This window comes from Berghia stephanieae, chromosome 10, assembly GCF_034508935.2.
Source record: "Berghia stephanieae isolate SIO BIC M18660-M18661 chromosome 10, UCSD_Bste_1.3, whole genome shotgun sequence".
NCBI lineage: Eukaryota > Metazoa > Mollusca > Gastropoda > Nudibranchia > Aeolidiidae > Berghia > Berghia stephanieae.
The window spans coordinates 28,618,688-28,762,866 of record NC_088369.1 but is presented as its reverse complement, the minus strand read 5'-3'; the positions used below and the strand labels follow the sequence as shown (position 1 = coordinate 28,762,866).

The following is a 144,179-nucleotide window of genomic DNA, read 5'->3' as shown; positions in this document are numbered from 1 at the left end:
TTTCGATTTGAAGATGTCTACATAACGGACTTGCGGCATTCGCAATTTACTTTATCATAGTTTTGAGACTCGAAGGGTAAATGTGGTCAATTTTGGCTTAGATGAAACAGTGAAATTTATCGCTCGGTGGCTCAGTTAAAATTGGCTACAGTTGGGATCACGACGGATTGGAAAGTGAAAAAATAATTTAACGAAGGATGTGTGAAAATACCCAGGGAAGTGTTCAGACACGCCTTTTATAAAAAGCGTCGCTTTGTCTTGGCAATATATACATCGTTAATATAAACGGTCCCCATGAGCTATGCGTAGCGCTGTGGAACACTCCTAATTATTTTACGGTCATTCGACTACGATTTGTGAATTCTTTCTTTTTTTATTTCTTTCTTTCTTTCTTTCCTTTTTTAAATATTTGAATTTGACAAATTGACTGATTCCAGTTAATTGACTGAGAATTTACAGGTCTAAAGAAATAACAAAAATTTGATTAGAAATAATCTTTTTGGTATGGTCTCATTATTTCAGTCATAAATTAAACATTTGTAATCTCTTCAATACATTTTTCTCATATCAACAAGAGAGGTTCAGATCCGTTAAATTGAAATCAGGGGCACCCAACCTTGACCCCAAACTCAATTATGACAGAACTATATTAGCATCACAACAAATTATCCATTACAACATTTTAAGCAAGCTGATTTTCAGTAAACTGTATAAAATATTATGCGCTCTTTAGATTATTAGTGGGTAAAGAGTAATGTTTCCTAAATCATCTATATACGAGGGCTCTTTCAGAAATAACCGAAAAATGCCCATTGCTCAGCAACCAGTGGAGATTTTTTAATTCTGTAAACGACATGATATTCCTTATTTCCTTACGGATATTCCCAGAAATTATGAAGTGCATCATTTTGCACAATGAATTTCTAGACGATTTTAAAGATGGCGGCCCACCTTGAAACTTGGTCAAAGGAGGAAATCAGAGCTGTCATACGTTTTTTGAACGCCAAAAGTCTGAATCCTACCGAAATTCATAAAGAACTTCAGAGTGTATATGGTGAGCATGTTTTTAGCCATACACAAGTCTATCACTGGTGTAATGTGTTTGAAGCCGGCCATTCCGACTTGACAGACAGGGAAGGGAGAGGGCGTTCGATAACTGCGACGTCAGAAGACAATGTGAAGCGAGTTGATGAGCTTATTCGTCAAGACAGGAGGTTGAAACTTCATGAAATCGCAAGCAGTCTTGAAATTTCGGAAACTTCTGCCCATAGAATTGTATTTGATGAACTTGGCTACAGAAAAGTCAGCGCAAGATGGGTTCCTAAGCAATTGACAGACAATCATAAAGAACAAAGATTGGACATCTGCAGGGAACTTTTGAGAAGAAGCAAGAGCTCACGCAGGGTTCACGGGCATACTGCCAACGCCGGCGGAGACTTTCTAGGGTACGATGTGACTTTTTTTGACAGCATAGTCACCGGTGATGAGACGTGGTTGCACCATTGCACCCCAGAAACAAAGCAAGATTCGATGACATGGAAACATCCATCCTCACCTGTCGCGAAGAAATTCAAAGTCATGCGGTCAGCAAAGAAAATAATCGGAACTGTTTTCTGGGACAGTCGTGGTGTTATTCTGTTCGAAACCTTACAACCTGGAGAAACAATCAATGCTGCAAGGTACTGCCAAACTCTTGACAAGCTTAGGGAGGCCATTCGCAGAAAGCGCCCAGGGCAGTTGACCAACAGGGTCATTTTGCAACACGACAACGCTACACCCCACACAGCACGAGTGACGCAAGGTTGGCTAGAGAAATATGGATGGGAGATTTTGCCACACCCACCACACAGTCCAGACCTCGCACCATCTGATTATCACCTCTTTGGGCCACTGAAACGTGAGCTGGCAGGAAAGCGCTTTGATGTCGATGAAGAGCTTGTTGACCATGTGCGGAAATGGCTACAAAACCTTGACGGAAATTTCTTCCGAGAGGGTATCTATTCCATGGTGCGGCGTTGGCAGAAGTGTGTCGACAGACTTGGCTGTTACGTAGAGAAATGAAGGACGAGTCAAGGTAAGAACATGTGCAAGAATTTTGTTGATAGCATAAAAAACGTGGATTTTACAGGCATTTTTCGGTTAATTATGAAAGAGCTCTCGTATATGCTAAAGGGAAGAAGAGGTAGGTATGTCACCTATGGCTTTTTCAGCATATCATTTTTTCAGTGCAACAAGAGCTCAGCTGGTAATTCTGAAGCTTACAATTCAAGTAAGAAATCCAAATAACACAATCTATTGACAATATCAATGGCTTTCATTAACTGATCTAAATAATATTTAAAACTAGACAGAACAGGAAGAACCAAAGTGCGTTCAATTAATTTTTTCCCCTTTTTCAGTTCAATAAAGCAAGATACAGGACAGCTCTTGTACAACGGTCTCTGTTGCAACGGGAGCTCGGCTACACTGGGAAATTTCTAAACCCCCGTTTCACTGCCTACATAATTCATTAAAATCATGCATGGCTATTATAACGGGAAAATATTTATCAGAACACGACTACAACGGGGGTCTGAGTCGCAAGTTTAGTACCCAGTTGAGAAAAACTACATACTCAAGAAGAAAAGAGGCACACATGATACACAAAACTTATAGGGAATGGAGATGAGAGGGGAGTGGGCGAATTGCAGTTATTGTGTGCACTACTGACATTTCTCTGCATGCTTGAGTATCCACGACGTGTAACAAAAGGCGGTGAAAGGCGTGTGACTGACCGATCAACACGTTCGATACACTTAGGCCTTATATGTTGCGCGAAGAGTGAGGGATGTGCGTCTCGTGACTGATTAGGTAACTATGCCCAATGAGAAGTGAGATGGTGAAGAGGTCTCTGTAAAGCCTGAGGCTAGGACTGTGCACTACCTGAATTTTGAAGTGTACTTAATGGCTGTCAGTGGCGCAGTTGGAATGGGTGCAAAGCAGAGGAAAGGAGGAAGGTAGAATTAACCATTACATTGTTCCAACCGGCCTTGTGTACTGAACTAAGTGGAACAGGGAGTGAGGGATGGTGAGTTTGAGGGTTACAGGAATGGAAGTCACAGTCACGTCGTGTGATTTATTTACTTAGGGATTAACTTGAAATGCATTCATTGTATTGTTTTTTTTATTTCCCTTAGTATTGCTTCCCTTCAAATTCCGTATGGATGGATATAACGGGACTCGGCTACAACTAGGATTTTTTGCTGGTCCCACTATCGCCGTTGTATCCAAGTTCCACTGTACAAAATTTAACAACCACTCGCACACATCAAATTGTCATAATAATTTCAACTTACCTGTAAGTTCTTTGACAAAGTCCCAGGCTGCCTTCTCAGCTAGAATGATAGATTTGGTCAATGGATCAGCTGTCTCAGAATCTGCCCAATCAGATTCTGAGAAGACTTTCTCGCTTACAGTTGTGGGGGGAGCTGCAATATAAAGTCAAAGTGGAATTATCATTTTATACTGACACACAAAAGTAATGCACTGTTGTAAATCTATCGCCATATTCTTGATTTTCTTGAGTCTTGGCTTGGAACGATTTCGTCATGGTTGGGAAACGATAAATAATCACGACATTAAAACTAGCTTTTTTCATAACTCAAATTAAGCATTTGAGATGCAAAAGATCAAAACAGGCAAGAGTGATCAGTTGCTATGAACTGAACGAAAAGTTGTCATAAGAATTGAATGGGTATAAAAAGGCCTCAAAAATCTAAGTTTATTCATTCACATTGAACGTAAGTCCTTACATTACGAATGGAATAGTCACCTGCTAGAAACGCTTCAAAGACTACCTTATCCATGTGCATACAGTGTCAGGCCCTAATTCAAGTCAGTGGGGATCACACACGGTATTGAAGGGTGCTGTATCCATACACTGTCTCTCCTTAAATCTTGTGCACTTTTAAAACTGACGTTGATCTTCATTTTTTTAAGTATTTTACTTTCATTTATAATGAATTTGGACTCATCTTGATCCAGAGTGGTTTGTTTTTCAACATTGAAATAGAGCTTGACACTAGAGTTTCAATAAATGTATTGGGTTTTCATAGAAAGAAGCGGTACATTACTTTTGTGTTTCAGTATATCATCATTTATTTTTGTTGCTAGATTACATCTAGCAGACTACATCTTTTGTAGACAAGACAGTGTTCCATTTATTTAGAACAAACTTGATTGTCTCTTTTTTCTACTCTCTCTCTCTCTCTCTCTCTCTCTCTCTCTCTCTCTCTCTCTCTCTCTCTCTCTCTCTCTCTCTCTCTCTCTCTCTCTCTCTCTCTTCTTGAAATAACAATTGGGAAATGCTACAAGATGTTGAAATCATCACTGTAGAATGATGTGCAATGAATCTTACAAAGTAGTTATGAGAGTGTACTTAACTTAAAGAATACAAACACTACATTACTAATGAAAAATAAAAAACAACAAAACAAACAAACAAAATTATAAATCATTAGTTAAACGATGATATTTTTCAATTTGAAAACATCCACTTGCAAGATAGGACATTATTTCATCAATTATTCTCTTACAATCTGATATTATTCTTTTTCAAAAAGAAAATTTCTTACGTTACGTGGCAGGTCTACATTGGTGTGAATTCTCTTATAAAAACAAGAAACATATTAACAAGTTTGCACTTACGAACAATGGCCTTGTAAGAACTTGTAAGGATAACACGGCTGACAGATTTAGCAGCAACACAAGCCTTGAAGACATTGACAACACCATCGACTGCTGGCTGGCCAACACATTCACCTTCTGGGACAACTGGGACTGGAGCAGCTGCCTTGATACCGTGAATCACAAACTGCACTTCTTTCATGGCTCTGGAATAAATGAAAAGATTTAATGTCCTTCTTTACCATTTACGCAATCGTAGTTTCAGAGGGAATGGATCCATCTGACTGAGGGCACAATGCACCAGGTTTTTCTAAGGGGATTCATGGATATTTCAATTAAAAATAAGGCATTTGAGGCATGTTTCTGGGTCTTTATAAACATGTCAATATCATTCCTCTATAGTATGTGACAATCATGCTTCACATTGAGTTCAAGGTGATCATCATTATAATATACAGTATAATAAAGGGGGAAAAAATGTTATTAAGAGGCGATCGTGGTGATAGTGAACATTGATTACGAGCTGGTGGTGATATTAATGTGGTATTATGATGATGATGATGTGATAATGGTGGTGTTGTTAATCGTGATCATGGTGTGGTGTTGCAATAATATCTGTTCAACCACACTGATTGCAAGTAGTAATAAGAATAATATACAAGACATGGGTAATCATTTATAAAATGCTCAATTGCAGTAACATCAGGGACCTACTGAACATCTACACTCCAAGTAGACCCTTCAAATCCAAGAGCGACACAAATCTTTTAATCAAGCCCAAAGTAAACCGTAAAATCGGTGAGCAATCTTTTGAATTCTCAATGCCTTATTTCTAGAATCCCTTTCCATTTCAACTAAGATGGACATAGTCCCTTGATACTTCCAAGGCTAGTGTGAAAAGTAACCTGTTCCCTTTGTAGGTTAGTTATTCATTGTTTATTGTACATATGTATTTTTATGTAAAATTATACTGTCTTTTTATTCTAAGCCATTTATATGAAGCACTTAGAGACGGGGTAAAGTGCTATACAAATTCAATATATTAATAATAATAATAATAATAATAATAATAATAATAATAATAATAATAATAATAATAATAATAATAGATCTTTATTGTCCATAAATATATTAATATTATTATTATTATTTATTCATTCATATCAAGTTTGAATCTTAAAAATTGAGAACACATCTAATTTTTGCCAATATTAGTGTTTGAGAATTGTTTGGAAAAAAAATATATCTAAGTAAGGGTGAAAATGAGATAATAGAAAAACACCATGAACTCACTCTTCCCATGTATCTGCTTTGGCAGGATTAGCCTCCACAACTTCTAGTTTGAATTTGGCCTCCTCTGTGTTAACCTCTTCCAAAAGTTTCTTAACTTTCTCATCATCATCTTGCAGATGACTAACAGTGCCACGTACTTTGTGACCCTCTGCTACGAGCTGCTTGATAATGTGAGATGACACAAAACTGATTGCATCCGTTACAAGGATTTCTGAAAAGGACAAAAATTAAATTATGATTATCAATATCATCTTCAATAAAAAATAGATTGAGTTTAATATCATGATGAACAACTTGCCACCAGCAACACTCATTGTCACTTCAACAAGCTTTGGTTTTAGGATCTCAATATTGTGTGGATGCGACCAAAATAAAAAAACACAATCAAAAATGCTCAACCATGGTGTTAACAGCTAAAAAAAAATTATCCATGAAAAAAAGCTGTTTTAAGGCACTACTCACTCTATGGTTAGAATACTAACAAAAAGGTGAAAATGGATAGGCTTCAGATAGGAATGGTAGAGACGTTTCGGGTTACAAATCCTTTGTCAGTAAAACAATAAACAAAGAAAAGTTGAAAACAAATAATTTATTGTGTTTGTTTTCAACATTCCTTTATTTATTGTTGTGCTGACGAAGGGTTTGTACCTGAAACATCAATATTCTGTACCATTCCCACTGGAAGCCTATCCATTTTCACCTTTTTGTTAGTATTTTTTTAGCATCCAAGGCTTCGGGCAGCCCCCATCGCTCTCTACTCCCTATATGCTTACAATGAGGCAGCAACAAAACTACTAAAAAAACACAAAGTTTCGAGTAAAAAAATGTCAAATCAAAGAACCTAACTTGAAATCACATATTATCACAACAAATGAAAGTGTCATCATTTAATAATATATAATAAAACAAAAATTTAAATAAAATAAGCATTCATTGCACATTTTGTACATTGCATAACAATCCCTACACTCAACTAATGTAATATTTATCTCCCTTCTCCTCACACACACACACACACACACACACACACACACATACACACATACACACACATGGATGCAAAACAGAAAGCACGGATTATGCACATGCACACACACACACACACACACACACCAATAGCACACGCACAAGCTGCATGCATATCCCAACAACAGCACCTAATGCATCCAGTCATCCATCATGGGTTATTGATTTTTTCAACACACCACATTGAATGGTGCATACAGCCTGTGGGCAGACACAAAGCACCCCATGTCTGGCATACAGCCTGACAGACATGCACACTGCAACCTCCTCCTGCAATCACTGTATAGCTATTACACCTTAAGCTATGTCAGCCTGTTTGATCAATTTCTCAATATCGCAAAATACACACAGACACACACACAAAAACACACACACACATCAAAAATGTAGTAAGACTGATCCTGCCAAGAATTTAGAGTATGATTAGTTGGAATTACTAAGCAAGACAGGATGTCATAAAACATTAAAGAAATGATTGAGATAAATTGCTGAAGGCCCATCAACATAAAATACAGAGAAAACCCCCCATTAAAAATTTAACTGTTGTTTTGACTTGGATGCTTCATTCTACTCTAGCTCTGGTTCATTACCAATTTGGCAGTGGGGCGTAATACTGAACAGCTCTTGACTCTTAAATGTTTCATAATGAAACATAAATGGAACGGGACTTCACATCCAATAATCTCCCAGACAGAACTTTGAAAATAAAAGGCATAAAGAAGACATACTAGGCTTCCTCTGACCATATTACCAATTGTATTTCCATCTGTGATACTTGGTAGGACTTTTAGCAAAAACATTTCTTGTTCACTTGTGATCAATATATCAAAACCTACAATGAATGTCAATTATGGTAACGGTTCCTGTAATGAAGATAGTGATGTGTTTGTGGAGATGATTATGCTGTGGTAGGATTAGCATTGGTCTCAATTCAAAATTTTGAAAAAGGAGGAACTTTAGGTGCACCGACTGAACAGTTGTTATAACAAATCTCACCCAAAAGCTTAAACAAATGGAAACCCTATATGTTTACACTGTTTACATAAACTTTGAAAAAAAGTGTAAAATAAAAAGGCACTTTACCAAATTATTACAAAACACCAGAGGTTGAGAAGGGAGGGTAAGGGTAAATGGATAGGGGATGGGAGTAGTAGGCTACAACAGATTTATTGTTGCTTAATTTTAGGCTTTTACTTTTATTGATATTTTATCAACTTTACTTATTTCTATGCATTCCTAAACTTTCCATATTCTGGAAATGTTTAAAAGTAAAAAGAGGTAGGGGGAGGTTTATTAGGAGGCACTCCCCCCATCAACTCTTTTAGCAGAGATAACGGGGATAGCGGTTTTCGCTATATCGCGGATAATTGAGACATGACTAGTAGTCGTAGAAGATTATGATTATGATGATCAAATAATTTCTTTTAACGAATTTGAATATCTCTATATTATAGTTTACTTTCTTGAATGGTCAATAGGCTTCAGAATGCTTGTTTTCCTCCCCAGCAGTCACAAAGAAATTAATTTCCATTTCATACATCCTTATTAGACTAGCACTCTTCCCATTATCTGTCACTGCCCATAGTATCGTAAGGTACTTCTCATTCACATTCGAGTCAAGTGGGGAATAACTAATAAGAGATAAAGTTGGAGAGGAGAGAAGAGCGAAACTTCACTGGTGAAGGAAATATTCTACCTAATTTTCATTACCAAAGATTCGTATTTGAAACATTGTATGTTCCATTAAGTTGTGTCTACATGAGTGGCTATTAATCTTAATCATGCCATGATGTTTTACTTCTATCCTTAGAGTTAAGAGTTAGAATAATGCTGATTATCACAGACCAGACTCTGACAGACACCCTTTCAAAAATTTGATTTACTCTCATACAATTCAGAGAATGGGAAAACTTTTGTAATGCACATAGAAACATGAAAGAAAAAAAATAAATTATATAAATATATATAAAAAATGAAGCCCCCCCCCCCCCCAAAAAAAAAAAAAAAAGAACTTGCTCCGAAATATAACAAATAATCAGAGGCAAAAAAAAAAATATAATAATAATAAATAATTAAACATTAAACCTGTACACGAGCCCTAAAAACTGACTGAATGTTTTGATAAACAGAAGACATGAGTTATAAATCAATTTAGGTCAGTATCAGAGAGCAAAGTGAATAAAAGACAGTGTGATTAGAATGGCAAGTATTAATACTTGCTGGAGGTGCAATGATGTAGAAGGAATGCCATATAAGCATTTAGTCCCTTGTGTATTTTAATGTGTGCATTGATTAACTATTGATTGTAATTGTATTGATTTTTTTTTCATAGCGCCCTGAGCACCTTTGAGTGGAAGTTTGTGCTTTATAAATGCTTCATTATTATTATTATTATTATTATTATTATTATTATTATTATTATTATTATTATTATTATTATTATTATTATTATTAAGCAAGTCATTTATATAAGTAAAGATGACTTCATCAAAAGCAAAGTTAAAAAAAAAAATTAAAAAAAAAAAAGAAATCATCTACTGATGAGCAATAGGCGTTCCAAAAAAGAAGATAATTATCACAAAGCACTCCATAAAGCCTTGTAGCTGTACTTTAACTGTTGACAATAATATAAACAGTAACTAATTCTGGCTTCTGGATATTTTTTTTTTGACATTGTCAGAAAAATAATCATCTCTAACTCCATAAACAATTGAATTTTTTTTCTTACATTTCCATCTTTATCGGTTTTCAAAAAGCCAGAATTATGAATTACCATCCACAAACATCTCAGGCATTGTGAGAACAAAAAAATATGTCAAAATCAAATCCCAATCATCATTTAAACCAAAAAAAAATAAATTATAATAATTATTGAAATATAAATGATTTTTAAGTTTCTTATCAAGATATGAATAATTATGATTGATAAAATTCAGTGCATGCAGTAAAATCCAAAGAGAAGAAATGACTGGATTGTAACGAACATTGAATTGAACAGCATGGATGCTGGTGTAAATCGACGGCAGAAAACTGATTTGCAGGGGAATTAAATTAATACCGTACCACTATTTTTCATTTAGGCAAGCAAAATAGTGAAAAACTGAAGTTAACTACACTACTAGTTTCTTTATGATGTGAATCAATCAAATAGTGGCAACAAGTATCAACAATCCTAAGTTTTGATTTAGAACTTCTCTAGAAAGTATTTCCAGCAGTTCACAATATGACTTTTTCATGAATTACTTTTCCACAATTACAAAGTAGCCAAAATTAACTTAGAGACTCAACTCATCAGCCAGCACTGGCTACCTCTATGAACATGCAACAGGTTTGGAAAGCGAAAAAATAATTTCACAAAAATTGTGTGAAAATATACACAGATGTGTTCAGACATTGAAAGGTTAAAAATACACCACTTAAATTTAGTCACTAAAAACTATCCATTAATATAAACGACCTATGTGCTATGCATAGCTGTGGAACATACCTTCTTGTTCTTAAAAACCTTGTAGTGTATAGATTCATCTGTGTTCATGGCATTTATTTTCTCTCTGCTTTAAAAAATCTTTTTTAAATTTTTACTTCGACAAATCGGCTATTTCAGTCAACTGGCAGTGATTTTACAGGTCTAAAATATAGCATCTCTCAGAAACCGAACAAATGATAAGATTTTTTTTAAAAAGCAAATAAATTCTTGTTTAGCAACCCCCACTATGAAAAAAAGAGAAGGAAAAAGAAAATCGTGTTTTAAAACAAACACATCATCAGACCTCCTCTCCCCCAAATAAAAGAAAAATTAAATTTTAAAAATAATAAAAATAATACAGACAACCTTTCATTTTATAATACCCCTCAGATGTAAAACAGAGAGAATCAGGGGAAAAGTCTAAATGAGAAACACAACAATTAATCAGAAATTTGCAAAAATTCTTACTCACACACAGAACAAATAATTTATTTTAAAAGTGGTGGATTCAAAATAGACAAGTGCATAAAGCTTACACAGTGTAGATAAAATTCAGCACTCACTCATAATTATCTGCTCCCACACATTACTTCCACAAAAACAAACACATACATACACAAACAAGTACACAAACAAATTGTTAACAGTTTGAGATGATTACATCAATCTACAATAAGGTATTTATCAAAAAGTAAAGACTAATGTGTCAAACACAGATAATCTTACACGTTTGGGAGGGAAATCCAGGTTAGAAGGGCCAAATTTAGAGAAGGCTCTGTCCCCATATGACTTCAAAAATGCTTCATTTTGGCAATTCTTAATTCAAAATTCATCAATTTGATTTTTTAAAAACAGTTTTATACCATCTGATATAAATGAAAACAGGTCAACAGATTTTTAACTTACTGTAGAGGAACATACAGATTTATCTTCATTTAGTTAGGACTCGGTTGAACCTCATCCATGTTTTGATTAGATGAACAGCAATTTTCTATTTTGTTTACTAATAATGAACGATCCAAAGAAAAAACAAAAAACAAATTGACCTTTATCAAGCAACTAAAATGAAATGCTTTAGTTTTCATTATATTATTTTATTTTTTTCAGTCCAGTAAAGTTATGTGGCCATCTTGGTTAGATGCCAGCTGTGCTGTGTTAAACCAAACAAAATAAAAGACCATAATTGTAGGTGCAAAATTTATCTTGTTTAAATTAAGCAATTATCTATGGAGACCAAAATCTTTGTCCATTTCTGGCCATTTTAGCTAGGGAGACCAAGATTTTGGCTTCCCGGGATAAAACCGCATTTTCGTTTATGAAATTGTTTCTTTCTGTTCAAGGGGAGAGTTTTGTTTTGTTGTTTTTTGTTTTTTTTTTCTATCTATTTTTTGTTTGTTTCCTCGCTAGTCTTGTTTTTTTGCTGTTTTTTTTTAAAAAAAGCTTTGTAATCATATTATTATTGTGCCCCCCCCCCCCCCCCCCCCCAGTTTCATCCCCCTGACATCCACCAAAGCCCTCAGAAAATTCTCATTTGATCCCAGAACTACCACAATTTGGAACAATTTACCATGGGAAGTTACATCTGCACCCATTTTAGATTTATTTACAGAGCTTCTAGATCACTGCTGAATTTTCACCTTAATCAGTGCTGATGGTGACAAAAAGTGAAAAAGTAGAAAAATGTTGAACGATTGCCTTTAAGCCCCATTTTTACTGCACTAAGCCCCACTTTTAGAGCAATTGAGATGATAGACTATCATTGATACTCTAGCTAAATTCTGGAGAGTGGGAAACTGCAGCTGTGTGTTCCGCCACACATCAACTCTCTCATTGCTAGCACATGTTTCGAGAAAATGTAACTTTTAAAAAGAGGAAATTCCTCCTCTGGACTCCAAAATCGCGGATTTCTGCGGATCCGAGGAAAACCATGATCAGCACTGCTTAATTAATGTTACTGTTTATGTTAAAATCTTCATGAGTGAAAGTGGACATTAAAGGAAGATTCAGAAGAGAGAAAAAACAGAAGAGAGATTGCAAGTAATCAGCCGTCAAACACAAAAGTCATCTTTTTTTTTTTGTCTTTTAGTTTTCATTTTTTTGTTCATCAATTTTCTCTTGGTTTCAATAAGTCGTTTACTTTTCTGGGGGAGGGGGAGAGGCAGGGTATTATTATTACAAAGCCTTTTTAAAAAACCAAGGAAAAAAAAAAAAGAACAAGAACACCACAAAACCAAACAAGTAATAAATAAATAGAAGAAAAAAAACTCGCCTCTTCAGCATAAAGAAACAGTTCCATAAACGAAAATACAGTTTTACATTGGGAAGCCAAAATCTTGGTCTCCCTAGCCTCTCTTAAATTAATCCTACCAAAGTGTATACTGCTTGTATTTGTAATACAGGGGAGTGACAGACACATATGGCATTTCACCCTTTTCCCGAAAGTACCCAGAAATTGCCAATATCAATAATCAATAGCATTTATCCAAATCTTTTGGCCTATTTGACTCGTTTACATCTAGCGTTTTCTGAGTGGCTGTCGTTATTGCCAGACATGTCTGCCAATAATGAAAAAATTTTATTGCCAGACACCGGTCTGGCAATAATGAAAAGGCCAGGCTTTTGCTTATTGCAACAATGAAAAGTCCAAGTTTTTTATTATTGCCAGACACGATTGATCACGTTGGCAGAAAGATTTTTATGAAAAATGCCAAACTAAGCGTGAAAAATTTCAAATAATCTGAAAAAATGCCAGTGGTAATTTGTGTCCCAAATCAGTTAATATCAAGTGGTAATTTGTGTCCCAAATCAGTTAATATCAAGTGATATTTAACACAAGATGAAAGAAAATAGTGATCAAATGCAAAATCTAGCTTTTAAAAAAAAGCAAATGGATAATTAAATAAGTTTTTGACACTTTGAACTGAAAACGTCAAACTGGCAATTCCACCTTTTTGTCAACCAGCAAGAAATTTGTTAATCAGCAAATCATTTCATAGTCCACCAACCATTAAAAATTGGGGGGGGGGGGGGGGGGGAGGGTTACATTACAGTCTACAGAGAAGAAGAATGTAGTTTTATTTATTTATTTAGGTGTAAACTGAGTTACCAGGGGATTCTTGTCAACGTAGTGCGAGTCTATTTGTTTTCTCCTTGTTTCTTTGGCCTTGTTCTGTTTCTGAGCATGAATTTCTTTTTTTTTTCTTTTTTCTATCCGATCATTTGATCACCCTCTGAATTTTTTTGTTAATTTTGTTAATGACAATTTGCAATATTCTATAGAAAGGAACCAAAAGAGAGAGAGAGAAAAAGATTTAAATGGCTAAAAAGGGGGTGGGGTGGATGAGACAATTAATTTGCAACGCTCTGTGAAAAGAAGACCAAAAAAAAAGTGGCGGAACCACGATTTCAACACACAGACTCAATTCTGACAAGCCTTCTATTTCTACTAAGGTAGACGGCTTAACCATTCGGCCATGACACCCACATGAATGTCAAAGCATATTGTGTAGCCTACTATATGGTAGCCTACTATATAGTAACCTACTATCCATCATCATCAACAGATTTATTGTTCAGGCCTGTAAATGGTTGGTGAAAAAATTATCGGAACTTTTTGAACACGCGAAAATAGACACAACAGGACAAAAATATGGACACAACACAGATATGACACATCAATTGACTAGTCAAATCATGTCACTTTCCCCTACTTATTTATAATGAGGTCCTTATTTTATGGTACCAAAAAAAAAATCCCAATTATTTGAGGGCCCAGGTCTGAGTTAGTTGTCAAATGAAAGGAAGAGAACAATTCCTACCCTTTTGAAGGATGTGTATCTCGTGCTTGACACGGGAAGCTACGTATCTTCGCTCCTGTTTGTGTCAAACGTTTACGCTGATTCTTTCGTTTATTTGGATTAATTCTTATAGAAGAAAAAGAAGAAGAAAAAGAAGAAGAAGAAGAAGAAGAAGAAGAAGAAGAAGATGACGAAGAAGAAGAAGAAGATGACGAAGAAGAAGAAGAAGAAGAAGAAGATGACGAAGAAGAAGAAGAAGAAGAAGAAGAAGAAGAAGAAGAAGAAGAAGAAGAAGAAGAAGAAGAAGAAGAAGAAGAAGAAGAGGAGGAGGAGGTGGTGCAGTCGTGTGAGAGTTTTCGAAGAAGAATATATATTTCAAAGAAAAATAATTATTTCGCATTATTTTTTTTCCGTCTCACATCCGGACGGAACCAATAAAATATAGAGAAAAAGGAGAACCGGAGATATGCATGTGTGTCGGTAGCAAAATAGAGAGAAACCTTCCGGTCCGGTTCGACACACTTCTGTGTGTGCATTATTTACTGACTAGGTGTGTGTGTGAAGACGATGCACGAACTTCGCGACCCTCTCTAACTGACTGTGGCACAGTAGCCAGGCAGTGAATACATCCATGTCTAGCTGAGTGTGTAGGTGGCATGATAATATTATAGCTAACTGATAGACGACAAATAAAAAGTTTTTTTGTTTTGTTTTTTTTAAAGTCGGAATTTGAAACGGAATAAAACCTAATTTTTTCGAGGAACGAAATAAAAGTCTTTTATTTTCTTTTTTATTGGTTCTGTTCTTTGAAGTTACGAATTTTATTTTAACTACTATTTTTTTTTTTTTTAATATTAGAACTAATAGAGCAATATCGTACTGTCGGAAATCTGACAATAGATGGAAGATTTACAGGCCTGATTGTTGCTTACTTTTAGGCTTTTACTTTTATTTATATTTTATCAACTATACTTATTTCTATGCATTCCTAAACTTTCCATATTCTGGAAATGTTTAAAAGTAAAAAGAGCAGAGTTTCAGAAAAGGTGTCTGTAGTAGTATAATTATAATCGTTCATCGTTATTGCCAGTGTCTGGCAATTAATCACAGCGTTTCTGAGTAAAACCAACCTGCAAAGGTCTGGGAATAAAAAAAATCTGTAATTCAGACCAGTAGGCCTATGTGAATAATAACGAAAGTCTAAGATTTAGGAGTCTTTGACATTGACATGATGGATGGAGTGTGAGTGTGAATAATTCTGAATATGCGTCTTGAGTCTGAGTGAGTCATCACACTACACGGAACTGAACTCGCGCTGATGACTCAAAATCAAAATATTTACTTAGACTATCAGATAGAACTAGAACTGAATGAAACGGACAGCCTTCTATAATCACGATATACAAATAGAAATTGAGTTAAATAGTCAATTCTCATTCAATCATTTGTTACTGTCAGTGTCAGTGTCAGCTGTCTCGTCCTTTTTATCACCATTCCAGACTAATGCCGGAAGCAAGGAATGGGAAGATGCGGAAAGATGAGAAAAATAAGATGCGAATGATCGCTATCTTTTCTTCTGTTTAAAAACAAACACAATCATGAGACACAAATATAATCGTTAACCAATAATAATAGAGAAACATGAAACTACTTTTACTTACGAGTTGCCATTATGAGAAGATGAAGTGAATTAATGAGGAAATAAGATGCTGCCGGTGCTTTGGCCTGATTTTGCTCCGCTGCTACGCGAACGTGAAATTAAGGAGTGGGTACTAAATCTTTTTACATGGATATTCGATACCAAATTTAAGTATTTGATTTGGTCAATTGAACTAAATGTTGAAAATTTATTAAATTACTGACACTTTGTGATAATGAACTCAAAGGGCTGGGTTCATGATTGATAATCATGTTTCTTAGGCAACGTTTCAAACAATGCGTTAAAACTTGTTAAATCAGTTTGTCCTCCATAAAAAAGAGAGTCGTCCCCCACTTTAATGATTCCAGTCATCGGAGATCACACGGTATCCAAATTGTCGTCCTTTAACAAAATAACGGTAGGACAGGAAATAAAAGATGGTGTTAATGATGATGATGATGATGATGATGGTGAAGATAATAATAGTAATGATAATAATCATTTTTAAAAATAAATACAAAATAAAATAATAATAATAATAATAATAATAATAATAATAATAATAATAATAATAATAATAATAATAATAATAATAATAATAATAATAATAATAATAATAATAATACATTCCAAGCCGATTTATTGGGACGGTCGGTTCCCTGCACATCGTCCCAATTAAACGGCGGTCATGAAATCGAGCAGATTATTAGACTGACCGTAGTCCCCTCTGCATTTATCCAGACTTGTGACTTGCAATACAGCTTCTCTAATGAAAGATAGTTGCACTCAACTTTTTTTTCCTGTTTTTGTTCAGTTTCTCTTTTGTTTTTGTTTTGTTTTTCTTCATGTTTTAAAGCCATAGTAATCAGGGAGACTTGTTTGACATCTATGTAGGTTTACTTCAGCGGCCACTTGACTGCTAATCTGAACCACAGACTTTGTCAGAGGGGTCAGAGTTCTTTCTTTGACAGACCATCCAACAGCTTCACAATTTCACGTTTTTCTGATGAAGTTATTGGTTGGGTGTCCTCTTCATCACCATTTTCGTGCTCTTCGATTTTTCTGGGTTTTTGGGGGGGGGGGGTTGTTGTTGTTGTTTGTTTTTTGTTTTTGTTTTTTGCCCTGTGCTTGTTCAATTAACTCTTTGTCGGTGAAGGCACCAGAGAACTGTAGATTGTTATCGTTATCCACTTGTGAAATCAGCTCATCTTCAGTCATCTGAGTTGAAAGCAGAACGTCGTGAAACATGTTTCTTTCGTGGTCACTCAGGGAAAATTTAGCTTCAGTGTAGCAGTTTACAGCTGTCCGTTGTTGAACTTTCTGCCATGCATCGTGACCCATGACCAGGAACGTGAAGATGGCAGTCGATAACACTGACAAGGAACTACAGGTATGTAAAATCTATTGTTCACATCCCTGTGTTGACGATGACGAACGGTTCGACCACACACCTGATTGGCTGTCGGATTGAACACGAACAGGCTATACAGGTAAATTCTATTGTTCACACCTCTAATTTGCACTTTATGAACCATCGTTTTAAATGATTGAAGACAACGAAAAAGCTCTTTTATGTGAGCAATCACTGTCAGATTTCGTCCCCATTAAGCAGTTGGGAATAGGAAAGGGTATGACTATCAATTGATCCGTTCTCTTTGCACCTGAAGTGAGTGCTCTACCAACTGAGCAATCGAGACCGCAACAGGATATTAAATGTCAGTACAATGGAATCCTGATAAAGCAATCACTGTCGGGTCAGAAAAAATGGTTGACTCAAAGCAAGGTTGACTTTATCCATAAAGATAAAGAACAGAAAATTTGGGACCAAGAAGAGAAGTTGGATTTAAACAGAAGTTGACTCTAAGAGTGTTGACTTAATACGGATTCCATTGTATAATTCTGCCTTTTTATATTTTATATGTTTTGTGGCATAGCACAATTAAGCGATTGTCCACTTATCCTGCAAACATTCTTCTTCTTCTTCTTCTTCTTCTTCTTCTTCTTCTTCGTTCCTCTGATGGACATCTATGGCTGCAGTCCGATATCTGCTATGAAGTCTGTGGTCCGCTTTAGGTCCTCAGCCTCACCATAGAGCTTTGTGTTGAGTGTTGTAGGGGTGACCCAGTGGTTCGAACGTTGCACGTTGTATAACATTCGATTCCATGACTTTGAACTAGATATCGATCAGCACTCTTCATTTCTGAACCATGCCATTAAAGTAATTCCATTTACTTGGTCGATTCTTTTTAAATATCGGTTAATGCCCATATCTAGTAAATTGATCGTACGCAACAGGGTTGCCAGATTATTTTTCAACAAAATGCCAGGGGAAGACTCAAAAAATGCCAAAACACTCAAAAAAATGCCAAAGTGTGTTGACTCCCACCCCCACTAAGAAAACTACTCACTTTTGATAGACAATTTACTATCATATCCTGGTGGCTTGCGTGTTTTCTTTTCTTTCTTTTTTCTTTTTTTTTTTTTGAATTATACTAAATTTCCTGTTGGGGTAATTTTTTTATTAAGAAAAGGTGTCATTTGAAGTATAATATAAAAGAAAGGAAAATGCCAAATGAAAATGCCAAATGCCAAATGATTTTTCTAATGCCAAACGGTTTTCAAAAATGCCAGATTTTTGAAATCTGGCATTTAAAATGCCAAACTGGCAACCCTGGTGCGCAACCGCACGGGGGACCAGGTGTGTCAATTTGGCGTTTTAAATACCAAATTATAAGAATTTGCCTTTGGCATGAAAGATATTGGGTTTGGTAATTAAGCATTTTATTAAATTCAACTTAATTACATATTTAATACACAGTAATAGTTCAATACTTATTAATTATCACATTTAAATTAGCAAGACAACGTGAAATCCTCATGGCCACGAGATGAGAAAATTGACAGCACATAAATCTATGCATAAACTTAAACATATTACGATTCATACATTTGTGATCTGCCGTCTCAAAGCGGTACATATTTTGTCGGGGTGAAATAGATTTTGGAAATTGGAGCTATAGCCACAAATATTAAACTTTGGGTAATTTCTAATCTTTATCTTCAACTCCTTGCATTAAAAACCCAGCAAATAACAACAACAACAACAACAACAACAACAACAACAACAACAACAACAACAACAAAAAAAACAAACAAACAAAAAACAAACAAACACAAAGCATAATTCAAAATTCGTATTTCTCATCATTTTATTCTAAATTCAGTTTTCAGGGTCTGAATTCATCATTATATAATAAGTAATAAGTAAGTAGGCATCCTTCCGTCTCAAGAGACAATGGTTTGCGCCCTGTATGGCTTTAGTCTCATCAGTCTTGTTGAGAGCAACGACGGGTGTGACTCAGCAGACCAATCCTTGCATGGCAGTCTCTACCGCAGTTGTTGCACACATAGTTTGACTGTGTGTTTGGTATTTGGATCTGCTGCCTCTCTTTCCTCCTTGCTCTCCTCTCCTCAAGCTTCATCTTTCTCCTCTCCTCACCCCTCTTCATTCCCTCCATCACCGCATATCTCCAGCCGCTGCGGTCGTCAGCAAGCGACTCCCAAGTGTTTGAGTCGATGCCTGTCAATTTCATGACATCATAGAAGCGCAGAGCTGGACGGCCAGTTGGTCGCCGTCCAGAAGCTAGTTCACCGTACATGATGTCTTTGGGTATGCGTCCATCGTCCATCCTGTGTACGTGACCAAGCCATCGCAAACGTCGCGGACAGAGCATGAGATGCATACAGAGGGAGTTTGCTCTTTCTAGCACTGCATTGTTAGTGAGTCTGTCCTGCCACCTGATGCCGAGAATTCGTCGTAGACAGCGAATGTGGAAGTTTTCCAGGCGGTTCTCCTGTCTGGCATATGTTGTCCAGGATTCACTGCCATACAGTAGGCTACTGAGTACACATGCCTGGTATACTCTGAGTTTGGTATTCAAAGTGAGTTGGTTGTTGGTCCACACTCTCTTGCTCAGTTGTGCCATGACAGCGGCAGCTTTGGCGATGCGCTTGTCTAATTCTGCATTAAGTGAGAGGTTGCTGGTGATGGTTGTGCCCAGGTATGTGAAGTGATCAGTGACTTCTAGCTCCTCGTTGTCAGTGTAAATTGCTGGTATAGAGGGGACATCCTGACACATTACATTTGTTTTCTTGATGCTGATCGTCAGCCCGAATTCCCTGCATGCGTGGGAAAACCTGTCCATCAGCCGCTGGAGGTCTTCCTCGGTATGCGCGCATAGAGCTGCATCATCTGCAAATAGCATTTCCCTTATGGAGACTGTGCGAACCTTGGTCTTTGCTTTCAGCCGTGCCAGATTGAACAGCTTCCCATCACTTCTGGTGTGTAAGTGGACTCCTTCTGGGGACTCTTTGAATGCAAACTTCAGCAGTAAGGAGAGAAAAATATACCAAACAAAGTCGGTGCGAGGACAGAGCCTTGTTTCACGCCGCTGCGCATGGGGAAGGGTTCAGAGGCTCCACCGTCGTAGCTAATGGTGCCCTTCATGTCGTCGTGGAAGGAGGCAATGATGCTAAGCTGCTGAGGAGGACAGCCAATCTTCTTTAGCAGCTGGAAAAGGCCCTTCCTGCTAACAAGGTCAAATGCCTTAGTCAGGTCAATAAATGCAATGTAGAGGGGCATCTGCTGTTCTCTGCATTTCTCCTGAAGTTGACGTACTGAGAAGATCATGTCCACTGTCGACCTCTTGGCTCTGAAGCCACACTGCGACTCTGGGTAGATACGTTCGGCGAGGACTTGCAGTCGAGTGAGGACAACGCGCGCAAAGACTTTACACACAATGCTCAATAGAAAGATTCCCCTATAGTTATTACAGTCACTACGGTCTCCCGTGTTTTTGTAGAGGGTGATAATCTTGGCACGCGCATATCCTGGGGTACCTTGCCTTCTCTCCAGCAAAGACACAGGAGTTTATGTAGTGGTTCCAAGGGGGCTGGCTTTCCACATTTGATGATTTCGGGTGGAATGCTGTCGTCACCGTGTGCTCTGCCACAGGCCAAAGCATCGATTGCTTTGCTGAGCTCCTCCATAATTGGTTCTGCGTCTAGTTCTTCCAGTACTGGCAGTTCTTCAATTGCGTCTAACGCTTTTTGGGTGACAGAGTTTTCTCTGGCGTAGAGTTCCAAGTAGTGCTCTACCCATCTTCCCATCTGCTTGTCCTTGTCTGTGATGGCTTCCCCTGTCTTGGATTTAATAGGCGCAGTTTTCTTTGTAGATTTGCCTGTCGCCTGTTTGATGCTCTCATACATGGCCCTTATGTTGCCACTGTCAGACGCTTGCTGGATGTTGTCCGACAACTGAAGCCAGTAGTCGTTGGCGCAACGTCGTGCTGTTTGCTGTGCTTTGCTGCGTGCAGCTCGCAACGCCTGCAGGTTCCTCTGACTTGGTTTATGTTTATAGCTGACAAGTGCGCTGTGCTTGGCATCAATGACTGGCTCCATCAGTAATATTGGCTTCAAACCAATCATTGTTTTTGTGCTCCTTTTTGCCGTATGTCAGAACTGCAGTGCTGTAAATGGCGTTTCTAAGAGAGTTCCAGCTGTCCTGTGCGTTTTGTTCTGCTTTTCTATGAGCTGTGTTGAGAATCTTCTTCGTTGAACTCTATATTCTTTTCCCGGTAAGCTTATATTATATATAATCATATAATTATTATATAATAGTATATAATACCGTTTTCATAAGATAAGAACACTATTACTACTACTACAACAACAACAACAACAACAACAACTACTACTACTACTACTACTACTACTACTACTACTACTACTACTACTACTACTACTACTACTACTACTACTACTACTTCTTCTTCTTCTTCTTCACACATCCTCCTCTTCCTCCTCCTCCTCCTCCTCCTCCTCCTCCTCCTCCTCCTTTTTCTTCTTCTTCTTCTTCTTGTTCTTGTTCTTGTTCTTCTTCCTCTTATCATTATTATTATTATTATTATTATTATTATTATTATTATTATTATTATTATTATCATTATTATTATTATTATTATTATTATTATTATTATTACTATTCTCCTTTCAGGCCAAAGCTTCATCAAATTGAAGACTGAAATGGACGTCAAGAGCCTGGTCGTTTCAGATTCCTTTGGTGTAGAGAAGAGACCTGCAATCCAGTGCTCTGAAATCTGCTGCCAACACATCCCTGAAAACATAACACATCATCATCATCATCATCATCATCATCATCATGATCATCATCAAAGGACATGCTTCGAACCCTCCACTGACTACCAGTCCGGGCTAGGATTTAATACAAAATAGCCATTGTCTGTTTTGGTATATTTGAGTCTTCTGTCCTTCTTTACATTCAACACTTACTCCAACCGTACGTACCTCTGAGAAATCGTAGATCCCACCATTAAAAATTGTTAACATCCCCTCAAACTAAACTTAAATGCTTTGGCGATAGGTTACTCATGAACCACCATTTGGAATGATCTCCCTCAATAAGTGAGATTTTCGAGCTCTATAGATACTTTTAAAAAACCCTGAAAAAATATCTTTTCAGAAAATATTTACTTAGTTGAATTTTAAATGTATTGCATGTGATATGTATTGATGTTTTTGATGCCCGTTTTATGCTCTAAATGTTTTTATTTTTTTATTTTTTTAACGCTTTGAGGTTTCGACGAAAGGCACTATAGAATTATTATTATTATTATTATTATTATTATTATTATTATTATTATTATTATTATTATTATTATTATTATTATTATTATTATTATTATTACTATTATCATCATCATCATCATCATCATCATCATCATCCTCAAGGTCAAATGCTTGACAGTTTAAGAAATGATAGTCTTTCTCTTAAATAAGCATACACACTTGACCCATGACTAAACCACCGCGATATGGTATCATTTAGAGGCGGCGGGTCATATTTTAGTCAAAATTCATCATCCAAAAGGTGTTCTAATACAACAAAAAGGACTTACGTGTTGTTTCATTTTTCAGATAGAGAACTGAGAGAAAATTTAACTCCGAGATTTTAAAAAAAAAAAAGAAAGAAAAAAAAAACGAAAACAACAAACGTTTGAGTTACGTTTGCATTCAGTTCAGCAAAATTAAAAGCGAGAGGGAAACGAGAGGGGTTGCACTCATTTTCCGGTGATAATAAAAGAGACACTCACGATGATTCGGAGCAGCACGAACCCGAAACGAAAATGAATGCAATCAATTGACAACAACACAATACCAGTCATTTTTTTCAGAACATTTATTTGGTACAGGTCTACGATTTATTTAGCATTGTGTTCCTAAAATAATCTGGCAAACCTTACTGGATACGTCTGATTTGCAAGATAAAACATTACAAAATTTCGCAGAGCTTAATAATTATATTTTGACCGTATACTTTGAGTGTTGAACGTATCATGATCTAATTTTAGTCACGTGGCTACCTACGTCGACTGCTACATATCGGCTTGCTATTTTAACTTGAGAAAAGTTTACACTACAGATGGCCGATGGAGTGGACTCGTCTACAAAAAACTAAATGACGAAAATTACATTTCATGACTACAACATATTTCATTACAATGTCAAGGTCGTCGGGATGGAAACGAATTTCTTCACTTCACTGTTGAAAAATGGCGACGACGGATCAAGTATGGGAAAAGAGATGCAAAATATGGGGAAATTCTGATGGTTCTATTTACAGTAATTCTGTAACAGCACCTGCTCCATCCAAAAATTTTCTTCAGGTTTATGTGTCACCTGTCAATGTAAGATGTTAAAAACACGCACACCATACTTTATATTATACATTAAAATTAAAAGGTAGAAATTCATGAGTAGAAAGTCCAGACTGGACTAGACTCTATCTCCACTCCGCACGCAAGCCCAGAAGTTTTGCCTCAGGCTTGGGTCCGGACCTCGTTCTAAAGATGACACAATTGATATGTTTATGTGAGCCATGTAACACTTTCAGAGTATGGGATTAAATTCAGAACAAATTACATTCATTAATCACTATTACTTAGTAGGCACTTTGATAACCCCAGTTCAGTAGCCGCCGATAGGCTCACACTCACTTTAAGGAAAAACTCATTTTTTGTTACATGATTTTTGATCTATTATTGGTTTGGCTACTATGGCGTTATTTGAGGGCCTATGTGATTAATTTTTGTATCATTTTAAAAGAGACAAAACGCGCTTTGTAATGGCAATGGTGTATTTCGTTCTTACTTCCGGATCCTTTTTCTGGGAGGGAAAGTGAAGTAAAAAATTATCATTTTTTTAAATTATGAGAACTTTTTTAAATCATAGATGTTTTCGATTATACCTAGTTGACAATTTAGGTAAAATATCTCTACAAACTTTCATTGAAATCGATGAACTTGCACACCATTTTCTTTTACTTTTACTCACGATCTTCTATCAATTTTCACATGCCCCTAATTTTTCTTCCATGCTTATCACACATGAACATGAATTGTAAGAAAATAAACTTCAACTTCCACTTCAATGGCACAAGCGGGAGATAATCGCAACTGTGAGTGTCGTGAGGACAGATGGATATGCCTAAACCTTCTTTTTGATCTCATCTATTTTTTAGGTCAAATTCCATTATGCCATTAATGCTTCTGATATTTTTGGGTAGAGAAGTCATCAATTGCAATGGAAGAGTTAAATTTTCTTTAAAAAGGACCTTGGCTTTTTGAATTGTGCTTCTTTCATGTAATGACCTATTTAGGCTCTTGTGCATGTCACTGATACTTTCAGTTCTCTTGTGGCACCTGGACACGTGTGACACCAACACGCATCTCATAACCGTGTTTGAAACAGGCTCCCACAATGCACCAGCTGAAATCTAGAAAGCCTTTCTATTCCTCCTATTTCTCCAAAATAAAAAAAAATTGACCTAAACGAAGCATGGCAAAAACATTGGAACGAACAAAAACCGTGGTGATCTAATTGACGACCTGACAATACAACCCTTGCCAAGCTTGAGAACACTGATAAGGAAGCAGTGGACAGCCTGCAACTGCATACGAGCAAGACATGGCAGAACAGCCAACAACCTCCATAGATGGGGATATATTAATATTACCTCTCCTGTATGCCCCAACTGCGATACCGTCCATCAGAATATGGGCCACATGATGTTGGATTACCCTGATACTGATACCTCCATCCCAGGGGTTATCTCACAGTATACCCGGCAGAGGAGACTTTTATGGACTGGTTGAAGGACAAGTACATGGATGTGTAGATGGTCATACGGCACTACTGGTCCTCTTGTGGTTGTTACAATTACAAACAAACCTGTACACTGTTTTGAACTTTCTCGAGCTGTTCCACTTGATTTTTGCTCTTGGGATCCCAAACCCATACACTTTATTCTAAAATTGGTCATGCAAAGACTTTATAGCAAGTTTATCTGATGCTCCTTGGACAACTTTGTACATTTATTCGAAAGAATCCAAGTTTTGTATTGTCACCTTAAATGATAAAAAAAGGTGGAGATCCAACTCCAACCTTGATTCTTAAAATCAGTTCATAAATCAGCACAGTGTGTAAAAATGGCCTTTAGTAGGTACTTAAAATTTCTTTATTTAAAACAAGTTTTAATATTAATTTAGCATTTTAAAATCCGGAAAAAAAAATCTTAGCAAAGACGTCGACAAGTGGATGAAACTATGTAAATTATATAAAACCACACCTTGGATGAAATTTCACCAAAAATGAATCAGACAGAGCAATCAAAACACGTCCTGTCCTCTCTGTCTCATCACTACACACTAATAATCAGTAATAAAGCTTGTTTTCAGGCCTTTAAAATGAAACACTACACTTTCCATGTATCTTTTAATTGATACAAATTCATACAACACAAAGGTGATACAATCTACCATAAAACCTAAACTGTCTCAATCGTCAAAAGATGCTGGTGAGATCAAAGAATCTCTCTGTAAAATTGAATAAAATACTCGTCAGTAAAATATTGTTAACTCTTGAAACATTTATAGTAGAGAGAAAAATAAGGTATCGAATTAAATGTTATTTCAAGTCTCATCCATTTCATAAGGGTCATTTTAATGTATTCTGAGTCTGAAAATTCTATCAAAGTACCTATACTATGATATTTTTAATCACCAAAAAGAGACCTGGAGATAACTTAATCTTTCCATGTATCTTTTAATTGATACAAATTCATACAACACAAAGGTGATACAATCTACCATAAAACCTAAACTTTCTCAATCGTCAAAAGATGCTGGTGAGATCAAAGAATCTCTCTGTAAAATTGAATAAAATACTCGTCAGTAAAATATTGTTAACTCTTGAAACGTTTATAGTAGAGAGAAAAATAAGGTATCGAATTAAATGTTATTTCAAGTCTCATCCATTTCATAAGGGTCATTTTAATGTATTCTGAGTCTGAAAATTCTATCAAAGTACCTATACTATGATATTTTTAATCACCAAAAAGAGACCTGGAGATAACTTAATCAATCATAAACTACGATTCCTCCTATTTCCAGGTTATTTTAAGGATTTGGAAAATACTTCCTCCCACCAGAGCAGATTCTAACCAAGTTCCCTCTCAGCAAGTGTGTACATATTCTGAATTTCATGATGATGAAAAAATGAGAGGTACGAGTTAGACTACTAATATCTAGCTAATTGGAACAACATTACGTAATCTGTATGACAACTAACCCAACGTTTTTGATCGTGCCAAATAATGTTTAAAGTCATTTGAGTGAACCTTTAAATGTAGCCTCTTAATGCTGCCATTACTGCTGGAAAAAGTTTCAAATTAAAATAAAATCTTTGTTTGTCACTATTGTTGTTGTTATTGTGGATGTTTCACTTTATTTTACCTTTTCCTTCTAACATTTTCTATGCCTACTCATGATGTATTTCACATTTGAGAAAAAAGTTGAAATGTGAGAGATACTGACACTGATACAGGATCTTGCATTCGATTTAAATCTTTAATTCAGTTGCAAAACAATCACCCACTATTCCAGTTCATTGACCAATAGTAGTCAATGAACAATAAAAGTTATTGAACCAAACTCCTTAAACCATTTGTTAACTTGGCATTTGGGTGTTATCAAGAATGTTCCCACAAACATAAACCTCACCCTCTTTTCTTTAACTCACATGGACTTATACTGAATTGCGAGCGGTGACATTTAAGGGGAATTTTCAATTCCCATAGGACAGGCTGATTGATGACCACCATGTCGTGACTAGGTGTGATGTCTGGTCAAGAATGTCTTCTATGTAAGAAGTCTTGTGTCTGGTATAGAAGACCACAAAGATGTATTTGATAGGAATATACTAATGCCACCATCACAGTGAGACTTATTTTCCATGACCAGTTGTCCAGTTACCATCGACAAATGTCATAATATGTAATGAGTAAGAGCTGCACTCATACAGTGTCTGAGCATCTAAGAAGCAGCGACACAACACTTACTGGACAGGGTCATAAAATGTATTTGCCTAAAGCTGGCTTATGCAGGATATGACTTAGAGGTGTGAAATTGTAGATTCATTGTTAGGAAGTAGAGACTTTTCCTGCTTAATTGAATAACTGCGTTATATCAAGAAAACTGCTTAAAGAACAAATGGGTAAGGTATTTAGTGTTTACCATAGCGATTAATGATGCAGATCTGAAGGGAAAATTTTTCATCTTATATAGGGAGATGTGTCAGATGGAAATGGAGTTATACTGTAAATTTTTGTGTTTGACAGGTTCCGGTATACGGAGTCATAATAGAGGAATTTACTGTGGGAGAAGGGGGGAGGGGGGGACCAGAGGCTTTCCTTCCTCAACGATATTTAATCTAAAAGAGGGTTCCATCATGGCAGATCCGACTGCATGTCCATAGAAATTTTGCTCCAATGATGACGTTTTGGAAAAAAAAGATATCCTTGTTCTTTTCCATTTCAATAAATGGCCCTAATAATTCATGTGTCACTTTATTTTGCATTTGAAGAAAAAAAATCCCTCTGAGTAAGTGATGATGAGTTTTAAAATAACGCGTTGACCAGATTTCCTCATCCAGATTGTGTGTATTGACAGTACAAAACCAATAAAAAAATGAAGAAAAGGGAAGAGGAACAAGATAAACAGAATAAGTTTAGAGATAGAGAGGGGGGGGGGGGGGGGGGGAGAACGATAATAGGAGAAAGAGAAGGAGAAATAAAGAGAGAGGGAGAGAGAGAGAGAGAGAGAGAGAGAGAGAGAGAGAGAGAGAGAGAGAGAGAGAGATAGAGAGAGAGAGAGAGAGACAGAGAGAGAGACAGAGAGAGGTACATTAAAACAATAAATATCTTCATTATTGAATCAATAACATGAATCAATAGCATCTTCTTTGCATACACAATACTTTTGCTTAGTTTATAAATAATGCCAACAATATAAAAACAAAAGATATAAAAGACTTTGAGAATGATAAAACTACCATATGATACTTTAAATTGTGGTGTGATAATTTATTACAATTAGATGTAAAGAACTCGAAAGAAATAATCTTTGACTAAAGACAAAAGAATAATCATGAACCTGTGTTTTTATCATTTTGTTTTCACATAATTTTACTGAAAGAGTTCATAAAGATGGTAAGTTCTTCCAAGCTTATTTATATTTTTTCAAATCCTCTGCCAGGAGAAATTGAGAGGAATATGGGAACGAAAGAATTGGACTATGTTGACAGGCTGGTATTAAAGCATATCGACTATTTGAACAGACTACCAAGGAAAGTTTTACTTAAGATAGCATTCCTTTTAGATTTAGTCTCCATTGCAAGGCTGGGTCAAGTAAATAAACTCTTTCGAGAGGTAAGTTGCTTTGAAGCTATTGACACAGATAATGATTCAGAATGATGGATTAATGGTTTTAATCCCAGGTATAATAACAAAATAATGTAATTTATATGAACCTTTGTCTTGATGTTGTTATGATTTTTAAAAAAATGAATTTATATATCAATGTCATATATATAGAAAGCTATTTCTAAAATTTCCTGTTATACAATATTTACTTTGTAAATTAAGTAACACAAACCAAAATTTACATAAACTCATTTGGCATATTGGGCTACCTAGGTTTATTTCCTATAAGTCTACAATATATTTCAACCATTTTGAATTGCGGTTTGTAAGAAAAAATGTATATTTGGATCAGTAATTCATTACTTTCTAAATCATGTCAATCAGACAATGTTATTTTACAAAGGAGGAATATATAGAGAAGGAACTTGGACTGTTTGGGTTTTGATTTTATTTGTACAAGAAAGAGTTGTTCACGATTACAGTTATGCAGAGATCAGAAAACAGTTTATGAAAAAGAGATTCAAAGCAACAGTTTTGATGCAAACAAAAAATCACTTTGATTGTCATTAAAATGTCAGCTAATTTCTTCACATTGCATGACTCTTGTTAGTTTCGTTATACTTATGTTAACTTGTCTATGTATGGTCATTGCTTTCCTCTATCTTTTAACAAAATTATATCAATACAGGTCTAACTTAGGAAATAAAACAATTGCATATGAAAATACTTTCTTTTCATTGTGAGCAAAAGGGACTATCATGAAGCCTAGAAATTATTCACACTATACCGTTTTACTTTACTTGACATCTATCTCAATGGACATTTGAAATGATAGTAATGTATATTACATTCTCCTTATTTTGCTTGTCGGACAAAGATATTACTTCAGTTACCTTTATCATAATTCACTAAAATTGTATTATTGCTGAATTCTTGTTTTCCTTTTCTCCCAATTTTTACATATTTAAAAAAAAAATTTCTTTATCTTGCTTTTTGAGAAAAGTTTCATTTTCTTGTCATCTTAATTTTCCGTTCTTTTTTTTTCAAAGCTGTGTAGTTGTGATGCCCTGTGGTCAAAGATTTACTTTGACCATACCAAAAAGCAAGCGTCACAAGAACTCCTCATGTTAGTGGACCAGAAAGGGTGGAAAGACGTCTTTTTTATGAATAAGCTACAATTACAGGTAAATTTTTCAATGTGATAATCTAAACTGTGAATGTAAATGAAATAGATGTAACATTTGAATATAAAACAGAAGGGGGAGGGGGAGGGGGCGATAGCTCAGTACTATGGCAATTTTCTTGGAGACAAAAGGACTGTTATCAATCCTGGGTGCAGTCGAGACCCCCTTGTTCACTCAGCATTGACTGGGTAGATGGTCTAGTTATATCTGTTGGAAAGTATTTTGTGATTGGCACTTGCTTTATCCAAAGGTTAGTGAGCGATTGTTAACATCTGTTTAACAAAATAGAAACCGGGGTAAACTCCGGCTCTGTGACCTTTATACCTCTGAAGTACTTCTTTGGAAAATAACAAAACAAACTATGTTACAAGGTCATTACACTCTGATATCCCTCTTCAGCCAACAACCAAAACATTTTAAACTGTCTTACAACATGTAAAGTCTGGAATGACAAGGCAGTGGTTTACATAGCAAAGTGGGAGGCAGATTTATTGTGAGAAGTACCTAGTTAAAGCACTGTTGTCAAAGAGACATGGGCTGTGAGTTACAGGCTGATTTCTAACTTACCGTGTATATCAAAGTTACTGGAAAAAGTTGTTCTCCAACAATCAAATGAACAACTAGCAAGTCACGGCTCCAAGAGCCTCTTCATTCAGCGTACAGAAAATTGCACAGCACCAAAACAGTCCTCTTGCGGGTTGCTTTTGATTTATCAAAAATCATCGACAACAGAGGTATGACTATGTTAAATTTGCTAGACCTGTCGGCCGCATTTGACACTATAGACTATGAAATCCTCCTAATGCAATTGCAAAATATTGTTGATATCCAAGGAACTGCACTCAACTGGTTCAAAACATATCAACAAATTATCATTGGAAACTCATGCACCAATAGAGGACCTCTTCCCTTCAGCATACCCCAAGGCTCCATTCTCCAGTACTCTTTGTGCTTTATACATCACCACTTGGGGATATCATTCATTTGTATGGTCTTGAACATCATTGTTATAACGACGACATGCAGATCTATGACACCAATCATCAATCAACATTTGACAGGAAAATTGAACGCTCTGAAAAATGCATTAGCGAAGTGAGCGAATAAATGGGGAAGAATATGTCACAGATGAATGCAGACAAAACTGAAATGTTGATAGTTGGGAATAAGAATAAAATTAATAAGATTGATCAAACTTTTTTGGTAGTAAACGACATCAAAGTGCCTTTTGTCAATAAACTTAGGAATCTTGGGGTCATGTTTGATTTGGACCTTTTGAGGAATGAACAAGTAATGTCAATGGAATAAGATGTTATTTGTGGATTTGAAAAAGATCAGTTTTATGCGGTATTTTATAACAAAAGATGCCTGTTAAAAATTAATATCTCCATTAGTTTTTTTCAAAATTAGATTATTATAACTCTTTACTTTCTGGAAAGTCAAGTACAAATATTTTTCTCTCCAAGCAATTCAAAACAATGCAGCATGTGGTAATGACAAAGAAACATCAAGATGAAGCCTCACCGTTCATGGTGGACCTTCAATGGCTGCCTGTGAGAGAATGTATAGAATATAAAGTAGCAACATTTATTTTTAAATGTCTATATAGCAGCGCCTCTTCTTATCTGACACAGCTCATTGAGATATAAGAACCATAGAGATGTCTTTATTCCTCTTACGATTCAAAAACTAAAGATTCCTAAAACTAGACTTAAAGCAAGGGAGAAAAGCTTTGCTTGATCCGGGCCTAGAATTTGAAATAAATTGCCTTTAGAACTAAGAGATTCAACATCCTTAGAAACGTTAAAAAAGAAACTAAAGACTCATCTTTTTTGGTCATGTTTCAGCGAGCAGCTACTCCAATGATTGATAAATTATTTTTTTAATGTGTTTGTGTGTATATGTTTGTCTGTGCATGTGTGTGTATGAGTGTTTAAGTGTTCACGAGTGGTGGTAAGATGATTATGAGGACGATAAAAATGATTAATTTGATGATGATGACAATAATGATAAGTGGCCCTTTTATGTGGTTTATGATGCCCATAAAATCAATAAGTAATTTTGAAAATTTGCTATTTTTTAAAATGTTCTGTTATTGTAAGAAGTTAAGACAGTTGGAAATGATGTAGTATTTGTTAATGCTTTATTTATATCTCTATGAGTCATTCTAAGAATTGTAAAAAAATATTTTAACATAAACACACTGGTCATTTAGCAGATGAGAGATTTCAACATAGTCAAATTATTGACTGCATTTCAAGATAAATACACTGGGTGATGTCTTTGTACTCAAATCATTAGCTACAGTTTCAGTCATTTAAGGCCAGTTCTATAACAGTTGATTATGTCAATCTCTTACTAATGGAAAGAAAGAAAAGGGATATCGGCTACCAGCATGAAACCAGTCTTATTGTAATTCACAGTTGGCTAACTGTGTTAAGTCAGAGCTATCAACACCAATCACCTAAAACTGTTAGTAAGATTTTGGCTCAGCTTAAAAAGTCAAACCAAATAAAAGAGTAAATTTTAGAGAAACTATTGAAGCAAAATTTAGGCTTAGGCTAACATCAAAATACTTGGTTGTAAAATTTGCTTAATAGTAGTAAGCTCAGAATACTCCTTGGTTATGAAACCAGACTTTTGAATTAAATGCATCAACAGGTGATTTTCTGTCATAATATTCTCTCAACTTACTTGTAGTTTTATTGTCTCTCAGTTTTCTTTTGTTTTTCATCTTATTTCAGATGCAGATGAGGAGAACGGCCAAAGAATCAAGGTTTCATTATGGGAAAAAATTTCTTGGGGGGCCATCTAGAGATAAATGATGATTTCTATTACAAAATTAACCCAGAATTTGCCAAACTATTCATAAGTGCTTAGTTAATTGTTTGAAAAGTATGAATGAAATATTTGTATGAACTTGCAGTGATGTAAAAAAAATATTTTAAAAGAAATACAAAAAATGTCTCAGGATGACTATTACAGTGCAACACGCATTCATCAAATTATGCGGGACAGCCAGAAAAGTACTTTGAATCCCTGTTTTGCCAAATACATGAACAGGCTGTTAGGCAAAGGACACAACTTGTGATGAAGCCAACGGATTTCAATGTTTGCGCATACAGCTTTTGTAGGTTGAATAAGTTATCCATGCCTTTTTGTTGAAAATAGTGAATATTATTAACTACAGAAACACACACCACCACATTACACAACACAGCACACAAAATGGCATGAGATGAGGTTTGGGTAGGGGAAAGAAAGGAGGGGGAAGGCGCTTGTCTGCACAATCATAATCTTTGTAAACTTATAACTTGAGGCCATAGCTATATTGAGTATTTGCCTGTCACTGAAACAATCAGCTCCACAGATCCTGAGCATAAATCAAAATTTTAACACATGCGATAGAAAAAAAAGCATGACAATGTCAAGTATCACAATGCAATTCCTTCATCAGTGTGTCATTTGTGATAAATACTCACAAACTGTGGGACTGATTGCTGTGGGTGAGAGGTAAGTATTGGAGATGACTATGGCTGAGACTGACCCTAAATTATGTCACAATTTGAGGCGGTGATCTCAAACCTAAAATGAAAGATGAATTGTTGTTAGTTGTTCTCAAGGAAATATTCCATTGATTGAACTATTGAATACAACTCACAGTAATTGACTTTCTCTTTATGATCATTGTCTTGTTTTATGATGTATCAGGCTATCAGGCTATGAGTTCACACAGCTTTCTCTGCTTTCCTATCTCTCTTCACTCAGTTTTGTTATTCAAAACTGTGAAACCATTTGTGAAAAATTTACTATGACAACGAAGGACATAATTTGGGATTCTGTCCTTGTTCATCGAACCGTGAATTTGTTGAACATGTGTTGCACGGTAGGATGAGATTATTCTTTTTAGATACTTTATCCCTTTTTTTGGTATTGCAATTCATACAGTCTTTTCTTTCATTATTTATATACTGATCTACTTACTTAATCTATGTTTACTATTTTCTCATTAGATTCTAGTCAAAAGTTTTTACATGTAAATTCGTGAATGACGTTATAAATGTTAGAAAAATGTATAAAAAGGAGAAAATTGTATGGATTGTCAAGTGTTGGTAATAGATCATGACAATGTTGACGGAAGAATGGTTCGTAGCTATTATATCTGGTAAACTTTGTTATTAATTGACTCTCCTTGTGATTTGTCATTTATTTTGTTTTCCTGAGCCACAGAAGGTTAGAAATTTAAATTCTCAATTTCTGAGAGAGAAAGTCGTCTTTGCTTTTATCCTCTTCACTAAGTCTTATTTCATGCACATTAAATAATATTTTTGCTTTACCAGTCCCCCTAACATATCCATTGTCAATTCTTTTGAAATGTTCAGATGCTTTTTTGGTTTGATCATTGTGAAGAAGATAATGAAGGTATGTCGCTCATTTGTGAGTAATGCAGCGGTTTATCATAACTGAGTTATGTCATTTTTCACAAGAAGTTAGCAATAGATTTATAGTCAATACTAAATATGAGTTTTCGGTAATGAAACAGATCAGTGTAAGCTGATAGCATGTCATTGAGGGTACGTTAATCTCTTTTTTTCTTATAATTGGTAACAAAGTAAAATTAAAGCAATTTTCATTAAGTTGCATGGAGAAATATTTTTCCTTTTAAGAGTTTAAGATTGACAGGAGTTTTGTATTTGACCAACAACAGCATGAAAAAGAAATGAAAGCATTTTGAATTGGTTTTGGTTCAGCCGTTCTGGTTTAAGAGTTGAATACTGATGAAACATTATTTAAATTAAGTTGCAATAAATCGTGAACATGTGATCAGCACAGTCCCAAGATATTTTCCAGTTGTGTTCACTCATAATTTCCATTTTTGCAAAAGTTCACGTGACCATTCTAGTGCTAAAATGTTCATTAGTTCTCTGTTCACAGGGTAGGATTTTTTGTTGTGATTATATTTTAAGTAATATTCTTTTTTAATATTTGAAATATAAAGCCAAGCTGATAAAAGTAAAATATGCAAACACCTAGATTTTAAAAGAAAATAATTGGATATTAAACTGAATTTGGAAACTGGTTACAAATAGAAAAATGTGAAGATGGCTTGATGTTGGAGGTATAAGATAAAAATTACCAAATGTTAGTTCCAGGCATAAACGTTAGCAATACGTGTCCATTGATAATTTTTTTATAGTCATGTAAATAGTTCATCTTGATGAGTGGAAGTTTGTGCTATGGTGGTCATTTTGTGTATTGAAGAAATGATTCGGGGTTTTTTCATATTAAAAGAGAAAGGAGTGAAGTCACTTACCTGGTCACTTAATAAAGTGATGGAATGAACGTGAATTGTCATTGATGTTTAAGTATTTTCTTCTTTTCATTAAAAAAATGTTATAATTTTTGTTTTTCGTTTTTCGTACTGTTGCATTTTTTCATTTATTATCTTTAATAGTCATTAGATTAATTCCTGCATATTTTAAAAGTTAAGTTTGTTGTTGTGAAGAAGTCACTCAAGTATTTCCAATTCCTGTTCAACTTTTGTTCTTTGAGGTGGTCGTCACAGTGTGGTTGTATTTTCTTTTTATTTTGCATCTCAATTCACATTTGTTTACCTGTTTAGTATGGCATTTTTTAATGTGCGAATTATTGTTGTTCACACACGTGCATGCCAAAGATAGAGATATTTTATCTTAAAGAAATATATATATATAAATATATATATATAAATAAATGCAGTCTGAATACGTTAATAAAATATATTTTTTCGTTTAGAATCCAAGTAAGATAAATGAAACCATGGTTTTCAATCTATTGATGGTAGCATTGTAATTGTTTTCACGTTTCTCTCATTCAATCAATAGCATTGGAATATGATAATGAACTTAAGTTATTTAATAACATCATAGTTTAGATGGATGACAATATATTTTTTGATAAATTCTTTCATAATAATGTAAAAATATTTAATTTTCCGTTAAGTTGAATTTTCTGTTTTTTACATGCTTAAATCATGAAGAAATGATTTCCCTAATTTTAAATGATTAAAATGGTATGATCTTATTGAAAATTATATTTTTTACTTTAAATGTCTAAAATATGATTTTTTCGAAATTATTTTCTACTTTCACAGAAGCTTTTTCCTCACATCACACCGTCAGCATTCATCAGAGGATGAAGAGACTAGCCATGCTCATCATCACAGAGATGGACAACAGAGCCCCTCAGACATACATGAAAGACTAAAGAGTGATGATGAGCAGTCTTACCAAGCTCAACATGGCGAGTATCATCAAGATAAATTCGAAGAGCAGGGTCGCTATCATTATGATTATGAGGACCAAAGACAATCTCAAGATGCACACCAATACCAAGATGATGTTCCAGAATATGCTGCTAATGAAAATGACGACCCAGATGACTACCAGTATCAAGATAGGGAGCTAGAAATGCAATACAGATATCAAGCTCAAGAGAATAGTCCAGATTTTATTTCTTACCAGGAATGAAATAACAATGAATTTGTAACATTGTTCATTTTAGCACGAGAGTTGAAGGTGGGTAAGATTATGCAGATTGAGTAGAACATCATAATATTGTAGTGTTACCATTAGAAGCTGCTGTCAAGAGAGCAGTAACCATTGATGAATGCAATTATTCTACCCTTAATGACTAAAATCACAAGCATGTTAATCCGGTCTGTAAAGGGTTGAAGAGCTATTGAAGATGATTACAATTAAAATAAACTTGTCAAACTGAAATTCAAGGACTTTGTCATCTATATCGTTTTTGACATAGTTTGTGTTAAACATAATGGCTAAAAGTCAGAAGAAAATCAAGATATGTTGTCCCTTTAAGAGCAAATTGTCTGTTTTTACTGAGTTGACTCCTTATGTCAAAGAGTGAAAAGACAGCACTTCCTGAGCTGAGTGAATAATATTATGGGTACATATGCAAATCACCTTTTAATAAAATTATCTGTGTAAACAGTAGATACGAAGCAGTTATATCTTTTGTTTGTTTTAACTGTTGTATGGAGATTACTGGTTTAGAATTTACAAGATATCATTAACAACGAGAGAGAGGGGGGAAAATGACTTTTCAATTTGCTTCTTTATAATCATTGTTATGTGTCACTATTCCAGCACAAAGTTTAATCTTTTCACTCTATGACATAAAGAGAGAAAGTCAGTGATGATAACAGTTTTCATGAATAAGGACCATCCCTTCATTTTCTTAACTTTAGTCATTATGCTTAAACAAGTGTATAAACCGAAAAAGATTATCAAGTCCTGTGAAATTCTGTTTAACCACATTTTAAATACAGTGCAACCCTTGGATAACGACATTGCCCAGGACTGGAAAATTATGTCGTTATCCAGAGATATTGTTATTCCAGGTTGTTCAAGATGGTGGAAAAGGGGGCGTGGTGAGACCGGTGAATATAACGATGTGATGCACAGACTAGTGCTTGGATAAGACAGGTCCCAGCTACGTTAGAATATGAATTTTTCCTATTGATAAAAGTTTTACTAGCTACACACTTTCACTGTCCGATTTGTATTGTCATTGTTTTCATCATAAATAGTGCTCAGCTGACTCGTCACAGACTACTTTAAAGACAACATGAAAGTGATAAATTAAGGAGCAGGCACTGATTATAAGATTAAGATCTGAAGAAAAATGTGTCTGGCATATCTTCATTTTAAAGACCAAGTCACTATCGAGCCAATCATCATTGCTCACTTAAAAGCCTGCCACTCCAAGCTTGTCAGCAATAATTTTTGCCTGCTGGCTGATGATAGGGGCCGGAAGTTGGTACATTAGGCTATGCCAAAAGGTTGTCTTCGTAGCATTTGCCACAAAAATACTTTAAAACTAAGTCATTAAAAAAACTCATGACAAATCTCGTTTTCATTGACAGGAAAAGAAGAGTTTTTATTGGCTAAAATGACGAGATGATGTTGGTCGGAAATGAGGTTGTCTATTAGGCTAGATTTTTTGTATCACAGCATCCGTGTCAACTGCCGATTATTGATGTCGCTAACAGGTGTTTTACTATAATGTATGTCGCTATTTTGGGGTTTTAGTACTAATGACATAAAGCAAAAAACTCAAGACCAGAGGTCAATGTCACTATCCAGGGGTTGTCGTTATTCAGGTGTGTCATTATCCAGAGGTTGCACTGTTTATTATTAGTAAGAATGATAATGATATAAGTATTAATAATGATGAGGACAATAATACAATTATTCCTCCACCTCCTCTTCCTCCTCCTCCTCCTCATACTACTACTACTACTACTACTACTACTACTACTACTACTACTACTACTACTACTACTACTACTACTACTACTACTACCACACATGATGATAATAATAATAGTAACGAAAATAATAATGACAATAATAATAATAAAAGTAAAAATAATGATAACAATAAAAATTATGATGATGATGATGATGATGATGATGATGATGATGAGGATGATGATTTTAATAATAATAATAATAATAATAATAATAATAATAATAATAATAATAATAATAATAATAATAATAATAATAATAATAACAATAATAATACAGTCTAGAATGGATATATCGACATCGTCGTGACTGTTAAAATGTCGATATAAGCGTGATGTCAATATATCAGTCATTCAACAACAAAAAGGGAAACAAATTAGAAAAGGCGAGATAATAACAAGGGAAGTCAATATTATATATATTAAAGGGGCCAATTTTGAAATTTATTACGGTTCACTTTATTTAACTAAGACTGTTATTGTGGTCTGTCTCTGAAGGCAAAGAACATTTTTATGGACCCTTTCCTTAGCACGAACAAGGACATCGAATAAGGAATTGGCCTCATGAAGTTGCTGTTCAAAAACAATGTAGGGTCTTGATAGCTACTATAGTGGTATGGGTGGAAACTGGTCCCAATGGTTGCACTCACTTTATCTGACTCCACATCAGAACAATGGTGTATTCTAAAATTTAACTATTGTCAAGTGCTATAGAGACTAAGTACCAGTAATAGTGGCATCGACTTGCATAATATCTCGAAACCAAGAAGCTGAGCATTGGCATTGCATATAAGAGAAATTGAGAAAGTGATTTTTTGGGAAGGGGGGAGGTGGGAGGGGAATAAGAAATCTGCCTCATTTACCAACTCTCAGACCGGGATTGTCCAAGGCAGCTTACAAAGACAGATAGACAGTCTCGCACGTAGTGGGTGGTGTGGGGAGCGTTTCTCCTCAGCCTATTTGTTGGAAGCCATGTAATATTGATATTGGGAATTCCATTACTGGCATCAGTACCAAGAAAAGCTGACATGGCCTGGAACTAGACTTGACTGCTGACATTACAGTTATGATCAATGACGATTCACGGGATGTCATTGAACAATTATATTGTATTTTCTTTGACTGTTATTGTACATCACAGCGTGATATCTCTGTAGTTTCATTGGCTGTTGTGTTTTACTTAACTGCAGTATATCTTGACCATACATAAATTGTATTAATTCTTTTTTTTTTAGACAAATTATTGTCGGTATCAATGGTTTGCAACGTCGATATAACAGTCTTGTGATAAAATTTATGGCGATTTTTGTTTACAAATGTTATATAGTGAAAAAAAAAGAGACTGTGATGTCATGTCGATATAAGTGTGATGTCGATATAACCGTGGTCAATATATCCAATCTGCACTGTAATAATAATAATAATAATTAATAATAATAATAATAATAATAATAGTAAATTTTAAAAAATAATTTTTAATTTTAAAAAAATATTTTAAAAATAATAATAATAATAATCATCATCATCATCATCATCATAATCAGGAGGAGACTACCTTTAACTTAATGTTATATGTATTAATACTATTGAAAGACAGCATTATATTTATTTGAGAGATAGGCTATGTGATATGCCTAAAAATAAAACCTGCTTGATAATGTCAAATACTGATTCACAAGATCCTAATGTAAGATGAAATTGACATACAGTGCATCATGGAAACCTCGAACAAGTTGGGACCAGTCCTATTTGTTTGAAATTTCTGTGTTTTCGAGTTTTCTGTGTTGAGTATTTTACAAAGTATATGAAGAATGTGAGGGGGGCAGGGCGTTTCGATAACATCTCTTTATAATGAGGTGCAGCTTTTAGCGTGCCTTGTTTCATTCAATGACAGGTAGAATAATGTTCCCCTTTCAGTGTCATATAATAAGAAGACAAAGCCAATTGTTCTTATTGTTGACACACTCAGCATTTGACAACTTTATCCTTACCAATCTACCACTCCTCACTTATTCACCCCTCCTCCCCACCCTAATCACTTTTAAAAAATATTTTAATAAATAACAGTAACAACCGATGTCATCACTGCCTGTCCAGTCTCCCACTGATTCTGGTAAATACAGTGGAATCCTGTTGTAACGAGATGTATGGGACTGGTGCGAAAAATCCGTTATAACAGGATTCTCGTTATAAGAGATCATGCAAGGGAAATAATTAAGCGGGCCTACTCTGGGTATTGGGTTATAATTATTCTTTGTATTATCTCCCCTGATAGTGATATCATTGAACATGACTGTTGGGCATTAAGTATAGTAGTTGATCAATTAAGAATCTGTTTTTGTTTTGTTTTTTTGTTGTTGTGTTTTTTTTTCGGGGGGGGGGGGGGGGGGGGGGTGTTTTTTTTGGTACGTTATGGGAGGGGATTGTTCCAGTTTTATTTACCCCATCTAACAAAATACAAATTCAAACACACACCCAACACTCCAGACAGACAATTAAAAAATTAACATGAATTTTAAAAATATTAACAATCAGAATCAAATTCTAACATACATTAAGTCACCACATTCGTCCACTCATTCAAATCTCGAGATCTTAGGCAAATTCATGATACATAGCATAGGTAATATAGGTTATCATATAAAAAAAACACTTGTTCTTATATCATGGATTTTGGTTTGAAAAAAGAGTCAATTGTTGACTGTTTCTTTGTACTGGTGGCAACGTCATTGATGAAATTGTCTAGGACGTTGATGCTCCCTATCACTGACATGCCGTTTTCTTGCTGCATGCAAAACTGGCGAACCACTTCAAATGCCTGCAGTGCTGCTTTTGATGGAATGATGGCGACTTCTTCTGTTGTGTCTTCCTCTTCTGTTATTTCTGAACTCTCTCCAGTTACACATTGTGCTATGTCAGAACTTGACAACTCCTCTATTGGAGTAAAACTCTCATCCACTGACAGATATTCATTGGCCGTCATATTCAGAGGCATTATGTCTCTCAGTCTGTCAAAAAGGTTGTCGATATCGGTGCGATCGTTGATGGGTACAATATCGTGCGCGGCGTCTGATACTGACAGATCATTGTCCAAATCAACGGTTGGAGACAGAGTAGTTGGGGTGATTTTGAATCCAGCGTGGCGAAAGCATTTTGCAATGGTCTCCATCTTGACATCGTTCCATGCAGAAGCAGAGGTGTACATTGCATCCAACACACTCATTTTTAAGTAGCTGTCGGCACTCCCATCCTTGTCCATGGTGGCAATAAGTCGTTTTAGTACCCTCTTTCTGTAGAGTACTTTAAACGATTGGATAATCCCCTGGTCACAGGGTTGTAGTACACTTGTGGTGTTTGGCGGCAGGAAAAACAGTTGGATGGCCTTCAAATCAGTCATATGTGGGTGCGCAGAGCAGTTATCCACAATGAGTGCGACGCTTCTTCCTTGCAGAACAAACTTTCTATCTAGCTTCCGCACCCATTGCTCGAAGATCGTACTTGTCATCCACGCCTTTCTGTTGAATTTGTACTCTGTTGGAAGAGCTTTAATGTTTTGAAACACCGCGGCTTCTCGAACCTCCCTATTGTGAGGAGTGGCAACTTCTCCGTCCCATTCATGTTGGCAGCGATTAACAGTGTGATTCTCTCCTTTGGAATCTTGTTGCCGCTGCACACCTCTCCCTGTCTCGCAAGCGTGCGGTTTGGCAGGCACTTGTAGAACAGCCCAGTTTCGTCCGCGTTGAAGATTTCACCGGGCTGGTATTTCCTCAGGATTTCTTGCAGCTGACCTTTCCTCCAACTGTCAATAGTTTCGGTCGACACTGAAGCTGATTCGCCGCAAACAACTTTCATTGAAATGGCGTGTCTGGCCTTGAAGCGATTCAACCAACCAATGCTCATGTCAAAGTTCTGGTGTCCTAGGGTTTTTGCAAGTTCATTGCCTTTTTCCATTAAGATGGGGCCTGAAATCGGGACACTGAGGCTCCTAGCCTGGTTGAACCATAACAACAAACTGCGGTCGACGTCTTCAAAATCGGGCTTTCTTATTTTCTTCCTTTCCTGCTGGAATCGTCCACTGGTATACGCCGCCATGATGGTTTCTCTATCTTTCAAGATGGTGTGTAAGGTACTTGAAGCGATGTCATGCGACTGACAAATTTCTGCTTTTGTTCGGATCTTTTTATCGACCTCTTCAATCAACATAGCTTTGGTCTCAAGAGTTAAACATTTACGTTTCTTGATAAATGATTTAAGAGTTAGAGGCCATTATAAAGGTGTATTGAACAAGGATATGTCTTGACTGGTACTGATGATAATTAAATTAAAACTGACTAGCGCTAGCGATGTTGACTGCTCGGCGTTGGCAATAAGAAAGAAAGGGACTCGCAAATTGCGTTCTCCCCTACCCAAGGCATCGTATAACACCACCATGTCGCCCCCATCCCATTACGTCGTGAGTTTGTTCCGCTCGCTTGCACATCTCATGCCCTCCACTCGCATTCATTCGGTCCATTGTAAGGTTACAGTCTCCCCCCTCCCGCCTACAACTCACCAACCATCGTAATCAAAGAAGTGAGAGCCATTGTACTGGTGTGTAAGTGATTACATCTAGTCATCTTGCCTAACATCAGGCTCTTGTAAACGATGCCTAACAGCAAACACTGCTAGCGTATTTCATGCGATGCGCCTACCTTATCTCTCTACCCCTCCAACTCCCCTCCCCTCCTAACTCATTCCACGCAGTCTTCATTGTTTGTTTGCACACTGAGGATATCCCATTCGCTATACACACCATCGACGCATTATGTCATTTCGTAACCGACCAGGTTTTATTCGCTTTTGCGTTTTACACAACAGCAGCAGTCAGCAGCACTATTCCGTTATAACCGACTCGCGTATTTGTCCGATTGCGTTATAGCGATACTTTTTTTACAAAGATAAAGAAGAAAAAAACCCCGGGGTTTTAGAAAGATGCCGTTACAACAGACTTCTCGTTATTCCAGGACTCGTTATAAATGGACTCCACTGTATTAGATAGGGTGAAGCTTTGCATGCATAAGACACTGGTCAAACACACTTTCTCTCTCCTCTCACACATACAAAGACATGCACACATATGCTCCACATATGCAAATAAAAAAGCATTTACTAACACAAGTAACGCCAATAGAGAGTGATGGCAGCTTTTGTTTTCATTCAAAACAAGATAGGCAAAAGGTTCTTTATCAAAGAATGCGAAAGTGGAAGTCAAATTTGTTAGAGAATTCAGTGTTCACCTTCCGATAGAGTTCAAGATTTTCGTGTTGCCAGACTGAAAATAGAGGATATAAAACGGGGAATTGAGATTTGTTCAATATTTCTGTGATTTCGAGATTTGCGTGTGCGAGATTTCCATGCTGCACTGTAGTTATTTATGCACAATGAATGTTATATATAGGATAAGCCAGGGTAAAAATTTACGATATTATATTTCCTTACTAGAGGAAAAGTATTCATGTTAACATAGGATTCATAACTGATCAAAACTGTTATGTATACAAATATACGATGGACTGACATTGTATAAAAGTTAATTCTTATACCTATGTTGTAGGAGACCGGTAAATTTTATATCTTTTTTTTTTTCAAATTGTTTTATCCTTCATTAATGTTGGGTGGATTTTATCAAGAAAAAAGAAAGAAAAAAATCAGTCTCAGATTATAAAAGCAACAAATTTGTCCTTTACATCACTGAATATCAAACTTCATTGACTATTTGACTAAAATGCTTTGATGATCTATTTTAATTTATAACAAATTGTAATTGATGTTTATAAAAATGTGATTCAATTTCAATTCATTCAACTAATCAAATCATTCAATTTTTTCGAAAGTTAAAGTTAGTTTATTCAAGTCAAATATTTTGCAGTATGAATGGCGTACATTCTACATACTTTAACATTATACCACATAATTTCCATTCTAGTCTAAATATCGTTGTCATTTTTTATGCTTCCCATAAGAACTAAGAGGCAGAGATAACAGCATAGACATCACTTAAATTTTTATTTATAATATTCTGTCATATTTATTAGGTCATTCGTTGACATTTCCGAACACTGGGTGGGGTTCCTGGTCGTCTATCCCCCTTCATCTGTTTTCCATGTTTTCTGTCTTTGTCTTGGAATTGGAATGACATTACTTGGCTTTGACCTGGCCACATACATGATATGATTTGTAAATAGTTGAATGTGTTCCTCTTAGTTGGGACCTGTGCCTGTGTCAGGATGAGACTTTTAGGTGATCTCAAGCTAAGTACAAATATAGTGTGCTCTTGGAATCTACACCTGTTCCCTATTTTAACTAATTCCCTTTTGTCTCACTTTTTCTTGGGTGCCTTAATTGTAATTCTAGAACTTTTACTATCCCATTTTCGCTATGACCTAAATGTGTTGAAAGCACCGTAAAACCCTTAAAAACAAAAATATAACAATTATTTTTTCTTGTGTGCTTTAATTGTAATTCTGGAATTTTTTACTGTATCTCATTTTTATCCTTTATACTGGCGCTGATATAACCTAAATGTGTTGCAAGCGCTGTAAAACTCTTAAAAACAAACAATTCCGAACAGAATAAACAGTCATCACAATTGTCTGTATAAATTTGTCCTTTTGATGAGCACTAACTGATAATATGATGAACTCATAGTCTGCTTTTATGTTTATTTTCTAAAATGGAAAGACATAAGACATCAATACAGGAGATTGAGCTCAACTGGCACCCAAGATGGACCAGTTTCAAATCCTGACTCGGGGGTTTCTTTCACTGGGTCTCTTAGACCTGGTAGAAAGTACTTTGCTATCGCATCATATTCAAATGGGAGCAAGCTATCGTTACTGTCTGCTTAATGCCACCTAAAATGGGTTAAACTCTTGGCCTTATTCTCAAAGAACTACATTTTTTTCTGCCACGTGATTGCAATGTTTTACTTGTTTGTTCTATCAGAGAAACAATAAAAATCAATAATCGTTCAACATTTGAGTCAAGATGTGATAGGCTTTATCACTAAATACTAAAACATCCTCAATTCAGATTGAGCTGAGCTGCAGTGCAGTATTGGTCTAACTCAATGGGTTGGGACCGACATGTACATATCTGCAGGTCTGATAACCCAAATTATTATGGGCTCATTGTTGTAATGGAACTTCTCACAAACTAACGCAAAATATTGTCCATTACAACAACACTAAATCAAGCCCATAAATGTGTTCAGTTATCAGACCTGCAAATATATGCTTATAGGTTGGGACAGTGAAGCAAATTCTATGATTACTCATTTAGTTCGTTTTTGTTTTGTTTTTTTTCTTTTGATAAAAAATACAAAAATATCACATCAGTAGTTTTGGGTATTTCTTGCTCTGGATTATTGAAGTGAAATGTCACAGGAGGTTCTAGGCGTTTTATTTTTCTGTGCAACCTATTTTGGAAATGATCATTTACAAATATATGATATTATAATCATTTGTGCCTTACTCTTTGTAAAGATGACCCTCTAGTAATTCTCTGTTAGTTGTTTTGTTGGGAGGCTTTGTTGTGCTGATTCTTAAACAGATCGTTAATTTCTTATCAATTCAGTCCATTATATATTTTGTTTTAAACTGTCTAGCTGACGGTAATTCATTATGGTTTTAGTTTAAAGATTTGCCTTATTTCTTTTTCTTTTGTCAGTTCGGTGCTATGTTCATTCATTTTATCCTATGTGAAGGAAATTTCATATTAAACGTAACCAAGTGTTCATTTTAAATATTTGATAAGTTTCCAATCTGCTTTGATTCTGTGTATTGCTCACATTTAACACACATGCCACTCATATTTTACTGTCAAATCTTCAGTTATATTTTACATATAGATATATTATGGATTTTACTTGTTCCTTCCCCATACATTATTTATTTTGAATAATTATGTTTCTACTTAATTCTGTACATATTTCAATTGCGTTGCTTAAATTTATACTTTATATTCTCGCAGTTTGGCCATATAAATATAAACTAATTGTCAAATAAAATACAAATCTATTTTCAGATTTGCTGTTTTTACTATTTACCAAAGGATTGTTTATTTTAAATAAAAATAAACTAACTTTAAACATCTAATTGCCATGAAACTTCATATTAAGTGACTATTTGTTGATTGCTTGTTTAATGTTCACATTATGCTCTTGACTTTTAGCTTTATGCTACGTTTGCAGTGGGTAGACAGATTTTTAGGTAGATGAAAGGGAACCATATTAGTCCAGCTATTTTTCTTTTCTTAGAGATTTGCCCTTTCCATAGTTTTTGTTCTTGTATAAGACTTGTCCAGGTCCCACCTTGCCTCTTTTATTTGGGTGGAAACGGTCCGATAATGATAATAAATGTCTTTTTGTAGGAGGTAATTTTTTTTTTCAGTTTAAATCATATCTCTGTATAATATACATTTCAAAATTATTTAACATAGGTTCTCTTTGAAACTATCTGAGTGTACCACCCGTGGTAGAAATCTGATATCAATGTCTGGATGACAATTGCATGGATAGGTTGGGCCTGGAATTTACCTGTCCCTATTAGAAGTCCCTTAGTATCGCACTTTTTCTTGTGAGCATCTATTTCTATGATCATTCCGTAATCTTCCATTTTACTAGTGCAAAATGATCTAAGTGCCATAAGCATTGTAAAACCGTAAAATCTCAAACAACAAAGCATAAGCAAAAAGTACAGGCATTTCCATTTGTCCTTTATTTCAAGTCATCTTTGATCAAGATTTCTGAACATTGTGTATTGAGAATTTGTTTTCCCCTCCTGCTTACATGAAAGTTGTTAATAAGATTGTTTAATATGTTTACATTTTAAATTACCATTAATAGTATTCTTTAATTTTAATTTTAAGATTTCAGTTTACCTACTTTCTTTTTAAGAGAATGAGCAGCGTGCCACTGTGATATGGTCTTTCCTTTGTACCCAAAAGGCCCCATGTTCAAATCCCCACCAGGCTGTGTAGCTTTTATCGCAAGTCACCTCGCCCTTGCTTATTTTGCAGCACTACGCTGTGACTGACACCTGGGTTATTTCAGTCTACACTTGGAACTTGGAATAGACCGAAAGAAAAATTTTCACTGGGAATGCGTAAAGGGAATTTTATTTATTTTTTATTTAATTTGTGGAAAAGCAAGAGTGAGCACTTCATGTATTTCTATCATTGCATATTTATGTATCTATCAATCCATCTTTTTGAAACTGGTGATTTTTATGTCATTTTTAATGCAATAAATAGAAATTAATTTGACAGTTGTTTCATTTTATTCTTGGAAAAGTTGAAGAACTGAAATTAAAAGCACAAAAGAAAAAGTAAGACAAAGGGGACTGGTTCAAATAGTGAACAGAAGATTTCTTGAGCAATCCATCAATGTGCCTCGTTTGACATAACCTAAATGTCCCACCCAAGCACAATGAAGGATACATTCAAATGTTTACAAACTACAATACAGTAGAATTACTTTAAACCGAAATTTTGGGGACCTTCTAAACCATTTCGGTTTAAAGACATTTTGGTTTAAAGTAAGTTCCCGTGTTGCAATGTTTTTCAAGGGTAGTAACTATTTAAGGAATTTGCTCATTTAATCGTATCATGGGTTTCCCCTTAAATGGAGTTGTTGAATAAATGTCGTCTTCGTAACCATTAATTTTAAAAAAAAAAAATTTTTGTGTGTTTTAAAAATATTTTTGGGGGTTTTCGTTTTCAATTCAAAATTGTTGAAAGAGTTGAGTTCGGGATGCCGTGTAATTTACATATCTCCGTCTTGATCAACTTTTTTTTCATCGACTTCACATAGTATTTTGATTTTAAACTCAAACGTGTAAGCACAGTGCTTTCTTTTAGACAACTTTTAGTAAAATGCAAAGCTAAAATAAGATCGAAAGTTCTTGTGTGATAATTGATAATGAATGATGCGCAACTACTCAGAGGTGAAGTGAAATGGAAATGAAAAGGCGTGTCAATGCTAAGCTGTCTACTACACATCCCTCTTTTGTTGAAAAGCCATTAGGTTCAAAGGCCTAATTACATAGAACCTCCCCCCCCCCCCACACACACATTTAAACAAAGTGGAAATGAAATGGCATTTCAATGGTAAGTTGTCTACCCCCCCCCCCCCCCCCCCTCCTTATCGTCGTGTTGAAAATCCAGTCAATTCCAAAGCATCAACACACGAGCGAAAGCATTTCGCTTGCGTTATTCTACACCCCAACTCCCCTCTTTCCTCATTTTTCGCCTGTCAGTCACCCGCTGTCTTCCTTTCCCAGTCTGTGCGATTGTGGTGTTGGCCAAGCCCAAGTGCAGTGATTGAAGTGTTTGCCTCCACCCCACCCATCACCCTCATCTTATACTTACGCTCTGTTTAATATCGCCGGGCATTATTACGCGTGGCCTCCTTCCCGAATTTTTGGAGAAAAATATAGAGAGAAAAAGGGAAGGTGCTCTCAAGTTGTTTCCGTTTAAGGAAAGTCCTGCTTAGAAGTATTTCGGTTCATCGTAAGAATTAGTACAAAGATAATGAAGAAACTCGTACAATTTATTAAATTCTTTGCGGTTTAAGGTATTTTTCGGTTTAGCTTCTTTCGGTTTAAAGTAATTTTACTGTATATTCAAAATTAAAAACAATAATAGGACATAAAAGTAACAGAGGATGATTTTCTTGGAAGCTGCATTTGTAAATATATATACCTACACTCCAGCACAGTTTCCTCGAACTCTTCGGGACATGCAAAAACGTTGGAGGAGGGGGAGGGGCAGTATGGCCTTTGCTTTTTACCCAAATGATACAAAGTTCGAATTTCCACTGTGTTATGTAGCCATCAGCAAGCCACCTCTTCCTAGCTCAATTTGCAGCAGATACCTGGGTTATTCCAGTCTTCCTTTTGAATAAATCCTACGACAAATTTCCGCATGAGGATGAATAAAGGGCACTTTATTATTACAGTGGAACCTCCCGATAATGACATGCCACGGGACCGAGTTTTTATGTCGTTATCCGGAGGTGTCGTTATTTAGAGGTTTCCAAGATGGCGGACAAAGTGGGCTTGGTAAGGCCGCGGGACCAGTTTATATTAACATTGACAAAACAAACAAAACATTGTAGTGTATTCCTCTTACAGGGTTCTTGTGCGTGTGTCTGGATGAGACTTTTAGGTGATCTGAACTGAGTACACTGATAGTGTGCTCCTGGAATCTACATCTGTTCCCTATTTAAACCATTCCCCTTTGTCTTACTTTTTCTTGTCATTTCAATTGTAAATCTAGAATGTTTTTTACTATCCAATTTTCTTCCTTTTTACTGGCGCTGATATGAGATAGATGTGTCACAAGCGCTGTAAAACCCTTTAAAACAAACAAAAACAGGTAATTTGGACGCTGCGATTTGATAAAATTCCTCCTCCTCCTTCCACAAAAACACTACTACTAGTACTACTGCTACTACTACTATTATTATTACTACTACTACTACTTCTATCACCACATATCACATTTTCCAAGATTTTGTGTTTACTTGCTTACTTTCATTTATACCTTGGTTTTTATTAATGCATATCAGCCAAGATTCGTCAAAAAAAGCTGCGTTCTCATTGGTTCAAGAATCGTTTTTATAAACTTTGAGTACTCATACTCGGTATTTTTAGTATCAGATATCTACAAAAACTGCCGAAAATCGCCAAAATGATGTCATTATTCAGAGGCTTTATCAAAAAGGGCGTCGTTATTTGGAGTTTTTTTTACTGATCTTAAATAGAAAAAAAATCGGGACCATGGTTCAATGTCGTTATCAGGAGGTTGTCGCTATTCAGAGGTGTCGTAATCGGGAGGTTCCACTGTATTTACTTTATCAATTTGTTTCAAGGGTGTGTGTGTGTGTGTAATTGCTGTATCACAACATTCATTTACCGCTGTAGCCAACCACAGCGTGTGGCACTGAACTAATTGATTGCAAAGTGATAAGAATAAGCAGAGGAGTGTCTTTCCTGCAAAACGGCGATGGAGTGTGTGTCTGCGTGTATTATACTGCAGAGACACACATGTAGTGGAGAAAGATACACACAATACACAAATACTGTGCAACCCCTGGATAATGACATCGCCCAGGACCAGAAAGTTATGTTGTTATCCAGAGGTGTCGTTAATCCAAGGTTTTCAAGATGGGGGCAAAAGAAGGCGTGGTGAGACCCGTGATTACATGACAGTGCAATGCCCAGACCAGTGCCTGAGAAAAATCACGTTTACAAAGGGTACCTATACCAGTTATGCTTTCACTCTCCAATGTGTATTGACATTGTTTTGACCGTAATCAGTGCCAGAACCCATTTGGCGAAACTAAAAATAAATAATAAAAATCAAGTGCCAATATGATAATACCGCAGAAAAGCACAGATGCTCACATCTAGTTTTGATTTTAATTAAAATCAAATCCATGCAATACTGCTGATGAGTTTTGAATACTGAAATGTTTATTTAATCGCATCAAAATTCACAAGCACTTAAAAATTATATCTACATCTTGCCATATTAATTAATAGCAAAAAATAACTAGGTATTAACCACAATAAGATCAAATATAGACTGATATTTTGAGAAACAATTGATTTTTCAAAAGAAAATAATAAAGTGAAAGAAGCTGTTATTGTTTTCAGAGCTATTACAACATAACGTCAGTTCACTTAACTTTATACAAAATTATCATTATTATTATTATCATTTCTATTAATATATCACGTAAGAATGCATTTCAAAGGTAGTTAATTCTTTATTACAAGTAATAGACCAGAATTAAATATTGCAATAGTATAAATAGAGCAAAAATATATGAACACAACATGGTATGCAAATCTCTTGATGAAAACATGGAACTCTGACTGTTAATCATTGGGAAACTGGAATATACAATTTACTTTTAAGGCATAAGGACTGGGTGGGGATCCTGACCTCCCATAGCGGGCAGGCAGGTACATACTGTGTCTTCTATCCCCTTAAATTTTATCCAACAAGCTTTCTGTCTTTGTCTTGGAATGAGATGGTTTTTTTCATGGCCCTCGTCGGAGTCCTGGCTGAGAGGGAAACAGTCAAATGCATAGTTATTGTTTTGGAAGATGATATTTTTTTCCTTGTAAATCATCTCTCTGTTATGTATTATTATATTTGTAATTTTTAATGTATAATGTAAGCATTTGAGTGTATTCCTCTGTGTTGGATTTTGTGCTTGTGTCCGGATGAGACTTATAGGTGATCTCAAACTGAGTACATTGGTGGTATGCTCTTGGAATCTACATCTGATCCCTATTTCTTCCCATTCCCCTTTGTCTTACTTTTTCTCAGGTGCTAATTGTAATTCTAGTTCTAGAACTTTTTACTATCCCATTTTCTTCCTTTTTACTGGCGCTGATATAACCTAAATGTGTTGCAAGCGCCGTAAAACCCTTGAAAACAAACAAACAAACAAGGCATAAGGAACGTTGCAGTGATAATAGACAACAATGGTACTCATCAATTAGCAACAACCCTTGATTTTAACATGATTATCGGTCACTATTCTCATATCAAAACAGATCGGTATTTATTCAATGACTTTATCCCTTGAATTTTCTGTTCAACCAGCTTTGTTCCCCCCCCCCCCCCCCCCCCCCCCCCATTTACTGCATGAGACGAAATTTTTAAAAATCAAATGATAATTTCATCAGTTAGAATCTTTGGTCCACAAAAGAGAGATGGGTGCTTTTTGTGCTTGGTCAATCATGCTCAGAGCCATATTGTAGATATTGTTGTGTATTGCTTCAATGGAGTCATTTCCATCCACAACCTGAAACAAATATTGGAAAGGATAATTGGAGAGAATGAAATGAAAACCAATGTTTTTACTTATCATTAAGGGTTACACAACAATCCTTTAATAATACATCCACCCCCTCCCTCCCTTTTCCACTGTTATGTTTACCTTAGATCTGTCAATCCTCAGCCAATTTGTCTAATTTAAAAAAAGGCAAAATAAACCCACGAAGGTAGATGGATGAATGAATGCATTGTGAAAATAATCAGGAATGTTCCTCATAATATGTTTTAATACAAAGGTTGGGCAGTAGGCAGAGGGTGGCACTGATAAAGAAATAGAAAGAGTTCAGAAGAAATTCTGTTTTGCCCATATTTAACTGACAGGAAACTATTCAGACTCGACACAATTTGGGCAGTGGGCAGAGGGTGGCACTGATAAAGAAATAGAAAGAGTTCAAAAGAAATTCTGTTTTGCCCATATTTAACTGACAAATCTCATACCCCAACTTTGGAATTGTTGCCTGTCTCAAACAATCAGAATAAGTAATTTTTAAATTATTGATTTTTGTCGTGATTTTATTTGGACATCATGATATGTTATTAGAAAAGCTTTTCATTTTTACGTTATTTTGATGACTTTTGTTATGTTTGAAGAGTTTTAACTCTTTTCTTTTTATTTTCTAGCTGGACTTCCCATTGATCAATGATTTTGTATTTCTCGTCAAATAAAGCGGGTTTAGACTACCTGTTAGTTGCTAAAATGGTAATTTTGATCTGCATTTATTTCATGTAATCATTAATAATAAAAATACTTTTTTAAAAAACAAATAAAAACCATACTGCCTCGGGAGACTATTCAGACTGTTTCTGAATGAATAATCTGTTGATTGCACATGCGCATTTGAGTCCGAATAGCCACAGGAAACTATTCAGACTCGAGTCCGATTTGCAGCAGTCAATTCAAACAAAAATAGATATGCAAAATTTTAGATTTGCCTGATATTAAATACCCCTTCCTATTGCAAAAAAAAAAAAAAGGGAAAAATGGTGTTTTATCATGGAAAACGATAAATAAATGCTTAAATTTGGTATTGAAAAGAACTACTGTTTTGCTTTTATTTTTGTTTTATAGTTGTTATAATGCAACAATGTAAGAGGAAAAACATGAGACGTCTCTGGAGAACGTGGTAATTTATGATCAAGTTTCATTATTTTCATGCACTTTCTTAGAAACAACAACAATGTTCTTTACACCTATTTGAGTAGCATCAAAGTCCATGAACATTCTCAAGGATTTATGGATTCATCCCCTTCTAAAACCTTCCAAACCCAATCTGAATAATCTAAGCTTCGCCGAAGTATATCAGTTTCGTAGAAATATTTGCTCAATCATGCCAATAAACATTAATATCTGAGTCAAATTCCATTTCAGGAAATGCTCTGTTCAGACAAATTGTAAACAAAGTAAATTTTTTTTAAATACTAAAACGTGATCATATTGACGTTTTTCAATCTAAATATAATTCACTCAGCAAGCTCAGCGTCCATTGAATCAAAGAACATAACTCCCAAAACTCGATGCCATCATACTTTATGTAATTCACCTTCCAAATGAGTTCAATGCTATGCTGGCATTTTTGTGAGGATGGCCTGGCATATCAAAAGATCACTTAATGCGAGGTTTGTGGGTTAAGGGTTAAAAATGTTTAGGTTAGAATAGGAATTATTGTATGAAATCATTTGCAGTGTACATTCAAAACTGATTGAGTAGCCCAAAGCCATCCCAACATGATAAAATGGACTGTACCAGACAAACTATTCCTGTTGAAAGTTATCAGGATATGCCAATACCCATGACAGCTTTCAGTCAAATTTACTTATTCTATCCAAGCCTCACAACTTTTATATTTCAAATTTAGGTAAACTGGTATTTATTGATAATTTACTTACCTTCCAATAAGAGGGATCCTTCAGATCCTGGAATAACTTTCCAACTTTGTTCTGAAATTCCACCTTTTCATATCTCTCCCCTCCAAAGTCTGATCTTTGACTGGCCACCTGATCATTGACAGTCATGTAGAAAACAGCGTCTGGTTTGAGCAAACCCGAATCTGGAGTTTTACACCAGTCCACATCAAGACCCTGACAATAAAGTTGAACATCAACTTATATTTATATTCATATTATTCCATATCCTTCCTCTACTCTAAACCTCTTCTCTATTTTTTATTCAAATTTCAAATTCAGGCCAACAGGCTAATCATCATTATTATTAGAAAATTAATATAACAAAACGTTTTCAGAGCTTTACACCAACAATTTCAAATAAAATTTTCCTGTATTATAAACAATTATCAGACATTTTGAAGAAATTTTTTAAAGTAAAATGTACACTTTTGGGGAAAATGAAGGACTCAAAGAGGATATAAATTAATATTGTCGTAAAGCGAACTAAAAAAAAACAAAAAAAAAACATCCATTATGAAATGATATTGAGTTCCACATGGGCATATTAACAAATCTGATATCTAAACACAAAAAATGAGCTTTGTTTAACAGTTGTAATGGAGAATATTTTGCGTTGGTTTGAGAGTAGGTACTTCCATTACAACAATGATTCTATAACAATTTGGGTTATCAGACCTGCAAATATTGGTACACTTTGATCTAGTACCATCACTAAAACTAGACCGGTTAATCTGAGTTGATGGAAATTTTTAAAAATCATTTGAAACATGAAAATCTAAGGGAGACATAAGCTATTATTCCCCAGCCACAAACTAATATGGTGCAGCACGATTTTTAAAAATCACCAAATATTTTTACAAGTGGAGTACACAACCTGTCCCCGCAGTTTTTCATGGCCGCAAAAAGCCGCAATTTTCGCCGTTTTTAGGCTAAATTGACGATTTTTTGTTTTAAAAAACAAACAAAAGCAATGAAAAATTGTGAAAAGTCGGCGACTTTCAATGCTAGCATCCAAAATTGGCACTAAATAACAGACAAACATTTCTAGGCCTAGCCTCCCACCTCTATGGCCTAGCCTAGGCTATTGGAGATCCCAAGCTTTGTTTTTTCATGATTTTTTTCCATGTTTTTAAAAATATAAAGCAATAATAATAATGCTCAAAATTGGAGAGTAAGTAGAGAATACAAATTTAATGTGCCCCCATGGGAAAATGGATTTTGTTTCTCTTTCACTTTCCTTGTGAATTGTTATTTTTTTCCTCTCCTTAATTAGTTTTTCAAATTTTGATTTTTTATGCGATTGTTCACTTTGATTTCCCAAATTTTAAGAAGCTAAATAGTTAATAAAATATTTTGATTATTTCCTTGTTTTTTAATTACTTACTTACTATGGCGATAATTATTATTATTATAATATTATTTCAAACTATTCAAAATGTAAATAAATTCATGTTGACAAGTTGTGATATCAATATTCTACAAAATGCCCAATTTGTGTCAATTTTTTTTTACCGTACATATTTTAATTGTTTGATTTTTGTAAAACAAGCGGCAAATTTTTGGTGCTTGAAATGGCAAAAAAACGCGGGGACAGCACAGCGTACATAACGATAACAGTTTAGTTGAGACGGTATCCCATTCCTGACACCTGCTGACCCGGTCACGGTGAGCGGTCAATCACCAAGAGGAATTTACCTAACGGGGATTGCCGTTTCGCTCAATTCAACCGTAAGACACCCATATTGAATGAGTTGAAATATCACTACTTGGTATAAAAGTTATATTTTCTACTTTTACTGTGTGTTTTTTATTTTTTCATAGTATTACTAGATTTCTCAATATAAGTTATCAATGAACGGTAACAAATTACATAAAAAATATAGTGGGTGCAACACTTCAAAAATTAGAGAAAAAAAACGTTGCTATTTTTTTTGTTTGTTTGTTGCTTTAGGTCTCTTCCAACACAATTGAGGCTATATGAGAGACCGCTGAAACAAAAAAACAAGCAATCTAACAAAAATAGTACAAATGTAAATCAAAATCATAACCTAAAGATATCATAAGCTAAATTATAAATAACAAAGAACAAACAGGCAGAAGAATATCCCCTGTCAAAAATACAATCACAAACCAAAGAAGCAGGATAGGCTAGTAAAGAGAAGAAGAAACGACATCACTATCGGAACGTACACGTTGCTATGGATTTGCCTGAATTTTATGTATTATAAAGACAAGATGTAAATACTTCTACTCATAAAAAACGTATGCCTGAATTTTATGTATTATAAAGACAAGATGTAAATACTTCTACTTCTACAAAAAACGTATAAGTCCTCAGCAAAAATATATCCGCTACAAGCATTCAAACACGTCAGTGTAGTTTGGGGCTGGTCTTTAACTGCATTGCGTTGATGACAAATCGCATTTTATCCATATCATTGATAATGCCGGATGCTCTTTTTTCCAATTTTGCTGATGTTTGGTGACAGCTCTCTGTGCTTTGTTCTCCAAGAAGTCCAAACTTATATTGAGTGATGTGTGGTATGCAGTGGTATACAAGGTGTTGTTTTGGGATTATTTTGTTTGGAAAATATTTTCTGTATGTATCCATGTAATGTTTTATTGCACTTTGAATATATTGGATTGTGTCTGCTTTGATCGGTTTTGTGTGTGAAATAAAGTTGTGCACATGACTATAGGCCTTGTTTATATTGTCGAAAATTAATCCAACACTGCATGCGTCGTCAATGATGAGTGGGTCGTGGGTGCAATTCTTTGTTTGTTGGATAATTGTAAGTGTGAGTTGCGTGTAGACTTTTTCTTGTAAATATTTGTGGCAGTGGTTGCCAATGAATGACCTGCTGTGGTAAGCCTGTGGTGTAATGCGGTGCTGGTTAAGTATTCTGTCCAATTCAGAGGCAATAGGACCATCCCTGAGGGTGAGTGGCTCGTGCATGAGATTTGAAAGTCTCTTTGTTGTTATATTCTATTCTGTCGCTATTTGTCTCTGCAAAAACAAGGCAGCACTGGAATTCTATTTTTTCTTGTATCTCTAGATATTCCTTCCAAGAACTACTAGTTTCCCTAAACTTGTAAGATATGTGTCTGGCTGTGTAGCAATGCGTCTATCAAGAGAGTGGGCGGCGTCTTCTAACAGTTTGTGGTGCTTGAGAATTGTCCCTAATACATGGTGTCCAGCAGATTATCAGACTTAAAAATCCTACCTAGCAATTTAAAAGCCAAAGCACGGCCCCTGAATACAGATAACAGAACATCATCATTTGAACAACGAACTCTTGATATATTACACAGGGATTACAACTCTTTCATATAACAACACAAAGGTGACAAGAAGCAAGCAGCTCAACATCACAACTCTATTCACACACCTCAGTTTTAGAACAAAATCTGCTCCTAGTATTCTAGCATTTAAGAAGCATCATAAGGCATTTTATGAGTGATGTATACTTTTTTCTATATATACATATTTGTGATGCCTGTTTTGTATGTGTGTATGTGTGTGCGTATGAGTTAATTGTAAAGTGCTGCAGCGCATTTTTGGGTGGATACTTAGGCGCTATAGAAATTTATTATTATTATTATTATTTTGTTTTTATTATTATTATTATTATTATTATTATGTATTAAACTGAGGGTCCTTTGCAAGGTGTTGATATTATGAAAATACAGGAGCCAAGCATATCTTGCCTACTTGAGTTTTGTGCAACTGTTTGCCAACATTGTCAAATTCTGTGCTTAGTAGTTAATATATTGCCTACATTTTTTATGTCTGTTCTAAAACTGAGAGTTCCACTGGCATGGAGCTGTACAGTTAAAAGCCATTTGGTGAAAACTATTAAATCAGTATATTTCTTTCACTAAAAGAGATTCTGATGATCTTTGGACACGACTAGATGCATAGACTTCAATGAGGTTTTGTAAGTAAGAAGGACCCACATTAGTAAAATATTTATAGGCTTATAACAAATGATAACAATAATGTTCTTGCATGGTCAAGAGTTAATGCTAACATTTGCACATCAAGCCAGTTGACATTTCCTAACACATAATGTAGTAAAAACTTCCTTGACTTTAATTCACGTTGTAAAGCAAAGGTAAGTACAGATCTTCTGAAATGAAGGGAAAGTACATTGATGAATTCTAATAATATTTCAAATCATGGTGCAAAGATTTCTCTATTAAACATCATACTGCCATAGAAACTTTAAAAAAGAAAAACTGCAAAAGTTGAATAAAATTTAACTTGAACCTTTGAATTTAGGTACAATTCTATATTCAATGAAAGAAAGTTAGTGTGTGTTTGAGAGAAAGATAGATAGAAAGAGAGAGAGAGAGAGAGAGAGAGAGAGAGAGAGAGAGAGAGAGAGAAGGGGAAGAGGGGGGGGGGAAGGGGTTAGAAAGCTAAATAACAATTTGCTTACTTTGGCTGCTGTGAATGCGACTCCAGAATATGCGTAACGATCGACAATAAGTGTTGTGCCTTTCTCCAATGATTTCTTCATTTCCTGACTAAAGGGAATAAAGAGAAAAAGACATATATGTTCTATCAATCCACCAAATAATCATAGTAAGAACTATTTGTTATTGCTAATAACCTATTCACTGCCAACAAATTTAATAAAAGGATGAATTTTATCATTGTAAATTTGCTTGCAGTTTATCTTTTTCTTTGGCATTCTTCATCATAATTTTCTACTATTTTTTTTTACAAACCAACATCAGTGCCTGCCTATCCTGCACGACTTACTTTGTATTTTATTGATTTATGGTAGGACACACAGGGCTGTAATCATGTTCGTTCAAGAAATCATGGTATTCTACGTCATCTCCCTCAATTGTCCCTTTCCCCCTTATCCTTCCTACCCATACCTGCACACTTTTCAAATATTTTGCATGCTAACGGGAACATGTATCATTTAGAAATCCCAGTATTATGTACCGGATGAACATTTAACATCCACCACATTGATCTATAGATTTTTAAAAATAAATAAATAAAATTAATGATGAAAGTCACTCCCAAACATCGATTATATGATGGCCATTTTAAATGAAAAATAGAAAAACCTTACAAGACTTCCCATCTGTTTGCTGAGAAAAGAAGATGAACAGTGTGATCATCTAAGTCTTGTGTCTGTCGTAAATAATTATCAATCATCTTCCCAATAGTTGTGGTGCGGTCTGAAAACAGAAAAAAAGTGATCAGTGAAAAGGAGAAAATAAAGTGAAATACAGTAGAATTACTTTAAACCGAAATTTTGGGGACCTTCTAAACCATTTCGGTTTAAAGCAAGTTCCCGTTTTGCGATGTTTTTCAAGGGTAGTAACTATTTAAGGAATTCGCTCATTTAATCGTATCATGGGTTTCCCCTTAAATGGAGTTGTTGAATAAATGCCGTCTTCGTAACCATTTTAAAAATAATTTTTTATTTTTTATTATATTTATTTATTTTTTTTTTTTTTGGATGTGTTTTAAAAATATTTTTGGGGGTTTTCGTATTCCATTCAAAATTGTTGAAAGAGTTGAGCTCGGGATGCCGTGTTTTGTTACATATCTCCGTCTTGATCAACTTTTTTCTTTCGTCGACTTCACATAGTATTCTGATTTTAAACTCCAACGTGTAAGCACATTGCTTTCTTTAAGACATCTTTTAGTAAAATGTAAAGCTAAAATAAGATCGAAAGTTCCTGTGCGATAATTGATAATGAATGGTGCGCAGCTACTCAGAGGTGACGTGAAATGGAAATGAAAAGGCGTGTCAATGCTAAGCTGTCTACTACACACACCCCTTTTGTTGAAAAGTCATTAGGTTCAAAGGCCTACATAGAACCTCCCCCTCAGCCCCTTTCACACACACACACACATTTAAACAAAGTGGAAATGAAATGGCATGTCAATGTATGCCACCCCCCCCCCCTTATTGTGTTGAAAATCCAGTCAATTCCAAAGCATCAACACGAGCGAGAACATCTCGCTTACATGATTCTACTCCCCCAACTCCCTCTCTTTCCTCATTTTTCGCCTGCCTGGCACCCGTTGTCTTCCTTTTCCAATCTGTGCGATTGTGGTGTTGGCTAAGCCCAAGTGCAGTGATTGAAGTGTTTAATATAGCCGGGCATTATTACGTGTGGCCACCTTCCCGAATTTTTGAAGAAAAATAGAGAGAGAGAGAGAGAGAGAGAGAGAAAAAGGGAAGGTGCTCTCAAGTTGTTTCGGTTTAAAGAAAGTCCTGACTTAGAAGTATTTCGGTTCATCGTAAGAATTAGTACAAAGATAATGAAGAAACTAGTACAATTTATTAAATTCTTTGCGGTTTAAGGTATTTTTCGGTTTAGCTTCTTTCGGTTTAAAGTAATTTTACTGTATAGAGCCCCCCAAAAAAATTGAAATAAAGAAGACAAAATTCTTCCTCTTCAAATATACCAACTGACTAAATTATATAAGCTATATTTGGATGAGTAAAGATGACTGTCCAAATTAGATGGGGATCAAAAGTTTTAAACTGTCTAATTTGTATTATAGAGGACTATATTTAATGTGTTTTTTAAAGGGTAATTTTGATTTTTGATATATCAGCCTGATTTATACCAATGAAGTAAATATTGTCAGTGTGTGCCTTTTCCCTTGGTAGATAAATACACACATTAAATACATACAGAACTGTCAATGTCAGTAAATCATCAGTGGTCGAAATCACTGGACGCATTAAAAAAGTTGAATTTAATATTTTTACATTAGGTGCATGAAATTAGTTTGAGGAAGGAATGGAATGATAAAAAAGAATAATAAGGATAAAATTCTGGTCATTCGAACCAGTTCAATTAAACCATACTCGAGTGTATAAACCAAAGGATTTAGAGAACTTAGCATAATGAGAAGAAAAAAAATAAAGAAAGTATAATTGTCGTACAGTGGAGTCCCTAAAGACAAACTCCTCAGGACCAGTAAAAAGGTTAGTCTTAAGAATGATTTATCTTATCCATTGTCAAGTAAAACGATTCTTCAAGTTAAAATGAGTGATGGGTATAAGTCCAAGGAGTGCATAACACTTTATCAATGATGTTTGCATAGTCTTGTCATTTAGCACTCTTCACATTTTGTTGTTTTTTTGTGGAGGTGGGACAGAAGGATGGGGGTTGGCCCAATGAGGGAGGGAAAGAGATCCGCTATGGCAGAGAACATTTACCTTAACAGGATCGATTCGTGCCAGACTTTGAATAATTGGCTTATAAAAGAGGTAAAACTCAGGACTTGACGAAAAGTTTATTTTAAGGAAGTTTATTATATCTGGACTCCACTGTATAACTCAATATTTGTAAGTTCAGATAAAAACAGAAATAAAAATTTGCATCTAAAACTCACCAGGAAATTTTAAAAGTTGAACATCTTTGCCATCTTTGGTAAGACGTTCAAATAATTTTGCACACTGTGTAGATTTCCCACTTTTATCACAGCCTTCAAACACAATAAAAGCACCTCTTAACTTATTCATCTTCAATTATATTTTTTTCTTGTCTTGTCCTAAGATCCTGTGAAACACAAGTCAAAAAAAAATTGTCATTGTATTTTTTTGTTGTTGTAATAAACATTAGAAATCTTGGTCTCTTTCTTTTTCAACATTCAATTCTGTCAATGTTCCTGAAACTCCAAGCAATTTTAGTACTATCAGAATTTTTAAAGATTTTGTAACAACAGCAGAGTCAGCTAGATCTACAAAGACCTAATGTGAATAAAAAATATTTTTAAATTAAAAAAAATAAAAATAGGATTATGATCTATTGACCAAATAATTGAGCTATCCACTTCAAAAAGTCAAAACAGATTCAACCAATTAAAATGATTAATAATAACCTTGTCTTCAAAAACTAACTACAAAACACCATTTATTCAAGGATTGCATTGGCTGCTGGTAAAATGATGGATTGATTTTAAATAATTGTGCTGTTTTACTGTTTTTAGTTGTTTATTCTTCTTCCTCAAATAAATTGACCAACTCATTCAGACTGAGTATTACTGCCTATGTGCACTTCCAAAATGAATGACTCGGCACTTGCATATTTCACAACTTAATGCAAATCAATATTATCAACCTAATTTAAGATCAGCAGCAGCCAAGTTTCCAATCATAAATTTATATTTTGTCACAAAGCCTTCTTCAATACTACACCTCCACTATGGAATGCTCTCAATAGTTTTAACAAAGTCCTGTGAAACATTGTCATCATTTATGAAACGTCTGAGTAGCCTACTGAGTTGTGACACAGGGCTTATCTAAAATCTTACTGAGTTGTAGATAGTATCATCTCATATCAGTGTGCTTTATTTAGTTTGCTTGTTGTTATAGAAAGTGTAGCAGAGCACATTTACTACAATCAATTTACATGGGCAGTGGGATTATGGTTGATCAATTGCTCTATACAGACAATATGTAATTTTGCTGCCCTACCGGACCAATCACAGCTAATGGCTCAAAAGATTTAACTCACTCTATGTTAATTTCCACAATACAGTAAAAAAACCCAAAAAAAGTCCTTCAGAGCCATTGGGCCCATGGATGCGGAGTTTATCCCGGTCTCTATAGCATCAAATGGACAATAGCCATTGCATGCAATCCTTTGGATAGAAAGCTATTCTATAGCAAAGTACTTTCTGACAAATCTAAAAGACTCAGCTACCCATTCACTGCTGGGTGGACAGGGAGTCAGAAAAAATCTCAACTGCACCCGGGATCGATCTTGGTCCCTTTGCATGTGAAGTGAGTGCTCTACCAACTGAGCTATCGGGACCCCCACAATACATTGAGTAGTATAAGAGTTAAAATAGATGAGTAGTAGTAACAGCCTTTATTTCTCCAAAAATATTGTGATTTCTCAAGTTATTTAACTAAACCAGCCACTGATGCCACTATCATATAAAGACTTACCTCTCTACAACCCAAGTATTCCTTGAACTAACCATTATAGGAAAAACAAAATCCCTAGGACCATTACTACGACCTATGACTAACCCTAAAAGGAAAAAACCCTCGGACATTGAGCTAACCTTAATAGAAAAAAATCCTAGAACCGTCCTACAATACCTTTCAATACTTCAACGACAAAATGGCAGTGGAGAACCAAAACAATGGTCATATTAGGAAATTTTAAACTTGTACCAATCAATCAAGGTTTGTTCCATATGCTACTAAAAATTGACAAATTGAATAAATAAACGTCTCACAAAGAATTCATGGTTAAAATATAAACTGAAGCTACCTCAAGGAAATTGTGAAAGGTCTCCCTTTATTTGGCAACGTTTTTAGAATTTCTTAAACATTTTTTAAAAATCTGCTATTTCTCTTGATCAACATAAAACTGTCATCTGCATTTTTTGCCAAATTGGGAACTAAAATTTGCCAAAAGAAACCCCAAAATTTGCCAAGAAATTTGCCAAAAAGACCAAAATTTGCCCAAAAATTTGCCGAGGAGAACTAAGCGTTTCAGTAAAAATTAACATGCGATACAGAAAAATATATATATAAAAGACAATTTATTACATTTAAGGAGGCTGCATTTATTAATTTAATGAAATGACTGTGAATAGCGTTGTTACAAAGATTTTAAAGGATCATTATCCATAGAGAGTAGCTTCCCTTGGTTTGGGCCCAGGCAAAGCTGCAACATTTCTCAAGTTTCGCTTTTTTTTCTCGTAATTTTGTTTTCGTTTCTTTTTTTTTCCCAAAATTTGCCACGCGATTTGCCAATTTTCCCAAAATTTGCCACGATTTGCCAATTTTGGGAAATTTGCCAAAATTTGCGGATCGCCCTGATATTTGCGGCCGCAAAAAAAGCAGATGACAGATAAAACATCTGCTAACAAAACATTGGTAAAATTACACAGCTCGGCAGGACTAAGTTTTTACGAAAGTACCTATTGTTCTGTTCAAGGTTGGTTTTTCTCTCTTATATCATGCAAAATGCAATGGTGAATGGGGAATTTTTTTTTGTTCAAAACTCTCATTTTGGTTAAAGATTAAAGATTCAGTTATCTGACAACGTAGTGTTTTTATGCACCTCCGTTGACGGTGTATCTTAACGGACCGTTTTTATACACCTCCGTCACGCATGTGCATCCCACCCAATTTCATCAGCGATAGTGTTTCTGTATTTGGACATGGAGAAAGTTATATTGTGACATCTGTAGGATGTTTTTGTTAATAAATTTATATTAAAATAATAATAATTAAAAAAATCGAAATATAAAACCAAAAAATAGAAGTTGCATTGAAGGTAAAATAATGTTTTAGAGAGATCTTATTAAATGTGATGAACAGTCAGGTGGCTCCGTAGCGCCGTGGACAAGCTGTCAGACTCTAACCTTGAAAGTACTGGGTTCGATTCCCATTGTAGACATATTTTTTTAAAAAGTTTACTTTATTGAGAAAGACATCATTTTTGTTTTTGTTTTTTTTCTTTCTTTCTTTTTTTTTTTTCAAAAACTTTTTATCATGTTTTTATAAAACTGATTTTAATTTTCTAAAAAATTTTATTTTTACTTCGTCAGAGCGTGACCTTCATTTTGGTGTACCTCAAGGATCCGTTTTAGGTCCAGTCCTTTTTGTACTTTACACTTCCCCTGTTGTGAGAATCTTAGAGCAACATTCTCTCGCTTACCATACGTACGCCGACGATACCCAGATATATAGCATGTGTTTGCAATCCGATATAGTTTCAAAGATAACTGTTTACGAACAATGCATCAACCATGTGATGAGATGGATGTCTGCAAATAGATTAAAATTAAATGGGGACAAGACTGAAGCCTTATTCATTGCTAGTTCCAATAATAAGATAGATCCAATAACACTGGCACTGACAATCAACGATAATGACAAAATACAACTCACAACATCAGCAAAAGATCTCGGCATCACCTTAGAGAGTGATCTGTCTATGAACAGACATATTAACAACGTGAGAACAAGTGCTATCTGCATTCTAAGAAATATCAGAACAATCAGACCATTTATTAATAGGGAAACTTGCAACAAATTGGTAACATCTTTGATATTCCCGAAAATGGACTACTGCAATGCACTGTTTGTTGGTCTCACAAAGGACAAAATAAACAAACTCAAATACAGAACATGGCAGCCCGCGTTGTACTGCAGAAAGACAGGAAAACTACAGCTCCCGAATTACTACAGCAGCTGCATTGGCTGCCAGTGGACCAGCGGATTAAATATAAATCTTCAACTATCGTTTTCAAATGCCTGGAGGGCTCGTCACCAGCATATCTCTCAAACCTCGTTGAACGGTATAACCCACAGCGATCGCTTCGATCAACGAACGACCTCAAATTGAAAACATCCCGCTGTCGAGTGAAGGCTGGTGAACGCATCTTTCAGCATTCTGGTCCACGGTTGTGGAATTTACTACCACTAGAGATACGTTCTTCATCTTCACTAGAGGAATTCAAGCATTGATTGAAGACAATCTTATTCCGACAGGCTTTCTTTTGATTATGTGTATAATGAGCATTGTTCGTGTACTGTGTTAGGGCTTAATCTATGTTATGCGCCCAGAGCCCACCTGATGATAGGATGTTTGGCGCACTATAAATCTATACCATAACCATTATTATTATTATTTATTTGAGATCAGTATTTGTGTGTATGTTTCTTTTTACTTTTGATTTTTTAAAATTATTGTTATTCTTTAATTTATTATCATTGTATAAACGTACATCGGTAATCACTAAGCAGCGTGCTAAACTAGGCACTTTGATAACTCCAGTCCAGTGGCCGCCGCTAGGCTCACTGTAAGATGAAACTCGTTTTTTGGAACTTTATTTTTGACCCTTTACTGTGTGGTCACCATGGCGTTATTTGTGAACCTATGTGACTAATTTTGGTATCATTATAACTGGCACCAAACAAGCTTTCTAACGGTGTATTTCATTCTTAATTCCTGATTGTATTTCTCAGAAAGCTCATGTAATAAAAATTTATAATTTTTTGAATTATAAGAACTTTTTAAATTATGGATACATTTTAATTATACTTCATACATCGATAGACAATTAATTGAAGAATATCTCTGCCAAATTTCATCAAAATTGATACACTCGCTCATTATTTTATTTTTCCCGCCACCAACCCCACTTTTTAGGACAAAAACCTCATATTTTTTTTCCATTTTCATTTATCCTTAATTTTTTTCCATACTTTCCATACATGAAAATGATTTATATATGAAAATAAAGCTTATTTTCTGACCTTTAAAATGATATCTAACACTTGCCATTTATTTTTTAAATTGAAACAAAATTACTGAAAACAATAAGTGGGCCATTTGACTGCAAAACTCAAAATTTCCCGATCGCCGCGAGATGCTGGTTTTGATGAGGCAGCGGTGAGATCACAGATTCTCTCTGTAATATTGACAAAAAATTTCAGTAGAAAAATATAAATAACTCTGGAACCGTAGGTCGTAGAGAAACAAATAAGGTATCAAATTTTATGTTTTTTTCAAGTCCCATCCCTCTGACTGAGTCAAATCAATCAAGATATTTTGAGTTTGAAAATTTTATCAAAGTGCCTAGCTAAACTATAATCTAAAACTAGTAAAACCTCATGGACGTATGCAGCAACATTTTCATTAATTTACCATCACCGCCAACGGAGGTGCATAAAAACGGTGCGTTTTTGTACACCTCCAACGGAGGTGCATAAAAACGCCACCATCTGACAAACTGCTGGGAATAGATAGACGCTTAGTGTAGTGTAAGGATTATGGCATGACATGAAAACGTTACCAAGAGTTTGAGATAGCGAGGGGGAAGAGGAGAGAGAGAGAGAGAGAGAGAGAGAGAGAGAGAGAGAGAGAGAGAGAGAGAGAGAGAGAGAGAGAGAGAGGAGACACTTTCCTATTATGAGCATTTGTACGAGTTTGATGATCATTTCATTATCATCAGAGAAACTTTCATTGTATTGTATCATAGTCATAATTATATATAATCGTAAACTCTGTAGGGTCTAAATTTTCACTTAGTTTATGTTAGGTTAGATTTTTAGATAGAGAGAAAATTTTAAATATTTTTAATAAGTTACAACACATTAAATGACTAAATGTTATCATCATAGCAACTTTTAATTCTTATCAATGCCTTTACTTCTTTCTAGTTTGTGTCTTGATTTGAATTTGTCTTTCTTGAGTCGTAAGCTTTTAGATAAAAATTCTTTATTCTAATTATTAATTATTAATCTAATGCTGTCCTAATATTGGCGCAATTTTAGGTACTAAGAGAAAAGTAATCAAGCATTATTTCCCTTTGGAGTAGTAAACAAAGAATGATGCCATATTGATTTCTTCTTAGAAACCATCTTTGCCAAATTCATTTTGTCAATGTAGAAAATTAATAATATTAATATGGACATTGACACTCCTATGGCCCACATGTTCTTTAGTCCGTTCCAAGTCCCGTGCGCACGGAATATCGCTAATTCCTCCAAAGTTACGAAATGTGGTGCCAAGATTTTTTGCATGCCGGCTTATAATTTAAGTGACATTACGACCGATAGTGATAGACCAATCAGTTTTCTCACAATGTCAAATTCCTTTGATCCTATCATCGTTTGCCATAAAACATGACTCAAACTTTTAAAATGTTTACAGTAATGGTGAGCTAATTCTCTTTCTCCTGGGGAAAATATTCACACCAAATTAACAATTTATCTCTTCCCCGTTGGACAACGGAAATATAATAATATATTGGACGACACAAGCAGTCCGTTAGGTGTTTATACAAAAGACATTGATTACTTTTTAAAACAGGGGTGGGGGGGGGGGGGGGGGGGGGGGGTACTCCGAATGTTTACACCCGTCTTCGATAGGGCGAGGAGAAATGTCTTTCACAAAGACATAATCTCTGACTATCTGTTGAGCAAGACGACTTATAATGGTCGCGCAAGACACCAGACACCAGATTCCATGTAAGTTTTATGTAGTATAACCCTTTAAAGGTGAAAATGAGTGGAGCAGGCACTAATATTGATAATAACAAGAAATGAAGTGAGTATATATCGTAAAGAAGAAAAATCCCTGGAAGTATGGTACTGTTACCATTTTTTTTTAAAAATCAGCTTTATGTCACTGACAATTCTAGTGTTCGAGCCATTTATCATTAATATCCATCAGAAGGTTGTGAAGGTATTCACGTGAATGTGTGCGCGCGGGTTGTGGAACGGACTATAATTGTACATTATTTTTTGCATCTAGGGTATGGTTGTCCCCGGGATAGAAAATTAGTGAAAGAAAGAAATTTGCCCGAAAATTGCATTTCGTTTGTTGTATTCTCTTCTCCCTTTTAAATTTTTTTTTTTACTAGTCTAGATCTAGATCTATGTGTGGTGCACATAAGCACTTTACAAATGTCAGAACTGCATATAACACGCCGTCACAAGTAAACGTCAAATTTCAAACAACGAAAAAAAAAACACATTCATTTCTTGTATCATGGTATCGGCGAAGACGACAACCGTTTTCTTGGGTATCAGTTGGAATTATTTGTAATTCGAAGCTAAAAATTCTCATACATTGAACTCATTCAAAATTACATTAGATAAAGAGCTTCAATCCTTACAGTTAGAGCATGATGGCAAGTTCCAATGAATTGCCACGCTTGTATGACATTGAATGTAAAAAATAAAAATAAAATTGACCTTGCTTTTTGAAACTTTCTAAAACGGTACTCAGAGAAACCCAGGGGAAAGGATATAAGTTGGGTTTTTAAAAAGTTGGGGAGAGAGAGAGAGAGAGAGAGAGAGAGAGAGAGAGAGAGAGAGAGCGAGAGAGAGAGAGCGAGAGAGAGAGAGAGAGACAGAGAGAGAGAGAGAGAGGGGGGGGGGGTTGTAGCGGAGATCGACCAAGTGGTGACCGGAGGAGGAGGAGATGGAGGAGGAGGAGAAGAATAAGTTGGGAAACGAACAATGGGATCAAGAGGGGAAGATAATGGGTGGGACAGCAGATCGATGAATTAAAGTGTGGGATTGGAGGAGGGGAGGGTGGGGGAAGGTAGTTAGAGAGGGATAAAGAAAGGGAGAGGATGAAAGAAGAAAAGGGAAGTCTGAGATCTATACAAGCAAAGAGTACATAGTATATTATCATTATTACGTTGTCTCTGGCTGGGATTGAATTTGATTTGAGAAAGAGTTGAAAGGAGAGTGAAAGAAGAGGACAGTAGAGGTAAAGGGAGCAGACAAAATGAAGGAAAGTGTTTAACAAGAAGAAATCGAGAGAAATGAGAGACGGAGCGGGAGAGATAGAGGGAAAGAAGTGGAGAGGGAGAGAAGAAAGGAAATAAGGGGTGAAAGGGGGGGGGGGGGGGGGGGGGGTAGCAATAGAAAGGGAAAAGTTAAAAGAGAAATATTATGAGAGGATGCGTGTGCACGCGCGCGCGCGCGCGCGTGTGTGTGTGTGTGTGTGTGTGAGAGAGATAGATAGATAGGTAGATAGATAGATAGAGAGATAGAGAGAGAGAGAGAGAGAGAGAGAGAGAGAGAGAGAGAGAGAGAGAGAGAGAGAGAGAGATTGTATACCTTTCGTCATTTTGCTCATTCTAAGAAATTTGCAAATTGTTAAAAATTATGTAAACAAAAAAGATATTAATAAATTGCTTTATTTTCAAACTGGTACTAGACTCTTATCAAGACTATCTAGTAATAATGCTTTATTAGTTCTATACTTTAACATCTTACTGCCCATTTCTTTTATCCGCATCTAACTCTGCAAACAAGAATACGTTGATCAAAATAAATATTAAAACGAAGTGAAAATTTCGTCTAGATATCTAGTTTTTATTAGGCCTGGCTTTTATTTTGGTTTGTTGTTTATTTACATAGAGCCCCCCCCCCCCCCCCCCCCCACCCCCCCCCCCCCCCCCCCCCCCCCCCCCCCCTGCCTGCCTTTCAAATGACTCATGGAGTTTTCTCCTCAATACGCATGACAATGGAAGAAAACTTCCGTACGGACAGAAAAATGAAAAACAAAATGGCCGCCTCTCACGGGTCGGGGCCTCAAAGCCCTCCGTCGATAGGACGGCCTGTTGATCGTGTGTTCGACGATGCTCAAACCACAGGGGAAATAATACTGAATGGGCGTAAATTGAGAGACTTTCCAAAGATATGCAATAAATATGATTTGAGTGACACTGTTCATGTTGGTGAGTTGAAACATTTTCGTTTTAGAGATTGAGGAAGTGCACTTCTAAATTTGAACGTTATTTTTGGAATTGATCAGTCCAGCAGACGATGGAATGTATGTCGGTAACCCTTGAGGCAAAGGCTACACTTTTGGCATTTATTGTAAATGGGCACAGTTATTGTTAAGGAACGTCAGCGGATTACAGACAAAATCTTAACAGACAGTAACAGTCAGTGAAGAAGGGCACTCTCTCATTCTCATTTCTTTATCAATCATAATCAAGTAGGAGTGAGTGAGTGAGTGAGTAGGACTTAAGTCTAAGTCTAAGGACATTTCTGTCATCGAATTGGCAATTCCGATTCGAGTCTGAATAGTCTCCCGTGGCTTTTCGGACTCTAACTCCAATGTGCCTGCGAAAAGACAGTGCGGGCAGAGAGTGGAACTGATTGAAGACTAAGAATAAGGCTGCGGTTATTCAGAGTCGACTCTGAATAACTGTCTACAGTTATTCAGATTCGGGGAGTCGACTATGAATAACTGTAGACCGTTATGAGTGATGAACTTCCAGTTACCAACCACACGGTTTTTCTGGGTTTTTTTCTTCTCTCCCACCTCTGTTTAACCCTAGGGGAAAAAAATCGTTTTACTTTTTGGTATTTTCTTGTCTCTTCTGTCATGGCAGTTTTTTGCATCGGTGATTTGCATTGCGGCCGCAAAATTTGCAATTTTTTGCAAATTGTCGAGATTTTGCAAAAAAAAATTTAAAAAAGAAATATTAAAAAAAATAAAGTGGGGACCAGTGATGATAATCTTCCGCGGATTTCTGGGATTTTAGGATTTGTTCATAAATATTCCGTTGTTTTTTGTCATGTCAAACATTTTCTGCTCAGTGGTAGTTCAGGGGAAAAAAACCCAATAATATGCCTTCTATCATTTTCTGACACCTCTGCTCAGTTGCATTAATTTTGGTGACACTCCTCTATTTATGACGTTAGTCTAGACACGCTGGCACCAAATGTCAAAGGCAGCACAAGACACTAGGGGAGGGCATCCGGGTCACCAAAAGGTCACCGATGCTTTAGGTTTTGAGAAGTCAGGTCATCGAGTACCGAGAAGGTCCCGACCTCGACTTAGTTCTCGATGCTTTTCTCGTCTCGAGAATCTCGGTCGTCGATGCTTCTCGTATTGAGTCCCGAGTCCCGAGTCTCGAGACTATACTGCGCGAGCGACGCACGCGTTACTAACAATGTGTACTATCTGCATTGTTCACCCCTCTCTCGTCGGCGATGATTTCAGCGAAGCTCGAGACTTTTTTGCGTCTCGATGCTTTTTTGAGTCTCGAGACTCAAAAAAGTCTCGAGCATCGCTCTAGTCATCGGTGCTTTCATTCAATACCTAGTCATTGGTATTGGGTATTGACGTTATATCATATTTTAAACAGCTAACAAAACACAAACGTCGTAAATAGATCAAAATGGTTATAGGTATCAATGTTTTATTATTATACAAAGTGAATTTATTTAATGTATTTTAAGTTTTAATACAAAAAAGCCATCCAAAGCTCAGTTGAAGTGCTACTTCTCGGGAATTCCCGACTTTTCCTTGGTCATCGATATCGGGAAGTTTTGAGTGTTGGTGGCCGATGACTTGAGGTATCATCGAGACTTCCGCTCGACACTACAAGACACATGGTGGCCATGAATGAGAAGATGATCGAAAGGGAAGGGGATGGAGCAAATGGGTGTAAATATTTGTGTACTTTTTAGCTGTAACATGATAATACATTCATTTGACGATTTTATAAGGTTTATAAGCGTGTCTTTTTTTTTCTTCCTTTTTAAGTTTTGTTTTGTTTTTGTTTGATTGTTCTGAATTTGTTAATAGAATTCATTACAACTTGTGTCTAATTATAAAACAATTTTTAAAAAAATAAAAATCGATTAATTACCTCTCTCTCTCTCTCTCTCTCTCTCTCTCTCTCTCTCTCTCTCTCTCTCTCTCTCTCTCTCTCTCTCTCTCTCTCTCTCTCTCTCTCTCTCTCTCTCTCTCTCTCAGCCACCCTTCTATCTTCATATTACGTTTATAGATATCATTTGGTAATAGAGAGATAATAAGTTAGGCTGATCGATTTAAGAAATGGTTGTTTATAAGCTAATTTAAATTTGCTTTGTTGATGGAATATGTTTTGCAATTGATTAAAGATTATTATTTATAAGGGACTGAAGTTGAAAAATCGCCAAGTTTTAAGAATTTGGCACTAAAATTGCCAAAGTCACAAAATAACCGTAGTAAACTGGTATCAAATTGAAAGAAACTCATCTCGCAAGAACTCAACTCGATAATTCGATAGGCTACTCGGCTCTAAATATCTGTACACATGGTTATCCAGGGTCGACTCTGAATAACCATCTACAGTTATCCAGAGTCGACTCTGAATAACTGCCTACAGTTATCCAGAGTCGACTCTGAATAACCACTTCGAAGAATAAAGAAGAGTTCAGAAGAGGAAACAGACCCTCTGCCTCTTATAACTCTATATTAATTAATTAATATCAACAACAGAGTGACTGTAGTCTACAGTGATTCTGATATGGGCATGGGGTAGACTGTAGAGGATTGTTGCCCCTCTAACACTATCCGAAAAATGAATGTAACATTTTGTCCTGAGTTTATTTGGACATTGTGAAAAGTTGTTAGAAAGGCTTTTCCTTTAGACTTTAGACCACATTTACTTTGAATTTTTTTATTACTTATTTTATATTATATATAAAGGGTTTTATTACCTCTTCTCTTTTCTTCTTCTTCTTCTTCTTCTTCTTCTTCTTCATTCCCGTCACGTCACATGGTCAGTCCGGTCTGGTGAATGAAGCCCACAGTGGTCCTGAGGTCGTCCTCACTGCCGTACAGCTTCTTTGAGTATGGGGTTGGGTCAGGCCAGAAGTTCCTTCTCAACTGGTTGTACCTTGGACATTCCATTAGGACATGATGTCCATTTTCATTTTCAAGTCCGCAGTCACATTGTCCAGAGGCACCTGCTCTGGACATCCTCCACATATGTTCCTTTAACTGGTTGTGTCCAGTTCTCAGTCTGAAGATGATGACCTGTTCCTTTCTGTCGAGCACCTTGATTGGGTCATTCATGTTGTATTTTGGGTGCTTCTCTCTCCATCTCTGAGACTGGATAAATTTGGCCATTTTGTTAATTTCTCCTGTTGAGTACGTTGGGGAGGGTTGCTGCATGCGACTGCCTGCCTTTGCCAGTTGGTCAGCGATCTGATTTCCAAGTATCCCACAGTGTCCTGGAATCCACTGCAGTACAATGTTGGTAAACTTGCTTAGCTTCATGAGGTCTTCCACCAAGGCGTCTATATCATCCGCAAAGGACATCATTATATCCTCCAGAATTTTCTTAGCATCTGTTAAAATCACTATGTGTCTTGGTTTTTCATTTTCTGAGAGGATTTGCTTAACAGCTTCATGGATTGCATCTGCCTCTGACTTGTAGATTGAAGTGCGAGTACCAGTCGGTTTGCTGATCTCCTTTTGTTGACCATTTGTGTACTCGATGTGCACTCCCAGGCCCCCGCACGTGTGTTCTTTATTGCATGAACCATCTGTATAGATTGTTGTCCATTTTTTTTCAGGGTGGTTTGATCTATGCACTTCTGTACAGACTTCTTGATTTCTTCGCCGTGTTTTTGTTTTGTTGAAATGTCACCAACGGAAGTCTTGATTTTCAAGTGATTTTGCCTTTTCCAAATTGGTACTCTGATATTTGCTTTGCATTTGTGGGTCATTATTTCGTCAAGTTCGTGATCTTTTTCAATTTGCTGGGCTCTTTCAATAAAGTGTGATCTTTTCAGCCGCCTAGTTTTCTTTTGTTGTGCTCTAGCGTGAAGAGGCTGATCTGTCATTGTTTTCACGTCTGTGTATTGTTTCAAAATTTTTGATTCCCTTCTTTCTGATAGAGATGTAAGTCCTGTTATGGTTTCCATTGCATGTATCGGTGTCGATTTCATTCCTCCACTTATTATCCTCATGTTGCTGTTTTGCACTTTGTCCAGTTTTTCCATTTGAGTTTTGGAGCAGTTTCCCCATGCAGATATCCCGTATTCTAGCGCTGGTCTCACATATCCTGTGTAAGTTTGTTTCAGTATATCGGAGCTAGCTCCCCAAGTTGTTCCAGCTAGTTTTTTCAAGAGTTGTGTTCGCTTTACCCCAACTTTCTGACTGTTGCTGATTTGATTTTTCCATGTTAGTCTTGGGTCAAAATGGACTCCTAGGTATTTTGGTGCGTTTTCTTTTTCCAATTCATGGACTGCATACGTAGCTTTGCTTTTTCATCTTTTGGGGAGAGGCTAAATATCTTTTCTTTTAAATATCTACTAACTGGACTTCCCAATTGATTATAGTTACCATACTCATAATCATACCATTATTGTTATTTTAATTTGTATCAATTTTATGTACTTTTCAATAAATTAAAATAAATCGAAGTGACTAGATATCGCACTATTATACTAATATTAATAATAATAGAGAGAGATACCTAACATAATAATAGATATTGCTCAGCTTTTAATATGACATTCAAAATAACAAAAGGAAAGTAGCATTCCAATTTAAAAAAAAATTCTAGTAGACATAATTAAATATCTAAGTCAAGTGGATCTGAGGCGTAGTGATTATTAAGCTGTTTGACTCTGAACTGGAAGTTCCTGTCCAAGATGGACTGAAGTTATAATTAAAATTAGATGAAAATAATTGTCATCGTTGCTGCTGATTTTCTGGATAAATAATAATTAAGATAATCATGTTTTTATTTACAAGAGGTGAAAAAAGTAAAATTTGTATTTGTAGCAGATTATTATAACACAGAGAGTTGAACTACCCACCTTTATATTTATTTACGTGGCAAGTTTTTTATTATCTCAAGTTATTCCTATGGCAATCATTGACTACTATTATTATGATGCCCAATGTGGCATGGAATGACACTTCACACTAGAACTCGGATTTCCAAAAAGTACACGTCGCTAACAATGCTTTTTTACATTTAATATGAGAGACTCTTGCTAAAATACATGCCGTTTTTTCTCTTTAAAAAGTTAGTTTCAACTTTCAATTGTTTACTATATATGGTTAGAATTTTCACTCATTACTGTGGGGTGAGGGGAGTGAACACAGTTTGTATCTGTATCAATCGTGAAAACTAGCTATTATTATGATATCAATGAGATCTTTTATAAACTACTGTTGATTCTATTGAGGTTTCGTCTTCATTGTGCTGAGGGCAAATGATAAGACCAGTCATCTCTGCCACCAACATGAAATTAAAGACGAAACTTAAGCTGATCCAAACTTATGTTCTCTCATCTCTCCTATACGCATGTGAAACCTTCAGTCCAGACAAGGAATGTCAAAACATCCTATAAGCATTTGAAATGTGGTTGCACAGAAGATTGCTAACATCAAATGGTCAAGTAGAATAACAAGCGAAATAATTTTTTGTAGAATAGGGAAACCAATACAGATTGTGAAAACCATTAGAAAAAAGATTTCTTGGCCATGTATAGCAACAAAGGCACATTGAAAGCCTAACACTTAGTGGCTACAAAGAAGGAAAAAGATCTCGTAGTCGTCAGAGGTTGACATTCCTGACTAGTTTGAGGCTGTCAACGAGCAACATCCCTACAAACTCAAGAGTACATAAGGAGGGCTGAGGTTAGATCGTTGTGGAGGCATATGATAGGCAGTGTGCATACAAGCGCAGGCCACGAATAAGTAAGTGGATTCTGTTCTTTTTAAACAGTGAGGTCTGTTACTGTTACATTCTTTGTCTGATTGTTTATTTCATGATTTCATGTTATTTATTATGTACCCCCCCCCCCCCCCCCCCCAAATCAGATTTTTCAAGAAATCGACTGGCAGATGTACCTGGAGAAGTATGTAATTACCTGTATGTTGAAAGGTTGAATTGCTATCACAATGTTATCCGTTCAATCCCTGATGCAATATCACAGCTTCAAGCTCTTACTCATCTTAACCTCAGGTGAGATTGCTTTCTTTAACATATCATATATTGATTTATTATTGAATGTAGTTGTTAAAATGTCATTTACAAATGATTGTTTTTGCTATATAACCTTCTTTTCTTCTTCTTCTTCTTCTTCTTCTTCTTCTTCTTCTTCTTCTTCTTCTTCTTCTTCTTCTTCTTCTTCTTCTTCTTCTTCTTCTTCTTCTTCTTCTTCTTCTTCTTTTTTCTGTGACTGATTCAGGATAAACGTTACTCTTGTTGAAAATATTGAAATAAATAAATTTTAGTGGCAAAACTATCTGGCTTTTAGGGGGGGGGGGGGTTCCTGACCTCCCATAGTGGGCAGGGAGGCACTTACTTTGTCTTCTATCCCTCTATAGCTGTTTTCCAATTTGCCTCTGTCTTTGTCGAGGATTGAGATTACATGGTTTTGTCCTGCCCGTTGTACTTGGCTGGAAGTGAAACAGATGGAAGATGATATTTTTTTCCTTGTAAATCATCTCTCTGTTATATGTTATTATATTTGTATTTTTGAATTTATAATGTAAGCAATTAAGTTCCTTCCTCTTAGTGGGATCTTGTGCTTGTGTCTGGATCAGACTTTTGGGTGATCTCAAACTAAGTATATTGATGGTATGCTCTTGGAATCTACACATATTCCTTATTTGTACCATTCCCTTTTGTCTTACTTTTTTTAGGTTTCTTTAATTGTACAGTGATGATAATCTTCCACAGAATTTTGGGATTTTTGGATTTTCTCAGAAATTTTCAGCTGATTTTTCCTTGTGAGACATTTTCCTCTGATAAAAGCTCAGGTCAAGTGGTAGATCCGTGAAAAAATCACCGTCATGTCTTGTGTTATATTTTGACACCTGTGCTCAGTTGCATGAATTATTAGACAAACTGGCGCCATATGTCATTGATGGTTGTAAAGAAAGGGGGTGGGGGAGAGGGTAAATGAGTCTAGACTTTATTTGTAAGTAGGTTGTCATGGAATGCCATTCTTCATGCTCAAGGGCCATTTTCGAGCAGTCGATTATCTTTTTACTAGTTGTTGCCTCCACATTTCTTATCCAGGATTTCCTTGGTGATTCCTTGGCCAGTTACTTTTCCCTCTAGCACTGTTTTTTGGATGGTGTTGTGTCTCGAACGTGTCCATAATAGTTCAGTTTTCTCATTTTATCTTCTGCCAACAGTTTTCTAGACCTTTGGCCTGCATCAATAAGAACCAGAATGTTTGACTCCCCCTAATTAGAAAAAAAAATCCATTAAATTATTCCTCCTTTTTGACAAATTGCCATTATCTTCCCTGATTGTAATTCTAGATTTTTTATACTATCCCATTTTCTTTCTTTTTACTGGCGCTGATATGACCTAAATGTGTCGCAGGCGCATTAAAACCCTTAAAAACAAACATATCTGGCTTTGAAGCAGATAGTAAACAAATATGTTTCGGTTATCATATGACCACACCAGACCTTCCATAGTACTAAGAAAAATTCGCAGAATAACAATTTTTTGGCTCCAGCTGCAGAACTGTATATGGAGTGTGTCACAGTTTTAAACCACCATGGACGGTAAAATTATTTTTTGTAGCTTACATTAAAGCCCAATCCCAGCCCTACCCTTGTGACCAACATGGCAGAAGCTGCATTGTTTTAAAAAGTTTTCTCAATATCACCTCTCTCACACCTACACAGTTAGAGTCTGCAGAATTTTATATGGAGGGCATAAGACTTTAACCGTACAACCACCATGTACAGCTAAATAATTTTTTTGTAGTTTATATCAAAGCCCAAATCCACCACTATTGTCATGGACAACATGTTTTTTCAGAAGCTGCATTGTTTTAAAAAGTTTTCTCATAAATACCTCTCTCACACCTACACAGTTAAGACTTTACTGGGTCATATTTAGTGTAAATTTTCCTTTCTCCCTGGGAAATTATGTATTTCTGAAATTTCAAGTAGATAATGCTGACACATAGAGGTGCCAAACTTTGGTTTAAATGGAAATTTTCTTTTGTCTGGAGCTAAAAATCTCAGCTACGACGTTACGAGCAACATTTTTTCAAGTTCCATATAAGGATTTCAAGGAAAGCCTCAATCACCTTCAGAGTGTCATCTCTAGCAATGCCACTAGATCCACTACAACAACCACCAAATTATCATTGTCATTAATGCCACCACCACTACATTTACCACCTCATTGCCATTACTATTAAATCTTGTCCATTCTATTCCAGTCGCAACCAGTTAACCGTCCTTCCACCTGCATTATGCATGCTCACGTCTTTAGAGGTGTTGTTTGCAAGTAACAACAAACTTGTTTCCTTACCAGAGGAAATTGGACAACTTGAGAACCTTATGGATTTGGTATGTAATCCTTTATTTTTATAGAGAGTGTGAAGAAAAATGTTTACTAGTCGTAACTTTATCAAGTGACCATTGTATTACAGTTAGGTCTACTTTTTATCATCAATTTGATATCTTTAATTTGATTTTTTTTAAATTTTCTTCTTTTCTCTCTCTTTCTCTTAAAAGGATGTTAGCTGTAATGAAATTTCCCATCTTCCTCTGCAAATTGGTGATCTAAGTTCCTTGAGATCATTAAATCTGCGACGTAATTTCTTGGTTGAATTACCTGTTGGTAAGTAGAGACATCTTTTTTTCCTGGGATTTTTCCCTTTTATTTTTATTTTTGGGGTCTTTAAAAATGTAACACAATTGTTATGACTAATCTAATCCCCCTTTTTTTCTTTAAAAAAAATGATTTCCACACTGTGAAAAGACATCAGCATTACTTAGTCATAATCCAAATGCTTATTATTATTTAATTAACATAAGATGCCCCCCTCTCTCTCATTCTCTTTCTCTCTCTCTCTCTCTCTCTCTCTCTCTCTCTCTCTCTCTCTCTCTCTCTCTCTCCCGTGTATGCGTGCGCACACACACACACAAACACAATACCATCATTTCTTTTTCTTTCAGCATTTGTTTGATAAATAACAGTGAATCAGAAAATGGTTATTGCTGGTTTAATCATATTTCAAAATCAAAGTTGGCTTAGTGGTAAATAGCGGACAGGTGATTTTATTGACGAAAACCCTCACACAATCATAGACATGATACAACCGACTCAGCATGGATATCACGTGACCACATCTCATCTGTAAACTGACCTTATTGGTTCCATTTAGCCTTTTGGGGTAATATTTATAAAGTTTGATGAAATTTGAAATGCACTATGATTATTTTCATGTTTTTATAATATGTGTTTTATTTATAATTGTGCCCACACAAATTACAAATCACTCTTGCTCAATCTTGTCTGACGAATGTTTTATCAATTAGGAACCATATTGTATGTTTTTATTGGTATATTTTCCACCAGAAATTAGTCGTCTTCACCTTTATAAACTGGACTTCTCAAGTAATCGCATTGAGAAAATACCCACTGTCTTTCGCAAAATGGAATCCCTGCAATTGCTGATCCAGGCCAATAACCCCCTATCATCCCCTCCTGCATATGTAAGTTTTATTTTCTCCTTTTGTTTTTTTTTTTTCTTGCTCAAGTTTCTAATTGATAAAGTTTCAATTCACTTATACTATAATCATTAGGGTTTGCTATGCATATGATAACATTTTGATTATTTGATTTATCTTTATTGTTTTTTTCATCCTTTTAGTCCTGGGTCCTTCTTTCAAAGTTGCAACACCATTAATGCCAACTTTTCATCAGAATCAATTTGTTTTTTGTTTGCCTTTTTATTATGTCTTAAATTTTTAAAATTATTATTGTTATTATTATTATTATTATTATTATTATTATTATTATTATTATTATTATTATTATTATTATTATTATTATTATTATTATTATTATTATTGTTATTAATTAATTAATTAAAAAAAAATGTTTTTTGGTTCTCCTGTTCTTTCTCCTCCCTTTTTCCCCTAATATTTTGCAGATTTTTATAATGTTAAGTTAATGATTAAACACAGCTTAGTAGTTTTCTTTTTCTTTCCAAGACAGGAAAAAGCTTTAGTATATTGCATGTTTCTAACTGAAAGGCTGGAAATTGGACATGCCAAGAGCTTAATAAATCAATACTTTGTGTGTTAGAATGAAGGGTTGTTTGTGTAGTGTTGAGTTGTCCCAGATCCCCACATATGTAAATCAATGTGAATATTATTCATTTTTGTCATTGTCCAGATTTGCACCAAAGGTAAGCAGCATATCATGAAGTACTTACATATAGAGGCCATCAAGGAAGACAGAAAGCGAGGTATCATGGTCAACAATGACTTTGACCTCAAACGAATCACACGCAAATCTTTGCCACCACAGTAAGTTGTTTCTGAGCAATTTCACGATACCATATCTCTATAGACAAAAAAATCAAAATCTTAATGAAGTTGTTTAGTCTAGTTTTTCCATTAGTGTGATACCTTGACTTTCACTTTCTAAAAGATTTTAAAAATTATATTTTGTCTTAGTTGTTTCAGTACTATAATTCCGCAACCGAAAAAATATAACTCCGGAGTCAAGATGTTTGTTGTTCTATATCAAAATTTGCTTGCGAAAAAGACTACAAACTAGCTTATAAAATATCATTGACATTTCATCTTTATGAAAAATGAGATTAATTTTATTTATAGTCAGTAAATGCAATAGATCTCACCGTGATCCAATTGAATAGAAAATGTTTGACTTTACTGCATTGTAAAATTTAGCAACTATTAGTTTAGGAACCTTGCTAAAAGATATCAACTTCAAACTCTCTCTGAAAATTTTTTTGAGGCATCATATCTACAATAAAAGTAAAAAAATGTCTCAGCTGTGATATTGCATTTGCTCAAAAGAGATATTAGATGTTCAGAAATGTAATTCTGCAATAGTGAAATTGCACTTCCCTTAACACATTTTTGTAGAATTCTATTGACAATATGAACTTATTATTATTATTTGTTAATTTTTAGTTAACCTGCTTTCACAGATCACAATTAAGTGATTGACAACTAATGACTTTGAGCTTTGGGAGGGGTGGATCTTTAGTTAGTTGCATGGTCACAGTATTGAATTCAGTTACCTGAGGTAGTAAAAACCATATATGCAGGCATGCCTACCATTCCATATTTTGCGGAATTATCTTGTGATCCCACAAATGCAAGATAATGTTCCGCATTTCAGCTATTAGTTGTGGTAATGGCCACAAAGAATGTTATAATCTTCATTTTGTATAATACACACTTATTATGTTTTTAAAATTATTATTAATACAGAGCTGCCAACCTACCGCAAAAAATACGGAATTGTACGCTTGTACGCATTTTCAGCGATTGTACGCTTGTATGCATTTCCCCCAAGATTGTACCCATTTTCAATGTACGGAGTCACTTCAGTTTTCTTTATTATTTTTATTATTATTATTATTTTTCATATTATTACTAGCCAATTGAGAAACCTTGGTGACCAAGTGGATATTCATATATTTTTTGACCAATTATGATCTTCATGCTGGGAGGTAGAATTCTTAAAGGATTGGATTATAGTCTTGGGAACATCATTGTTGCTGCAATTGAGCTTGTGTGGTGTGACTTCATGTAAGGATACCTTCCTCTTACTTTCACAATTGTTGGTTTCCGTCGATTTCAGAATTGTACCCATTTTTATGTAATCTTCCCCATTTTGAGGTCCCATTGTACACATTCTCTTCAGATGGGGTTGGCAGCTCTGTTAATAGTTATTGTTATTATTATTATTGTTGTTATTATTATTATTATTATTTTGTGAAGAGCCTCTAAAGTTTATAGTTTTTTTGTCAGAAGTTTCATCTCATCTACCTTTTTATTATTATGTTGATATGGTTTACCTTCAGGTAATTATTAAATGGCCACTTTTGATGCATTATCCTGATTTGCATGTGAGCATATTTTAAGTCATGAGAGAGTTTTGGTTATATTTTTCTCCTTGAATTTCAGTCTAGAGATTATTTAAAATATGTGAAATTTTTGGGGGATCCAAAACTTTGTCAATTGGACATTGGTCCTGAATTTTAAGCTTAATCTAAAGGGAGGTAATTCAGAGTGACTCAGATTTTTAAAATCTTTTTAAAAAAGTAATAAGATAGACCAAAAAAAAACAAAAAAAAAAAACAGAAGAAAGAAATATGAAAACAAAATTATGGAACTTGAATACATTGGATTTAACTTGCTTTAGTGAATTTATTGTATTTGTTTCCAAAAAGAAAATGTATGCTAAATGGATTTCTCATTTTTGGTCAAAATGACTCATTTTCATGTTTCTGATCCCTCAAAGCCGTGCGACAGGTTGGCATGTCTGTGTATGTAATAGAATGTAATTTCTATCGCTAATTTATTGAGTTTGGATCATATCAAAAATCTTTCTCTTGTTACTTTTCCTATCTCATTTTTTAAAACAAAATCATGGTTTCGCCAAAGCCCCCTAACATAGCCTCGTTTTCATTTCCTGACTAACTCCTGACGGTTAATCATAAGCAAAGTATTTGGTATTTACACCAAATATAAATGCTATCTGTTAATAACACATTGCCTGGAATTTTCCTTGGAAAATATCCAAAAACAAATTAGCTTTTTTGCCATTCATGTTAATATATTATATAAATTTTTAAAATCTCATTATGTTTGACATCTTATTATACATCTATAAAATTTCTTTACCAACAGATCCTCAGAGGAGCTTCGTGGCATACTTGGAGGTCCAGACAAATGGAAGCGTCATACTGTTCTCAGTAATGATTCGGGCTACAGCACAGGGGATGGGGAAAAGAATGGATGGCACAGTGGAGAGGTAAGTTGATGCCTTGTAGAAATTTGTTGTCTATGATATCATTTGATGTGATCCCTTTTTATCATCTATCATGTCCATTGCCCATATTTGTAGTAGACAATGAAGATCGGCGTTTCCTGATTTTTAAAAAAACTTTTAAATTCTCGAGAAAAGTAAATATAAATAGCAATGCATTCAGAAATTATCAGTTTGATTTTAAAATGAATATTTGTTTCATTTTCTCACAAAATAACTGTTCCAACTATTCACACGCTTGCATGTTCTTTGTTGCATCACAATTTGTGATCTATGTCTTTTTTGAAATGTGATTTCAGCCAGTCCTACAAAACTGTTGTGGTTATAAAATGCATGATGTTCAACAGCTACAATAAGTCTTCCAATGAACTGATATCAAGTAATATCAGTTAATATTACCTATAAAACTTTTAGGAAAATGTTAATAAAAAGGAATACAGTTCTAGATTCATAATAAATAGAATATGCTTTTTCCAGATGATAACTTTAAATTTAGGCCCACCTCACACTTAATCACCCCAAAGTAGAATACATGCATATTCACTGCTGTGAACAATTAAAATCTTTATTGAATGTTGTCTTAAAAATTATCCACGGGTTTTACAAGACAAGGGGGTATAAATCATGAAATAATGCACTTAGAATGTGTTTTCCAAACATGCATTTATAGATGGAATAAATGCTAACTTTCCACACAATCATGAGAGTTGGCAAAGGACTCTAGATTCTTTTCCTTTGAAGTTTATACTTTTAATCAGTTCTTAATGTTCTCATTAATATTTAAAACACTTAACCTTAAAAATATCATTCTAATCAAATTTAAACCAGTTTATGATAGATAAAAACTTATGTGTGGCTCCCTTGGAAAACTGGTCTAAGTCACACAAAATGAATAAAAGAAGAATAAAAGAATAAATGAACAAAATGAAATACAGGGGAAACCAGTTCGAAACCCAAAAACTTTCATCTACATCTTATTTACTGATTAAAACTAAGTAAATTACTAAAGACAAACTATAAATGCTTAAATAAAATAATTCAATCACCCCACCCACAACCATCGTATCAAACAGGGAAATGTGAGGCTTAGATATTGAAATTATGTCAGTCATCTTTTCTTCAACTCAAGCGACCTATGACTGTTTGGTATCAATATTTAGGTCAAAACAGCAGCTACTACACATTCCATGCCTGGGAAAACCTGCTCATTGGTCGATATTAACAAAAATAGTTCTCATATTTTCACCGTTTACACACCCCATTTTCTCAGTACTGTTATCTCACCTGGGCGTCTATTAAATGCCATGTCTATGGTTCTAATTAAGAATATCAAGGTAGAATAAACTGCAAACCCTCAGCAATGCCGGAGCTTCATAATGCAGTTCCCTTCCTCATAGATTGGTAGATTTAGTTGAGTTTTCCTTGGCTGCCACACATACTCATACAATCTATTGTTAACTGTGCATGCCATTCTTATGTTTTTTATTTCTATTGTATCACTGGTAATGATATTGATCTATATTTGCATGTTTTTTGGAGTGATGATTTTTTTTTGGATGTTTTTTTTTTTTTCATTGTAACCAACAATTAGTTTCTACAAGAAAAAGCATAATCCCAAAGGATGAATATAGTCCATATTATATTCCTGTCAATCAACATTGTTTGATTGAGTTCTCACTCTTCCTACTGTGACTAATATAAACGTTTTATTTTGTTGTTTTTGCTTGTTTGCTTTTTTTTTCAACTTTGGTTGTTTACTCCATTCATCCTTGTTGTGCACTTTGTAGATTTATCCATCTAACTCTGAGGTCAACAACAATGGAAGAGCATGGAACAGTACAGGGGCACCAAAATCAAACATAAATGCCTCTGACCCAAATCAAGCTTCTCAGTACCTTCATAATCACCATCAACAACCCCATTACCCAGCATCCTACATCAAACCGACCCAGCAGCATTTACCTTCTACATTATCTTCATCACCTGCTCCATCACAGCAGCAACAGCAGCCATACAATTATCAGCAACAGCAATATCAAAGCAATCAAGCACAAAATAATTCCAATTCCAATCCTATTCATTCCTCTAAACCTTCACATAGCATCCCACCTTCTAATCAGTATCCCACAACATCACAGCACTACAACAAAGACAATGGCATAGACCATCGTAACAGTGTTAGCATGCCTTCATCCTCACGACGACACCAGTCAAACTCCTCCAACTCCTCATCTTCTACTTTATCCCCTGGTCCGTCTGACTTACCTCCATATCCACAAAGCCCTTCCCCATCCCCTTCTACCACTTCATCCAATAATTACAGTATATCAAGACCAGATTCCCTTCCCAACTCTAAAAAACCACATCTTCACCATCAATTATCATCACATGCACAGTTTTCTTCTCACTCATTCTCTTCAGTCCAAGGTGATAATAGCGCCAGCAGCAACCAACACCCCCATCATCCTAAACCACAATCACCTTCACCACACAACAACATGCCCAATACGTCGACACATTCTTACCTCAGTCCACAACTGATGCCGTACCCCACCTCCACAAATTTGGCAGAAAGTGGACTGTATAGTCCAACAAGCCCTACGACCCCTACAAGTAACAGCCCAGGGTATGAGAGCTTACACCATCACCGCTACCAACAGCACATCTACCATCCTAATAATATTAATAACCCACAGCAGCAGAAGCAGCATTATTATCACGATCGGCAGTCATCATCTTCACCATTACCACCTCCGCCACCACCCTTGAGCATCCACATCCGTCAATGGAGTAACTCTTCTAGCATATCAGAACAATCCTTACCCCCACCACCACCACCATTATCTCTACCACCACATCCATCCCCTTCACCATCAATATCCTCATTACGATCCAATTCACCAGATCATCATTTACACAAGCAGCACAGTCGGCCACCTAGTACTCAATCTCAGTCCTACAAGCTTCAAAATGCCCCATTTTATAGTTCAGGACAGAATCATTTAAATATGAACACAAACCAAAATATCCCCCCTCCTGTACCCAAACACCAGTCATACAATGACTTGCATTCAAACAAATACAATACAGATCCACCACCTCCTCCAGTTCCTCCACACCCCTCCTCATCTCAACCCCTCGTCCATCAATCAACTGAACAATTTAGTTACATTGACGACATCAGTGATGTAAGTGATGGTGACAGTATGTTTGATTCGTCCCCACCTCGTGTCATGACAGGAAGCATGGAAGATGAGTTTACAAGGGTTAGTCAATAACAACTTACCTGTTTTCCTTTCTTTTGGTTATTTTATTGTCATTCTGGCCTTCATCTGCCTCACCTTATTCTCTCTCACCCTATCTGGCTTTATCCCCTGTCCTCTTTTGTTTTGTTTTTTTGTTTTTTTCTTTCTTTTTTTTTTGTATTAATAGATCTTATCTTTTACAAGATGGAAGGGGGCCTTGTGTGAAAATATTTCATTATATGTCAAAGGTCAGGCTATTTAACTCTTTCGAGTTCATATGAGTGGAAAATCGAAACAAATTTCTTTGATTTTCAATCATGGTGAATTCGAGAGAGGTATGATATTTTCTTTGTTGTGGATTTCTGTTGTACACTTATTGAATGACCGTAATGACTCCACTTTTTGTGTTTGTTTTTCTTATATTAGTGCATCCCAGAATGTTGTTTCTCAATGTGATATGTGTTTGATATCAATTTCCAATATCACCTTTGGGTTTTGATATTGCATTCTTGCATTACAGTACTTGCTCAAGATTCAGAATGCATGTTCTTGATGCAATGGGAGAAAAGAATGCTAATATTTTTTTTATATTGAATTACAACTTACACAAAATAACTTTCTTATTGACACCATTGTCACTTTCCACTTCAATGAGATGACTCAAACCCATCATAACTTATTTGATTGTGCAATAATTTGATGTTTATTGTTCAATGAGCTTGTTCAATGTTCAATAATTTTTTCACTATAAGTTGTATTTTCATATCCCCTTTTGATTTTACAAAAAAAATGGTATAGTGTAGAGGACTTTTAAAAAATAATATTTATACATCTTGAAAATCACACCTTTCTTCATTCTTCAGTTTAAAAATGTATGTGGTCACAACCGAGTCATAATAATCAAATTCCATTTCCTCCCAAATAATCTCACTCTTGTAACAGTATATGACTATAGACAATTGCAATAATAAGAAAAGTTCCTGTCTGAGTGGGGTCTCTTGACGTCCAATGGTGGATGGGGAGATCTTTTGCTGTGCCTTCTATCTTCTATCCCCCTTTTCCGGGTTACTTTCTTTCTTTGTCATGGAACTGGATTACTTATTTCTATCCTGGCCCAGGCCGGCATCCGTGTCTGAGAGGCAAACTGTCAGATGTATAGTATTAGTTTTTGGAGATGATATTTTTTTCTCGTAAATCATCTTTCTGTTATGCACTTTTAAAGTTGTTGTTTTTTGTTTTTTTTTTATATAATATTCTGAACATTTGAGTGTATTCCTCAAGTGGGATCCTGTACTTCTGTGTGGATGGAACTTTTGGGTGATCTCAAACAAAGTAAATCGTTGGTTTGTGCTTGGAATCTTCATCTGTTTTGGGTGCTTTCAATTGTAAATCTAGAATTTATTGACTATCCAAATTTCTTCCCTTTTACTGGTGCTGATATAATCTAATCTAAAAATGTCACAAGTGTCGTCAAACCTTTAATAACAAACAAATACAGAAGTTCCTGTTACACCTTTTTTATCATATTTTATTTTTCAACATGTTTCATCAAGCTATTTGATTTTTGATTTTACACTAAAGGAATTAAAGAGGCAAAAGGCTGATTATGAGAGACGTAAGAAAGAGGCAGAGGAAATCCGTGCCAAACAGTTACAGCTTGATGAAGAGGAAAGAGAGAAAGAGGAATGTAGGAGGGCTGCCTTCAAACTGCAGGAGGAACAGAAAAGACAGGAGGAATTAAGGCGACAAGAAGATTTGCGGAAACAGGAGGAATTAAGAATTGCAGATGAGAGAAGGAAGTTGGAAGAAGAAGAAGCCAGAAAGAGGGAGGAAGAAGTCAGAAAGTTACAGGAAGCTGTGAGACTACGGTGAGTATGGAATTCAGGAGACTTATTTCCAATTTGATATATGAAATTATTAAAGTGTTCTCATTTTTTATTTTTCTTGTGCGGATTTGGATTGGAGAAATGGGTTTCTTTCCTTGGCTATTTATTTTGCCCAGGCACTATCTTATATCCTTCAATGAGAGGAATGAAATCAGCCACTTCCAGATATATTTTATTTTTAGACTGTTTGAAATCATTCGCAGAGATTCTCTTTTTGGTAAACTTTTGTTTGACTGTCCTTCTCATTAACATTTCCCTTTTCTCAATTTTTAAGTAGCCATTTCTTTCTCATGTGTCATGGATGCCGATGAATCCTGTAATATGATCTTTATATATTTTTTTTACTATGTTAAAATATACTAGATTTTTCTAGGGGGTGGGGAAAGTTTGAGGGCTCAATTTGAAAACAAGAGGACCATTTCTGGGATGTATGGGTGGCCAATAATGGTACAAAAGGTTGGTCGAAATACAAACATAAATAGGTTAAACTAGCAAGAAATGAAATAAACATTGCTAACTTCTTTCAAAACCAGCCCACGTTTATTTAGAGTTCTTTTGAAATAAAGTGTTGAACTTGGGCATCATTTTGGGCAAGAATATCCGCTGGTGGATCTGACAAAGTTTAGATTTAAATCTTTCATTTTTTAGGGAAGCTGAAGAGGCTATGGAAAAACAGCGTCAAGTGGAAGAAATCCAAGCCAGGGAGGTGGAGGAGTCTAGAAAAAACAAGCTCTCTAACAAGTAAGTAATGTTACAATTTAGGCAGTGCTCAAATTGTGATTTGTGTGCTGAGTGTTTAAACGCTTGAATGGATTTACAATAAATGTTAATGTGTGAATGTGTGGTTTGTTTTGGAATTGCTTGCAAATTCTAATACTTGAAAAATGAAAACTTACTTAAAAGTTAAGTTAAACTGTACAGGTAAGAAACAAATTAATGCTCTCCCTCTCTCTCTCTCTCTCTCTCTCTCTCTCTCTCTCTCTCTCTCTCTCTCTCTCTCTCTCTCTCTCTCTCTCTCTCTCTCTGTGTGTGTCGCTCTCTCTTTCTCTCTCTCTCTCTGTCTCTCTCCCTCTCTCTCCCCCTCTCTCTCTCTCTCTCTCTCTCCCTCTCTCTCTCTCTCTCTCTCTCTCTCTCTCTCTCTCTCTCTCTCTCTCTCTCTCTCTCTCTCTCTCTCTCTCTCTCTTTCTCTCTCTCTCTCTCTCTCCGCTTTTAACATTTTTTTTTTTGCTCACTGAGATGTGCGTGCATGAAAGCCATGAAGTGTCAAGAAAAGTGAATGCAATTTTGCATGCATGAATGATGCTTTTCAAAATAATACAATTAATTTATAAAAAACCATGACACCATTTTTAAAATGAAGAAACATTATTATTTTACTTTTTTTTTTACTAATAATTTTGAAAGAGTCATTACTTATGACAAATGACGCCTTTGTTACATTATAATTTTCATTATAACCCTTTTAGTTTTCAAATTATACATTTTGCAAATGATTTATTTCTATGTCTGTTTTGTTATCTTTTTGATTTTAAATTGGTTCTCTCAGTTTGTTTTGTGTTTCTGTTTTTTTTTTTTTTAAATTCTCCAATTTAACAATTGCTGTTTAATAACAACCACATTTGAAAATCTCCAAAGAGATAGGTAACAACAACAACAATAATAATAATAATAATAATAATAATAATAATAATAATGATAATGATAATAATAGTAATAACAATAATGAAAATGATAATACTAAATTAATAATAGTAATAATAATAACAATAATGAAAATGAGGATGATGATGATGATAGTAATAAAAGTAATAATGATGATGATAGTAATACTGATAATAATAATATTAATAGTATTAATGATAATGATGATAATAATAATACTGATAATAGTATTAATGATAATGATGATAATAATTGCTGCATTAATTATATTAGCGATAGTGGTGATTATGAAAAAGAAAAAGAATTGAATACAGTATAATTGAAAAAATAAACTTGCCAAATGCTTGTATTTACTGATTGAAATCCAAGTCTTTGAAGGATCATATATCATTTGTCTTGACTGTTTGCGAGTGCATATTAGAGGCAGATTTTTAATTATCCGAATTTTATAACAAGTAAAGGTTGAAAACGAGGGATTTGCTTCTAGTTAATCTTAGTTACACTAAGTTGGCTTGAGCAAAAATTTGGATCGTTTTTTTCTTCTTCCCAGATTTAGATTTTGTCCAGGGTATTAGATGAAAACTGGCAAGAATATTTCTTGTCTCTTTTACTTTGTTTATTTTCAAAGAAAATATTATCTTTGCCCCCATTTTTAAAATTTAAAATTCGACACATTTGGTTTTATAATAGGATACAAGCACTTCATCCTAATGGGGATGGAGATCAAAAAAGATTAGATTGCTTTGGTTCTAACATAATAGTTTTTCATCAGGGGCAACATATGTTTTTTTGTGGGATTTTTTTTGTGGCATTATGAGAAACGGTAATTGCAGAGTTTTCAAAGACTTTAAACCTAAGACCATTGATTCTTTTTGGGTTTCACTTCACACTAACACTGTCTTGATCGTGCTGGAATACTTATGGAATGAATTGCTTATTTGGTTTTTGAAATGATATGGATTTATACTAATAAGTGGTTTTATGAATTAATTTCAATTTCATGCCACCTTTATTGTCATGATCATGACAAATCTATATGAGGAAAGATGCATAGACTCACTGATAAACATGTATGGAAAAATATATTCATTTGGATAATATGGTGAAATTTATATAGTTAATTTCCATTTATACCAGTTTGATTCATAAAGAGGATATTCTTATTAATGTCATTACTTGCGTACGTCTTGCACATTAAAAAAAGAACACACACACACACACACAAAGTTAGATATCATTCGCATTTTGCCAACTTCATGAATCATTACACAAGACAAGGTAATAAAGCCAATGCTTAATCTGGCCATTTGATGTTCACTAAAACTGAAATATTTTCTTATGAATTATAGTGTCAAGATAGCAAAGATGATATTAGGGAAAAGAGGAAATAAAGAAATAGTTGATACTAAATTATGTTGTCTTCTTTTTCTCTGAGGTTCTTTTCTTCCATTATAATGGGTATTTTGTTTTCTCTCTTTCTCATTTTTTTCTCATCCCGACCCCATTCCATTAATAACTCCAATTTCCCACCCAAACCCCAAATTTTAAATGATAATATTTTTAAAAATCAACAAAATATTTCTTAACTAATGAATGAATTTCTTCCCTTTTCCCATATCCATTCCTCCTCTCCTCCTCCTTCCGTTAAATCCAAATCCTACTCTGATTGTCCATTTAAAATCATTAGTTACTACAATCAAACCTCCTATCTCCATTATAACAGCAACAGCCGTAGTAGCAACCGTAACAACCACCCAAACCAACCTCCACCCAACCCACCATCATCATCATCTACCTCCATCTATAAATCATCAACATCGTCGTACCATGCATCCTCCACCACAACCACCACCAGCTCCCGAAGCCTTCCCCCCAAACCTCCCAGTTCCCTGCCAGTGCATGGAGTTACTAGCTCCCTTATCCCAGTTTCTCAGAGGGATTCGCCGCAGCAGGACAGCAACAAGGAGTACATTATGTCTGAAAATGAGTATAGGTAGGCTGCTACTGTGAATGATGGCAATGAATGATGAAGATGATGATTATGACGATTATAATAATTTCACCCCCTTTTTACTTCTACTTTGTTTGCTGTTCTAAAAAACAAACCCTTCTTTTTCCAACTAAAGTATTGTGTAGTGTTAGTAGTAGATAGTCTGTTTGAAAGTGGAACTTGTCTTGTTATGAATTTGTGACAACTGGTGAGTAGATATGTTTAGAGGGAAAATATATATTTATTGAGATTCTAAGATATGAACATGTTAATTCATATTTTAAATGAATACCTCTTCTGGAGTTTTTGGAAGCTAATACTGCTCCTTTAATCCCAAATTAATGTTAAAGTTCGAATACCATTTTAAATATGTTTCTTATTTGATTGGATATGGATCGAAAACAGAAGACGATATTAATTTGACTAAATAATTTGGGTGAGGAATTTAATAAAAAGTATTTAATTTATTCTGTCATTGTGACATGCAAATTTATTTCGATAACCATAACAAACTCTTAAACATTGAATCTTGTTGCTACCCTATTATGAATTCAATCTCTTGAGCTGATGATGCAACATTTTTTGTAATTTCAGCTATATTTCACCTCTATTAGTTAAATCACTCAAATTTGTTGTGGTGCTTAGAAAATAATTTCAGTTGTTAATTGCTCATTTAGAAAGAAATTAAGTTTGGAAACAAATCATTGCATGACATCATGAGAAAACTTGAATATAGAACCTTAATATAGATAAATAAGTTTAAAATGGCGTAGAAAGGCTTTGAATAATGATATTTGTGAATTGTTAGTTCTGATTATCCATTGCTTTCTGAGTTTGCTTTGTTGAATTAACCTGTTTCATAAAGAAATTGCTCAATGGATGTTGCATGCTGGGAATGGCCTTTTAAATTTTTTTCTGTATTCACAACTGGTTCCAGAATAATTTACAAATGCTCTTTAATTGAACTCATGAATTTCATTAGCTGTTTATTTATGAGTAAGTTGTAAGAAATATCAGTAATACCTCTTAGGTTGGTATGGACTGTTGTGTTTAAAAGTAATAACTATTAGACATTCTCATGTAAGAAAATTTGTTGTGGTTATAAAGTTGTTATATTTCTTTTCACCATAGTTGTTTAAATGCGCATGACTCCAGTTAGGTGAAGAAATTGTAAGATTAACTTTGTGACTCTAAATAAATTGTTTTTATGATATTATGACTTTTAAAGAACTGTATATAGGACTTTATTTAACTAACCTCAAAGGTGGCCTCCTTTATTTTTAGAAATGATTATAAATTCAATTAATTTTTTTCTTCTTCCATTCTTGTCTTGATTGAAATGTATTCTTGTTTAATATTAATAGATACATATTGCTAAGGGGGACATAGCATCTATTGATAGGAGCAAGGAAGTTAATAGGGCAGGAAGGTACTTACTGTGTCTTCTATCCCCTATATCTGTTTTCCAACATGCTTTCTGTCTTTGTCTTGGGATGAGATTACTTGGTTTTGTCTTGGCCCTGGCTGAGAGGGAAACAATCAAATGTATAACTTTGGGAGATGATATTTTTTGTCTGGTAAATCATCTCTCTGTTATGCATTGTATTGTTTGTTTTACATCTATCTATTATGTAAACATTTGAGTGTCTTCCTTTTAGTGGGGATTGGTGTTTGTGTCAGGATGAGACATTTAGGTGATTTCAAACCAAGTACACTGATAGTGTGCTCTTGAAATCTACACCCGTTCCCTATTTGAACTAATTTCACTTTGCCTTCCTTTTTCTTGGGTACTTTCATTGTAATTCTGTAACATTTTATTATCCCATTTTCTTCCTTTTTACTGGCGTTGATATGACCTAAATGTGTTGCAAACGCTGTAAACCCCTTAAAAACAAAGACAAAAAACCTGAGGAAGATAATAATGTTCATGGTAGAGCTACCTTGCAAAAAATGGGCTAAAATAAAGACAACTTTTTTTCCCTACCAGTAAGGGATCAATTGTATGCTCTTTAACAAAATAAATCTCACTGGGACATGAACTTATTTACTTACTTACTTATCCGAACCAGCGACCACCTGAGCTCTAGCCCTTCGGTCTTGTGCCATGACGTAAACAAATCTGCTTTTTACAGGAATTAAATACATATCTAATACTGACAAAATTAGTATATCCTGATCATTGGGAGAATGTGGGGGGGGGGGGGGGGGGGGGGGGGGGAGGGGGGAGGGGGGGGAGGGGGGAGGGGGGGGGGGGGGGTCAAATTAAAAAAAAGAATTTTAAAGATTTATGATGAATTTGAACCATGTGACATATGTCACATTTTACAACATTTTAAAGTAACAAGTCATTTATTATAGATCTAGGTTGGTTACTATCGATTTCTTAAAATTTGGATATTTTGGAAACAAATTATTATTTTAAATCATTCTTTGTGTCAAAGGCAGACGCCTTAGGCAATTGATGAATATTAGTATTGTTTATGCAGTAGGAGAATGAGTCAAACTCATATTTTTGCATGAAATATATGATTTGTTAACTTGACACCCTTTCAAATTATTTGTCATTGCTTGGCATTTTTCTCATGAATGGCCTGTTCTTATTTTCTCTCCACCAATCTCCCACAACCACTCAACTTTAACACCACATCCCACTGGCATCGCCACCATCACCGCAAACCAAACTGCTCCATCCATTTGAATGTATGTAGGAATGCCCTCACCACCCAGAGCTTCAAGGAGCAGAACAGGCGGCTTGCCAGCACCAACAGCACGCAGTACCGACGTGCCGCTTCGGATGGCTTGAAAAAATCCACACCTTCGCCTGCTTCACAAGTAGAGGCCCTCAATCACATCAATAAAAAGTTAGTCTTTTCTTTCATATCTTTGTGAGTGAACGAGTCATGTTTCAAAACCTAATTTGTTCCTTTTTAATTTTAATTTGTTTCTAATTGATACCATATCATTTATGTGTTATTACTTTTTTTGGAAACAATTTTTAAATTAATGATCACTCATTTGTTGGAGAAAAGGATAAAGAAAACCCATCATTAGTGAGTCTTATTTTAAGTTGCTCTGCTCTTGCTAACTTAACCGTGAGAATTTGCTTGGTACAATTATGGCAATGAATGGGTGGAAGATATGTAATATCATTTCAACCCACTATGCTTTGTTTGAATTGTACTCACCAATTACGTGTTCAGTAAATTATTGTGTTATTTTGGAACATAACCAAATGGATTTTATGTTTAGTTACCCTTTATGTTGTTCACATAGTTTTGACTATTTATCAGTGTGAAAGTTGGATAAAAAAAAAAAGATATCTTCCTTTTTGTATGTGAATAACTGATTATTGTATTTTTTTTAAAACAGGGAGGGAGGGGGTTGGATCTGTGAAAATTAAAATGCAAATGTTCATCCATATATTTTATTTTCTCAATTAGAGCTCACAATAGGTCTTACACGTAAGCATTTAGGATCCTTCACCTGTTCAAATTCACTTTTTTCCTCTATTTTTTCATTTTTGTTTTATTTTATATATTTATTATTATTATTATTTTTTAATTTTTTTTTTTTTTTTGCATGACCCTGTAAGATATAGCGCTAGATATTTCTTGTGCTTTACACACATCTTTATGGACCAAAAAAAAAAAGAATCTTCACTTTCCTAATCAGGCTTTGGTGGCTACCTATTTTTTTTCTTTTCCCCAATTGTCATAGTTTAAAACTTGATGCTCTTTTTATACATTAGATTATACTTTGTATTCATTGGTTCATCTCCTTTATAATTTGATTGATCAAAGTTAATTTGGAAGCGGCAAGTTTCCACGGTTTCTGTTTGGTATAAAATGTGGCATGCTTTAAATTGAACTTCTCCTTCTCAGTGGGTTGTCATTTGAAGAATTATTAAAAGAGTCACATTTCCTCCCTTAAAATATGAAATTGTCCAGTGTGCAGATCATTTTTGTTTCCATTCTTGTAATTCCTTAATTTAATTTGTAGTTGTATTTTTTTTATGTATTGGAAATTTCAATTTTTAAATTTAAAGTCACACTATAGTTGTTTTAATGAACAATATAATAATTGAAAATATTTTATTTCTTTTTAAATTTTTCATCAAACGATATAAGACTGTGTTGCTTCAATTAAAAACAGCATGTATAGCCTTTTAAAAGGGGTTCATCTCTGAACAGCAGCTCCTTGATAAAATATTATAGTTTACTCAAATTATTTAATGATTACAAAAAAAAAAAACCCCAAAAAACTGAAACGAGAAAATTTCCAAATAGATTAAGGTTTCATAGATATGGTCCATTGGGTTTTCATTATTGCAGTTTTAAAAATATCATTTCTGTAATTCCTACCTTTTTGAATAATATTTGAAAATAGCAATTGCCAAAGTAGAAAGAAGGCAGTATTTTACAAAAATGTTAACTTGTTATAGGGACAATTGTATTTATTTGTCTATGAAGTTTTTAGATGCTTATTTAAGGAGACCAGGAAACTTGCAGGCTTTTATTAAGCTTGGGAATGTGATATACCTAGCCAGGTATTAAATATTTTTTTAAAATTAAAAAATTAGGTGGACATTGTGTATGTCATTTGGCAAGTTGATTTGATAACATTTACTACATTGCATTGATTTTAAAATAACCGATCCCAAAGAACGAGGTCATAATTTTTGTCCATGGTCTCTTAAACCTTATGGATTCTTATTCTCAGAGGAACTCCTTTTGCTCTACAGAAGGTTGAAATTCACATTTGATCCCATTACATCATTAATTGGTCACCAAAATGGGTACTTTCCCTCTCTAGAATGATGAGCAGCACTTAATAACTTCCTTTTTATATAGCCCTTGTATCTCCAACACAGTTCCATGCTAATTTGGAAACAGTCATGTCAATTAAAAACAACAACAAAAAAAAAAACAACCAAAAAAACAACAAAACAAAACAAAATAAAAAATAAAAAACGAATAGCAAAAGGCAGTGGATCACTAATCAAATTTCAACACATTTTTCCCTGTTAATTTTTTTTTTGGGTTTCATCTTCTAAAATTGAAAAAAGTCCAAGTCCAGGCAAAAATATTTCTACTCTATATTATCTTTTTAACTTTTTTGTTATTTAATTTACTTTCATTGCTCAAATTATTTTTTCCAAGTAAGTGTTTTGAAACAGAAATTAATTTCATGACATAACATGATTTGATATATGGGATTTTATAAAGGTAGTGATGGATCAACGCATGAATTTTATTATACAAGTTTACTCAAATTATGTTTCTCAGTGAGTTTTTTGGGTTCTCTTTGCTTGAATACCGCATCTATTTTGGTTCAAAGGTACAACATATGCTTACTGACTTTTGTTTCCATATATGTGATTTTAATGGTACAATAATATTTTCAGCCCAGAAAATTCAAAGTAATTATGTCAATTATGATAGATGCTTTGAGACACTCAAAATTGTTTTTTTGTGGGTTCAATTTATCTCTAAAATTGTCTCATACAGTTAATGTTGATAATCTGTGCACAGATCTTGAGAGATAATATTAATATCAAACGCAAAGTTTGAGAAATGTGAAATAAAAATAAAAACTAGCTTAGATGGTAAACCACTTATTTATTTTTTCATTTATGTCGCTATCAATGTGATATTGTAGTGACTGCTCCATTTTTTATTTTGCCATTTCATTGCTGGACTTATCTGTACAGAGAAAAGTGAAGTTTAATTATACCATCAACAGTAAACGTTCACAGCCATTATGCTCTCCTTTTAATGATACACCAAAGTATTTTAATTTGGTTTGTTTGTTTTTTGGGGTTTTTTTTGTTTTTGTTTTTAATTTTGTTTTAGGTGGAGTAAATTATATAAGAGACTTTTAATCTATTTATTTATTTATTTTGGTGGAATGATTCATTCTTACTTTTCTTTTAGTTTATTTTCTGATTCATTTATATTGCTTAGATGAAAACAATCGAATTCCTTTATATTTGAAACATTTTAATTGCATAAGTGACGGTAAAGGCAAATGTGATGGTAAGTGTAATAGTAAATTTTTCTGTCCAGCAACGAAGTGGCTTTTCCCACCCATGTAACATTCCTTATTGCACTCCTCTGTTTTATATATATTTTTACTTTGCTTTAACAGGATTTTTAAAATCTTAATGTGCACCCCACGTATCAATATATTATCTAAATGAGTGCTATTGCTTTTCTCCTTTCCCCCCTTCCATCTTGTTATATTTCTCCACGAACATCACGATCATTCACCATAATACTTGAAAACTCAAAACCCACACCCACCTTCTCGCTCTCTTTCTCTCTCTCTCTCTCTCTCTCTCTCTCTCTCTCTCTCTCTCTCTCTCTCTCTCTCTCTCTCTCTCTCTCTCTCTCTCTCTCTTCTTTCTCTCTCTCACTCTCTCTCTCTCTCACTCTCTCTCTCTCTCTCTCTCTCTCTCTCTCTCTCTCTCTCTCTCTCTCTCTCTCTCTCTCTCTCTCTCTTATTTTCCCTTCATCTCCAACTTTTCAACCAAAATCATCACAACCTTACTGATCCGGAAAAAAATCAATGCTTAACTTTCTTTTAAAACAAAACATCTACCATAACATGCTTAATGCAATAAATCAAAAACTTTTATTACATCATCATCATTACTGTCACCAATAAAAAAAAACAACAAAAAACATCATCCTTACAAATAGTGGAACCTCATCATCCTCTGACAATAACATCAACACCTCATCCACATCCTCGTCCAACTCACGACTATCTAGCACCTCCACAACCCCCTCTGTCTCCCCCTCCCCCAGCCCGAGCAGTTCCATCTCTTACCTAGCGCGACCCACCTCTCATAACAATAGCAGCAACAACAGCCCACACAGTTCAACCTCACACCTGGCCAAACCATCGTCGTCGTCATCGTCACTGAACTCTACATCAAACCACAACCACCATCAGTCCAACTTGGCCAAACCTACATCGTCCTCATCCTCATCGTCCCTGGCCAAAGCAGGCAGTACCGCAGCCAATAAGTCATCAGCCATGCCTAGAGCATCACCATCATCCACCACTGCCAATGGTCAGAGCCAGGTGGTGAGGAGGACCAAACTAGCTGGTGACAGGTAATCAGCATTAAAACCAAAACTGCCATCATGTTAACAATAGGGAACGGGTTGCTTAATATTGAATGATTAACAAGAGAGAAGAGAGAATGTAAAGGCAAATAATACATTTTGGAGATTGTCAATATGTAAAATGGCTACACTATGAAAAATCATAAAAAATGATTAAAAAGACAAAGACATTTTAGTATTTATAATTCAAAACATCTCAAATTACCTTGACATTGGTGATTAGTTTAACTTTGAAATCTTGAAATCTGTTTTATTTTAGATAAGAATATTTATGACAGACATTAGTGAGTAAAGTGTAATGGGGTTGGCAGCAAATTATTTGTTGAATTTGATATGCTCTCTTTACTATTTTTATCCAAAAAAAAAAAAAAAAAGAAAGAAAGAAAAGAAGAAGAGGAAGATTGTAAAGTTTGGGTTTCAATGTATTTCACGTCCATATATGAGATTAACAATATTTTAATCTTTATGATTAACCCCTTTATAAATGCATTCATTTTCACAGAATTCAGCCTACAATTTATAATGTATATAGAATTATAAGATTTTGAATAAAGGCTGAAGTTTTTTTATTAACATTTATAAATCTGAAATAAAACCAAGTAGCTTGGATGTCCCCATGCTACGGTTGATGTTATTTAATCCCATTATCATTAAAATTATTTTTATCGTTATTATATTTTTGTTGTTATCATCATCATCATCATCGATTATGATGATGATGGTGGTGATGATGATGCTGATTATTATTATTATTATTATTATTATTATTATTATTATTATTATTATTATTATTATTATTATTATTATTATTATTATTATTAATATTAATATTATTATTACTACTACTACTACTACTACTACAACTACTACTATTATTATTATTTTGAATTATCATTGTTGTTGTCAGTGTATATCTTTATAGACCACTTGCAAAATTTTATAGCCCCTTTATGCTTGGAAATAAAACAAAAGCTTTGAGACTCAGTGAAAAAATGTTGTGAGGGTCTAGTTTCCACACCTGTCTTATTCTCAAGTGTTTAAAATCTTTGCTTTTCTTTCACCATCATTCATCCTTATTTTATATTGTGTCATCAGTGTGGTTTTATAATTTAGGAGCAAATTTATTGTGATATATGGTCATGATATTAATATTTTCCTCACTTGAGTTATTGATTGCAGTGTCATAAAATAACACTCTAGTATTGTGGAATCACTTATCCATATTCATGGCTTATATAAATCAGCTAGACAGTCCCAATAGATTCTCATTTTCTCATTCACATATACCGTTTTGTTTTATGTGCTAGAATATTATATTATTGGATATTGTTCAACAGGTTTTCTTTTTTCCTCTTCCTATTCATTGTCATGTCACATTTTGGTATCATTAGCAAAGTGTCTATTTCTTTTTTTTTTTTTTTTCCTTCTAATTGTTGATTTCCAGTCATTGGAGACATGCTTTTCTTACCTTTTTATTTTATTTTACCCCCCCCCCCCTTCTCTCTCTCTCTCTCTCTCTCTCTCTCTCTCTCTCTCTCTCTCTCTCTCTCTCTCTCTCTCTCTCTCTCTCTCTCTCTCTCTCTCTCTCTCTCTCTGTGTTTTGAACTCTGAAAAATTAATTTGGATTTTTAATACTTTCTTCTACAAATTATTGGCCAGAACTTCTTTTACTCTTGCTTTTTTTTAAAGAACCTGGTGACTGATAACGCATTGAAAACACATCCTACCCCCATCTCCCCCTTTCTAAAAAATCAACAAGTCATCTTCAATGATCTGAACAAAGTAGAATGCATACATCTTAAATAGTTTGAAGAACAATTTTTGTCAATTGATTGGAGTTCTCTTATCAAATTTGTTGTTCACAATTGAATTCTTTCACTTTTTCTTCTTTTTATTTTAGGGCCTGTATTAATCTCAAATGTCGGAAAGACCATTTCTCTTTGTTAACATATGATCAATTTTTGAACCACAAAGTAGTAGATAGTTTAAGAACTTTTCTCTCACATGTTTTATCTAAGCAGGTGCATGGGTAAGGAAAATCAAAGTGAAGCCATATGTTGTATAATGTTATTGTAATATTTTATACTATAGGTCAAACACGTCCAGTCCAACCACAGCTAGGTCAACACGAACAGCCCAAGGTTCCACTGGCCTTAGACCAACTGGAGGTCCCAACAGCCTTGGGCCTGCTGGGTCCTCAAACATCAGGCGTAGCAGTAACAGCAGCACTACAGTAAGGAGTCAGCATAGCCTTAGCTTGTTGAAATGTTTTATGTTTTTTTGTGTTGTGGAGTTTGTTATAAGTCTTTTTCTCATTTCATTAGTACATTTAGATTACCACTCTCCTCCCCCCACCCAAAGCTTTTGCTTGAGTTTGTTGTCAGATACAGATAAAGAATACAAGCGTACAATATCCAACTTACTGAAGATCAGTAGGTCCAGGGTTTGAGTCCTGCTCGAAGCAGTGCAGAGTTAATTCCTTGAAAAGCCCTTTACTCACATTCTCTCATCGTACTGCGATGTAAAATGGATACTGGGTCAGTTACCAGGGTTGTCTGTCAGAAAAAATCGTCATATCGCTTCATTGGCATCAATCTGTTCAATGTTATAGTTATCATATAACGTTATAACAAGTGTAACTAAATGACCAATTGCCATATTTATGGACAATAAAGATCTATTATTATTATTATTATTATTATTATTATTATTATTATTATTATTATTATTATTATTATTATGTTCTGTCCTACATGTTAAGCTTTGCTGTCATGAGCACATTTAGTGGATATTGCACAATATAAATTCTCATTTTAAGATGACAGTCATGAGCAGGACAAGGAACTGCTGTTATGTCAGCAATTACAGGTTGTGGCTGCTATGTAGAAGACAAAACTGTTGAGAAAATTATAAGGGAAGGGGGAAATGTCATATTTATTAAAGCCATGTTCAAAGTTGCTCTATTTTTTTAAAAAATGCGGGTGGTTGGATGGGAGCATCACCCTTGAATCATATACCTATGATGTTCGCATGGGTATACGATCCGATAGTGATGTCGTTTCTTCTTCTCTTTACTAGCCTATTCTGCTTCTTTGGTTTGTGATTGTATTTTTGACAGGGGATATTTTTTTTTCTGTAAATCTTCTGCCTGTTTGTTCTTGGTTATTTATATTGATGATATCTTTAGGTTATGATTTTGATTTACATTTGTACTATTTTTGTTAGATTGCTTGTTTTTTGTTTCAGCGGTCTCTCATATAACCTCAATTGTGTTGGAAGAGACCTAAAGCAACAAACAAACAAAAAAAAAATTTAAAAAAAAATGCAAATTCATTAATTTTCAGGATGATGAAAGAGGTAGCAGTAACAAGTCTAACGCCATGACCGGTACATCTCTAGGAACATCGAGACTCAAATCGTCGAGGCTAGAAGAACCCAAACAGAGAGGTTTAGCTGGTACAACTACGGGTGTCAGGGTAAGACATTGATATCAATGGTTTTGATAAGCATCATGAAAATTTCAGGCCTTTTATTTTGTAATGACGAGACTTAATTTCTTTCAAAACATAAACTCTCTTTTCTTCATTTTCAGACCTGGCTATTTTCACCAAAAAAGTAGTAGCAGTTGCATCACTGTTTCTGTTCTTATGGCGATAATGGTAACACCTGATCCTGAACCCTATCAGAACAGGATTGAATGCCTATTACTATATCCATATTTCAGAACTGTTCATGTGTAAAGCAAAATGCTGATTGGTAATGTGACATTGTGTATTTCATCTCATAGAGAGTCCATGGTATGCCCAGGGCCCCGACTTCATTTTATCATTTTGCATCATATTCAAATCTGTTTCTAATAGATATTTATTGATTACATATTTTTGTATTGAAAAGAGGTTAGAGGTTAGTAATCTTTTCTTCTACACTTCAAAGGATGACACTTAATTGATATTGTGTATTCAGCTTTTTCCCCCATTATCATTTGTTCATGCAGAAGATAGCAACTCCTGATAATGACAATAAACGGATCAACACCAAACCACCTACAAGTACTTACGGCTCCAACAGGACCAGGACAGGTATAAATAATAAAACTATTGATTTTTTGGTTGAGTTGATGTTGAAGCCGTTTGAATTCATCTCTCATTTTATATGGACATAAGAAAAACAAATGTTCCTTTCATACATGTTGCATGTAGTATGAGTACCTTTTTTCTTGTCTTTTAATTCACAAAATCATCTTGAATATTTTCATGGTGCTGATATGACAAATCAACGTGTTTTGTTACCTATCTTTGCAAATTTAAATCATAAATGTTATTTTAAAGCTGTATTCCAAAAAGAAAACACGGAACACATGAGGCATGTGCTTTCTTGAAGGGAAAAAAAACCCACCAATTCACTAAAATTAAATAATGCCCATGTACTTTTTCTATTGTTCCAATCGCTTCCTAAAACAGAAACATATGGTGTATTTGTTAACATTTTATTTCCACTGCTTCAGCTGCTACAAAAAATGTTGATGATGGGCCCAACATGAGAAACAAAGATGATTATCACAGAGAAGAGGCTGAGCAGATGGACCGCTTAAGACAAGTAAGTTTTTTTGTGCATTTTAAATTTAAAATCATTCATATATATTATATTCAGGATGCATGATATGTAATAATAAAGTTATATTTGTGTTTGTGTTATATTTCTCTTTATGCAAATTGATATAACAGGTAAACATTTCAAAAGGAAACATTCTTTCATATCACCGTTTTGTCATGGTTAACAACAAAGAATAATGACACGTTCTTTAGATAACCTTTATGTCAACATTAGTAAATGATGTTCTCAGAAAAAAAAAAAATTTTTTTTTACACAACTGCTAAAGAAGAAAAAAAATTTCAGATACTTTTAATAGATGAAATGATAATATGTGATTTGCAAAAGGAATAGGGTTTCAAAGAATATTGATTTTTCTCTTTGTGGTTGACATTAGACTGTAGAAGCCAGACTGAAAGTTACCCTACCTGACAACCTGCCAGAGGCTTTGAGGGACGGTGTTGTGCTCTGTCATCTGGCCAACCAAATCAGGCCTAGGTCTGTTGGAAGTATTCATGTTCCTTCACCTGCTGTGGTAAGTGTAGCTTTGTGATCTTGTATGATTCTCACCTTTGGACTGGAGTAGGTCTCAAAAGTCCTGCTCTGGGCGGTGCAAAGCTGAGTCTTTGGAAAGGCACTTTACTCACATTCTCTCACTGTACTAAGGAGTAAAAAGTTATTGTCTCTGTCAAAAATATTTTGTAATAACACCTTGCAGGCATCATATCTTGTCCAAAATGTTAAGAGTTGCCTTTGGCCCCCTGTAAAGCCCTGAGTTATTTTCAATTGGGAATTTCCTTATAATTATTAGAAATTAACGTTGTGATACAACTTGGATATATTTATACCAAGAAGACCAAAATAGCCAAAAATAGAAAAACATAAACCAAGATGAAAATCCAACTATTCATCCTCCACTGTGTTCAGCTTTATTCTGGAATTAATTATCTTGGGTGGAAGGAAATTGAATGGTCTAATAATACATGATCTGTATTGGTTTAATGAACTTTTAGCCTCAACGAATTGTGACTCATAGACGCAACATCAATTCTTCATCTGACATTTATCACAAAAGTTAATGTGTACTTCTCAGAAAAGTATTTGTATGAGGTACACCGACTCTAGAAAAGCCTGAGGTCAAAATCGCATCAGATTGATATTTTTTCTAACAGCAAAGGAAGGTATATTTTAGGATTTAGTGTTGGGGAAATAAGTATCAACTTAGAGCTGTTCCATCGACTTTGCAGCCTCAGAGGCCTTCTCATCTCCATTCCTGTACGTTTGATGTCATGTTTAGACCTGTAAATTCTCAGTCAATTAACTGAAATCAGTCAATTTGTCAAATTCAAATATTTTAAAAAAGGAAAGAAAGAAAGAAATAAATAAAAAAAGAAAGAATTCACAAATCGTAGTCGAATGACCGTAAAGTAATTAGGAGTGTTCCACAGCGCTACGCATAGCTCATGGGGACCGTTTATATTAACGATGTATATATTGCCAAGACTAAGCGACGCTTTTTATAAAAGGCGTGTCTGAACACATCCCTGGGTATTTTCACACATCCTTCGTTAAATTATTTTTTCACTTTCCAAACCCGTCGTGATCCCAACTGTAGCCAATTTTAACTGAGCCACCGAGCGATAAATTTCACCGTGTCATCTAAGCCAAAATTGACCACATTTACTTGGCGAGTCTCAAAAGTATGATAAAGTAAATTGCGAATGTTATGTAGACACCTTCAAATCGAAAGTTAGGATAGATTGCTACAAGCACATTTCGATTGCCTCACGTTGTAAACAAACTGGTTGACCGTTTCTTCACTGATTGAGTACCTGATTATAAGGAACAATGGTAAGTAGCCTAATTAATTCCCGTGCAAATCAGGACGTTTTCTGCCATTGTTTTGCTCAAGCCCAAGCGAGCTTGCTGTTTTGTGGCGATTTACCTTCATTTCGATTCTTTGAATTTTTCCGCTACGCCTGCCGAAGTTTCTTCTTGATAATTCACTTCTACTTAATAATTCAGTGTATTGGCCAGAAGTCATATTTATTTAAGTTTTTTTTTTCCAGTCATTTACTGATTGAAAATCAAGTTTGCTCATTGCTACATTATTCTAATGTTCTCACAATGGCTTAGCTGTTCGTGGATCGCAATTCAGACTTGTGGAGCATCGATAAAGATGTGAGGAATAAATTCAATAGGTCATGGCTAGAAGTTAAAGATGATAATGGTGATTATTTTTCTGACTATGTCAAAAAAATTCCAGAGGCAGGAATATGATTTTGATGAAGTCATCTTTACCTATATGAATGACATGCTTATTTAGCATTCCTTCTACTTCTACATCAAATTATGGCCGTCATACTTCCAGTAAGAAATAACACCCACTATTTTAATGTATTGTATTTATCACTCTCCTCTCCAATGATGCCCTTATTTTTTAAAAAATAATTGAATCTTCAGTTTGTCGAAGAGTTTCAGTCAATTTTTATAGAGCTCATTTACAGGTCTACATGTTGTTGTCCATGGTTGATGTTAAGCTAAGGTTAATGTTTGGCAATATTTAGACGTCGTTGTTTGGTGTTATAGAAGTGTTATTGTGTTATAGTGTTATTGTTATGTGACTGGGTGTTCTTTGTGTTTGTTTTTAGTTCTGCTTAATAACAAACCTTAATTATTTTTTTCCCCATTCTATGATTTTAATTTTTATTGCAATATCCATCCACAGCCCAAATTAACATTGGCCAAATGTCGTCGAAATGTTGACAACTTCTTGGAGGCATGTAGGAAGATTGGGATCGGCCAGGTGAGTTTTTATTCATTCAAATTGAAATATATGATTTTTTTAGATAAATAAAAATTAAATAACAGTGAAATATCTTAATTATCTAAAGTGTAAAATTCATTTACTGACATTATTGAAACATGATTTTCGACTTTTTTTTTTTTTTCGTTTAATTCAATCATAATTCATAAACATCTGTTGAGTTGTTGTTTTTTTTAAATATAATTTTAAAAAAAAATTTTTGTTTCCTCATTTACCTATTTTTATGTTAAACCAATGAAAAAATATAGGAGTCTATTAGAAATACCTTGCTTTTAATCATATATTTGGTCATTTGACATATGCATTTGTTGTGAAACATAGCTCAATATATTGTTGGTAGGTGCAAAATAAATTTTGACTGTTACTGGTACAAAGAATGTAGACAATTAAGGAAGAAAGGAGAATGAAGCTGCTTTGACCAGTAGAGGGAGTCATTTTAAAACCATCATGTTAATTAGGTTAATAAAAAAACATTCTTTTTTCCTGAAGTCTGGACTGGAATTTGTCTAAATGTTTTGGCTATGTTGCCTTTTACCTGCTCTATTTTAGCATTATATTATTGAAAAGTATATTCACTTTATTCGCTGCATTTAGATGTGATCTGTGTATTTTGTTATCATGATTTTGTTTGTATCTTCGATATTCACCCACAATCTCTGCTGTTCATTGGTGTAGAAAATTATAAAACCAAACAACAAAACAAACAAGATTTATATTTTTAACACTTTTTGAATAAAAATCTACAAAACAGACATATAACACATAATATGAGATGAACTCAGGCTTTGAGATGTAAAATGTGAATTATCTTATATGATTAGGGGCAATAAATACTATCTTTTAACGAATGTTTTAGTACAGATTCTTTCTGTTCTCAGATTTTGGCCTTATGACTCTGATCTATGCAGTGCCTTTCTTGATTTGCTTCTGAAACCTTATATGACTTTCACAGAGCTTTGTGGATTATAAATCTTTGTTCATTAAATTATTTGTCAAATTTCAAGTTTGAAATATTTCTAATGCTTTTTATTACTCTGCTCAGCTCTATTATAAATGGATTTTGAAATGGACGACCTTTTCTTCCATACAACTCGCATCCCTATTGCCCCTTCATTTTAAAAAATAAAATATCACTGCTGTCATCTCATTCCTTTCACCATCTTGTAATCATTAACTAAAAAGACTTCAAGAAACTATTGTAAATAAAAAATTTGTAATGATTGTCAATGGGTATTTAGTGACACAACAATTGATTTTGGTTACGGTTTCAGCATATCAAATTTTTGAAACAATGTGTAATTCTGGAATCTTATCTTGTGTTTTCTATATGTTTATATCTGTGTATTTATTTTCCCCTTCTAAGACAAAGGGTCATGGTCATATTTATAGTTGATTTACATTTTTTTCCTTCCCCACACATATGTCGTTTTGTTGTAGGGGCTTTTTATCAAAATGAAATTTTTGATTAATATTCTTTTCTGATTTATCTGCTCATTACTTATAGAAATGTATGAAGCCCGTTTGCTTATCAAATATTAGCATATTTATTTGTTATGGATATTTATTTAGTCTGCTGCCATAATTACTCTATTGCTTCAGATATTATAGAGGAAATGACAGCAACAACTACAAATACTAGATTTTCACCATTTGCCATTAAAATGAAATGTTTTGAAAACTTCCATTCCATTTTTAATTGCAAATATCAAAATATATGACGTTATGCACATATTGATTGATATTAAACATAATTCATTCAAACAAAAAGACAAAGAGAACTAAAAGTTACAGGCAGTCTTAAGTATTGAAAGTTTTATGAAGGCTCAAAAGATAGAGAGAAAATGGATAAGAGGAAAAACTTGTGTTTACAATCTACCCAGTTGTGGTTGAAAATCTTGAAAAATAGATGATGAGTCTGTTTTGAAAAATCATGGTCCCAGATGTCTGCAACTAACCTGATTATAAATATTGATGCTGAATCAGCTTTATTTGTTTTTCAGTTCACTCATTGTTTTTGCTTCAAATTTTTACATCTATAATGTGTTCCTGCCAAAAATGACTTTCTGTTCTCTGACCCCCAAAAATGCTCTTTAAAAAAAAAAACCCAAAACAAAACCCAGATAAACCCATAACGCCCAAATAACCAAACAAAACCACTGATTTGGAATTAGTAGAAGATTTCATAGAAGAATCCCCAAATCAAATTAGAATTATAACGAAAATATCGTTTTTCAAACTGAAAAGTCATTTTTTGTCACTCTTAATTTCATTGTTACTTAGATATTTGCCTTGGTTTTCAGTACAGGTTCTTGTGATCCTCTTCACCGATTAGTCGTGGCTGTCTTTTGTGTAGTGAGTGGTGATTGTGGCTCTATGACTGCTTATCCCAGAATTTGTCTATTCTATATAAAAAGCTTTAAGTCTCTCAGCACAATCAACTTTATTATCTATTCCTTGGCTGGTTAAACAGCATTTTCAAATATCTAATCTTGACCTTGGTGAAATAGATTAACATTGACGGTTTTCTCTTGTTAGATAATCTAAGTGACAGATTGGCTCAGCAGTATGGTCTTTGTTTTGTACCCAAAAGTTACTAAGTTCAAATACCCACCATGCTTTGTGTAGCAATGACTATCCCGCACAAATCTTTGGGCCTCTTTTTCATCACGAAGTGCCCGAATTCGCGTCAAAATATGGGACGAAGCCGTTTCGTATATGCTATTTAAAAAAATTAATTACGACGCTGTTTATCGATGAATATGACTGAAAGTTGGCACACAGTTAGAAAAAAGGTCATTTTAGATTATGTCAAGCGACAAAACTCGTGCGATTACCAGAAGACCGTTAAAAATGGATTTTTACTCTTTGGAGTAAAATATTTCTAAAACTACCGGGCGTGGAGGTTTTGTCGCTGAGAAGGTAATACATGAACATTTCTTCTTTTTGGTTGTAAAATTTCATATGAATATGACGAGTACTTTTCCCGTATTTTACAAAACACCATCCTAATTTGCTCTTCAAGTTTCAATCTTTTAATCCACTTATTACGCAAGATACAACCAAAGGTCGAAAAAAATGCCGAAAAAGCGTCCCATATTTTCGCGTTTTTTTCCTCTTTGCGGGTCATCCAAATAAATGACACCTTTGAAACTGCATAACTTGTTTATATATGAATGGATTTTCAAAATTCAAAAACATTTTTACTCAGTGGAGATAGGGCTTTGATTTTAGACAAAAATTTTCCTCAAAAAGAGAAAAAAACATTTTTCATAGTCATTGCTACTTTGTGGCATTGAACAAGTCATCTTGCCCTAGCTCACTTTGCACTGTGGCTGTCCCTGTGTAACTCCAGTCTTCCCTTAAAGACAAATTTCCCCTTGTGGATGAATCAAGGGAATTTTATTTTTATTTTTATTAGTTATCATGAAGCTAACTCTCGGAAAGGCTCCCACTATTTTTCAATGAAAGTGAATATTGTGCTATAAAATTGCAGTTGTTTTGATAGAAGAAAGAGATCTAAACCTGAAATGCTCTTTGTTAGTCATTCTCATCTATTCACATTTCTCTAATTTTTAATGTCTCAAATATATGAGAGTTAAGGGCAGTACATTTTGATAGACAAAGAATGATAAAGTAATGTTATGTCATTGAGTATTGCTGCTTAAAGATACGTCATTGAAGCATGGTTAGTTTGTTTTTTTCTTCACAGAAACGGTTATTGGTTCAATTTTTTTTTTTTTAATAGTTTTAGTAGATGTTTATAATGTAATGATTTTATTTAAATTTTCTTGTACTTCCTCATCATATTTATTTTTCTTACGCTTGCAAACCGTGATGATTTTCAGGTGTTTTTTTTTTTTTGTTTTTCCTTATGACATTCCTATATTGTGTTAGATTGCAATAAAACATGTCTTTTTTTTTCTCTCTGTGTTCATAAAAGTGTATTCCATATGTGGCCCATCAGTTCAAAACAGTATTATGTCAGGACTGTCTATGTGGCGAAAATTGAATTTATGGCTAGAAATACAAGATTTGTGCCAATATTTTTTGTTTTATCGTAGAGAAGGAATATCAGTTGTTAACGAACAAAAATTTAAAATACTCTTGTCATTCTGGTTGATCCTGACACAATATCAGATTGAGACGGTGGGTCATGTATTGTTTTTTAATATTCATATTATTGATTATATTTCCATCATTGTATTTTATTTCTCTTAATGATAGCACTCCTCCAATAGTCTTTATTGCACTTTACCATACATTGGTCACTGTTATTGGGGTTGCAATATATATCAATTAACAAGCCCTGAACTTGTTTACTTTGAACATTATCGTTGTATTTTGCCACTTGCTTATTAAATACTGTATAAAAATAGGTTGCAGTAGAATGTACTGTTGTAATGTTCTAAATATCTTGCAAAATGAGTAATTTTAAACAAATGAAATATTCACTCTTCTAAATATAGGGTATGATTTTGTAGGAGAAAGACTAGATACCCATTGGGATCTTTGCCAGTCAAAAGTTTAATTGATGTTGTTGCAATTGATTCTACACCAGCAGGGTACAGCTATGATATGCAATGTCAATAAGTTTCACCAATTTTTATTCAATGAAGCCCACTATTATTATATTGGATGAATTATTTAAAAACTAGCTGTTGGTATTAGAAAAAAGGTAATTTTTTTCTTTAGATGTTACTTTAAGCTATCATACTTATCTTATCACTCAAGCTTGTGCTTTTGTAGTCACTGATGCCATTTTCCAGTCTGTATGAAAATAAAAAATAAAAGTGAACTCAGATATAGTAGTTTCCTAAGTCGGAATTGATTATTTGCTTACTTATACAGTGCAGCACCAAAATCTGAAACAAGTTGGGATGAGGATATTTGTTTGAGATTTCAGTTTAAAATGGTTAGCTTGGCACCGGTATGCAGCTATTAATAGTTGGTTTGGTGTTTTTGTCATTAAATAACTTTAATAAGTTACTTAATAAGTCAAGTAAGTCATAATAAGTTAAGAAGATAAAGCCAGCATTTCATGTTGCTGATTACACACTCAACATGCAACATCATTACATAGAAATCCAGAACCTAATCACTGTCACTTTTCACATCTCTCCCTCATTCTTCATTTCTCCCGGATGGGGTTCCTGACCTCCCATAGTGGTCAGGGAGGCACTTACTGTGTATTTTATCCCCCTATGCCTGTTTTCCAACATGCTTTCTCTCTTTGTCTTGGAATGACATTCCTTGGTTTTGTCCTGACCTTGGCCGGATTCCCGTTTGGAGGAAAGCAATCAAATGAATAGTTTTGTAAATCATCTCTCTCTGTTATGCACTGTATTATTTTTGTTTTACATATATATATATGATTTGTAAACATTTGAGTGTGTTCCTCTCAGTGGGGACCTGTGTTTGTGTCAGGATGAGACATTTAGGTGATCCCACATCAAGTACGATATCTTGGAATCTACACCTGTTTCCCATTTGAACTAATTTCCCTTTGTCTTCCTTTTTCTTTGATACTTTAATTCTATCCCATTTTCTTCCTTTTTACTGGTGCTGATTTGACTAATGTGTTGCAAGCGCCATCAAACCCTTAAAAACAAACAAACAGCCTCTTTTCTCACCCCGTTTCCCACACCTAATCACTTGTTTGATTTTACGTAACAGTAACAACCTCAGGTCATCATTGCCTTGCTGGTATTGGCAAAGAGGCCATGTGTGTAAGACTGGCCAAATATGCTTCATCTAACCCCTTCAAAACATATATACCGTAATTAGACCTGTAAATTCTCTGTCAATTTACTGAAATCAGTCAATTCATCAATTCAAATATTTTTTAAAAAGGAAAGAAAGAAAGAATTCATGAATCGAAGTCGAATGACTGTAAAGTAATTAGGAATGTTCCACAGTGCTACGCATAGCTCATGGGCCGTTTATATTAACGATGGATTGTCAAGGCTAATTGTATTTTCACACAGCCTTCGTGAAATTATTTTTTCACTTTCCAAACCTGTCGTGATCCCAGTGGTAGCCATTTTAACTGAGCTGCCGAGCAATAAATTGCACTGTTTTCTTCTTAGCCAAAATTGACGACATTTACCCGGTGGAACCTTAAAGTATGAAAAAGTAAAATGCGAACGCCGGAAGTGTGTTATACAGACACCTTCAAAAAATGAAAGTTATATGGTTGCTACAAGCACATCTCGATTGCCTCACGGTGTAAACAAACTGGTTGACCGTTTCTTCACTGATTGGGTACCTAATTATAAGAAACAATTGTAAGTAGCCTAATTAATTCCCACGCAAATTAGTTTTCTGCCATTGTTTTGCTCAAGCGAGCTTGCTGTTTACTATTCATTTCGATTGTTTCTGTGTGGGGTTCCTGACCTCTCATAGTGGGCAGGGGGGTACATACTGTGTCTTCTATCCCCTTATATCTGTTTTCCATCATGCTTTCTGTTTTTGTCTTGGAATGAGATTACTTGGTTTTGTCCTGGTCCTGGCCAGATGCCCTGGCTGAGAGGGAAACAGTCGAATGTATAGTAAGTTTTGGGAGATGATATTTTTTTCATTGTAAATCATATCTCTGTTATGCACTGAATTATGCTTTCTTTATATTATATATGATTTGTAAAACATTTGAGTGTGTTCCTCTTAGCGGGGACCTGTGCTTGTGTCTGGATGAGACTTTTAGTGATCTCAAACTAAGTACTTTGATAGAGTGCTTTTGGAATCTACACCTGTTTCTTATTTGAACCAATTCCCCTTTGTCTTCCCTTTTCTTGGATGCTTTATTGTGATTCTAGAACTTTTTACTATCCCATTTTCTTCCTTTTTACTGGCGCTGATATGACCTTAATGTGTTGCAAGCGCCGTAAAACCCTTAAAAACAAAAAACAATTTTAAAAAACATTTCGACTGTTTGGATTTTTCCGATATGAAGAGTTTCAGTGAGGTTCAGTTTCAGTCAATTTTAATAGAGCTCATTTACAGGTCTACTTAATATACACTACACACACACACACACACACACACACACTCTCTCTCTCTCTCTCTCTCTCTCTCTCTCTCTCTCTCTCTCTCTCTCTCTCTCTCTCTCTCTCTCTCTCTCTCTCTCTCTCTGTAACACTTAATGCCACAGGGAGAGTGATAGCATCTTTCATTTCCATTCAATGCAAACAAAAGGCTAAAGGATTTTGATCTTGAATGTGCAAGTGAATGTCCAGTTTGTTTGAGATTTTGTTAGCCATTGAACGTGTTCAAGATTTTTGTATGAAAATAGAGGGATTAAGATGGGGATTAAAAAAGATGTGTTTGGTATTTCCGTGATTTTGAGCTTTGCGTGATTGAGATTTCATTGCTGCACTGTATATAACAAGTTTTAGAATTAATGACACACAATTTTTGTTGTGGGAGACTTGAGACCAAAAAAGAAAAAATGCAGCTCATGGTATTGGAATAGAACCTTGGTCATGTTATTTGTTGAAGGAATTAGTGTTTTCTGAAACTTGTCACTACACGCCCAAATTTTTTAGTCAGACTGAGTGTAGCAAATATTGTTTGCCATTTTTCAAATAAGACACCAGTCAAAAAGATGTTGAATTACCTATGGTAATAGATGTAAATTCCCACTGTCATTATCCAGGGGAACAGGAAACAGGGAGTCTAGATTTTTTAAAAGCTGATAAAATCAGGACCATTTGCCCCTGCATCTGGTTGTCTACTAGTTGAGCCTTGGATGCCTGCCGGTTTTTATACAATAAGAAAAAAAAATAATTCTGAATTGTTCTGTATTTTTAAAGGCAGTACATATTGATTTTTAAAGGAAGATATCTTCCAAGTCCTTCAGGAGAAATTTAACCTAATTGATAGTTTTAGATTTTGGAATAGTCACTTAAACAAATATGGAACACATTCTGGTTAAGTCATGGCTTGCCTACTCTCCTCCCTTCATTTACCAACCTTGTTAAACAGGAAGATGTTTGTGATCCTGACGACATCATTGAAGGAATTCATCTCATACCAGTTGCCCACACAGTTCAACGACTTGCTGATTTCCCATGTCTGAAACAGTCAGACTTCTACACTGCCAACTTTTGTCTGGTTATCGTAGCCGCAACTCTTGTCATCATCTTTTACCGATCTTATTATTTCTACTTGGCAGCTTGATTAATTAAGAGAGATGTAATCCAGTTTTTAACCTTTTTGTCAAATTGAACAATCTGACATCATTATTATCTGGCTGGTGGCTGAGATGTTTTGTCACAATGGAAACACTGAACCACCCAGATGCATGTTTCAATGGGAGATGGATTGTGTGTAATGGTTTGTGTGTGTGTGTGTGCGTGTGTGTGCAGATGTGTAGGTGTGTGTGATAATCATCAAATTTACTTGATATTTATCATTGTTGGTTGTGATGTGTTTTCATGGTCAATGATATTCAGGGTTACTGTCTTTCCATTTTATACATAATAAGCTTGCAAATAAATGCGTATGGTGTGATATTGAACATTGATTTTGTTTAAATATATGTAATTCGATCTAAAAATGTATGATATTGTAAATAATTCTCCATGGTTTTGATTTGAAGAAGTGCTAAGTCTAACAATGAACAAAACCACTTTATGCTTAGCAAAGTGTTATGGTTTACGGTTTTAAGGATCAGTGAGCTATCCCATCATTTTGAAATACTCTTATTTTCACTTTATCTCATTTTTGTTCTGCACCCAATGTTAGTGTTTCATTTAAAACATTAAATGACAATAGTCAAATGGAATGGAAGCGTCAATTCAATTAACCAAGACTTGATGTGGACATTTCGGGTTTTCCCTTTGTCAATAAAACAATGAATGAAACAGTAAAGACTACCAATGAGAGATGAGAGGATGGCATTGTATTTATTTCTTTAAGCTTCAAGCAGTAATGTTTGCTTTTAAAACCTTATAGTCTTATAAGATATTTTTTCTTTAAATAAAAGAGCTCTAATAAAATATGAATAAAACAGCATCCAAATAAATTTGTCTACCTCTTTATAATCTAGGGTAGTCCACTTGTCCTTAAATCCAACCATTTGATCTATATTTGGCCGTGTCAAAGTCCGGTTTTCATTTAAAGGATGTACTTTCAAAAATGCTGTTGATATAGGGCTCCATGCCCTAGAGATACTAAAATGATGGGCAATGTTTGTTTACTCAGTTCTGTGATAATTATTACAAATTCTACCTTTTATGAAAGTTTTTGTCGTTATGTGCCATTATGACCAGTTGTTACTGATAATAATTTATTCTTATTTTGTATACAAAAAGATAAAAAATAACTAAAATATATATAATTTATATATATTTTAATGTCCTTTAACGGTTGGGGTCTTTTGCACTCTCATGATGGGCAGAGAGGTTACTCTTGTTGTGTCTTCTATCCTCCTATTTTTGTTTTCCTTTTCCTGGTCGCTTTCTGCCTTTGTCTTGAAATGAGATTTCATGTAGTTTTTTTGCCATGGCCCTGGTTTGAGTATCATGCTGAGAGGGAAACAATCAAATGTATAGTATTAGTTTTGGGCGTATGATACTTTTTTTCTTGTAAATCATTTATATATATATATACTTCGCTTGTGTCTGGATGGGACTTGTAAGTATTGTCAAAATAAGCACATTGATGGATTGCTTGTAGAATATGTTGTTCCCTATTTGAACCAGTTACTTTGTCTTACTTTTTCTTTGATGCGTTTAACTTCAGATCTGCTCATTATCCCCCCATCATCTTTTCTACTGGCGCTGAATTGACCTAAAAGTGTCATAGACGTGTAAAATCCCTATGGAAAACAAACATCTCAGTTGCATTTAATTGTAAATCTACCAGTTTTTAAACTATCCTATCTTCTCCCTTTTCACTCTTTTTCACTGGTGCTGAAATGACCTAAAAGCATCGCAAGTGCTGTAAAACCCTTGAAGACAAACAAACAGTGTCCTTTAAAAAATGTGGCAGCGCCACAAATGAGAAATTCAGGGATTTTTAAAAAAATTAGTGGGGTTTTTTTTATTTAAAAAATGTCTGTATTATTGAAAAGCTCCTTCTGTGGTTGTTTACTGAGTAATAAAGAAAGAAGTCAATCCTGATTCCCGTTAAAGATTGTGATATGATAAGTTGTGATACAATTAATATTTTTTTTAAATGGAAAAAAGAGATAATTGAAAAATGTTTCACAGCAAATGCATGTGTGGTACGCAAATACAAATGAAGGTTAGATATATTCATTGTCGATAATTCGACTATTTTCACTATTTGTTAATCTGTACAAAATCAAAATCCTCTTTCTAAAGTAGATCAATAAAAAAATTGGAATGAAATAGCTCATCGAGAAAAATAGTTCCAATATTAATGATTATATTGTCAAATTTAACTTTTAAGTTTACCTATCATTTCTTTTTTTTTTTTAATAATTTTTTTATTTTGTTTTGAATGCATTATATAATTTTATGTTTTATTCTCCCCTTTTCCATTTTCATTTTCATCCTTCTCTGCCCCTCTTCCGTCAATGCCTACCTGCTCATTCATTACACTTTGTGTGTTTACCATGATGCCTCTTCCGTGTATGTTGCTGCCGATGACAATGATGACAACGTTGACGACACCAATAGGAACAAATATGCAATGCCCAGGATGTTTTGGAAGAGCGTGGCATCAGTCGAGTGGCTATCACCGTGGGTGCCCTTGTTGCCATAGGAACCAACCCCAAACAATCTGTTGTATGACAATTGGGTGAGCTGCTTGCTGGCGTGGCCTGTCTTTTGGTCTTGGTAACGCTATTCCTCACTGCCACTGAAATCATGGGTCTCCCAGTTTATCCTTATTTGTAAAGTTAATGATTGATACAAAGTTCAAGAGAAAATCTAATGAGGTCATTACCAATTTGTTTTTATCATTCAATTTTATAAGATTCTTTCTGTTGTATTGTTGATAAATGAATAATACTTAGTCTGTACACAGTATTTCATACTTGATTTCACCTACAATTTTTTCTCCCCAACCCCACAGACACACTATTTGCCACCTATCATCAGAGTCTCTATAAATTTTTAAAAGTCTTGCCGAACTTAAATTGATGAACCTCTGTAATTCCTAACATTTAGGAAATGTATGAAGGAATTCGAAACCTTTTATGACTGTCATCACTTTTTCTTTCGTCGTATGATTTTCCCTTTCTAGTTTATAATTAGAGTTAGAGGTAATTTACAGCCTTTTTTTCGTATTGCTCATTGTGGAGGGTGCAAGATTTAGTGGGCACACTAACTTCTCTTATTTTAGGTTTGCTAATTCATTTCAAGAACAAAATTTCTTTAGATTTGATTCCCCGTCTATCTCTTCATCAAAACAAAGAATTCATGATGGGAAGTCATCAGCATAAGTCTAGACATTTTCTTTTTAACCCATTCCTCCCCCTCCTACCCACTTGCCGAAATCTCTGTGCTCCACCCAGTTGTAGAAATGTCACAATAGTTTAGTGCCCATTCTTATGACTTGCATTTTTCTACATGAGTTGTATTGAAGTGCGTGTGTGATAAAAGCCCTAACCTAATTCATAATTTTATGCCTCTGTAGTTTTGTTAGATGTTATCTTCTTTTTCCCTTATGAATGACATCAATAGGAATTCCTTGCTCATTGACAGTTAACCGCTAAAGCACAATTAAGAAATGTTTTGCTCTCTGCAGTAGAATTCAGACACTTTAGTATCCTATTTTATTCTCTTAAAGAGCTTAAGTTAGTTAAAAATACATCACTTTGCTTCAAATTTTCAACATTGGCTTGAAGATCATGTCCCCACAGATGCCTTTGCTTTATTCCCGACATTGGTTAACAATTCACTCTTTGCATCAGGAGTGTGGTGTATTCATTTTCAATAGATTTTTAAAGATTTTATGCCTATTCATTGACTATCGTCTTCACTGCTAAATTCTGCTAAAGGCATTGAAATTTTATTAGTCTTGGAGATTTATTGCCTTGATTGGATAAGTGATCTGATTTTGGGGTGAATAGAACTGTCTGCTGCTTGTAACATCCTGTAATATTCAACTTGTGTGAAACGATATGTTTTACTATTATTATTTTTGTAATAACTTAAATCTATTATTGTCAAGAATGAAAACTGAACCAATTAAGTTGAAAAAAAAAAGAAGGGGAAGGGAGAGGACAAAGGGAGGAAAAAAGCTGATTTTCACGATTCTTTGGTTGGAAACGAATAGTGCTGTCACAAATAATAGAAAAATGCAAGGAAAGAATAAAGTTTAAAAAAATTTATAATGGTCTGTCACGGCAGATCTACAGCACCCCCCTCTCTCTACACTGATGTGCTAACCATTGAATATGTTCCAGGTGACATTAAATTCAATGACTTAAAATCCCTGTTTATCTTTTCTTGTTGAGAAACTTCTTTTAGTTGATGACACCTTGTCATCAATGGGACAAGAGTATAACAAGCAGTGATTATCACTACCACCTGAACTTTTTGTATTCAAGGGTTGCTGCATAATGGATAGCATGTCTGTTGCAAGTAGATTACTGGGACTATAAAAGGTTTCTTTCACTTTCAACCAGGACAGGGGGGTTAATAGACTATATAGGTGCCTCCTCTTAGTCCATTTTTTAGAAGGGGAGTTTGCCTTTCGCCTTTTTTTCTACTTTCGCTGTAATCTCTTTTTTAACTCTACTAAAAAATGGAGACCACTCGTGGGGAGTGCATTGCTTATACATTTAAAAGAATTTTATTGATCAAAATTCTTGAAAATAATTGAACTTTTCCTCTGATGATATTTATATGCTAACAACTAAAAAAAGAAAGGGGTGTTGCTTCAATTCTTACACGGAGGATCAGGCTAGGGGAAGATGATTTTGTCAAAGCAATTTTTTCCTATTAAACTAGATGTAGTTGCCGGCAAGAAGGCAGTTGTTACAGTGTTTGCCTGGATATTAGTTGATGCTTTCTGTAATTGTGATATGAATCAAGTCTTGTTTTGTTGTTTCTTGTAGTTTCATCTGGAACTAAAAACAAAAAAAAAGAGAGATTCAGTTATGATACAAAAGGGTTGCCCTGTTTTTTAAAAGCTTATGCTATGTTTCATTAAATATGAAGAATAAAACTTGTCTATTACTCTTTTTGTTAAAATTATTACAAACTTAAGTAATTAAAAAAACGAAAAGAAAGCTCCAAAAAAACTCAAAAGGCTGTGAAGAATGCAATTTTAAAATGGTTTTTGGAAAGTGAAGCAAAATGAAACGAGGCATTTTTGAAAAAGATTGCTACATCAATATCATATTTCTATTGATAAAATTGGCTTCAGTTTTTGATCAGTTGGTTTTAAAATAAAGATTAAAATGTTCAAAAGGAGTTTTAACCCATGTTACTACGTAGTAGTCGCTCCTTTGTTTTGTTTTTGTTTGATATAAACTTGGCTTGAAATTTTACCCAGCTGGTCTATTCTTTTTGTGTTCATTTTGCAATAAATTATTTTTATTTTGATTTGTACAGTAATGGTACATGGACATATGTGATTCGTCTTGATTATTTATTTATAAAGTGAGGTTGTAACAAAATGTGATTTTGTAACCATTTTTTTTTTCATGACAAAAACGGAATGATATATTAGGTTTTTTCAGAATTGTGGAAACAATCTAGTTATCATCAGTTTTCCTGTTTTGACATATGGTTAATAAAAAATGATCCAATATAATGACCGGTACCAAATGAATAGGAGTTGTAGCCTCACATTGTGGCAATAAAGTGTGGACAATGTTAGTGCAATTTTACGTTTAATACAGGTGACAACATCAAAGATAATGCTATGATTTGATACTACGAAGAAAGGAAACATTTCTTAATAATTTTTTTGGGATATGTATTGAGTTCTCCTGGTCCAAGTATTTCTTGTTTATTTCACTGAAAACAATTTGTGTGTGGATTTTTTTTTGGTTGACAATGGTTCTGTTTTCTTAATTAACATTATTGTTATTTATTTAAAAAGTACGGTATGCCATTTCCTTGATTTATCAATCACCTTGCACTTCCACAAAATATGTTGAAATTTTTTTAGTGAAATGTGCTTTCTCAAACCTGCCTTATTTCTTTTTTTCTACTTTCTTCTCACTTTATTTCTGTTTTTGTTTTGTTTTGTTATCATTAAAAAAAATAATTGTTGCCTTATTATCTTAATTAGTTTAATTCCAAAGGTTTTTTTTTGTGTGTTCTAATTGAAAGCAAAGATTTCATTAATTTTATTTAATCTTTTTTTTTTTGTTCATGAGAAAGGTTGCGGGTGTTTTGTGGTTCACTTTAGTCATTGCTAGTTGATTGCTGTATGTGTTTATGTGGGGTGGGGGAGAATTTAGAGAGAGAGAGAGAAAGAGAGAGAGAGAGAGAGAGAGAGAAAGAGAGAGAGAGAGAGAGAGAGAGAGAGAGAGAGAGAGAGAGAGAGAGAGAGAGAGAGAGAATTACATTTGCTATTTTATAATATAACTTGTAACTTTCTCCCCCCCCCCCCCCCCCCCCCCCTCTTTTTTTTCCTCTCTCTCTCTCTCTCTCTCTCTCTCTCTCTCTCTCTCTCTCTCTCTCTCTCTCTCTCTCTCTCTCTCTCTCTCTCTCTCTCGTTTTCTTTTTTTTTTCTCCACTGTTTCAAATTCCTCTCCCACCCGCCATCCACTTCCCCAGCTTTTTAATTAGCTGAAGAATGTGTATAATACTTTGTACAGAATGATTCAATGATAGTAGACTTGATTGTTTCTACCTTGACAACAGGGGGTATGACTGCTGTTGTAAACTAGTAGACAAGTCTGCATGACTTGAATTTTGTAAATAACAAAGTCTAAACTTTTTAGAAATCGTATTAACTTGTCCTTAACTATTTTTTATTTATCCTGGCGGTGAAAGTTGGGAGGGGGGGGGGGGGGGGGGAGGAGTGGAGATGAATATAAGGTATTTTTATTCTCAAAATTTGTTTAACATTCATTACATTATACTGTCGTTATTTTTAATAACACAATGCCATTTGGTTACTATTGCACACACTGTAGTTTTAAAAAGAATTATGGCGAGTCTAAAGGTTATATGTTTTATATAAAGTGGACACATTGATTTCTCAAAAAGCTAGCAGAAACACAGGAATGCATTTCAAATGAACAATAGAAGGACGTTGTGCATAATGAGACCACTCATACTTGTATTGTTGCCTTTGAAAATAGACCTTACCATTGTCATGGGACTCAAAATTGTTTAATGATCAGTTTTATCCCGGTGTAGTTGATTTCACCACCATTGATAGGATTCAACACCTCGCCATCACACCACCATCATTGCACTTAATTGTTATATCACAATTTAGGATAATGCAAATAAATCAATGTATTTTTTCACAAGAGGTATTGCAGTGATCCTCTGATTTTTATCCACAATGCTTAAAATGAAATCAATGCGAGTCCAAAAACCTGTATTCAACTGTGCTTTACTTAAATTACCAGTCTAATTACTTGATTATATTTATATTACATAGATGCCAATCTTTACAATAGATAATTTACAGCCTTTAAATCTAGTACGATTTGGCAACGAAACACAGATTTATCTTACCACAAGACTATAGCATAAAGATGAATAAAATTTGCAAAAGTAAAATAAAAATGATATGAGTCATGGACATTAGGTGTAGAGTCGTTTTGATTCGAATTCGAAGTAAAGGTATTCTTATACTTTTAGGTGGCTGGTTATGATCCGTGTCCAAGTGTCAGCTATTTAATGCTAGATGTTTTGTTTCCAAATTAAAGATGGAAGTGGTCATCTATCATGCTTTTTGCTCGACAGAGTTTTAAAAAGGAAATGAAAACACTGAGAAGGATTAGAATTGATCAAATCGGGATTTAAATAATATCACACTTGACAATTGTTGTCAATTAGAGTTTTTATAAAAGCCTTATATTAATTAATTATATATAAATCTATTTTTATTATTACCACCGTAGATAGTTCAACGTATAAGTATTATTACTCGGAGAAAGACAAAATATAAAACATATAATCATTGTAATTTAAAGACCTATAATACAAATATTAGACATTCAATATCATGATATTGTATATGAATTGATTACACTTTTCAATCAATAACACTGAAATGCTTTCTTTTACCAAAGAAAGGGAAAAATAATTGATTTATGTATAAATTTATTGATTCGCTTTTTATTTTTAAATCCCAAGAAATATCTTGTTCTTTTGGACAAGAAGAAGTGGTAAAACACACAAAGAAGAATACTCAACACAAAAAAACTGAGGTATTATATTATTGTTATTATTGATTATTATTTATTTGATCTGCTAGTGAATACACAGTAATAGTTGTCAAAATTTTTTGGCTTGTGTCTGTTTTTTTTGTTTCTTTGTTATTGTTTTACATAATTTGATTTTTAAAGAATCCAAGGGATTTTTTTCCCCATCAAGAGTCGGGTGTGACAATTTGTATTAGGTTTTATCTGGGCTGATCATGATTTCCCATTTCTTCTTCTAAGTGAGGAAGATTTCCAAAGTCAGTTCTTGATCACTTTTGCACTCACAAAACGATGGATGTCATTTTTTTAAAAAGATACTTTCCCCCTTTTTTTGATATTAATGTTTTGTTGTCCAAGGGTAAATTATCCAAAATGGAGACTTTCTTTACACGTAACGCTCAACAACGGACTTACGCATCTCATCTTGAGGACATTTAGATATTGATGATTTGCGGCTAAATGAAATGGTCACCTATTCTGTCCACCAAAAAAAGTATAACCTCATAACAATGTGTAGCCTTTAACGTTAATAGTTTATTAGAGATTATTTAGAGAATATTAATCACTTCTCTGCACGTCGAAAAACAATGACAAAGAGCTGAGTGACGTCAACTTCATTAATTTATTCTGTAGGTCTCTATGTGATAATATTTATCACCATTTTCTGTTCATAGAAATCACTGTTCTTTTGGAAGCCAGGACATTCTAAACGAGATCACGAGCTCTTCTTCGTATTGTGTTGATAACAAATCGTGTTAATAAATGGTAGAGGCACATGGGCACTGTAATCTGATTAAATTGTACATTCAAATTGTCTCACCATGTCTCACTATGTAATAAACAATATAACTTCCGTACTCTGGAAAGACATGTATTAAAAAATTTGGTCAGAAGACTCGTCCTACAAACAACGATCGATTTAAATGACCCCCATCTTGGCAGCAGCCTCTTATGGTTTTACACTACTATGTTATGACGATCGACCCAATCAGCAAAGTCCGGTCCGCACTCGTGCACCGTTGCAAACCTGCCGGATAGCATCGTCACAACACACCGTTCAACTAGATCTTAAACCCGGGACTAATGAATAGCTCTCGAGGTCTGAGGTTTGAGAGTTTTTGTCAAGAAGAGGGTCATTTAAGTTGATGGATATTTGAAGGACGAGTTTTCCGGCCAACATTTAAAATGCATGTCTTCCCAGAGTATGGCAGTGAACTGGTTCAGAATGATTATTACATTCTAAAACACTGTAACCATTGTATATACTTACTTGGCTATTGAATAACAAACCCAAACTTTTGGAAACTAATAAAATATGCATTGAATGCTGTAACTCCTATTTTTTTTGTTTTCGAGCATTTATTTCATGTTGTATGTATATCTTGTTGTTCATTTTTTTATGATAAAGAAGGCACTGATTATCTTAATATCTAGCCTATACCTTCTTTTATGGGACCTATCAGTTTCCTGTTATACTATAACACACTTCCTTGACAGTTACACAAGCACTATTTGACTGGAAGCAACAACTTTTTTCGGGTTATTTTAATCTGGAAAGAATGTGATTGGGTTAATGATTTAAATGTGACATTTTCGTGGCAAATTGCTTTCATGTTACGTAACATTATGAAAAGAATATTAGTTAAAACAAAAAGATAGAAAAAAAGTCAAATTCAAATGTGGCTAATGCATGTTTTTGCTGTTAATTTAGGAGAGCTCTCATCCATTTCCCGAAACTTTCTTGCCCTTGTCATGAAACGAGTTGTCTTGTTTTTGTCCAAATCTGACGTGATTTTAAAAGAAAAAGAATTCACTGGGTGGGGTTCCTGACCTCCCATAGTGGTCAGGGAGGTACATACTGTGTCCTCTATCCCCCTATATCTATTTACCAACATGCTTTCTGTTTTTGTCTTGGAATGAGATTACTTGGTTTTGTCCTGGTCCTGGCTGGGAGGGAAACAGTCAAATGCATAGTTATTGTTTTGGGAGATGATATTTTTTCCTTGTAAATCATCTCTCTGTTATGTATTACTATATTTGTTATTTTGGATGTATAATGTAAGCATTTGAGTGTATTCCTCTTTGTTGGATTTTGTGATTGTGTCCGGATGAGACTTATATTATAGGTGATCTCAAACTAAGTACATTGATGGTATGCTCTTGGAATCTACATCTGATCCCTATTTTTCCCAGTTCCCCTTTGTCTTACTTTCTTTTGGGTGCTTTAATTGTAATTCTAGAACTTTTTTCTATCCCATTTTCTTCCTTTTTACTGGCGCTGATATAACCTAAATATTTTGCAAGCGCCGTAAAACCCTTAAAAACAAAAAGAAAAAGAATTCATTTAGGGGGGGGGGGGGGGGGGGGGGGGCGTTTAGAAATATTATTCTCTGGAAAATCATCCTTCAATACGAATGATCAAAATAACCTGCGTGTCTCTCCTTAAATAGGAACCCCATTTTAGTATTTGAGTGAGCTAATGAAGTAACAACTTGGTTTGATGACATGATATGCATGAAGTTCATAGAAGAGCGTATGGGATCAGTGTTGCATCGTGATTACAGGATTGAACCCGAGCTCTTGGCGTTCTTGTTGTCACCCACACTGCTGCTATTCCAATTGTTTGTGCAAGTGTGTCCCTGCTATATTATTCTTATTAGCAATGGCCGTTTTAGAGTGAAATCTTTCTCCCACTTACTCGAATCTCTTTTCTATCTGGTTGAAGTGTGTTTCAGACTGACAGCGTGTTATGCCTCATACCAACCAAAACCCCAAACCCTTACAATCGTATTCAGACGAAACACTTTGATCATTCTGGCCAGAAAACGTGTATTTCAAGTTATTTTGACCAATTGAAATGACTGTCTGCCAAAAGTTTCAAACATAAGATTTCTGGGTGGAGCCTTATTTTGTCCTCTTACATTGGGCAGGGAGGTCACTTGCTGTGTCACCTATCCACCTATATATGTTTTCCAACTTGAATGCTGTCTTTGTCTTGAAATTAGATTCCTTGGGGGGTTTTTTTCCCCTGGTCTGGCCGGTGTCCTAGGCTGGGAGGGACCTAGTAACATGTATAGTTATTGTTTTGGGAGGTTTTTTACCTCTTGCTAATCATCTCTCAGTTCTGTACTGTTATACTTTTTTGTTTTACATAATTTTTTTGTTAGCATTTGAATGTACTCCTCTTACTCTTAGCGGGATCCTGTGGTTATATCGAGATGAGACTCTAGGTGGTGTCAAACTACATTGATAGTGTGCTCTTGGAATCTACGTCTGTTCCCTAATTGAATAATTTCCCTTTGTCTTACTTTTTCTCGTGTGCTTTTAATGTAAATCTATAATTTTTGGACTAGTATCTCTTTTTCTTCCTTTTTACTGGTGCCGAAATGACCTGTATGTGTCGCAAGCGCTGTAAAAGCCTTAAAACAAACATAAGACTCCAAATAAATCTCAGGTTTAATACTTTCGTACGTTCGGAGTCTTTTAATCGATCGATATATTAAGTAGTGTTTCTGTCGCCAAAGTGAATGAAGTGTATTTTGTCAGTAATACGACGATGTAGAATTGCATGGTGACATAACTGGGTGCTAAGCATTCGGGAAAGAAATTGATTTTATTCAAACACAAACCTTGATTTTAAATTATTTTTTTTTTGTCCTCTACAGAATTTAAATGTTAAATTCAATAATCGTTTTCTGACAATACCGTGGAATCCTCATAAAGTCAACACTCTTTATTAAGTCAACTTCTGCTTAAAGTCAACTCCTCTTGTTAGTCCAATTTTTTTTGTTCTTTATCCAAGTATGTTCCATTGATAATGGATAAAGTCAACATTAATTAAAGTCAACCAATCTCTCTGGTCTGGCAGTGTTGGCTTTATCAGGATTTCATTGTAATGACATTGCTCTTCTTGGATTTTAAAGGTCAAAACTTTATCTTTGGGAGACTCATGATATCGAGTAATTTATAAAAGAAAAGCTGGATTTCATTATAATAGACTTGCACCGAATATTATTCCGTTGATAGACCTGCCTTCTTTTGAGGTATTAAGAAGCGATCCGTAAACGTAAACGGTAACCCTGGTCACTTTGCCTTGATGACACAAAGTATAAAACTGGTAGAATGTCGGGATGACCTGGATGCTAAAAAGTTAATATTAAGCTTAAATTATTTTTAAAAAGTGAAATTGTAGTTTTTGGCAGAAACTTTTGTCTTTAACAAACCATAAAAACTTAATTCAATTAGTCATATTTTGACTACAAGTTCATGTTTAGCATAGAAATCACCCCGACATTTGAGACACTGTATATTAAATTGGGGGGAAAAATGTGCCCGCGGTCGACTGTCTCAATGTCATCTTTTGATTTTGAATTTGAACTATTATGAGTGAATGTGGCCTTGATGGAGAAAATATACCAAACACGTTGCCACCACAACACATGCTTAATATAAAATGTTTAAATCGAAGAGTATCGAATTTACACATTGAAATAAATCGAAATGAGTTTGACTGCGGGAGTAGAGGTCATCAAAGCAGAACGATAATTTACTTCCAAAAAAAAAAAAAAAAAGAAGAAGATTAATCCAAACGAAATCATACTTCAGCAAGCAGCTCCTCAAAATTATGTTGCCCGACTTGAGAATAATGAAAAACAAAGATCCTAATATAATTTTTCGTAAGAATGCATCTTCGAAACTACACAATTAAACCGTTATAACAAAATTGTTGAGACAGGAAAGTTCTTTCTGCTCTATTGCATTTATTGCTTTGTGAAGATATCAAGAAGGGGACGGATTGTTATAAAATCCTACATCTTAGGCCCTGACTTGATGGGTTTTCACCTATAAGTTAGCTGAATGTGAGAACGTTCCGTTCAACTGTTTTAACGTGTGTAGTTGGTCGAATAAAATGTACATAAATATATTGAAAAGTCACACATGAAGCTAATCAGTGTGTTTGGAGACCCCTGTGACATGATATAGAATAGATGTATGATTGAATACATTACTTAGACAACTTCGTCACTTCTTTACATATATGGCAACTCAGCAAGTCATGAAAAAATTGCACATCTGCCACTTAAAACGACGGAATTCGAATCTCCCACCTATCTTCCGCCCCTTATCCACACAACAAACACAAGATGAAATGCTTGGTTGCCAGATGCGTAATAAAGTATATGAAGGATACTATCATTGTGTGTAGGAAATGACATTTTAATTATATTTGTTTAGTTTGTTGTTATGTTTTGTTGTTGTTGGGGGCTTGGGTTGGGTCTTTTATATTCGTAAAAAGAAATTTGCATGCCCTTTTGGAGGCAATATAAAAAAAATATGGCAATGGGGCAATATTTATGCAGAGAGCCATTAGACATTCTATACATATCACCCTACTGGACTGGGTGTGAGAGAATGCTCTGGTATTTGAATCGACATTGGTATTTGCTATGTATATTTAATCATTGTTCATGTATTAACTGTTATAAATTTAATTATCGTTAACAACCAATGTATATATTGAGATAGATATTTATACTATGCGTTTAGGTAAAATACTCACAATATCTGCCAACCGGATATAATGTACCAACCCACACAAAGCTGTGTGTAACCTTGTACATTTATAGTCTGATTGATATAATTCAGTGAAAAGTAATCACCAATATTGTCTAAAAACAACAAAGAGATGACTGACGTCAACTTCGTTCCTTTTATATTACAAGGTGAGGTTGAAAACTCTCGAGAGTAAAAAAAAAAAAAAAAAAAAACAACCAAAAAAATGAGGGTTTGGGGGGGGGGGGGGTATTTTATTGTTTCTTTTCTTTTTTTAAATTTTTTTTTTGGTTTTGTTTTATTTTGTTTGTTTTTTTTAAATCAGAAAACAACAATCCCTGCTACAATTTTAGGAGCCGTAATCATATTTGTATAGTTTGTCGAATTGCGTTAAATGATGATGTGGCTTCATTTTTCTAATAGTAATAGATATTGTGATTTTGGTGATTTTAATGATAATGCTGATGATGATGACGATGATGATGATGATGATAATAATAATAATAATAATAATAATAATAATAATAATAATAATAATAATAATGATAATATCATCATCATCATCAGCAACATCATCATCATCATCATTATGCAGTGGCTAGATAGCCAGGTTGAGTTGGATCTAGTGTCAAATACTTTGCTACAGACCTGCAACTTATTGGATAAACTTCAATTTCACGGATCCTGTGGCTCAAGAGAAACGGTATATGTTATATTTAAGGGTGATATAGGAGTTATTAATATGTCTGGAAGAGCCAATATAATGACACAAAGGATAACGTTATTAACCAAAAAAATGGATAATAATAAATTGTAAAAAAAATAAATGAAAATTTAATTTATTTATGTTGGCATTTTTAAGCATTTCATTCTCTGATCAAGGACTTGTATCCAATAAAAATATAATATCGCCTAACGGGCGTCATGTCTCCACCTTCAATGCGTGTTGCTATTGGCTAGGGACCCCTTTGTAAAGCGTTTTGAGCATGTTTATGGGATATTTCTCCATATAAAAGCTCACGATTTTAATTGTGTGTGTGGGTTTGTTTGTTTTTTTGTTTGCTTTACTATGGTGCTCCGTGACTTGTATCCACTAAACAGTTAGCGGCGAAAACATTTTAACGTGAACTTGTGCTGTTTTATCGTCTTGTATGACATTCACCATCGGATTGAGAGTGAGAGGTCCTGGGTTCGAGGCCCGCTCTGAGCGACGCATAATTGAGTCCTTGAAAAACGCTCTTCACTCGCATTCTCCCACCGTGCTCAGGTGTAAAATGAATATCCGACCTTTAACAGCGTTGTCTCTGTCGGAAAAAAAAATGTAAACCGACTAACAGGTGTCATGTCTCGTCCTACATCTGAAGTGTTGCAGTTCACTTGGGACCCATTGTAAAGCGCTTTGAGCACGTTTTGTGGATATTGCTCTATATAAAAGCTCAACGGTTTTTTATATCTTTACTATGGTTCTAAAGCCATCGATATTGAGCGTGATCAACGACCAGATGGGTGCCAATAATTGTATTGTATATATCTGGCCCAGGCTTTGAGCCATTAGACATTCTATACATATCACCCTACTGGACTGGGTGTGAGAGAGTAATTGACTGGAGGGAGTTACGGATTGTGAGTGATAAGAAATAGACGCATAACCGGCGACTTGTAATTTATGAAATTTTTAACTTTTAGTTCCGTACGACCTGCTTGGGTAATAAATGAAACTGTGTAAAGCGCATTCAGTTGATGAAACGTTGGACATGCTCTAAAATAAACATGCATATTTATTATTATTTGAATATATATATATATATATATATATATATATATATATATATATATATATATATATATATATATATATATATATATATATATATATATATATATATATATATATATATATACGCGTATATGTTGATATTGTCAAATGTTTCATTATTTAAATTGATACAGTGATGATCAACAATCCACAACTTGGGGTTTGTTTTTTTTTTTTGTTAAAAAGATATATTATATTAAAGATACCACACGATGTTTCTTTCACTTTTAGACTGATTTACTTAGACCGACGTGCACTTATTTGCAGGTCTGATAACCCATTTCCTTATGGGCTCATTGTTGTAATGGAAATCTTTAAAAAAATGACGCAAAATATTGTCCATTACAACGTTAAACCAGGCACATAAATGGGTTCGGATAACAGACCTGCATATATATGTACACGTCGACTTAGACAAATAATGATTTTGTGTGTTTCGCTTTTTTTAAACCTTTTTTTGTAATAAAAAATTTTCAAAGTCCATATCTGCAAAGTGTCGTTTAATTGTTTTTCTAGAGACAATGTGCGGGTGGATGGTGAATGTTTTCTACTCTATTCAACCTTTGAGTTGCTCCCTCAAAACTTTCCATTCCCTGCCATAGTGTTCCTTCAGAGCCATTAGGCCCATGGAACCGGAGTTTATCCCGGCTCTATAGCGTGAAACAGACAATAGCAATTGCTTACTACCCTCTGGATAGGACGCTAGTCTATCGGAAAGTACTTTCCGCCAGATCTAACAGATCCAGTTACCCAGTCACTGCTGGGTGAACAGGAGAGTCAGAGAAAAAAAAAATCTCGACTGCACCCGGGATCGATCTCGATCACTGGCTCGAACCCTTAGAATTAAATTAGGTCGTGGTGTGTATCTTAAACTGTACCTCTACAGCACAAGTTACATATCACACGCACATACACACACACACACACACATATATATATATATATATATATATATATATATATATATATATATATATATATATATATATATATATTATATATATATATATATATCCTTTCTTTAAAAAAATATAGCATTGTGGAGAACATTGTGCTTATTTGAGTCAATAAAAAAATGATACGGCGCACAACTCTACTGAAAGGTTTGAACATTAGAAATGTATTTTTTACAGATAGATAAACAGATAACTTGATTTCCTTTTATAATTTAAAGTCAGTTTGAAAGTTTGTTGAGTCACACAGATATCATAAAATATGTACCGACGACACTAACACTCTCAAAATCAACCAATTTCGTCACTGTAAAAAGTTGTCAGTTTGCGTCATCTATTTATGACATCAAGTATTATTATTACTTCCGTTGTGTTGTTGATTTAGCGGTGATCAGTATTGTTATGGAGTAGTATGTTCTAATTGCGTGTATGTTTGTGTGTTTGTGTGTGTGTTGTGTATACATTTGTGTGTGTGTGTGTTGGCATTTTTCAGCAAATCGTGGCATTCATAGTGATATTATTCACTTGATCACATGAAGGTATTCGGATTTACACAAATTTTAAACAAGTTTCACCGATTAACAACGTCAACTAATATTACTGCTGATATTACGGTCGTTTTTATGCCATCGATGTGATAATTATTGCCCTGGGAAATATTTGATTAAACCTTGTCGGCAAACTGTCAATTGTATCTGTCTAGCTTCTAGCCCGAATAAACTTGATATTTTTCGCGTCTGATTCAGATTTTCATTTGACCTCACATAAGTTAGGTGGGAGACATTCCGAAAGCTCCTACATCCCCAGTATTCTTTAAATTTGTATTTTCACCGTTGATCTTTTGTCAGGCGTGTATTTATTCAATTTGTCATCATAAAGAAGCATTTTAAAAACTCTAGAACAAACCTTGATAGATTTGTGAAAGTTTAAAATTTCCTAATTTGACCATTGTTTTGATTCTCGGCCGCCATTTTAATTTGTGAAGTATTGAAAGGTAGTGCAAAGCAGTCCGAGGGGTTTTTTTTTTCTATTAGGGTTAGTCATAATGCTAGGGTGTTTATTTTCCTATTAGGGTTAGTTAAAGGTAGTCTAGGTTCTACTTTTTCTTGGGATTAGTTGAGGGAATATTATTTAAATTGTTTCCCTTTGTAGGCGCTTTCGGAAGGCCTCCCAAGTCAAGCGTGGTAAAGACTTGTGACTTATTGATATTGATATCTACTGACTGATAAACTTAAATCATGCCGAATAAAGCATGGCAGCGACGACAAGCACATCGATTAAAGTGTGCATCTAATCGTAACCAAGCTAATCAAGCAATATCGAATGAAAAGTTCTTTCCCCGCGAAATTGCGGGCTTTTTACTAGTTATATATAATATATATATATATATATATATATATATATATATATATATATATATATATATACTAGTAAAAAGCCCGCAATTTCGCGGGGAAAGAACTATTTTCATTCGATACTGTACTCACCATCATTTAATGAGGGCAGATTGGTAAACAACGTTGTCTGTGTAATCTGATATATCTTCGGTTGATTTTTCTGTGTGGCCCAACATGAAGTGTAAGCCACTATAGCCTCTGACCCGTGACACAGCAACATACAGTTGTCCGTGTGTGAATACCGGTTGTGGTAAGAAAATCCCCACCTTGCTTAATGTCTGCCCTGAGACTTGTTAATTGTCATTGCATATGACAATTTTACCGGAAACTGTCTTCTATTTATAATAAATGGTAAGCCTGAATCAGTTGTTGTCGTCAGATTGATTCTTGGGATAAACACTATGTCGCCAGCTCTACTACCGGTTATTATCTTGGCTTCTAATACTTTTGAACCTAATTTAATTATCAACAAACAGGTGCCATTTAGGAGGCCTGATTTAGGATTTATATTTCTAAGCAGCATGACTGACGTGTTGGATTTCAAATGTAATGCATGTGGAGGAAGTCCGGGAGGTGTAAGTTCGTTCAAGAATTCAATCGGGTATAAGTTTGATGTCAGCGTCACTTTGAATGGAATCAGCACTGCGGTAAATTTGTTCAGTTGATGAGGTCAACCTGAACAGAACGGCTGCATTTATTTTGTCAACATTTTCATGGGTTGTAGTCAAAATTGCTCTCTCTGATAGATAATGTTCATCCGCAAAGTTCAGTTTCAAATCATTGTATACAGCATTTATCAAGCATTCTGGGTCATTTTCAGGAAGGCATAGCGCTGTAGGTAATTTAACAGAATACTTTCCTATTTCGCTGAAAACCGGCTCTATACCATTCCCGATGCGGAGAAGCCAATTTGCAAAACAGTTATTGTCATCAGTAACCCTCATATTCTTGTTCATGTGAAAAATGGTGACAAAATTCCAAATAATTGACTTGTTAAGTGTGACACTTAATATATCGGCTTCACTTCCTTTGTTAACAACAGGTAGAATTTGCCGAAAATCCCATCCAAGTACAACCACTTTGCCCCCAAAAGGTTTTGAACTGCCTGTTATGTCACAAAATGTCCTGCTCACACATTCAAACACACGCCTGTCCATCATAGGTGCTTCATCCCAAATTATGAGAGAACTACTCTTCAGTAACTTAGCTGTGTCTGATTGGCGACTGATGCTACAGGTGCTGTTATCCGTGTTATTGGAATTGGAATTTTGAACGTTGAATGTGCTGTTCTACCACCGTGCTGACAAAAGATCAAAGGTGAAAATACAAATTTAAAGAATACTGGGGATGTAGGAGCTTTCGGAATGTCTCCCCTTTACTTAACTTATGGGAAAAAAAACACCCTAGCACCTTTAATAACACTTATGACTAACCTCTCGAGCTAACCCTAATAGAAAAAAAACAGCTCTCGGACTGCTTTGCACTACATTTCAATACTTAACAAATCACAATGGCGGCCGAAAATCAAAACAATGGTCAAATTAGGAAATTTTAAACTTTCACAAATCTATCAAGGTTTGTTCTAGAGTTTTTAAAATACTTCTATATGACAAACTGAATAAATAAATGCCTGACAAAATATCAACGGTGAAAATACAAATTTAAAGAATACTGGGGATGTAGGAGCTTTCGGAATGTCTCCCCTTTACTTAACTTATGGAAAAACAAACACCCTAACACCTTTAATAACACTTATGACTAACCTCTCGAGCTAACCCTAATAGTAAAAAAAGAATCAAAATGGCGACTGAAATACCTTCATGTGATCAAGTAAATAATATCACTATGAATGCCACGATTTGCTGAAAAATGCCAACACACACACACACATGTATACACCACACACAACACACACACAAACATACACACACACACACAAACATATCATAACAAAACTGATCACCGCTAAATCAACAACACAACGGAAGTAATAAGAATACTTGATGTCATAAATAGATGACGCAAATTGACAATTTTTTACAGTGTCAAAATTAGTTGATTTTGGGAGCCAAGTGTCGTCGGTGCATATTTTATGATATTATCTGTTTGTCTCAACGAACTTTCAAACTGACTTTAAATTATAAAAGGAAATCAAGTTATCTGTTTATCTATCTGTAAAAAATACATTTCTAATTTTCAAATCTTTCAGTAGAGTTGTGCGCCGTATCAATCTTTTTATTGACTCAAATAAGCACAATGTTCTCCACAATGCTATATTTTTTAAGAAAGGTATATATATATATATATATATATATATATATATATATATATATATATATATATATATATATATATATATATATATATATATTTATATATTTTTGAGAAACACAAACACGTCCCCTGAGAGCTATACAAGTCTTAATCGACAACACGGTTAGAATGCAAATTGAGTATGGACCAAGGAATATACCCAATGGAAACCGTACGGTGCTCTTATTGGCTAACCAACCAGCGGCCTCGATGAGAAAAATATCCGCCATTTTGATGTTGGCTGGGAATCGCGTTACTATAGTAAACAAGCGCTGATCGGCCGTTCATGAAAACAAGTTGCTGCTCGCTCGTTTAACTCAAAATTATTCAAAACGATCTCTCTAAAATGATATAAATGTGACTTCTTAAGGTTTTCTTCACGGTCAAAACCACACAACATTCTATTAATGATTACGTCCGAGGCAAAAAGGAATATTGACAGGTCGACCGAGAGTTGAACTTGTGAGACGACAAACATCAATGCGAAGTGTAGCGAGAGTCAAGCTATTGTTTGTCTTGTCCTATTCTATATAGAGAAAAGGATAAATAGTATAGCCTCGTGTGTGAATGGTTGCGTGTCATAGTCTTGTTTTTAAATTGTTTCTGTTGTTTATGTGTGAAGTGATGACTCTCTCACACTCAATTTCAATGCCGAAAGAGGAATTCCCGCACACAAGAAAGGGGAATTGGGGTGGTATTTGGCATACATATTGTATAGTATCTAGTTCTAAATAGATAACTGATTAGAATTATATTATGATATATAAACACAATGCCAAATACAATTCCGAAGTTTCCTTATTTCAAATGAAGTGAAGCTCCAAAACCTAATGGTAGTGATTGTAGTACTGAGTGTTAGTGAGGTGATGTGGTGTTGGTGGTGGTTGTAGTTGTAGTAGTAATAGTGATGATGATGTGGTGGTGGTGATGATTGTAGTTGTAGTAGTAGTGGTAGTGATGTTGATGTGGTGGTGGTTGTAGTAGTAGTGGTAATGGTAATGATATGGTGGTAGTGGTGGTTGTAGTAGTAGTGGTCGTGATGATGATGTGGTGGTGGTGTTTGTAGTAGTAGTGGTAATGATCGGCTATGTGGTCTAGTAGTATGACACTCGCTTCCGGATCGGAAGGTCCTGGGTTCGAGCCTCGCGCTCGGCGCATAGTTGAGTCCTTGGAAAAGGCTCTTTACTCACATTCTCTCACCGTACTCAGGTGTAAAATGAGTACCTGGCCGTTAACAGAGTTGTCTTTGTCCGAAAAATTGTAATATCGCCTACATGTTAAATGTTGACCAGGGACCCCTTGTAAAGCGCTTTGAGCACATTTAGTAGATATTGCACTATATAAAGCTCAATTAAAAAAAAAAAAAATTTAAATGATGATGATATGGTGGTGGTGGTGGTTGCAGTAGTAGTAGTGGTAGTGATGATAATGTGGTGGTGGTTGTAGTTGTAGTAGTAGTGATAGTGATGATGATGTGGTGGTGGTTGTAGTAGTAGTGGTAGTGATGATGATGTGGTTGTGGTGGTTGTAGTAGTAGTTGTAATGGTGATGATATGGTGGTAGTGGTGGTTGCAGTAGTAGTGGTAATGGTAATGATATGGTGGTAGTGGTGGTTGTAGTAGTAGTGGTAATGGTAATGATATTGTGGTGGTTGTAGTAGTAGTGGTCGTGATGACGATGTGGTTGTGGTGGTTGTAGTAGTAGTTGTAATGGTGATGATATGGTGGTAGTGGTGGTTGCAGTAGTAGTGGTAATGGTAATGATATGGTGGTAGTGGTGGTTGTAGTAGTAGTGGTAATGGTAATGATATGGTGGTGGTTGTAGTAGTAGTGGTCGTGATGACGATGTGGTTGTGGTGGTTGTAGTAGTAGTGGTAGTGATGCTATTGTGGTGGTGGTTGTAGTAGTTGAGGTAGTGATGTGGTGGTGGTTGTAGTAGTAGTGGTGGTGGTGGTTGTGGTAGTAGTGGTAATGATGATGATATGGTGTGTGGTGGTTGCAGTAGTAGTGGTAGTGATGACGATGTGGTTGTGGTGATTGTAGTAGTGGTAGTGATGATGATGTGTTGGTGGTGGTGTAGTAGTAGTGGTAGTGATAATGATGTGGGGCTGGTGGTTGTAGTAGTAGTGTTAGTGATGATATTGTGGTGGTGGTTGTAGTAGTAGATGGTGTGGTGGTTGGAAAACACATTACAGGTTATTATAATACATGATTACACACATTCTCTAACTTCATTTTTTGACAGCTTCGTTGTGCCATAAATATACGCAACAGTTCTGAAACATTTTATTGTGGATTTTGATATTGTTTGTTGTTTTTCTTGTGTCGTTATGTTGACATAGATACCGAATGAATGGTAATTACTACATTCTCAGCCAACAACAAAATGGCGCTGAATACTTTCATTGGTGGACACTTTTTAGGCTTCGTACGTATTCTTGACTTACTTGACTTGACTTAGATGCCTTTCGCGTCTCGACCGAAAGATCGGGTCGTCTTGGCTGTTTCCAGTATTTCCTGTGTGAGGTGTCTCCAATATTGCCGGTCCTCTGCTAGGGTTATCAGATTTTCAAGGTCCCCTGCCGTTATGAGACTAATGCTTTGTCCAAGTGTTGTGAGGTTTTTGTTTAGGATCACAGGGAGTGTTGTGATCGGTCTTCCTCTGAAAAGGTTCCCGTGTTTTTGGAAGTATCCCGACATGGCTTGGTTTGCTGGTATGTTTTTGTCCCTGCGTAGTATGTGACCGAAAAGTTGCCATCGTTGTTGTAAAATGTCAAGGGAGATTGGTCTTTCTTTTGTGATCTTATAGAGTGATTCATTTGAGATCTTTTTGGGGTATTTGATGTCCAGTACCCTTCTTAGCTGTGTGCGATGGAAGGCATCCAGATGTTCTTCTTCGGATTTTGTCAACGCCCAAGTGCCGCAGTTATACAGAAGTACCGGTTTTACAAGTGCATGGTACAGTTTCAGTTTGGTTTTTCTCTTTATTTTGTCACCTCTAATCCATACATTGGTGAGTTTACTGAGTGCGGCGTTTGATAGCTGTTTTCTTCTTTGTACATCCTCGGTGTCTCCAATTAGTGAGCCGACTTTCTTTGTTCTTTTCCATTCCTCTTTGTTCCTCGATATTGTTGTAAATTCGGTTTTATTGGCATTGACTTGGAGGTTATATTTCATGAGGGTATTTTGTATGATGTCTATATTTGCTGGTGTTGATCCAATAAAATCGACATCATCTGCATAGGCGATTTCTCTAGGGATTGCATTCTCAATATGAGTCGTTGGTTTTGGAATGACTTTTCGAACTTCTTTCAGAGCGTGTTCTAAGTATATTGTGAACAGAATCGGGCTCAGACTATCTCCTTGGGGGGTCCCGATGTTACTTTCGAACTGCGTCTGTTTTGTGGCCCCGTATATCCTTGGTTGTATCTTTGTGTTGCTGAGGAGAAATCGGATTATTCGGAGCTCGTCTTCGTCTACTATTTCTGTTAATATCTCCAAAAGTTTTCCTCTGTCGATCGTATCAAAGGCTGCGGACATATCGATTCCGGTTATTGTTATGGATATGTTTTCTTTGAGTGCCTTTGCTGCCAACCATTTATGTGTCCATACAACGATACGTATTCTCATTCGTTTAATTCTATGGTATGGACAACAATATTGAGGGATCCAGGCAGCAGTAGGATCCTAAGAACCAAAGGGAGAAATTGGCAAAGACAGAGTGAAGGCACCAAACAGGACATCGCTCATCGAAGAGACATGACTCCGGTAGGCTCTATTACAGGCTTTTTTTTTTTCCTTTTTAACGAGGTTTGCCGGCCAGGTACTCATGTTACACTTTATGATGATGAGAAAATATGAATAAAGAGAACTAAGAACTTACCTAATCATGCCCCAGCGGGAAACGAATAAATATAGGATATACAGGTCAAAGGCTGAGTGTCATACCTACAGCACAGAACTGCTTGATATTCAGAGAGAGAGAGAGAGAGAGAGAGAGAGAGAGAGAGAGAGAGAGAGAGAGAGAGAGAGAGAGAGAGAGAGAGAGAGGGGGGGGGCATGGAGACGGGGAGAGAGAGCAAGGGTGGGAGGTGGGGGGGGGGGGGGGTGGTGTAGAGAAGATAACTAAGATAACCAAATCTCATTTTAATAAAATGTTTTTATTGCGTTAACAACAACATTCTTGAAATAAAACTTCAACATGCACTTGATTCAACACCATGGTTTACAAATAGATAAGTGCTTCTTTTTCGCGTAAAAACATAATTTGGCAACAATATCAATATTATTATGAATTAATTTAATACTTTTATATAAACTTCGATTAAATGTGTCTAACCACCTAAAAACATCAAATTATATTTAAACAAAATAAACTTAAAGAAGTATGCCATAATCACTGTAACTGTTATGCCAAACACACCATGCGAATGCGCACGCACACGTTATGTTTTGTTTAAAAAGCTTTCGGGATTTACAGCAATGAGTCCCAAACGTTAATGTTTTGCAGCGCAGGTTAAAAAAGGAAAATGATGGCAAATTAAAAATGGTATAGGTTTACAATTTCAAGAAAACACTAAAAGAAAAGTGAGACAAAAGGGCCTAGTTCAAACAGGGAACGGAGAAGGAACCCAATCCCACTCTATACATGCGTATAGCTAGAGAACTCTTTAAAGTCCCTATCAGACACATGAATAGGATCCCCCATCAAGATATCCACCCAGATAGATACTAAAATAAAATGTAATCTTAACTGATGATATAATATAGGGGAAGTAGAATTACGAGGAAAAAGCTTAATATATATTTTGTTAAAAAGATAAATCCATCCGAGTTGTCACGCTCAAGACAGGGACTAAGACGAGAACCCCCCCCCCCCCTCCCAATTAAAAATTATGGACCATTAATTTTTCCAATGACATACTCATATCTACAGCCACACGAGACGCCCTTCTTTTAATTAAAAACGAGTTCATTTACACATGATTATATTATTATGGAGGCTGAAGAAGAAGAAGAAGAAGAAGAAGAAGAAGAAGAAGAGGAACAAGAAGATCAAGAATATATATATATATATATATATATATATATATATATATATATATATATATATATAGAGAGAGAGAGAGAGAGAGAGAGAGAGAGAGGACAAACAGGAGAAGAACAGAAAGCGGGGACGAACAGAAGAAGACCAGAATGTTATCTGATCAGGTACGTTCCTGGTAGCCTATTTTGTCTTGAACATAATGATGATTCTAATTTTCAAATATAGTATATGAAACATTATGTAAATAGATGTAATTTTGAAATTATACAAACAGTAGAAATAATTTCGGGATAATTTCAAGGCACGCATATTATAATAAAATATAAAATATGAGTGCAATTTTCATTTAAATTTTAATCTGATCAGGTTCTTCCTCGTAGCACACAGCTGTGTTATTTATTACAATGAGAAAACCTAACCATTCGATAAATTATCGGGTAATGTCATGTTGTTCGCTATTGTTAAGTTTAATTCTTTAAAAAAAATAAATAAATAAAATATATAAACGGTGAGCTTCAACTATGTAAAACAAAAATATTGTCTTATTGTAGAAATACAATTGTAAAATATGAATCTTGGATTGAACAAATATATAGATAAATTCAACAAGGCCAAATCCCACGTGACCACCTGTCCCAATAAAGTGTTATGTTGGGATGTAGAAATGGCAATTTTAGGCTTATGTTTTCTATTGTGCGTTGAAATTCAGAAGAGTGAATTTTGTTTCTTAACAAAAACTGAACGGTTCTAATTCCGAATCATTATGACTTTAAACATAGACGGAACACCAGATTGATTCGGTGGGTCACAAATTTAAAAGCAGTATATGAAGTTGTAATTCATTAAAGGAAACAGTATATAAGAATAGTTATTTAAATATTGACAATCATTGGCCATCCAATAAATCACAAAAAAATACCAGTCATAACTTTACTATCTCTTTATATTTTTTAATGAAAATATAATATCTTTTGTTTTGCTCCTATCAAAGCTAAATAGAATTTCATACGGTGATAAAATAGCAAAATGCATTGACTGTTATAGGAATCAATCATCAAAAAGTATTTTTTAAATGGTATGTAAATAGACATTGCTTTTTTTATTACATGGAGCTTGCGACACTTTAGTTCATTTCAGCGTCATCGAAAAGAAGATAATTGGAAAAGTATTAGATCATAGGTCAGTAGACGGACATTGACAAAAAAATAAGACAAATGGGGACTCGTTCAAACAGGGCAAAAGTCGCTTCCGAATTCAATGTATCCATGTATCTATCTTGAGACCAAATTAACGTCTCATCCGGACACTGGTAAAGAATTTCACCAAGAGCTTTGTATTAAAATGCTTCCAAAAAAGGTATCTAAACGACTAAGTAATATTATAATACAATTAAATGAAGAAAAAAAAATCATTTATCGAAAATAAGTTACTTTTAACCATGTAAATGTCCTCCTCCTAGCAATACACAGATACTAGATAGGTCTTGTGCAATTCAAAATTCCGCATTCTAGAACAAGAACACGAAACTTGGAAAGTCCTACTTCAAAACTAATCATAATGAATGCACAAACACAATCCAATTAAATCCGGTTCACTTTTTCCGGAACATAGGAGATATATTTGTCAAAGTGATACTAAGCTGCTAGAAGATGTGGACTGTAAAAAGTAATAAACAAAAATGAATATAACAGCTTCAAAAAATAACAAAATACCCAACACGGAACGTTTCGGACTCAAAACCCTTCTTCAGCCAATAACAAAAAACAATAAAGACATAAATACATTACTAAATTCCAGATTGACGCCAGAGAAGTTTTGTTGTGGAATAATCTTGGGAAGTCAAAGAGATATATTAGGTGTGCTATTGTTTTTAATTTTAATTTTCATTTTCTCACATAAAATATGATGGCCTTTGCTATTTAATCCTTTCTTTAAAAAATATAGCCTTGTGGAGAACATTGTGCTTATTTGAGTCAATAAAAAAATTGATACGGCGCACAACTCTACTGAAAGATTTGAAAAATAGAAATGTATTTTTTACAGATAGATAAACAGATAACTTGATTTCCTTTTATAATTTAAAGTCAGTTTGAAAGTTCGTTAAGTCAAACAGATATCATAAAAAAATTTACCGAAGACACTAACATCTCATGGCCACACACTCAACTCTATCTGTCCAGTAGAGTCCTTACTTCCGTTGTGTTGATTTAGCGGTGATCAGTGTTGTTATGTAGTGGTGTGTTCTCATTGCGTGTATGTTTATACGTGTGTGTGTGTGTGTGTTTTTGGTGTATACATGTGTGTGAGTGTGTGTGTGTTTTGGAATGTGGTTGCGTGGAAGAAAAAAAAAAAAAAGGGGGGGGGGGTGTCCATCAAGTAGAGAAATTCCTGAGCAAGGGGGGGGGGGGGGGCTGTTTGATAGGAACTGTCAGATTGCAGCAAATCGTGGCATTCATAGTGATAAAATTCACTTGATCACATGACGGTATTCCGATTTACAGAAATTTTAAACAAGTTTCACCGATTAACAACATCAACTAATATTACTGCTGATATTACTGTCGTGTTTATGCCATCGATGTGATAATTATTGCCCTGGGAAATATTTAGTTAAACGTTTCGGCAAACTGTCAATTGGTTCTGTCTAGCTTCTAGCTCGAACAAACCAAAAGTAGACAGATTCGGGGACTTGATATTTTTCGCGTCCGCTTGAGATTTTCATTTGACCTCACATAAGTAAAGGGGAGACATTCCGAAAGCTCCTACGTTTATTTATTCAATTTGTCATCATATTAAAAGCGTTTTAAAAACTCTAGCACAAACCTAGATAGATTTGTGAAAGTTTAAAATTTCCTAATTTGACCGTTGATTTGATTCTCGGCCGCCATTTTAATTTGTGAAGTATTGAAGGTAGTGCAAAGCACTCCCAAGTAAAGCGTGGTAAAGACTTGCGACTTATTGATATTGATATCTACTGACTGATAAACCAAAATCATGCCGAATAAAGCATGGCAGCGACGACAGGCACATCGATTAAAATGTGCATCTAATCGTAATCAAGCTAATCAAGAAAATGATTCTGGCAATATCGAATGAAAATAGTTCTTTCCCCGCGAAATTGCGGGCTTTTTACTAGTAGATGTAAATACGTTCATACAATTTAACTGTTGGTGTCTTATTCTTTTGAATACGTCTAACGATAAACACACTAATAATAAGCATATCGATTTCTTAGAAGAATATCTTCGTTTTCCATGTCGTATAACTTATGTCATTTTTTGTATGATCCTTTAGAAGCTATTCAACAGTCTATGCCAGTTTCAAATCTACGAAGACATTGTCAATTAAAGCTGTATAGAAACGGGATTTAAGAATTCCTGCATTCGCCTCGCTCATTATTCTACACTTTTAAAAGATATTTTTCACTTGTGATTATCAATGATTATCAACTTTATTTTTGAATATTATTTTTGCACAGAATTTGCTCCTATTCTAAAATAAAATTCTCGCACTAATAATGTGTCCAGATGAGTCGTAAACAAAATGAAGATAGTAGCTCAAAAGAGTACAAAATACCAAACACAGAACGTTTCGGATCAAAATCCATCTTCAGGCAATACCAAAAACAATAAAAACATAAATAAATCGCATAAAGACAAGATAGATGGCAGACAAACATTTGGCACAGTGATCTATTTATTTTTTACTGTTATTGTTATTGGCCAAACACGGGCTCAAAACCCTTTCGTGTTGATATTTCGTTCTCTTTTGAAGCTGTTATACTTCTGTTTTGTTTATTTCTTTTACAATCCACACCTTCTAGAAGCTTAGATCACTTTTTCCTGGCGAGTCTCGTGGTACAGTGAAATCCGGATACAACGAATTAGGATTCGATTAGCATTCAGATCCAATGAAGTGATGAAGACATGATAAATCCCCGTTTAAAAAAATAGTGAAACAACCAATTATCAATGGTAGCCCGCATTCAACGACAGTTTTGATTCAACCACAATTGTTCGCCAACTTCACCGATTAAAAAACAAAAAAACAAAAAACAAAACAAAACACTGAGGCGGATTTTCTCGTACCCTCCCCTCCCCCCTTATATACCCTTCAGAAAATGCAACTGGCTCATAATTCACACTTAATATTCATTTATTCACGGAGATTTAACAAGCTAGCCTAAGGAAGGGAAAGGTATGTTTCCTATGACATCGACCTGTCTTGCCACTCAAGTTTACAGTCAGCGACAGACAATAAACTTTTCTATTTCATTCTAATTATTTTGGGAACAAACTCAGACTTCTTGCATTGAGCATGAGTTGTTTAAAAATCCCTTGTTATATTATGAAC

The 144,179-nt window shown here is 34.9% G+C and overlaps 4 protein-coding genes across 30 annotated transcripts in view; 2 read left to right on the top strand and 2 right to left on the bottom strand.

Moving 5' to 3' along the window:
- The window catches only part of LOC144980935 (uncharacterized), a 25,964-nt gene extending 9,679 nt beyond the window's left edge, over positions 1 to 16,285 (bottom strand). Inside the window, exons 1-4 of the mRNA XM_078928903.1 lie at positions 15,909 to 16,285; positions 5,959 to 6,169; positions 4,687 to 4,871; positions 3,336 to 3,467 (exon numbers count right to left, since the gene is read on the bottom strand). Of these exons, the coding sequence (XP_078785029.1) occupies positions 3,336 to 3,467; positions 4,687 to 4,871; positions 5,959 to 6,169; positions 15,909 to 15,918 (538 nt within the window). The 5' untranslated portion in view covers positions 15,919 to 16,285. The remainder of the gene's footprint in view (positions 1 to 3,335; positions 3,468 to 4,686; positions 4,872 to 5,958; positions 6,170 to 15,908) is intronic.
- Positions 16,286 to 23,431: 7,146 nt separating this feature from the next.
- Positions 23,432 to 38,338, top strand: LOC144980934 (uncharacterized). The gene is made up of 6 exons (XM_078928902.1): positions 23,432 to 23,652; positions 26,416 to 26,527; positions 28,558 to 28,730; positions 29,774 to 29,908; positions 32,653 to 32,684; positions 36,042 to 38,338. Exons 1-6 carry the CDS (start codon positions 23,518 to 23,520, stop codon positions 36,415 to 36,417), a joined length of 963 nt encoding a protein of 320 aa, XP_078785028.1. The 5' UTR covers positions 23,432 to 23,517; the 3' UTR covers positions 36,418 to 38,338.
- Positions 38,339 to 50,712: 12,374 nt separating this feature from the next.
- On the bottom strand, positions 50,713 to 67,319 carry LOC144980933 (uncharacterized). 2 transcript variants are annotated; one of them, XM_078928900.1, is made up of 6 exons: positions 67,192 to 67,319; positions 61,402 to 61,568; positions 59,111 to 59,219; positions 58,460 to 58,547; positions 54,000 to 54,191; positions 50,713 to 52,080 (listed from the first exon to the last, which is right to left on the bottom strand). In XM_078928900.1, exons 2-6 carry the CDS (start codon positions 61,529 to 61,531, stop codon positions 51,958 to 51,960), a joined length of 642 nt encoding a protein of 213 aa, XP_078785026.1. In that variant the 5' UTR covers positions 61,532 to 61,568; positions 67,192 to 67,319; the 3' UTR covers positions 50,713 to 51,957. The 2 variants fall into 2 exon arrangements, with proteins under 2 accessions (XP_078785026.1, XP_078785027.1); XM_078928901.1 differs by lacking the exon at positions 67,192 to 67,319 and adding an exon at positions 62,963 to 64,247.
- Positions 67,320 to 70,018: 2,699 nt separating this feature from the next.
- Positions 70,019 to 118,705, top strand: LOC144980931 (uncharacterized). Of its 26 annotated transcripts, none has more exons than XM_078928877.1 (21): positions 70,019 to 70,239; positions 76,128 to 76,272; positions 78,503 to 78,632; positions 78,801 to 78,906; positions 79,648 to 79,784; positions 80,470 to 80,603; positions 82,965 to 83,088; positions 84,891 to 86,369; positions 87,930 to 88,216; positions 88,883 to 88,975; positions 91,620 to 91,889; positions 94,595 to 94,747; positions 95,327 to 95,347; positions 98,696 to 99,007; positions 101,111 to 101,252; positions 102,364 to 102,495; positions 103,014 to 103,098; positions 103,524 to 103,615; positions 104,007 to 104,144; positions 106,338 to 106,415; positions 117,080 to 118,705. In XM_078928877.1, exons 1-21 carry the CDS (start codon positions 70,020 to 70,022, stop codon positions 117,191 to 117,193), a joined length of 4,392 nt encoding a protein of 1,463 aa, XP_078785003.1. In that variant the 5' UTR covers position 70,019; the 3' UTR covers positions 117,194 to 118,705. The 26 variants fall into 26 exon arrangements, with proteins under 26 accessions (XP_078785003.1, XP_078784999.1, XP_078785001.1 ...); XM_078928873.1 differs by having other exon boundaries at positions 98,588 to 99,007; XM_078928875.1 differs by having other exon boundaries at positions 91,584 to 91,889.
- Positions 118,706 to 144,179: the final 25,474 nt, after the last annotated feature.

Excerpts from the sequence above, each read along its gene's own strand:
- LOC144980931 (XM_078928871.1), top strand. The coding sequence starts at position 70,020 with ATGACAATGGAAGAAAACTTCCGTACGGACAGAAAAATGAAAAACAAA. Across the intron at positions 95,348-98,587 it reads GCTCACAATAGGTCTTACAC|TGGAACCTCATCATCCTCTG; the intron begins GTAAGCATTTAG and ends CCTTACAAATAG. Across the intron at positions 106,416-117,079 it reads GGAAGATTGGGATCGGCCAG|GAACAAATATGCAATGCCCA; the intron begins GTGAGTTTTTAT and ends CGACACCAATAG.
- LOC144980933 (XM_078928900.1), bottom strand. The coding sequence starts at position 61,531 with ATGAATAAGTTAAGAGGTGCTTTTATTGTGTTTGAAGGCTGTGATAAA. Across the intron at positions 59,220-61,401 it reads TCAACTTTTAAAATTTCCTG|ACCGCACCACAACTATTGGG; the intron begins GTGAGTTTTAGA and ends TTCTGTTTTCAG. Across the intron at positions 54,192-58,459 it reads TCGCATTCACAGCAGCCAAA|GGTCTTGATGTGGACTGGTG; the intron begins GTAAGCAAATTG and ends CTTTATTGTCAG.
- LOC144980934 (XM_078928902.1), top strand. The coding sequence starts at position 23,518 with ATGGCGACGACGGATCAAGTATGGGAAAAGAGATGCAAAATATGGGGA. Across the intron at positions 23,653-26,415 it reads TTTATGTGTCACCTGTCAAT|GTTATTTTAAGGATTTGGAA; the intron begins GTAAGATGTTAA and ends TCCTATTTCCAG. Across the intron at positions 32,685-36,041 it reads AGAACGGCCAAAGAATCAAG|AAGCTTTTTCCTCACATCAC; the intron begins GTTTCATTATGG and ends CTACTTTCACAG.